This window comes from Vipera ursinii (genome assembly GCF_947247035.1).
Source record: "Vipera ursinii genome assembly, chromosome: 3".
NCBI lineage: Eukaryota > Metazoa > Chordata > Lepidosauria > Squamata > Viperidae > Vipera > Vipera ursinii.
This window is the reverse complement of record NC_139516.1, coordinates 187,992,331-188,136,509: the sequence shown is the minus strand read 5'-3', so window position 1 is coordinate 188,136,509 and position 144,179 is coordinate 187,992,331. Positions and strand designations below refer to the sequence as shown.

General features: G+C 39.9%; 4 protein-coding genes across 8 annotated transcripts; 2 read left to right on the top strand and 2 right to left on the bottom strand.

Moving 5' to 3' along the window:
* Window positions 1-16,558: 16,558 nt before the first annotated feature.
* On the top strand, window positions 16,559-36,940 carry TP53INP1 (tumor protein p53 inducible nuclear protein 1). The gene is made up of 4 exons (XM_083358424.1): window positions 16,559-16,746; window positions 21,115-21,405; window positions 24,935-25,346; window positions 31,767-36,940. The coding sequence occupies exons 2-4, from the start codon at window positions 21,294-21,296 to the stop codon at window positions 32,017-32,019; spliced, it is 777 nt and encodes a 258-aa protein (XP_083214550.1). The 5' UTR covers window positions 16,559-16,746; window positions 21,115-21,293; the 3' UTR covers window positions 32,020-36,940.
* A 9,240-nt stretch (window positions 36,941-46,180) lies between these two features.
* On the top strand, window positions 46,181-59,044 carry CCNE2 (cyclin E2; the record flags this gene model as incomplete). Its single annotated transcript, XM_083358423.1, has 11 exons — window positions 46,181-46,194; window positions 46,289-46,388; window positions 47,348-47,395; window positions 48,148-48,299; window positions 49,280-49,415; window positions 51,312-51,458; window positions 54,003-54,098; window positions 55,012-55,146; window positions 56,446-56,557; window positions 57,473-57,627; window positions 58,598-59,044. 11 exons carry the CDS (start codon window positions 46,181-46,183, stop codon window positions 58,688-58,690), a joined length of 1,188 nt encoding a protein of 395 aa, XP_083214549.1. The 3' UTR covers window positions 58,691-59,044.
* Window positions 59,045-59,594: 550 nt separating this feature from the next.
* On the bottom strand, window positions 59,595-84,579 carry INTS8 (integrator complex subunit 8). Of its 4 annotated transcripts, XM_083358417.1 has the most exons (28): window positions 84,487-84,579; window positions 81,685-81,868; window positions 81,110-81,284; window positions 80,586-80,726; window positions 80,022-80,093; window positions 79,281-79,332; window positions 78,100-78,282; window positions 77,251-77,358; window positions 76,677-76,826; window positions 76,050-76,150; window positions 74,500-74,641; window positions 73,808-73,878; window positions 73,239-73,414; window positions 70,818-70,951; window positions 70,626-70,736; window positions 69,972-70,173; window positions 69,198-69,319; window positions 67,811-67,995; window positions 66,667-66,700; window positions 65,785-65,841; window positions 65,618-65,679; window positions 62,822-62,940; window positions 62,062-62,165; window positions 60,771-60,821; window positions 60,531-60,604; window positions 60,390-60,454; window positions 59,989-60,032; window positions 59,595-59,814 (listed from the first exon to the last, which is right to left on the bottom strand). In XM_083358417.1, exons 2-28 carry the CDS (start codon window positions 81,812-81,814, stop codon window positions 59,698-59,700), a joined length of 2,982 nt encoding a protein of 993 aa, XP_083214543.1. In that variant the 5' UTR covers window positions 81,815-81,868; window positions 84,487-84,579; the 3' UTR covers window positions 59,595-59,697. The 4 variants fall into 4 exon arrangements, with proteins under 4 accessions (XP_083214543.1, XP_083214545.1, XP_083214544.1 ...); XM_083358419.1 differs by lacking the exon at window positions 60,390-60,454; XM_083358418.1 differs by lacking the exon at window positions 80,022-80,093.
* A 6,717-nt stretch (window positions 84,580-91,296) lies between these two features.
* Window positions 91,297-126,264, bottom strand: DPY19L4 (dpy-19 like 4). Of its 2 annotated transcripts, none has more exons than XM_083359384.1 (19): window positions 126,075-126,264; window positions 119,297-119,401; window positions 113,841-113,965; window positions 112,582-112,672; window positions 110,363-110,484; window positions 107,891-108,036; window positions 106,137-106,260; window positions 104,340-104,474; window positions 104,005-104,136; window positions 103,819-103,917; window positions 102,004-102,077; window positions 99,916-100,074; window positions 98,788-98,958; window positions 97,516-97,636; window positions 97,256-97,312; window positions 96,297-96,379; window positions 94,420-94,552; window positions 93,388-93,546; window positions 91,297-92,276 (listed from the first exon to the last, which is right to left on the bottom strand). In XM_083359384.1, exons 1-19 carry the CDS (start codon window positions 126,082-126,084, stop codon window positions 92,112-92,114), a joined length of 2,211 nt encoding a protein of 736 aa, XP_083215510.1. In that variant the 5' UTR covers window positions 126,085-126,264; the 3' UTR covers window positions 91,297-92,111. The 2 variants fall into 2 exon arrangements, with proteins under 2 accessions (XP_083215510.1, XP_083215511.1); XM_083359385.1 differs by having other exon boundaries at window positions 98,788-98,904.
* Window positions 126,265-144,179: the final 17,915 nt, after the last annotated feature.

Genomic DNA, 144,179 nt, shown 5'->3' with positions numbered 1-144,179 from the left:
AGCTACCAGATCTGGGCTGCAAATATCAGGTCAGCTATGAGATGGCAGCAAATGGTTACACAGTGATATCAAAATTTTTAACTTATTGTTATTGTCTAATGGTCACCCAACGGTATCAGTAAGCTAATGATATACAGTAATATATTTCCACTTCTGGACAAACAGGTAATGCTATTTCAGTGATCATTCAGTACCTGGATGCTGTCTGGATGAGGAGGAATAAACTCTGATTCAACCTTAACAAGATGGAGGGGTGAGGGTTTTGGCCTCCTTGGATCTGCTGTTAACTTTGACTCTTGATGGGGTAGCACTTCTCCAGACAAATAGTGAGAAGATAGTGCACAATTTGGGAGTTGTCTGGACTCACAACTCCTGCTTGAGGAGTTTTGATGGGGGGAGGCTTTGCCCATATATATATTGTGTGTCAATTGCGTCCATTCCTGAAACACAAGGCCTTGCTCACACCTTAGTCACTTCCCACCTAGACTATTGCAACTTGCTCTTGAAGACCACCTTAAAATAACAACTGGCCCAGAATACAATACCTTGTGCAATAGTTGGCATTTCTTGGTTCATCATATTACACCAATGCTATACAAGCTTAACTGGTTCCAAGTTTCTTTCTATCTGCAATTCAAGGTGTTGTTTATTACATTTAAAGCCCCGCCCCCCAATATGGCACAGGGCCAGGTTGTCTGCCAGACCATCTCTTGTCCCAGTATGTCAGATAGAGTGGGCCTGCTCCAGGTCCCTTCTCTCTAATGCTGCCATCTAGTGGGACATAGGGAGTATGCCTTTTCTGTAGAAGCCTCTATCCTGGGGAACTTCCACCCACCCCCTTGAGATCTAGCAGCCTCCCCCCTCCTACTTTTCCAGAAAGCTGCTAAGAGCTGTTTTTTCTCCAGGCACTAAAATAGCAAATTTGGAGCCTGGGGGACTATATAGTTCAGGCATGTCAAACGCGCAACGTCACATGATGTCGCGTGACGTATCGTGACTTTTCCCCCATTGCCGGCAATGGGGTGGGCGCAGTTTCAGTATGATGCATCCGGCCAGCGGGCTGGCAGTTTGACATGCCTCGTATAGTTGGACGAATGTTGTAGGATTCAGTGCTGCATTTTTCTTGTTGTTTTCTTGTTCTGTATTTATTTTCTTGTTCTGTTTTTATTATTGCTATTAGCCACCCAGAGTTTTGTAACAAGACTGGTGATCAAATACATATAAATATTATTTTTACAACCTAGAGCTGTCTGCCCTAAGTTAATTAGCATGTGTTGAAAGGGAAAACCCTATTTCAGCCAGAGTTCATAAATATGTAACCTTACGTAACCCTAGTCCTACATGATGTACAATAGCAGCAGAATAGCAGATCATGAGAAGGTTTAGAGAAAAAAAGAAGATGGGGTTAAGAAGATGACAAGTTCTTAGCTATCATATTGCCCAAGGCCTGGTGCATTTCATTACATATTACTATTATTTAACATAGTGACTTCTTAAGCCAATTTATTATATTTATGCCAGTTAGGGTATGAGCTGTTTGGTGAAATAATAAATATATTTGAGACACTTCATGTGCATTATTACTGAAATATGGGACGGGGGAGCTTGGATAGTACAATGGAAGTGCTGATTGGAATTAAACTTTACTATTACATCAAATATGCAATCTGAAACACAAACCATTTCTGCTCCTCACCTTAATAATTAGCCTGCTGTTATTATAGTACCTGCACTCATTATGTTAATGAAAAAGGGAAGGAGGGAAAACTTCAATCAGAGATAATGCACCTGTTTTGCTTGAACATTTATGCCAGAATAAGGGTATATTTATGTTTGTCCTGTTTTATTGGATTGTTGTACCCTGCCCAGAATTGCATTCTGTGAGTAGGTAAATTGGGTGGGCAAATAAATACATACATACATACATACTTACATACATACATACATAATACATACATACATACATACATACTGCTTGATTGTCTCCTCTACCCACCAACAGACAAACAGCTCAATTTTTCTTGCAAAGAAAACTATTAAGATCACTGACAAACAATACTATATGAAGGAAAGTTTACTTTGTAGCTATGCCAAGGGAAAACTCTCTACATTAAAAAGGCTGAGAAAAGACTACTTCTTAATTAAATCCCCTTTTTACTCATTTCTACCAGCAAGATTACAGAACCTCCTCAGATTTTGTCCTTATCATTTGTTTTCTCAGATAAACTCTGAGAAGTTCAAGTAGGTCAACATGACACTGGCAGGAGAATTAAGATAAGGCTTCAAGGGAAGCAGATGGAAAGGTAGCATAAATCAAGTGATGTTGTTAGAGTATCTCTACAGACATTGCAGTTAAGACTGCATTTACATGTACATTTTATTCAGTTGCCTAAGTAAACAAGCATAGCATTGACCATCTGGTATTACATAGTGCACACCTGGGTCAAGTTCTGTCATTGAGATTTTGGGAGCTTGCCAAATATTTTAATTATTTTACAATTCTGTGCTGAATCAGATAAATCAGGCACCAAAAGCCTTGACCAGTTATCGTCAGGAGTGTCAGTGTAAGCCAATAATTAGAAATAACTTAGTGATTTCTATGAGATTTGATAGAAAATATAAATTTAGGTTAAAAAGCTTATTTATCCATGCAACCATTTTATGAAATAGGGAAAGCTGACAAGGCTCATATCCACCCACACTGTGTCCCAATATCCCACAGGGAACAGGAAATTGCTCCAGATTGGTTGGAAGCAATCTGTATTAAGACACTGTTTCACTTTGGTTACATGCCCAACAGAACCTGTTTCTTAAGACTAGTGAAAGAGTATTTGGAAAATGTCCTAAAGGAAAAATAGACAGCTGGTATGTCTGGCCGGTAAGAATTGGAATTAGCTTTCTGAGCCTTTTTATCCATTAGTTTTTTTACAAAGATGAAACATCTGTGCTTCTTTATCAGCCACATAATACTGGAGTTAATAATCAAGAAACTTATATAAATAGTCCTCAACTTACAATCGCGATTGGAACTTCCATCACTAAACAGTTGTTAAGTGAGTTGAAAAAGTTTTTTTGGCCTTTTTTGACATGGTCATTAAACAAACCATCAGGGTTGTTGAGCGAATTCAACTTTCTCCATTGACTTTGCATACTGGAAGTCCCCCTGGGAGGGTCGTAAACGGCAGTCATGTGACTCTGGGACATTGAAACCATTATAAATACATGCCAGTTGCCAAATGCCCAACTTTTGATCATGTGACCATAGGGTTCTTTGAAAAAAAATAAATGATAGCTATGTACCTCTGCTTTGTTTGAAAATGTGCCCCCTACCCAAAAACAGAGAAAGGAAATATGGGGTAATAAAGAGCATTCTGGAAGGCTGGCAGGAGGGCAGAGATAATTTGCTCTAGAGAAGAATAGTGATAACATGGAAGAAGGTAGGGAGAGATCAGAAAGTTGCCCAGAAAGACAGGAGAGATCGTGGAAAAAACCTCAAGACAGTCCTGCCTCGATTCTCTTTGTTGTAAGAAGGAAGGAAAGAGAAACTTTGTCAGGCTATCAAAATTTTGTTATTCTACCCTATAAAAATAGAGTTGCAGTAGCAAGTGATCTAGCCTACCTCAAAGGGCTAAACTAAAGCTTGTTATCTAATATGCTTTATATGACTAACTGTGCCTACCACAGAAGCCATTTTATGACACCATCAGCAGCATGGTCTCACATCTGCAGTGAGGTTGGGGGCGGGGCGGGGGGAAAGGCGGATTCAAGCAGTTTCATGTCATAAGTCTTACACTTTTTCTACATGTCATTTAATGAAAACCATTTTGGCATCCATATTCAGTCGGTTGGAAAGGCTGTCTGACTCCTTCCCTCCCTCCACCTTGGTTATTAGCTCCAGAGTTTGAGGTGGTTCTATAATCTTTCTGGTAGAAATGAGTAAAAAGGGGATTTAATTAAATGAGTAAAAAGGAGATTTAATTAAGAAGTAGTCTCATCATTTTTAATTTAGAGATTTCACTTGGCATAGCCCCAAAGTGATACACTTTTCTTCCTATAGTATAGCTAGTCAATGATCCTAATGTTTTGTTTTGTTTTGCAAAAGAAACTGATACCAATTCCATCTTTAGTTGTTTTCCATCTATTCATTCTCAGTTCAATATGTCTAAAAGAACTTGGCCTTCAGGAGGTTCTCATCTCCTTCATCAGCGACCTGATGAAGTGGCTGTTGGGTGCTAGATGACAGCTGAAATAACAGAAGGTGTGTATTTCAGACAATCCAGTTGGCTTTCTGCAGCCCACATTCACATGGTACCAATTCCTTTTAGGTGGATCAGATCAAATAAGTCTTGTTTAACAACCTATCATCCCAGAAATGAACACAGCATATAGCCTTATGGTCCATGGATTTTTCTAACTTTCTTTCAAGTTGCTGGTTTATCACTAGTTTGTGGAATCTAATTCCATAACATTGCGTTGTGTTGCTTTCATGGGTGATTCTTGCACCATTCAGCCTCATTCTTCATCGTTATTTTGTAAGTGTTCCTCTTTTCTACTTCTTGCATAATGTTATAAACCTCTATTACGGTCAATCCCTATTGTCTTTTTGCTCAAAATACACTTTTCCAAATCATATGCAGGTAGTCCTTAACTTACAATAGTTTGTTTAGTGACTGTTCAAAGTTACAATGGCTCAGGAAAATGTGACTTATGATCATTTTTCATATTTATAACCTTTGTAGCATCCCCGCCTGATCAAAATTTGGTTCATATTGATGACAGTTGCAGTGTCCCGGGGTCATGCGATCACCTTTTGTGACCTTCTGACTAGCAAAGTCAATGAGGAAGCCAGATTCACTTACGTAACAATCAGGTTACTAACTTATCAGCTGCAGTGACTCACTTAACAACTGTGGTGAGAAAAATCATAAAATGGGGCAAAACTCACTTAACCAATGTATCACTTAAGAACAGAAATTTTGAGCTCAATTGTGGTCGTAAGTCGAGGACTACATGTACATACATGCTAGAGGGAGTAGCGCTTGCCTCATTCAGCTTGTTTCTTGCCGCATCTTCTATATTCTCTTTTAAATAACAACTGGAACTACACACATAGCATTCCATGCATGCTCAAACTATAGAAGGAAAGTTTCTCAACACAGAAGTGCTGCATCTGGAGAAACAAACCCTACTTTTTCATATCTGCCACTGTGTGGAACTTCTTCATCTGAATGACTGCTAATATCATCCAAAATCTGGCATCCAATAGAGCAGCCCACTCCAGGAGGATGGATGTACAGGCCTTCTTCTACTTTATTCTTCAGATCAGATGAAGGAATTTTTTTTGCTCCATAGATGAATTGATCTCAAATTGCCTTTCAATCTTTATGTGATGATTTTTAACCATCACTGATGCTCGGGGTATAATGGAGGGTGTTTTTTTAAAAAAAAATGGCTATTGGGCAGATCAAAGGTTTTTATTTCTGGCCAGATTCTGATCAAAGATCAAAGCTTTTTTCTATCTATCTTAGATTAGACCTAAGAGAGAGGTTAGAATGAAAATGATCACAGGATTGTTCACAGTGCCAGCAACAGTACAATTTCCTCAACACATAGATGTGTAGGCAGAGAACAGCTAAATGGAGATAGCCTTGCCAGAATTGTAGCTATATTTGAAAAGTAAAAAAAAGATTGTTCAATAAAGGAGATGAAAAATATTTCCCACAAAAACCTCAAGCCATTATTAAATCCAACAAATAATTTGTATGCATGGAATAGGCAGGGGAAGACACAGTTTGCAAAATAACACTCAGCCATAACTGAAGGGAAGAATTACATTCATCATGAACTCTACATGTTCATTTCCAGTTATATACTTATCAACTCCATTCTACAAGGTCTGGCCACATTCATTCACATTGTTTACATTATATTACCAGATCTGGGCTGCAAAAATCCACAAGGCTAAGAGCAATGAGTTAACTCTTACTATTAACTCTTTGTTACTGTCTATTGGTTATCTGGATTTTTGCACCCTGGATTTGGTAGCCCTAATATTACATTCTTTCCCTTTCTCCTCATTTCACAAATAATCATTACATCTACTTTCCTTTTTTGATTGGTTAATTTATGTTTTACTTCTCTTGATATTCCAAGCTGCAATTTTCCATGTGTGATGGCCATAAATACTAACTACTCAGTATAGCTATGGTCCACTGAGGCTGTCACACAACACTTTTTAGTAAGAAAAGAAAGGACTAGATTATGTAACCAATCTTAGTTATACTTATGCCACATGGAGGATTTTCAGATAACAGTAAGGTCATAAAATTGACCTGGTTTTTTTTTTGCACATAGTAAATAAACACATAAACCAAGTTTCAAATGTGTTTCTGGCATACTGGCCACTATATGCAAAAAAATCCAACAACAGGTCAATTTTATGTCCTTAAGTAAGGTCATAAAATTGACCTGTTGTTGCATTTTTTTGCTATCTATGCAAGCATGGAACTCTAACCTAGAGACTAACTTGCCAGTTCATATACTTTTCCTAAATCCTATCAACTAGTAAGAATATGTGATAGACCCAGATTCAATCTTGCAACTACGTGTATTCTCTAAAAGCGAACTTTCCCAGAACCCATTCCAAACTGCAGCTGTCAGGATTCTTTAAGAGCAACAGTAAATGTTAAGCTGACATGAAAGTAATACACGCTTGTGGCATAGGTATAGTTGTAGTTGAGGTGTAACAATGAGAATCAAACTCATCTTTATTTCACAATGAAACTAATGCATCAAAAAAGGCCTAACATGACCTAAAACCTCACCCTGCTCTCCTCTGGCAGAAACTTCCTCTGAAAAGATAATCCTTCACTTTCTACTAATAAATGAAAGACCAAATACATTCCTGAACAGGCATCTCTATGTATGACCTGTTCTTGCTGGCTTCTTTGCTTTCCCTTCCGGAGATCTTTTATCAGAACTTACAGGACACCTCTCCTGCAAAAGGCACAGCACATACCTTACTAAGCATTTCAGCTTAGTAATCTTTATTAGAAACTTTGCTTTAAAACAGCAAAGTAATCTTTGACTTACAACCACACCTGGGATCAGAATTTTAGCCACCTAGAAATGTGGTCATAAAGCAAGACATCGTATCACTTAGTGATTGCATACTCAAAAATCCTTGTGGCCATTGTTAAGCGAATCTTACTAGTCGTTAGCTGAGGATCCACCCTCATCCAAGCCAATCAGGATTTGGCTCCCCCAGCCCTGAGCCTCAGTAAGGTAAGGAAGAGCCTCCAACTCCCTCCATCCATTTATCGCTTCCCATTTCTGCCTTTTTGGTTGCCCTGTATCCTGCCTTTGAAGGGCAGCAGGCAGCCCCAGAACTGTCCGGTGCCGAGAGGCTGCTTGTCACCCCCTGGGAAGCTACAGCCAGCCCAGCCCAGTCACAGTCAGCCTCCCACCCTACATTCCCCTGTATGCATTTCCCCACCCACAGAGCACCTATTGTGCACCATCCACCCTCCCTGACCTTCACCTTGAAATTCTGCTTTGCTCTGAAATGTTTCAATATCTAATAAAAACGGGAAGAATTTGCCTTCACTGTTATTAGGCATAATAATAATAATAATAATAATAATAATAATAATAATAATAATCATTTGGAAGGGACCTTGGAGGTCATCTAGTCCAACCCCCTGCTCAGGCAGGAAACCTTATACCATTTCAGACAAATGAGTGTCCAGTCTCTTCTTAAAAATGTCTAGTGTTGGAGCATTCACCACCTCTGGAGGCAGGTTGTTCCACTGGTTAATTGTTCTAACTGTCAGGAAGTTTCTCCTTAGTTCTAGGTTGCTTCTCTCCTTGACTAGTTTCTATCCGTTGCTTCTTGTCCTGCTTTCAGGTGCTTTGGAGAATAGCTTGACTCCCTCTTCTTTGTGGTAGCCCCTGAAATATTGGAACACTGCTATCATGTCATCCCTCACTTTTCTCTTCGTTAAACTACACATACCCAATTCCAGCAACCGTTCCCTATATGTTTTAGCCTCCAGCCCCCTAATCATCTTTGTTGCTCTTCTCTGTACCCTTTCTAGAGTCTCGACATCTTTTTTACATCGTGGTGACCAAAACTGGATGCAGTATTCCAGGTGTGGCCTTACCAAAGCATTGTAAAGTGGTATTGGTAGTATTCACATTCTCCCCACTAATGTAAGAGCCTGAATCAATTAAGTAGCTGTCAGTAACAATTTGTTTGATTTTCAACATTTATACATTCCATAAATACTGTACTTTATTTAACTAAGTCTCCCCCAATCTACAGCACTCAACTGTAGCAGTCAGTCAGCAGGGCTACTATTGTACAATGCAGCTGGAATGGTTTGATCTCAACAAATAGAAATGTTAACAAGATTGGATTTGCCAGAAATCCTATTACAATCTCCCTTGCTCATTAAAATCAGAATTCAACCAGGAGAGGCACTGCAGACATGGTATGAAGAAAAAAAAGGAAGTCCCTCCAAAGAATTGAGGTCAAACTGTAAATCACCCGCAAAAGATGCTTTTAACAAAATCTTTTTTCCATATTGATCAGCTTTGCGCTAATAAAAAACAATGTTCTGCTCTAGCAAGAAAATTTTTAAATTGCAAGGTACTGGATTGGTCCTTCTCTGTAACAATGTGTGCTTAAACGGGACATACTGTTTAAGAGATTTGGGCTTCCTTAAATGCCAGTGTAGGTGTGAAATTTATGCATAAGCACACAAGAAGCGGGGATGAGGCTAAGTATATTGGTCATGCCTCTCCCATTTAAATTGAAAGAATGGAGTGGGGAGAGCACCAACAGAAAAAGCTTTTCACCAATAGTACATTGTTTTTAGACAAAGGGAAGAGATAACATCTTTTTCTTACTATTTAAGGCTATTCTTGGTCACTCAAGACCATTGCATAATTTTTTTGGGTTGCTGGCCCAATCCATCTAGCCAATAAGTTACATCTGCATAAATTAAAAAACTTGATTCTAAGTGAGATCTATCTATCTATCTATCTATCTATCTATCTATCTATCTATCTATCTATCTATCATCTATCTATCTATCTATCTATCTATCTATCTATCTATCTATCTATCTATCTATCTAATTTATTAGCTGTCCATCTTACCACAGGGTAATTCTGCAATCACCTACAAGATCAAGAGGCTCTAGTCTAGATAACTGCCTGATATCCAAAGGGACAGGTCTTTAGTTCATTTTTTTAATTGACATAGATAGATCATTAGCCTCCAGGAACATATCTTTTAAATCCTAGATATGCTTTAAGGATAACTAAATGGATTTACCTTGGTAATGTTGCTAGCACAAACAAAATGTAGTCAAACTAAATGGTTGCCAGGTCCAGATGAATTTCTGCTGACCCATTTAAATTTCCTTAAATTAAAAACTATCATAACTGAGAATGGAAATTCTCATGATGTTATAAATGGTTATGATAAACTCTTTTTTCTAATTAAAAGTTTATGGCTTGAAGGATTTAATATTTATAATCCAAGAAGAAGCAGAAAAATGAAGAGTGTAGGTAATAAACCATACAAACGCATCTCTTTTTTTTAAAGGCAGTTAGTGAAACCTATATTTCATATCACTTATACAATCTTCCACCTAGTTATTTTCCATTTTAAAAAAGGTTATAAGAATTGACAATATTCAAAAATATCAAAAAAGTAAGGACACCTGATGCCTCTTTGAATAGCCATTCTTGCTGTGGACTGCAATATTCCTATACATAGTTGTTTGCAAGACCATTTCAAACTCTTATTCTTTCAAGCAGACTATTGATACCAACCACAAAGATTTTAATACTATAAATTCTCTCTTTGAATTCTTGTAACTGAAGCTGATATCTGTTTCTTTGTTCAATATTTTAGATTAGGAAAGCTCTTGGGCATTCCCTCTATGTTTCCCTTTATTTTACCAGGCAAAATATGGTCTGTGGGTATTTTAACTCACCATGGTATTTGCAACTGTTAACAATTTAGGAATACAGGAGTGCCTCCAGGCTGGAACTGAGCTATAATATGTCCAATCTACAGAAAAGAGTCTCCAATGAATGCTGCAAACTATAGACTATAAATTTATTGCTTAATATAGGAAACTGTGTCCAGATTTCTAAATAATAAATTAACATCATTTCTGGAAAAAGGATCATTAGTCACAGAAGCCCAAACTGCCTTCAGGAAATGCCAGTTCACTCTGGATCTCTGTCTGGCCCTCTAACACTGCAGAAAAATATTCCATTCTCCCAGTAGAGGAACTGCTACATTTATGGGCCAGAGGGCTATATTTGACTTCCCCTAAATCCAAAGTCTGGCAAAAATTCAACAAAATGCTATTGACAGGAGATTAGTCCTTCTAATCTCTGTACAAAGATAGAGCTCTGTACAAAAATAGTCAACTGCAAATAAGATGTAATGATGGTGATCTTCGAAACATTATCCCTACGAATGAGGGTGCATCTCAGGGTTGCATTTTCACCACAACACTATTTAACTTCTATGTTAATGATCTGGCATTATTTCTAAACTGCATGAAAGACCACTTCCCTTGGTTGCAGAAGACTATGTTTGATGCTCATGCTGAATAATATAGTTCAAGATTGAGACCCAAGCATCTTCTAAACTTGGCTGATTATGGAAAGTATATATTGAAATATACTAACTAGGACAAATCTAAAATCCTGATCTTCCAGAGAAAACTTAAGTGCCATAATTACATATAGTCTTTGACTTACGAGCACAATTGAGCCCAACATTTCTGTTGCTAAGTGAAACACTTTTTAAGTGAGTTTTGCCCCATTTTATAACTTTTCTTGCCACAGTTGTTAAGTTGTTAACTTAGTAACACAGTTGTTAAATGAATCTGGCTTCCCCATTGACTTTGCTTGTCAGAAGGGTGCAAAAGGGGATCACATGACCCCGGGATACTGCAACCGTCATAAATATGAGTCAGTTGCCAAGCATCTGAATTTTGATCACATGATCATGGGAATGCTGCAGTGGTCATAAGTGTGAAAAACGGTCATAAGTCAGTTTTTCAGTGCCATTGCTGTAAGTTGAGGACTGCTTGTACATTTATATGGCTAGCCTTTTCACAGAAGGGACTCTGGGCACCATCCCACAATCAAGAAAAATAACAAATATATAAAAACAGTCATTATAAAATCAATTATTACAAATGAAAATATACTACAATCAAGCGGGCCTTAGGTCTCTTGGCTTGTTGTTTCACCAATTCTCGGTACTGGTGAACCCACCATTGTCCTAAATTGAGAAGCCAACTTGTCTGCACTTCTGTATTTCTTCTGTTCAAAGATAGATACTACATTCCAGTTGCAATTCAAACTTTTAATGCTAAGCTTGCCTCACACCTCCTATGCTGAGCTTCTGTATAGATATATCTCAAGAGCTCTGTAGTATTCAGTTGTGTTTTTTAAAAACCGTCTTAGCACTACACAGCTGTGTCCCAAATGATATAGCGTAGCCCTTTTAAAGATAGGACAAAGGCCGCTGAAAGCCAGGGAATATTGAGCTGCAATTATTCTTTCAAGGACTAACAGTCCCTGCTGGTATTTGTGCATAAGCAATAGGAAAGGACAGCATAAAACCAAAGCATAATATTCACATACAGATTACAAGCCCTCCCAAGTATGCACTTACTAAACGTATAAACGTTAAATCATTAAACATATACATTATAGCCTCTACCTAAAGAGATCAATTCAAACTCAATATAAAACCAAGAAACAGAGGATTAAAAAAACATGCAGTCAAATGTGAGAATGATGTTAAATATCTAATCACATGTTGTTAAAATGTTCATAGCCCGAACTAGCTATTTAAAGAGAATAAGTAAGAGACAGTCTTATCTATCTCAGAAAGAAGGTCTATGATTAAGATTATCACACTAAAGAGAGTTTTCTTGAGTACCTAAGTCTTTGAGAAAACATTGAGATATGACTGGGCCTCCAATGGTGGCATAAATTATGTACACTTAAAGAGATGTTCCTTTAACAGTTGTGTTTCTTTAGTTAAAAGGATTATCTATTGTACTGTATTCAGCTTGGATACCAGTTGACTCCGGGCAGCTAACAGCATAAAAAACAAATTGCAATTTGAAATTCAGATAAAACAAACAATGAATAAGATAGTGAATCTACCTAAAAGGAATAAGTGGCTTCAGTCACCCTAGCCTAAAGTCTGGAAGAAGACCCAGGTCTTTAAAGCCCACTGGAATGCTATCAGGGTGGCAACCACCTGGTTCTCTGGGGGATCCTTATTCCATGAGGGCACTAAGGTCTGGATGGGTGGCACTGTTTGTTCAAACAAATCTGGAACATGCCAACCTATCAGATCAAACTGTGATATCAAGCTGATATCACAGGAGACAGGTGGCTCCTCAGTAGCCAGGGCCTATGCCATGTAGGGCTGCCCACCTTCTCAACAACCTTCCCTAAAAATGGAAGTTTGGAGACAGGATGATGGTTATCAAAAATCATTGGAGAAGTTGCACCAACCCCTTCTTCAAAGAGGCTGTCACTACAGGATGAACCGAAGTGCAGGCCATCTCCCAGGTGACTTTCATAATCTTGGAGGTCTGGGTTCAGGAAACATGGCTCAACTGATAGCAGAGAAAACCCTGTCTACCTCCTCAGGAGTCATTGGTGCAAATATTTATTGAAGAATAATTCTGGAAAAGAAAAACCCTAACATTTCTTCTATTCAGGACAAAGTCCTTACAACCATAACCTTACAGACTGCAAAAATAAATATTGTTAGTTTATTTTTCAAGGTAAACTAGTTGAACATAATATCTAGATAATGGTTTGACAATATTTATTAGAATAATAATAATAATAATAATAATAATAATAATAATAATAATAATAATAATAATAAAAGTTGGAAGGGACCTTGCAGGTCATCTAGTCCAACCCCCTGCTCAGGCAGGAAACCTTATACCATTTCAGGCAAATGGCTGTCCAGTCTCTTCTTAAAAACCTCCAGTGTTGGAGCATTCACCACCTCTGGAGGCAGGTTGTTCCACTGGTTAATTGTTCTAACTGTCAGGAAGTTTCTCCTTAGTTCTAGGTTGCTTCTCTCCTTGACTAGTTTCCATCCGTTGCTTCCTGTCCTGCTTTCAGGTGCTTTGGAGAATAGCTTGACTCCCTCTTCTTTGTGGTAGCACCTGAGATATTGGAACACTGCTATCATGTCACCCCTCGCCCTTCTCTTCATTAAACTACACATACCCAATTCCAGCAACCGTTCCCTATATGTTTTAGCCTCCAGCCCCCTAATCATCTTTGTTGCTCTTCTCTGTACCCTTTCTAGAGTCTCGACATCTTTTTTACATCGTGGTGACCAAAACTGAAATATCTTATCTTTCCTCCAGGAACTCAAGGTAATGTACATCATCCTCAATGTTTCTTCTTAACAACAAACCTGTGAGGTCAGTTGGGCTGAGAGGTTATGGCTGGCCTAAAGTTACTCACTGTTTCCATGTCTAGGGATAGGCTTATATCTGGGTCTTCATTATTTTAATCTAGTAATTTAACCACTACACCAATACTGATTTCTGGTATGAAAACACGATCACCAACAATCTAGACACGGGGAATAAAATTCTGTCTACATCTGGGATGCCAACTAAGCAAAGGTGTTTTTGTATTACTTATTACTCTGCTCATGTATTGAGTTGTAATCTTATCTGTAGATCTACCCATCTAATTTATCTCTCAACCTATGATATAAATCTAACTACTAAATTATGCCTACATTACTAATACAATTATTTTCCATCTTGGTTAAACAGATGTTATCTATCATGATTTGCTGTCTGTGGACTGCTTGGTCCAATTCTACTTTTGATTGTTTTATATTTGTGGGGGAATACATGCTAGCTTGTTATAACCAACCTGAGTAACTCAGGTTCATAAAGTTAACAATAAGGCAAGCACTTCTATTTGGGGGGAGCAGGTTAAAAAAAGTCCACAATAGAAAGACAATGAAAGGTCCACAGTAGAAGTTGTGTTCCTCTTTTATGTAGGCCATATGTGCAATGAACATAAAAAGAGCCAATATTTTGATGGTACCGTTGTGGTTCTCTTGACTTTTTTGAGTCCCTTCAAAATCATGTAAAGTATTAGTACTGCTTTATAAAGCCTTAGTAAGGCCACATCTGGAATACTGCATCCAGTTTTGGTTACCACATTACAAAAAAGATGTTGAGACTTGGTAAAAAGTGCAAAGAAGAGCAACTAAGATGATTAAAGGCCTGGAGACTAAAACATATGAAGAAAGGTTGCAGGATTTGGGAATGGCCAGTCTAGAGAAAAGAAGGGCTAGTGGGGACATGATAGCAGTATTCAAGTATTTGAGAGACTGCCACAAGGAGGAAGGGGTCCATTTATTTTCCAAAGCACCAGAAGAAAAGGCAAGAAACAAGGGGTGGAAACTAATCAAGGAGAGAAGCAACCTGGAATTAAGGAGAAACATCCTAACAATGAGGACAATTAACCAGTGAAACAGCTTGTTTTCAGATGTTGTGGGTGCTTCATCACTTGAGGTTTTTAAGGAGAGACTGGACAGCCACTTTTCTGAAATGATACAGGAGCTCCTGCTTGAACAGTGCGCTAGACTAGAAGACCTCCAAGATCCCTTCCAGCTCTATTCTGATTAAAGGCTCTAGTTTAGCAAACCCCAGAATCGCTACCCAACAACCAGCATATATATCTTCTCTTATTTAAACCTTCCACAAATAACCCTGCTGCAAAGGTCAGCAAAAGTTGGCTATTTTGGACTGAAATTATTGGATAAGCATGTTCATACTTTGCTTAGTAGGTCTAAAATGGCTTGTTAATATGGCTTAACAAGTAAGGAACAATATAATTCTATCTGGTCACCCTTGTGTCACAGCAGGTCACAGTCAATTAATCTCTATTATAGCTTACTATATAATGAAGATACATTGTTGGTATGGATATTTAGTATTTAGAAATTATTTTTGTGTATGAATCAAGAGTATTGTACCCCTCTAAATTGTACTCAAACTGTACATTGGTGAAATTATTCAAAGCCAGTATAATATCTGGTAAGGGATGCGGTGGCTCAGTGGGTTAGGATGCTGAGCTTGTCGATCAGAAGGTCGGCAGCTTGGCAGGTCAAATCCCGAGTGCCGCGTAGCAGAGTGAGCGCCTGTTACTCGTCCCAGCTTCTGCCAACCTAGCAGTTAGAAAGCACCTAAAAATGCAAGTAGAAAAATAGGGACCACTACGGTGGGAAAGTAACAGCGTTCTGTGCGCCTTTGGCGTCTAGTCATGCCATCTAGTCATGACCACAGAGATGTCCTCGGACAAGCGCTGGCTCTTCGGCTTTGAAACGGAGATGAACACCGGCCCCTAGAGTTGGAAATGACTAGCACGCATGTGTGGGGGAACCTTTACCTTTACCTTATAATATCTGGTCTCTAAATATTTTATTTTCTAGAGTTTGCTTCAAACTCCTTAAAACCATTTTATATAGACATAGAGGATTAGTGTTTAAAATCAGTGTTTCTCAACCTCAGCAACTTTTAATATGTGTGGACCTCAACTCTCAGAATTTCCCAACCAGCATGCTGGCTAGAGAATTCTGGGAGTTAAAGTCCATAAATCTTACAGCTGACTGTTGAATTCTGGGAATTGAAAGTCCACACATTTTTAAAGTTTTTGAGGTTGAGAGACCAGTAATATGTATGTAAGCAAATTTCTTACATACATATTACAGGAACAGTTTCTTACAGGAACAGTTTTGCTGGTAACTATAAAAATGTATGGAATTGTCATGAATGGGATGTACAGGGGGGAACTCCCCACCACCACCCCAGAAGACTGGCACCTTCTTAAACCCCGACCAGCATTTCCTTATTGCCAGCTGGGGGCTAAGACCAGAGATATCCTGTGAGAACTGGGGAGATAAAAGGTTGGGAGAGCCTGAGAATTGAGGAGATAAAACTTAGAATTACATTGAGAAAAGTTTCTCCGTGCCCAGATGTTTATTCAACCTCAGAACAGCTGGAACATTTCCAGTCTATCACTCAGTTCTTTTTTTTCTCCCTTTCTTCTCTTATGCTGTATTTTTCCACCTGGCCGTCTCTTCTTCCTTTCCGCCACCTTTCATCCCTTTCTCTCTCTCTCTCTCTCTCTTCCCATTCCCCTCCTCCCCAATTTTCCTCTTCCTTCTACCTCCCTCAACTTCTCTCGACTTCGTCCTCAACTCCCTTTTGTTGTTCGGGCTTGCAACCGCTCCGAACTTGCTTTGATTCCGCAGCGAAGGGCCAGATCACGTGCGTTAGTGACAGCCTGTCTCGGCGCGGCCCCGAACACCGCGAGGCTCACATTGGTGCAGCCGAAGCCGCTGTCCATTTCCCTCCGCCCGCCCCCCCCCCCGCCGCTTCCAGCCGCCGCCTTCTCACGCAGAGATACATAGACTCAGCACAGGATGGGATGGGAAAGTGGGGGGAGCCGGGGCGGGGCCAGGGACGGCCCCTGCCGATCAGCTGTTCGCTGGATTCTATAACAACAAAAGACTCAGCCGGGAGCTGAGACGGGCCGACGCAACAGGGAGCCTCGAAGGAACCAAGAGGACCGCCGCCCTGCCACCTACCTCAGTAGCCGCCGTCCAGCTTCGTTCTGCCCCGACGTTCGCAGACGGTGAGCGATGCCGCCCGCGGCTGCTCTTTGGGAGCGGGGTGGGTGGCCAGAGCGACTTCCCCGATGCGCGCTTGGCGCGAAGGACGCCGCGCGATCCGCCCGGGCATGTTCCGCCTGGAATGATCGGTCGCTCCGGTTTGTTTTTTTTTTCCAACCGGAGGCTATTTAAAAGATCCGAACGGGGGTGCCAGGGGATTCTCCCCCGCCGCTGCCTTTTAGATTGGGCGGCTGATGCGAGTTCCGTTCTTCCATCCTGCCGTGGGCAAGGAGCCGTCTCCCCCCTTTCTGCAAAGCTGTAAACAAGCGGACCGGTGGCGAGGCGAGGAGTAAGGCCGCAATAAAAGTAGTTCTCCCCGTCCCCGTTTTTCCCCCTCAAGAGCCGAGTCGTGAGAAGCCCGCTGGCGGCTTCGACCTCGCTCGAGGAGTGTTTAGAGGCGGCTGATCGCAACCACTTGTGGCGCAGGTCTCTTCCCTCTGGCTCCAGCCCCGCGTCCTGCTGGCGTTTCCTCGGAGGGTAGCGCCAGGCAGGTCAGTCAGCGCACATCCGGAGAGAGAGAGAGACGATTCAGACGGCGATCCGAGAAAGCTGCTCGAAATGCAGTCCGCTACTCCAGCATTTCCCAACCTTAGGAACTTGAAGATGCGTGGACTTCAACTCCCAGAATTCCCCAGCCAGCTATGCTGGCTGGGGAATTCTGGGAGTTGAAGTCCACGCATCTTCAAGTTCCTAAGGTTGGAAAACGCTGGTTTAGAGACGGGGGGAGGGGGGGGGAGAGAAGAGTTTCTACTTGGATTTTATTAACGTTTTAAGCTTTACTTTTTATCATTATTTGGTCTCGAGGGGCATTTTAAATGGTGGCCTACCCGGAGCCGAAACTTGGAATTAAGACGAGTGAGATCGACGGGCGGGATTTGCCGTTAAAGCAACGTAGGCAAGATTCACTCGCAGATCAATTCCGACGTGTTTTATTCTGCGTTTAATATGCCTAGCGTTAAATCCTAGGTTTCCCCCCCCCACCCCCCTCCAAAATGGATCGGCGTCTGCTATCCAGATTCAGTTTCGGAGTTGTAATTTTGCTGTGATCGCGGAAGAGCGGCTGCGGCGATAAAAAAAAAATATTAATAATAAGAGGTAGAAAAAAAGCGTGGTTTGCGCTTTCGACGCCAAACCGAGTTTAGGGGCGCCTGCGCGAAGGCTGACGGCCGGAAAACACTTCCTTTTCGCTCGAGAAAGCCGAGCGGAGGTCACCATCCATTCAACGAGGACTCCGGGCGAATACCCAGAAATACCCCAGCTTTAGAGATGCCCATTTAAGCTACCCGCCTGCTGCCAATCCTCGGAGTACGGAGCTCTTGGGCTGAAGTTGCACCTAAAGCCGGGCAACGCCGCGGGATTCCGGCTTGGCGGGCCTCGATCCTCGCATTTTTTAGCTTACCTTCTTCACTTTCCCTACCTAGTTTGCAACCTGCCGCGGGAGTCGCTTTCGCGTTTCGCCGCCTTCTGGTGAGATGGAAGAGGAGGAGCGGGAAGTGCTTGGTCCCGCCCAAAGGGCTGGAGAGGTGTCGGGTTGCCGTCTTCCTTTGCATATCCTGTTTTGTTTAAACAGAGGCGAGAAGTCGCCTTTTCTTCAGCTTTCTTCCCTTCCTTAACAGCAGTACTTTAGGGCAGCGTTTCCCAACCTTAGGAACTTGAAGATGCGTGGACTTCAACTCCCAGAATTCCCCAGCCAGCTATGCTGGCTGGGGAATTCTGGGAGTTGAAGTCCACGCATCTTCAAGTTCCTAAGGTTGGGAAACGCTGCTTTAGGGCACTTTTCTGGCGCTCAGATGTGACTAAACACTCCTTGAATCAGCCAGGCGCCGCTGCCGCTGCTGCCAAGGGGGAAGTTTGCTGGCGAACGTTTTCAGGGAAATGCGGCCCAGTTTGTGTGTCTTGTGTGTGTAGATTGGATGGATGGATGGATGCAGCTTTGGTGGGGGTGGGAGTCATATAATATACTCCTAAAACGCATGCACAGACAAGCTGTGGCTCCCATGTGTTCAGTATTACAAACCCCAGCAGCAGTAAGCTTAGTCTTCGGTGTCTCCTGGATTGTTCTAAGCCAGGGGTAGGCAACCTTGGCTCTTTTATGACTCATGGACTTCAATTCCCAGAATTCCTGAGCCAGCTTGGCTGGCTCAGGAATTCTGGGAGTTGAAGTCCATGAGTCATAAAAGAGCCGAGGTTGCCTACCCCTGTCCTAACTAAGCAAATGTATTCTTGGTATAATAGATCATTTTGATTCTTTGGAGAGAAGAGAATCATTTTCCCACCCACCTCCACCCCTTTATATTTCAAAAGTATTTTTTTTTCCAGACGCCTCCAATATTGGGCAACTGTTCTGTTTGTTATTATGTTCACTGTGAGCATGGGTAAACCCAATTTATGTAATCTGATGCAATCTCAGACTTCCACGAACATGAACTCCTCTGATGATTTCAATTAGCTGTGATGCTTGGCTGGAGGAAAATAACTCCTTTAGAACAGTTACATTTGTATTCAGGACAAAAAAAGGTTGGATTGGGTTGGTATATTGGTACAGTATATAAGGATATTCAGATGTATATTTTTTCCTCTGTAAGTAACTATTTTAAATAATCTTTCTACAGTAAACCATGTCTATGTGGTATGCTTGATTTGCTGTTTGTACAAGTTCTAAAGCCAATAATCTAAACCCAGTGCAGCTCTGTATTGCCTTAGGTAAAGGTAAAGGTAAAGGTTCCCCCGCACATGCGTGCTAGTCGTTTCCGACTCTAGGGGCTGGTGTTCATCTCCATTTCAAAGCCGAAGAGCCAGCACTTGTCCGAGGATGTCTCTGTGGTCATGTGGCCGGCATGACTAGACGCCAAAGGCGCACGGAACGCTGTTACCTTCCCACCATAGTGGTCCCTATTTTTCTACTTGCATTTTTACGTGCTTTCGAACTGCTAGGTTGGCAGAAGCTGGAACGAGTAACAGGCTCTCACTCTGTTACGCGGCACTCGGGATTCAACCCGCCAAACTGCCAACCTTCTGATCGACAAGCTCAGCGTCCTAACCCACTAAGCCACCACGTCCCTTGTATTGACTTACCATGCTGCAAATATGCAAAACAAGAAAACTGAAGGATCAGGGTTAATGGTCTCTGGATGAGAACACTGGAACTTAAATCTTTTCAGTGTTGAGCCCCCTGCTGGAAACAGTGATATGGTCAAAGAGCAAAAGTGTTTTCTAAAAACCAAAGGGAACTTTTAATATTCCTGCAGTATATTTAGAGAAATGACCACAGACAAAAAACCATGAAGTTTAGGGATTTAGAATAGATTCCAAAACACAAAAAATTGTTTTGTAAGCTCAGAAGAAATGGAGACCTGAAGTATCTTCACACATTGTATTAACCCATAATTATCTTAATGTTGGCTTGTTTAGTAAATCACAGTTGGCTGGGTCCATACAGCCTTTTAAGCTATCAGTGGAAGATGGTTGGTTATTTTCTCTCTCTCTTTGATGCTTGGGAAAATAAAGTAACAAACCACATTGCTAAAAGTTAATGACTTTTGCTGCTGAAGTTTGATGATAGAGTCACCATTCATTAAACACTATAAAATAGAATGCAATCCATAAAATACCCTCTGGACTAGGCAAATCCCAAACAGTTCTTATGCTTAGCATAGTTGTGACCAGTGCTTTTTTTTGTAAAAGAAAAAGGTGCCGGAACTCACACATGTCACACAACCTGCCTTGCCTACCCTACAATGTTCCATCCAAAAAAGGTGCCGGAACTCCGTTCTGAGCATTCAATGAGAAAAAAAGCCCTGGTTGTGACCAACCTGAGTATTTTAGATGAATGGACTTCCGTTCCAGGTTCCTCAGCCAGTGTGGCTACTGCTGAGAATTCTGGGAAATAAATTGCATATTTAGAAGGCAGCCAGATTGGGAAATACAATGCGCAAGGCAGCCAGCATGGGAAAGGAGATATCTGACAACATAAATACATTGCTGATGGCAAAAGGGGAGGTCTCCTTTTCTACAGCGCCCTGTGGAAGTCCTGTGTGGCACAGCACCACAGGTGGCAGACTTGTGTGGTTTTTAATCTTACGAGCACTCCAAAATCCACCAAATAGATCCAGGGGTCTTTGCTGATTCTGTGGCAGCTTCCAAACTGGTACCCTGGGTTTAACTCTCAGAATTCTCCTGCAGGCCTGCCTGGTTACCACTCCATGGTAAACACAACATATACAACATTATCATGGCTGAGAATTACAGGTTTAATTGAATGCAGATGCAGGATGTGTTTTGTGCTTGCATAGAGCATTAAAATTATTCTTTTCTTATTGTCTTCTCTGCAGGTTTTTGTAGCAACTGTTTACAAACCATGCCTCTCCGCATCCAGTGCCTCAGCTGATAAAAGTTTTTATGCACTTTAATCTTCTACCTGCACCCTAAACTTTGATTGGTACGCTGTAGAGTGGTACCTCATCCTGTGGGTGCAAGCAAGTGCTAGCCAGAGTCTTGTTTCGTCTTAGTAATGTTCCAGAGGCTGAATAATATGTTTGTGGGAGAACTCAGTAATTTGCCCAGCCAAGAACCAGAGTTCAGTGAGAAAGAAGAAGAAGAGTGGATTCTGGTAGATTTTATTGGTAAGATACCTTTTAAACAGAATGTCTAAATGGGAGAATTTATACCAAAAAGTTCTTTATTTGCAGGCAGTATATCAGGCTAAACATGGATGATGTGAGGAAGAAAACAATATAACTTCAAGCTGTTTAGCCCACCTTTTCAAAACTAGCTTAATTTCTGGGAAATTACTGTGCTTCCAACAATTGATTATAGCAGAAGACTGGCCATTCCTCATTCTTTCTTGTCCCTGCTCCAGTTTGCTCAGTTATTGTTGGAACAAAAGAATAAATTCTCAAAGGCTGCTTTCTCCAACTTGGTGGCAGATTGATAGGCAGCAAGGCCAAAACAATCCTAGAAGTCATGTTGGCTATAGTTTATAAGGATAGAGGAACACCCAGCTTGGAGATGGCTACTACATGCTTTTGGTTTGGTAAGAAAATCCTTATCCATAGTCGGGGATAATATTCATGTACCTTCCTCAGGTGAAGGAAGTGAAATTTTCAATATAGTCGCGTAGCAGCAGCCCTGCCTGAGCTTCTCGATATCCTCTCAGGGTTGGTGGTTGAGTTCCCCAAACTTATAGTTTTGGGTGACTTCAACCTACCATCCCTGGGGGGATCATCTGAGTTAGCTCGGGAGTTCATGGCTTCCATGACGGCCATGGACTTGATGCAGGTTATTCAGGGCCCAACTCATAGGGGGGGTCACACGCTCGATTTGGTTTTTCTATCCGGACGGTGGTTAGATGATCTCGGGGGGGGGGGTTCTCCAACTATTACACCCCTGTCATGGACCGATCATCATCTCATGCGGTTGGTCTTCCATTTTGCCACTCCCCGTCGTGGGGTTGCTGCGCCAATAAGATGGTTCCGTCCTAGGCGCCTGATGGACCCTGAGTGGTTCCAGACGGCGCTTGGGCCCCCACCTGCCTCCTTTGCCCACAGCTCGGTCGATGCCCTAGTGGAAGCCTGGGAAAGGGCAGCCACAGAGGCACTCGACCAAGTTGTACCCATACGGCCCTTGACCCGGCGCAGATCCCAATGGGCTCCATGGTTCTCCATGGAGCTCCAGGACATGAAGTGTCGGTGACGGGGCCTAGAGAGCTGTTGGAGATCCAGCCGATCCGAATCCGACCGGTTACGACTAAGGTCGTTTACGAGAACTTATCTCGCGACGATGAGGGTGGCAAGGTCTAACCACTTTGCCACCCTCATCGCGTCCGCAGATAATCGCCCAGCCGCCCTGTTTAGAGTAACTCGCTCTCTCCTTAATCAGGAGGTGAGGGAGGAACCCTTGCAGGGTCGAGCCGAGGAGTTTACTCGATTTCTGTCGGACAAAATCGCTTGGATCCGGACCGGTCTGGACTCTGACTGGGCAGAGTCTGACGATGAGGATACGGGCAGCCTTGTCGATGTAATCTGGGAAGAGTTCGACCCTGTGACTCCTGAAGAAGTGGACAAGATCATGGGAAAGCCGAGCTCCACCACGTGTTTGTTGGACCCGTGTCCCTCCTGGCTGACTTATGCGGCCCGGGATGGGATACGAGGCTGGCTCCAGGCAGTGATTACTGCCTCTTTGAGTGAGGGTAGCTTTCCCGCCGCCTTGAAGGAGGCGGTGGTGAGACCCCTCCTCAAGAAGCCTGCCCTGGACCCAGCTGTGTTAAACAAATATTGTCCAGTCTCCAACCTTCGCTTTCTGGCGAAGGTTGTTGAGAGCATGGTGACGCAACAGCTCCCTTTGTTCTTGGATGAAGCTGATTATCTAGACCCGTACCAATCGGGTTTCAGGCCGGGGTACAGCACGGAGACAGCATTGGTCGCGCTGGTGAATGATCTCTGGCGGGCTCGGGACAGGGGTTGCTCCTCTGTCCTAGTCCTTTTAGACCTCTCAGAGGCTTTTGATACCATCGACCATGGTATCCTGCTGCGACGTCTCAGGGGGTTAGGAGTGGGAGGCACAGTTCTCCAGTGGTTCTCCTCCTATCTTCTGGGACGCTCGCAGTCGGTGTTGGCAGGGGGGCAGAGATCGACCTTGAGACCTCTCATTTGTGGAGTTCCTCAGGGATCGGTTCTCTCGCCTCTCCTGTTCAACATCTATATGAAGCCGCTGGGCGAGATCATTCGTGGTTTTGGAGTTGGGTATCATCAATATGCTGATGATACCCAGCTTTTTATTTCGACCCCAAACCACCCCAGTGATGCCCTCGACGTGATGTCCCGCTGCCTGGAGGCGGTTCGGGTCTGGATGGGGAGGAACAGGCTTCGACTCAACCCTGACAAGACTGAGTGGCTGTTTGTGCCAGCATCCCAGGAAATTCCAATTATCCCATCTCTGGCCATGGGGGGTGAGCTATTACCCCCCCCGTAGATAGGGCGCGCAACTTGGGGGTCCTTCTAGATTCACAGCTCTCTTTAGAAGAGCATATTGGAGCTGTGACTAGGGGGGCCTTTGCCCAGGTTCGCCTGGTGTGCCAGTTGCGACCCTATCTAGACCGGGATGCCTTGCGTACAGTCACTCATGCGCTCGTGACTTCTCGTCTAGACTACTGTAATGCTCTCTACATGGGGCTGCCCTTGAAGTCCACTCAGAGGCTCCAACTGGTGCAGAATGCAGCCGCGCGAGTTGTGCTGGGGGTTTCCCTATACTCCCATGTTACACCTTTGCTCCGCGAGCTGCATTGGCTGCCGGTTGCCCTCCGGGTGAGATTCAAGGTGTTAGTAATGACTTATAAAGCCCTACATGGCATGGGTCCGGATTACCTACGGCAACACCTGCGGCCGGCGTCAACCTCCCTCCGTCCAGTGCGCTCCCACAGAGAGGGCCTCCTCAGGGTGCCTCCGATCAAAGAATGTCGATTGGTGGCCCCCAGGGGGAGAGCGTTCTCTGTGGGCGCGCCAGACCTATGGAACCGCTTGCCGGTTGAGCTCCGGATGGCCCCCGACCTTCGCTCCTTCCAGCGCGATCTAAAAACTTATCTATTTGAGCAATCTGACCTGGTCTGATGGGTTAGGGTTGGGGTTTTAATACGTCTTAATTATTGTTTTAACCTTGGGCATTTATTTAATCGCTTTTGACTTTTGTATCCTGTTTTTGTATTTATTGCCCTGTACACCGCCCTGAGTCCTTCGGGAGAAGGGCGGTATAAAAATATAATAAATAAATAAATAAATAATAAATATTGAAACTAAGTTGGTATGATTCCTGTTTTTCTCTACGTACACACACACAAAATGTAAGATATAGGTATTAATTCCCAGTATACTCTGGGTATTATTTTTAATTTGATGGAATGTATTATATATAGTACTTAATGTGAATTGCTTGTTTATTTTTGTTGTAAAGCTATATATAAATTCTGTAAACAATTTCTACATTGTTCCTATAAACTAATCTTCCATAACTAGGCCCTCTATGAGTTGGGATATATGCTATTAATCTATATAGAGGTCCCTGGCTATTAGAAGGCTAACTCTAGAATATCCAGTCTCCACTACTCCACTACCTTGATCGGCTCTTGTATATCTCAAAGACTGTTGTAATTCCTGACAGATTCTTGTTCAAGCTTCTCTACTGTTGATGAAGAAGAGGCGGAGGAAGTGGATAACATCTGCAAACCACCTCCTGATGACCACTCGCCTATCTTCTCTTGTCTGCCTGATTCCTTGGACTGCTTGGCAGATGCCAGCGAATCCTGCTTCATCCAATTAGACCCATGCCCCCTGGAAGAGAGCTGGTTCATCACTCCCCCTCCGTGTTTTACAGCAGGTGGTTTAACCACTCTCAAAGTAGAAACCAGCCCACTGGAAAATCTGCTCATTGAACATCCCAGCATGTCTGTATATGCAATCCATAATATCTGTCACAACCTCAACAAGAACAATTGTGATGAAAAAGAAGAACAGGAGGAGGAAGAGGAGGAGGGGGAGGAGGAAGTGGAATCCCGGGATGAAAGCAATCGTAGGTATGTTCTCTATTCTTTGATTCAGGCAAAATGTAGAAGTGAAAAAAATGGGAAAATTACATTAAGACAGCATTGAAAATTATTATGAGTGGTGTGAATGATGCTATGGGCAGAATGCTTTTCTTCTTGCTTCCCCCACTCTGGCCCTCCAACAATGCTTATCATTTGTTCTCTTCTTTGAGCTGAGCTCAGAGTGTGCTTGTAAACAGATAGTAGGAGTGAGTGAGAAAAGCACTGAGGCAGCTAGATGAGAAAATACCAGGAGCTGAAGGTGAGTCCCCTATTAAGATGTGGCCCTTGGCAAGTGTGCAGTGACACTTCAGATTTAGTCTTATACCATTCATTCAGAAAAGGGCGCATATATAAATATTGGAAGTGTCAATGGAGATTTTCATTCATCCAAGTCATGATTTTCTCAAAGCTGCCTTTTTCTTTCTTTCTTTCTTTCCAAAGCCAACTGGACTTTCTTTGTTTTTTTCCTTGAAGATGTTTCGTTTATCATCCAAGAAACTTCATCATCTGCCAGAACTGATGAAGCTTCTTGGATGAGAAGTGAAATGTCTTCAAGGAAAAAAACAAAGTCCACTTTTGGAAGGAAAAAAAAAGCACCTTTTGAGATATAAGCTTTGGAAGCGAAACCTAAGTATAGTGCACTGAAATCAGTGAGAAATGCTCATTTTTGCTCCACATTACTGTTTCCTTTGCACGTCTGTGGAGAATCTAAATCAGACATGTCAAACACAAGGCCCGGGGGCCGGATCCGGCCCACAAAGTGGTTTCATGCGGCCCGCGAAACCATCCTGGAAACAGTGAGGGAACGGCCCCCACTGCCTTGGCCCTGGCCCAGAGACCCTGAGATCTGTCCCACTCCTGCCCAGGCCCCCATAGGCCCGCTTGATGCGAACAATGTAGAGCTGGCCACGCCCACCCAGTAGGCCGTACGCACTCTAGCCATGCCCACCCAGTAGGCCACGCCCACCCTGGCCACACCCACCCGGCCCCCTGAGGGCAACCGCAGTGCTGATGCGGCCCTCAATGAAATTGAGTTTGACACCCCTGATCTAAATCATCCAGATCATGGTGATTCAAGGGTGCTTTTCAAAAGGCAACTGGACTTTCTTAGCTTTTTCTTGAAAACATTTTGCTTCTCATCCAAGAACTGAAGAAGCTTCTTGGATGAGAAGCAAAATGTTTTCAAGAAAAAAAACTAAAGTCCTGTTTCCTTTGCAATTATCAAGATAATCCAGAGGTGCAGTAGTAGTAAAAGTGGCAAGTATAAAGATTTTCAGGCCTGGAAAAGGAGTCAATGGACAAGGAGCCTTCCTGAATCAGGCTAAGGGCTTTGTTAGTTCAAAATTAATATATAATATAGTAGCCAACGATCTATGCTCAAGAAAATTATTAATAGAGCATAAACATAATTGTCCTCTGCACTCTTTCCTTTCTAGCAATTAACTTTTTAAGTTGTGCTGCTAATGATTCAAGAGACAATACGCTGGATTATTCATGATTTTCAAAATCCTCTTTTCAACAGTTCTAAATTGGTCATTGTTACCAGATCTGATGGCAATTTATTTCCATAGTTAAACTCTAAGGAACGAATTCCTTCTAATACTTGTGTTCTTTCTGCATTCATGCCATTAAATGATACCCATAAAAAAATCTATCCTGTAGCCACATTTTCCGTAATATGCTTGATTTCATATATTTTTTACCATTTTAACCTTTTCTATCTTTTGAAAAGGAAACATTCCAGATGCCATGGTGTTTCTTGTTCAAGAGCTCCTTCACCTCTGTTAACCTCTTAGGTGGTCCTGCTCTTGTCGCAGCTCTACAGTTCTCCTTTAGAGGATCAGAAGTATTCTTAATATTTTGAAATATGATGCTGACTTTTTTGACAGCGCCCATAAATTGAGGTGATGTTTTCATTTAGCTTAATGATCAGGATTCCAGGATCCCCTTTCTCAGTGCCATCTCAAATCTTATTAGCATCTACCCCAAATTTGAAAGTTTTGCTCTGTGCATCATTCAGTAATTTAATAATTTAATAATTTAATTTGTATACCGCCCTTCTCCCGAAGGACTCAGGGCGGTGAACAGGGCAATACATAATAAAAAACAAGATACAAAAATTAAAAACTGATTAAACAACTATGCCTGTAATAATTAATACATATTAAAAGTTAAAACTAATTTATAAAAAACCCAACCCCATCCCATCAGACCAGGCCAGCTTGTTCAAAAAAGAACGTTTTGAGATCGCGCCAGAAGGAGCTTGGGTCGGGGGCCATCCGGAGCTCGACCGGCAAGCGGTTCCATAGGTCTGGCGCGCCCACAGAGAACGCTCTCCCCCTGGGGGCCACCAATCAGCATTCTTTGATCGGAGGCACCCTGAGGAGGCCCTCTCTGTGGGAGCACACTGGACGGAGGGAAGTTGACGCCGGCTGCAGGTGTTGCCGTAGGTAATCCGGACCCATGCCATGTAGGGCTTTGTAAGTCATCACTAACACCTTGAACCTCACCCGGAGAGCAACCGGTAGCCAATACAGCTCGCGGAGCAAAGGTGTAACATGGGAGTATCTGGAAACCCCCAAGACAACTCGCGCGGCTGCATTCTGCACCAGTTGAAGTCTCCGAGTGGACCTCAAGGGCAGCCCCATGTAGAGTAAGTGTACTGTAGTGTAGAGGAACTGATTTCCTTCCTGAGCCATGTCAGGAAGATACCTTTTTGGCAATATCTTTTCATCATCAAATTTTTTTCTGTTGCAAAACATGCATTAAGTGAAATTCATCTTTCTCAGTAGGGTGAGCTGCAGACACAAGTTACATGTGGAGGAGGAAGAAGAGGGAAAGTGAAGGGGCAGGGATTGGATAAAAGATTGACACACACACACACACACACCTCATGCAGGACATGTGAATCAAGAGCTCCTTAATGGCCTCTGTATAATTGCCTGTTACTTGAACCTCAGTCTTCCACTCCCTTTCTCCAGCCTCTTCCTACAGAAAATGAGCAGTTGACTATGCAGCCAAAGGTTTCCCTCAACTTCCTTTGGGGAAAGATGTATAGTATCTTTTTTTTTAATTGAAAAGTTTTATCATACATTTTATCTTTAACAAACCCCCCTACCCCTCCCCTGTCCCTCCCTCCTTACCCCTCCCCCCTACCCCCCCCCCCCGACTTCCCAGAGCTAAGTACAAGGTATAAAAAAAAAAAAGAATCATAAACAACCATATGCTGACAACCGTAAACTCTAAAATCTATCACTCTCTAGCTCATTTAGGATAACTACAAACACTATTAATATAAAATATATAAAAATATATATAAGAAAAGGAAAAAAGGAAGGAAGACTTATTCAAATGCTACATGAAACTTCTTAGTCCCGTATTTGTTCTGGATATACTCAATCCATTTTCTCCATTCCATAATATAGCGTTCTTGCGAGTGATCTTTCAAATAGGCTGATATCTTTGCCATCTCTGCCAGGTCAGAAACCTTTAAAGTCCATTCTTCTATAGTCGGCAGTTCCTCCTTCTTCCAATACTGACCTATTAAGAGTCTTGCTGCCGTAATTAAATTCAACATCAACTTAGTGTCCACAACTGTAGCATCTGTAATTATTCCCAACAAAAAAAGTTGCGGACAAAACTTTATCCTCTGTTTAAAAATCTTCTGCATGTTCCACCAGACTTTTATCCAAAAAGCCTTAACCTTTTTACAAGTCCACCATATGTGAAAATATGTTGCGTCTTCGTCACCGCACCTCCAACATTTAGGCTGATAATTCGGATACATACTTGCAAGTTTTTTAGGATCTAAATGCCATCTATAAAACATTTTATAAAAATTCTCTCTTAGATTTGAGCTTGTGTAAATTTTACGTTCCTCACCCAAATCCTTTCCCACGTATCCATTGTAATAACTTCTTGGATATTTTGGGCCCATTTAATCATACAATCTTTAACAAGCTCTGTTTCTGAGTCAATTTCTATCAATGCAAGATATATCCGTTTGATATGTGCTGGACCCTGATTTCTAATTTGCTTTATCAAATTTTCATCAGTCATTGTAAAACCAATTTTCTGGTCTTCTTTCCACCTGGCCCGTAACTGAATATATTGAAACCAAGTTTGAACAACCTTCTCATCTCGCAAGAGGCTATATGATTTCAAACACCAGACATTTCTTTCCAAGCTCAGAATCTCCTTGTACGTAGTCACATCATGTTTGAAGCCAGCATGTATGTTTTCTATTGCGTGTTTTGGAATTGCCCACAGTGGTATCTTGCAATCTAGCTTATCTATACTTCTTCCAAACTCTCAACAATGCCTGTCTTAAAATATGCACTCTAAACACATTGTCTACCTTCTTATCATATAACAAATATGCATGCCAGCCAAACAACAAATCGTGGCCCTCAAGATTTAATAATCTCTCTTGTGTCAAATTAATCCAATCACTTATTCCTACTAATGCAGCAGCTTCATAATATAGTTTGAGATTGGGCATTTTAAGACCACCTCTCTCACGAATATCCTGCATAATCTTAAGTTTAACTCGTGGCCTTTTCCCTGCCCAAACAAATTTATTGATACCTCGCTGCCATTCCTCCAAAGTAGAATCTTTCTTAAGAATCGGTATCATTTGAAATAAAAATAAAAATTTAGGCAGGACATTCATTTTCACTGCTGCGATCCGTCCCAACAAAGACAATTGCAATTTTTCCCAACTCTCCAATTCTTTTTGAATTTTCCCCCATAGTTTTTCATAATTATTTTTATATAACTTTGTATTAGAGGGCGACAAAAGCACCCCCAAATATTTAACCCTTTTAACAATCTCAAATCCAGTTAGTCCTTCTAAGAGAGCCTTTTGCGAAACTGTCATATTTTTAGCCAGAATTTTGGTTTTCTGTATATTAACTTTAAATCCAGAAACCTTCCCATATTGTGTTATTATCTCCATCAGGTCCACAACAGAGTTCTCTGGCTGGGTCACTGTAACAACCAGATCAACTGCGAATGCTCTCAATCTATAATCCTGATCTCTAATTTGTATACCCTTAATTTTTTCCGAATTCCGTATTTTAACCAATAATATCTCTAATGTTAACACAAATAACAAGGGCGATAACGGACACCCTTGCCTTGTGCCCTTCTCAATATTACATGCTTCTGTCAGGCTATTATTAACTATAATTCGGGCAGTTTGTTTTTGATATAATGCCCTAATCGGTTGTAAAAAAATTTCCCCAAAATCCATTTTATCTAAAACTTTCATCAAAAATTGCCAATTCAGTTGATCAAAAGCTTTTTCAGCATCTAGAAAGATTAGCGCCGCAGGGATCTGGTTGTTCCTTTCCAAAAACTCTAACACATCAACTATATGCCTCACATTATTTTTCATTTGCCTACCACTAATAAACCCCGTTTGGTCCCCATGAATCACCTGTTGCAGAACCCTCATCAGTCTATTAGCCAACACCTTAGCAAATATCTTGTAATCTGTATTTAAAAGCAATATCGGTCTATAATTTTTAACTTGAGTAGCATCTTGGTCTTCCTTCGGAATCAAGGAAATAAAAGCTGTTCTCCAAGACGGTGGCACCTTTCCCCCCCTCTGGATTGTCTGGAACAGTTCCTTTAACGGTTTTATCATCTCTAATTGTAAATTTTTGTAATAAGCCGCAGAGAAACCATCCGTACCTAGTATATCTTTGTATCACTTTGGGGAAAGTGCTGTTCACTGCATTTCAGTGATACTAGATGTCTGGATTTGCACAGACTTTGGCCCTTGGTTAAATTAAAGAGGATTTATGGTATTAACCTACGTTGTGAGCCTACAGGTACTCCTTGGCCTACAGCCCCTCACTTAGCAACCATTCTAGGTTATGACGTACCTTCCTGGTGGTACTTACAACAGGGATCAAAGTTTTGATGGCGGACTCCCTCCCCCCCCTCCCCCAGGTCTGTTTACATTAGCACACTTAGGGCGCTCAGTCATCAGCTTACATTTATGGCTGTTTGCAGTGTTCTGCACTCTGTATTATGTTTTTATGGCGTTTTTCTCAAAAGTCAGTATTTACTTTTGATTTTCAGCAAAACCAGCCCATAGCAAACCCTTCTTTGCTTAAGGACTACTGCATAAAAGCTCATAAAATCAGGTTGGTCATGTGGGCGATCCAATTTACAACAGTCACAAGTTTATGACCATGATGGCTCCATTAGGGTTGGAACTCAAGAACCACCTATACCTAGGTTGGGCCCACATATCCGCAAATTGGAATGTGACTGACCAGTTTATGAATCATTGTGTCATGCGTTATTGTGGCTACCCATGAAAACTCTCTGCCATGTGCCCGTGTTCTTGCTCTATAACCAGCGCTATCAGTTCCATCCTTCTGCTTGGAATTTTAGATCCGAAGCCCAAAGCAAAATGGGCCAACACGTCCAATGCTACATTGCTGCACTTGCTGCTCATTCAACTTTTGTTGAACAAAGTACCAAGAGTTTTCGTCCTTCCCAGTGGATAAAAGAGTTCAGTGAAAGACAGTCCCTGAACAGAAACTGTCTCCGTCGCCAAAATCTCACCAGAAATCCCTACACACGGCAACTCAAGAACAGTGGATTTTTTGTTCACCAGCCTTGCCAGCGTCAGTATAATTATTGAGAGTGTTTTGCATTTTTCTCCCCAGAAATAATATTGGCTAACTATTGTGAGACAACGGTGAGAACTGTCTTAGGATGCTCATGAGTTGTTTTTACACAATCACTTGAGTGTTACAATTCAGTTGAAAACCACTTTGATTTCAGCGTCACAGAATGCCTTTTCAGCGTTTGGTTTGTAGCTGGTAAACATATACAGTATGTGTAGTAATGTTTGTGTGATTGTGCCTCTTTGCCTCCCTTTGTGAGACTAAATTTTATTAGGTATGGATGGGTTTGTTTTTTTTATATTAGTATTTTACAGCCAAGATATAAGGCATCTTTTAGCCATCTTGTAGTTACAGAATTTCTCAGGGTCACCCATACACTTGCAATGATCTGTGTATACTGTAGATTGTCTTTTAAAATATTAACATAACCATCAAAATACAGTTGCCTGAATGGCATTATATTCCTAATATGGAATTTATTTTCTATGTAGCAATAGAGGGAAGGTGAAGAGGAAAAATGTGTAACCTGATATCTTTCTACATAGCTTTCAAAATCTCTGGTTTAGTATGGTTTACTAGTTTCTTGTGCAAAGAAGGTATTTTGTAGAATGTAACAGACTTACAAGTGAAGATCCGTGCGAACCAGGTTTTGAGTATGTGTTCTAGTCATCCTATTCTTAAATGATGGGGATGGTAGTCCAATATATCTAGCATCCAGTTTGGGAAAGACTACTTTGAAGAACAAAAGTAAACTTTTCATAAAAGCAGTGATAAGCCATGTTGATCCTTTGGGGGGGGGAAATCCAAAATCTTATTACTTGCTGATAGTTAAAGACCATTGAAATGTAACCCAACATTTTCTAGAACTCTCAATCAGGTAAGAAGCTACAAAAATGAAATAGGGAGGATGTAAGAAAGTTCCAAAATTAGGCCAGATGTCTCAAGTTTGAGACTTCAAGTTTGAAGTCAGCCCCAAGATGGCTATAGATTGAGTATAGATTCAGTGTTGTATTTTAGTGGTTTCAGGTTACACCTGATCTCCACAAAGGAGATGGTATGAAAACACAGATTATTAGTGTAGCAAAGAGCAGATAAAATGAAACATTCCTTCTTATTGTCAACAAAGCTAGTGAGTAATTTTTCTTGGTGCATTGGTCTAAAGTCAATTATGCAAAACAGTGTAATGTTACTTAGTGACTATTTTACAACACAACATTTAATCAAAGGTTCTCGAAACCTGTTGAGGTTAATAGTGCTGAAATGCATAAGTCTTCTGCCCTGGTTTGTTTGAATGATTGCCCGTGTGGGTGTTGTATTTTTCAAACTCCTGTTTTATTTAAATATGAGGTGTGGGATGTTTTTTCTTCAGGTTTTATTAATTGTGGTTAGGCCAAAAGCTGCACCTCCAATTTTGAACTGATTTGTAAGCATGATCTGCCACATTTCAGTCCATTAGATTCAATCTACATCAGATTGATGACAATTGTATTTTTTAAAAAAGAATTGCAATTCACAGCTGCCTTCTCAAAATACACTACGGGAATATAGTTTATAAAAGGAATGAATAATTGCTGAAGTAGAAATCTGAAATTTCTCTGCCTGTTGTTTCTTAGGCAACCTAAATTTGTCACTGTGTAACTCTATATTCCTCACTTAAACTTAACTAGCTTTTCCTTATTATTCTAAAAAAAAGATTCATGGTTTTATACAGACACTAATTGTCAAATAAAGAAAAGTCCAAAGAATTACAAGCAATTTAAAACCACAGATGGCAAAGTCCAGTAGCTTTTTGTTTGTTTTCTGGTTGTCCCCACGTTTTTTGTTTTGTTTTTTGGATACGTATTTGAATTTACCATTTGGCTTCCAGGATTCAGGAGAGATGTTTATTAAATTTCTGTGATTTGAATCTTGAATCCTGTCCCTCAGTTTCTAAAAACTGCAAAGGCATTCCTTGTTTTAATAGTCACTCAGGACCTCTTATTTGTCAAATTCACAGCACCATCACTGTATTTTTTTTCTAAAACTCAGGAACCCCTTTCATGTTTGGCTTGCATTTTAAATTAATTAGGTGAAATAACGTACTGTACCAGCAAGTAACTCTTAGCCATCTTCATCTTTTTTTTCCCCGAGAAAATATTGTATTTTCATTGTCTACTTTTAGGAATTTTAAAATAAAGGACACATTTATTTCTGATTTCCTGATTTAGCAAGAATTTGAAGACTTCTAATTGAGAGGTGCAGTTGCTGTCTTTACTGGATAACTTGCTAGTGATGGGGAAATAGAAATACCTGCTTTTCAGTTTTTAATATTGGAAATAATGCCGTGGTGAAAGGAATTTTTACACATACAACTTTAAGCCTGACTCTTTTCTTGTATATTTATATAGCTTGTTTTATTATGTGCCTGAAACTATTAGAGTATTAGAATTTGTTGCTTTTCAAACAATGTGTGTTTTGTGGTTAGAATATGACTTTTTATATATCTGTATCTTTTTTCCACAAAAAACAAGTGTAATAACTCGTAAAAATGAAGGCCATGTGCTATGTTGAATGGTATTTCAATAACTTTGCTGGAACTGTTTTATACATATTATAAACAAAACTGTGCCTTTTTCAATGACTTGTACACACCAGACTTGAATATGAAGATACGAAAAAGAGGCTTTCTGTTTGGATAAATACTGTATATCAGCCTATGCATTCTCTGTGGCAGCTTGTTTGTGGAGCCATTTTCCTTGTACCTGTGGCAGAACTGTTGGTAAGCAAGATTTGGCCATCCTGTTGATACCATATACAAGTTACAGTACTTAACATTTCAAAATGATCAGAGCCCGAATAGTTGCTACACCCAGTTCTTATCCTGGAATGAAAAGGAAATATGCCTTGTTGCGTTATGAAATCCCATTGTCTTATGACAGTTGGTTTTGATATAGTAGTATTTCCTTAATTGATTCCCCTACAGCAGGGAGCAATGGAACATCTTCAGAAGCAATGAATTAAGACTTCAGATTCATAGTTGACTTTGGCCCTTGATCATGTTGGCTGGAGCTGAGGACTGTGTCCGAGCTGACCCAATAAGGAGGGCATAATGTTGCCTGTCTTTCTGCTCCATCATAATCTGCAGTTCTGATCTCCACCAATGACGTGTCATTTGATAAAAACTATTTTAGTGCTGTGGGTGAGCAAGGAAGGTCATTTTTCTCATGCCATTCTAATGCTTAAACTTTTCGATTTTCCATTCATTTAAAACTTAACCATTTTGCTTCTGCTTATTTATTCATTTACCAACCACACTTTATTGCCTTTATATTGGTGATAAGCGCAAAATGCTGTAAAACAGGCCCTTGTTAAAACAGGACATCAGACCGGTCACTCTTCAGATGGATTAAAAGGCGGGGGGGGACTTTTAACAAGATTTTAAAAGCTGTTCAAACTCAACCAGTTACTCAGGTTTGATGGATTTCTAGCCAGTTAATTTTCAGTTTCATTGTATAGTCTATTTCTTCCCATTCTTGTATCTCCATGTAAGCAATTAACTCTGGTCCAGAATAGGAATCTAATATAGGATAATTGAAAATGAATGACAAAAAAGAAAATCGATTTCATCTGATTGTTTTTCCACTCTTTTTGTTTTGAAAATGCATGGGACTCATTTTTGATTCATTTTTACAATGATCTATTCCCATGAAGAAGACAAGTTTTGCAAAGTGACTGTATATTTCAATGTGTGTGCACAAAAAGATAACATTCCTATATTTAGAAAACCAGTGTGGTTAGTAGAAGTTTTCCACATTGTCCCAATTTATTAGGCTCAGAACACATAGTATAGACTGTACCCAAAGCAGGTACTTTGTGGTTATATCTACATACAGTGCTGTGCTAGGCTAGGAGTAAGCAGTTTCTGGCCACATGTCTATCATGCCTCATTTGGCATCTCTTTTAAAACTACCTGCTGAAATTTGGTGGCTAGGTTTTTTCTGAACAATACAATGGAATTGAAGCATTTACCTCCCAGTGGCCGCACACTTCCTTAAATGCATCCAAACCACAAAATCCACCAACAAATGGTTCAACAACTTTTGGCCATGTCCTATCATGTGATGTTACATTAACAGAACCTCTCCTGTTCTTTCAGGATGATGTCTTAAGATTGCTGCCTAAAGAAAAGTTGGATACCAGTGTGTTTGTCAATACTGCAGCTTAGTTTGGCCCCTATGAAACAAATCCATTGGGTAGTTTAACATGTATGAATCACCCAATCTCACCTGGGGAAATTGGTGTCTTTTGAGTTTTCTTTCTTTGTAGGCTGTTTTTTAAAATTGATATATTAACCGTAAAATATTGTTCTGACTGTATTTGGACACATTATCAATGTAAATTGTTGCTTTCTATTACACTCAAAGAATAGCCAGGAATTTTGTAATGAAGGCCTTGTTTCAGATCAGTTTCTCTCCCATCTCTTCCTTGTGTATGTTATATTTTGGGCAACAGCATCATTTGTCATTTGGTCATGGTTTGGATTCCTTTAGGCCACAGTGCAGGTCTATACTGCGCTGCAATTTCTTCTGTGAATTCATCACATTAAGACTTTGCCACTTGTGATAGAGGCACAAATATTTTCACATCTAATTTTCTGCCCTGCTTAAAAGGTAGCAATCTAACAGGTCAAATAAAAGGATTTAAGGGTCTCCAGAAAAAAAAGGGAAATTAATCATAGTAACCCATCTATATAACTTAAATATTTTGTTTCATAATGTGCTCTGGAGAAACAGTCAATAAAAAGGCCAATTGATAAAAATTTTCTGAATCCAATGTTTGCTCTATATTAATCAGTTCTCTCTCTCTCTCTCTCTCTCTCTCTCTCTCTCTCTCTCTCTCTCTCTCTGTGTGTGTGTGTGTGTACGTAGGTACGTGTCACTGCAAAATAACCAGTGACAAAAAGTATTTACTGAAATGCTGTGGGGATAACCTCTGTGGGAGTGGAGCAAGCATAGATTACTCATCACACTTCAGATTTAACCCAATTTGCAAAAGATTTAAAAGCTTGCTAGCTTTTTGTTGACTTCAATAAAGTTACATCAAGAATGTAACTCGGGACAGGGGTTGCTCCTCTGTCCTAGTTCTATTAGATCTCTCAGCAGCTTTTGATACCTTCGACCATGGTATCCTATTGCGGCGTCTCAGGGGGGTGGGAGTGGGAGGCACTGTCTTGCAGTGGTTCTCCTCCTATCTCCTGGGCCGCTCGCAATCGGTGTTGACGGGAGGGCAGAGGTCTGCCCTGAGGCCTCTTGTTTGTGGAGTTCCTCAGGGGTCGGTTCTCTCTCCTCTCCTGTTCAACATCTATATGAAGCCGCTAGGCGAGATCATTCGTGGTTTCGGGGTGGGGTATCATCAGTACACTGATGATACCCAACTTTTTTTTCTCCACCCCGAACCAACCCAGTGATGCCCTCGCCGTGATGTCCCGTTGCTTGGAGGCGGTCCAGGTCTGGATGGGGAGAAACAGGCTTTGTCTCAATCCCGCCAAGACTGAGTGGCTGTGCATACCGGCATCTTGGACTAACCAGTCCATTCCACCTTTAATGATGGGGGGTGAGGTGTTACCCCCCATCGATAGGGCTCGCAACTTGGGCATCCTCCTGGATTCGCGGCTCAGTTTTGAAGACCATATAGGAGCTTTGACCAGGGGGGTCTTTGCCCAGGTTCGCCTGGTATGCCATTTGCTGCCCTACCTGGACCGAGATGCCCTACACACAGTCACTCATGCGCTTGTGACCTCCCGATTGGACTACTGCAACGCTCTCTACATGGGGCTGCCCTTGAGGACCACCCGGAGGCTTCAGCTGGTGCAGAATGCAGCCGCGCGGGTTGTGATGGGGGTTTCCCGATACTCCCATGTAACACCTCTGCTCCGCGAGCTGCATTGGCTTCCGGTTGCCCTCCGGGTGAGATTCAAGGTGCTGGTGATGACCTATAAAGCCCTAAATGGCTTGGGTCCGGGATATCTGAGGGAACACCTGCTGCCGGCATCAAGCTCCCTTCGTCCTGTGCGCTCCCACAGGGAGGGTCTTCTCAGGGTACCGCCGGTAAAAGATTGCCAGCGGACAATACCCAGGGGGAGGGCCTTCTTTGTGGGTGCGCCGGCCCTTTGGAACCAGCTGCCTGTAGAGCTTAGGACTGCCCCTGACCTTCGCTCATTCCGCCGGGACCTGAAGACCTGGCTCTTCGAGCTTTCTGGCCTGGACTGAGAGTATTAACTGGGGTTTCAATTGTATTTTAATTGGGGTTTTTATTTCAAGGTTAATGTAATCATTTAAATTGTTTTTAATTTTTGTAATTTGCTGTATTGTTTTTAAAAAACCTTGTGAACCGCCCTGAGTCCTACGAGAGAAGGGTGGTATATAAGTCTAATAAAATAAAAATAAATTAAATAAATAAATTGAAAAATCCTCCTTTAGTGATTCTGCATTGAGAAGTGTGAGGTACCAAATGATCTCCTAAGATACCTCTCAACTGTGGTATGTGATTAAATACCCTTTGTGTCTAAGGAGAATCCTGATACTAATTGCAATAGGTAAGGTAAAGGCAATGTGGAACAATTCTTTTCATAGAGAAAGTTTCATCTCTGCAATTCTTTGCAGGGCTAGAAAAGTCTGAACTCCAAGACAGACATCAATGATGACAAATAACACCGAACTATTTACAATAGGTAAACCAGCGGTGTGACTTCAGCTGCTTGAGATTTTTAGTCTTTTTGTTTCCCATCTCTTAATCTGGTTTCAAATGCATCAAATTTGTAAAATATGTAAGTTTTGTAAACATTATTTTGTACCTACTTGAACACAGAAACTTTGGATACAGGCATTTTTACCTATTTGTGAGTCAAATAAGCTAGCAGAGAACTGCCAACTAATCAAGATTTGCCCTAAATAGATTAATCTTTTCCCTTGCTTCTATGCTCACCATCAAGATAAATGTCCAGTGTCTTCAAAATTGCAGTGTATTGGCAATTCTGCATTTGGGCTGCTTTTTTCTAAGCAAGCCATCATATTGCTGCAATGGGACCTTGGGATATATGAGATGCACCTTTTTGAAAACAAGGCAGATATATTGATGTTTCTGAAACAGCTGCCTAGAGAATGGTAATTCTTCATCAACCTATACAGGGCTATTGCAAAGGGATATTTTGAAATAATTTACAAGTACAAACCCCTGGTTACAGCATCATTTGATCACCAAGTTTCATGTTGCACAGAACTGCAGCTTTTTCTGGAAGACCTTTCAGATAAGGCTCCTTTTAAATATAAAATGTAGCACAACTGTTAAAAAAGTTGATGGAATTCAGAGACAAGTACCAGAATGGCACTAACTTAACTGAGTAATGAACTATCTTAAAATTAGGGACTGTGTCTGCTGCAAAACAACACAAAGGTACCTGTGTAGAAATCTGGTGTAAGCTCTCTGTGACTAATAACATTACTGCAGATATATCTACATAGATAAATTGAAATTTTATCTATGAAAAACAGAAAAATATTGTCGTTTTTTTCCAAAAAATATTTGAAATTGAGTATAAGACATGTTTTCCTTTGATTCCTGATTATTTCAAAGACATATTCTTATAGTTTCAAGGTTGAATAACCTTTTTATATTGCTTCTAGTGAAAGGATATATCTTCCAGTTTCAGCCCTGCCTTTCCTTGAGAATGTATGTTAATCATCAAAAACATACTCAATCTCAGTTATTCACCATATCCATTTTACCACCTTTCTCCTTGGCACTTTTATTTTCCTTTCCTTACATTTTACTTAGCTCACAGAAACTCTGTTGACCTTCTACCATTGCCACCAGGCAGATGTACATCATAAAATCAGATGAATTCTTCAGCATCTGGGTCAGGCCAAGAAACCGGCCTTCTGTAGTATACCAACAGACCTTCTCATTTCTCTGCTGCCCTATTCTGAACAAGTGCCAGCTGTTCTGCCAATGCTGAATTGCAGGTAACAAGTTGCATGACCCAGGCAGCCATTGGAAGGCCCTTATTGCTAAATGGCCTGTGGACTGGAAGGATGAGTGCTAGCAACATAAGTCAACCAATGCTGCACTGTCCTTTACCAAGGAGACAACAGCCTCCAACTGTTTCAGCAATGTAATTTCCACCTTGAAGTACTTCTGCCATCCTAGGGTTAATCAATTAACCTTTAAATATACCAGTGGTTTTTGTCTAGCTGTCTAGGCTTTGATCACTTTAAAATTTTGGGGATTTTGCTTCCATGTATGACTTAGGAAGACATATTTATGCCTTGGAGTAGATTGCAGGAAAAAAACATGCATGAAACTACAACTCTGATATTTTTTTAAAAAACATGTAAGTATAACTACTAGTGTGACTGATCAGTCATATGCTTATATTGTACTGGAACTAACATCATGTTAGACAGCTGACTATCAAAAAAGAATAATGAACAAGTGTGGGAGGAAACTGCCAGCAACTAGAAAATACAAAAAGGAAAGGAAAATAAAAGACAAAGCTGAAATCCATCTGCAAAACAGAACTGCAGGGAAAAGAGAATTTACCATTTACCAAGAGCTAATCTGGCATCTCTCAAATATCTTTGGATTGAAACTGAATATTTATCTGATGGAAGGATTTATTGGACCACTGTTAAAAACATCTCACACCATTTATGTCAGCAAACATAGGTAATGAACATTTCATCTTTATGCCAAAAAAGAACTATACTAAGTAGTAGGCTCTGTTTGATTCATTTATCTTTAGGCGTAATTTTATCTGGAGATGATTAACATGATGGCTCATCCATTCTAGGTGTCCATTTCAGGTTTTATAATGGTTATTAACCTCTAAAATATCCCTACTCATGTTATACACTATTCACACAAGCCAACTTCTCATCAAAGAGTAATTCAGCCAGCTGTGTTAGTATCTACGTAGATGCTGTTTATGCACCTTCTTTGTTGTTGTTAGCTGCGAAGTTGTGTCCGACCCATCGCAACCCTATGGACAACGTTCCTCCAGGCCTTCCTGTCCTCTACCATCTTCTGGAGTCCATTTAGGCTCACGCCTACTGCTTCAGTGACTCCATCCAGCCACTTCATTCTCTGTCGTCCCCTTCTTCTATTGCCCTCAATCTTTCCCAGCATTAGGCTCTTCTCCAGTGAGTCCTTCCTTCTCATTAGGTGGCCAAAATATTTGAGTTTTAGTTTCAGGATCTGGCCTTCTAAAGAGCAGTCAGGGTTGATCTCTAGGACTGACTGGTTTGATCGCCTTGCAGTCCAAGGGACTCGCAGGAGTCTTCTCCAACACCACAGTTCAAAGGCCTCAATTCTTTGGCGCTCAGCCTTTTTTATGGTCCAGCTTTCACTGCCATACATTGCAACTGGGAAGACCATAGCCTTGACTATACACACTTTTGTTGACTGGGTGATGTCTCTGCTTTTTAGTGTGCTGTCTAGATTTGCCATGGCTTTCCTCCCCAGGAGCAAGCATCTTTTAATTTCTTGGCTACAGTCCCCATCTGCAGTGACCTTGGAGCCCAGGAAAATAAAATCTGTCACTACCTCCATTTCTTCCCCATCTATTTGCCAGGAATTGAGAGGGCTGGATGCCATGATCTTGGTTTTCTTAATGTTGAGTTTCAAGCCCACTTTTGCACTCTCCTTCTTCACCCACAACAAGAGGCTCTTTAGTTCCTCTTCACTTTCTGCCATTAGAGTGGTATCATCTGCATATCTTAGGTTGTTGATATTTCTTCCAGCAATCTTAATTCCAACTTTTGATTCATCTAGCCCTGCCTTTCTCATGATGTGCTCTACATGTAAGTTAAATAGGCAAGGCGACAGTATACAGCCTTGCCGGACTCCTTTCCCAATTTTGAATCAATCAGTGGTTCCGTGTACAGTTTTCACTGTTGCTTCTTGGCCCACATATAGGTTTATCAAGAGACAAATAAGATGGTCTGGTACGCCCATCTCTTTAAGAACTTGCCACAGTTTGTTAAAGTCAGTATGTTCCTTTTCAGATGGAATAAATGAAAAAAGCTCTGAGGCAGTGGAGAGTCTGTCTCCCTTCAATTTCTCACACTGTTCTGGACCAGTATGGTTGTTAGGGTGGACCTTAGAAAAGAGCCAACGCTCACCCATCACTTGGGCTCAAGAAGCAATGAGCATCTGCCAGGAGAACAGAGTGGACTAGTAGCACTCTAACAGGGTGTGTGGGAAGAAAAATTAAGACACTTGGATTTTCAAATCAACTCATTAAGAAGAGATAAATTCCAAAGTTCAAGTCTAAAATTCTTCCCTATCCGAAGAAAACTGTCAGGAGGTGCAAAAGGGAAATCGACGCCATTCCACTTCCTCCTTAAAGCCGAATGGCGCTCTGCGCTTCTGTACAGTCAACCCATCGGGTTTAATGGGGTTTGTTTCCAACAAAAGGTACGAAGTTTTGCAATGTTTTCTCCGAAGAAAATACTACAACCACCCTTCCCGTTTAGAGAAGCCACGGTTGCGGTCCCCGCGTTGAAGGCAGAGCAGCGCTTTTTTTTTTCCTTTTCTTTCAGTCACCCTTCAAACCGGCTGTGTTTACATTTTGCTGACAACTCCACGTTGCCGAGATTCTTTCCCTTCTCATTGGTTGGGGCGCGCCGCTTGACTCCACCCAGGGGCGGCGACAAAGCGGCAAACAAATCGGCGGGTCTCGCTGAAACCCGGGGAGCGTCGGGTTCCGCGGGCTCCCCGAGGCGGTGCTGAGTCTAATGGCCTTCACGCGGATTGGGGCCAGAGAGAACACCCTATCTCGCACGTGGGAACGAGGAAAGACCTTGGGAAAGGACGCGCGGGCCTTGCCTCGGGCAAACGCATCTGGCAAGGGGCTTCGTTTTATCCCCGTGGGCTGCTTCTTCTGGCATCTCACCACATCTTTCCAGGGACAGACCCTCTTGGAGCTACCGGGCTGGCAGCACCAGGCGCCACTGGCGAGCCGAGGGTGGACAGCCCTGCGGGGAGCCCGCTTGAAGCACTGATGCCAACGAAGCACATTTGGAGGGACTGGAAGGGGAAGGAGGACGCGCTGGTCGCCGGCAGTGACTGGGCGGCGCGCTATTGCGCAATCGCCGGCGTGTGTGTCTGGGGGAAATAAGCAGCCCGGAGCAAAACCCCTCCGGCTCGCGCTTCTTTCGCGCCGAGCGGGTGCAGCAAAGAGATGATCCCCCCTCCCCACGCCCCGTGGCTCCGGTTTTGAGAAGCGGCTTTCAAGTCTTCCACTCCTCTACCTCCAAAGGAGGCAGCAGCTCCAGACTAAGCGGGGCTCTTGTTGCTGGGGTGGAGGGGAACGGACCTCCTCTCGCGGAGCTACCCCCTGCCCTGGATGCGGGGCTGATAGCGCACGGAAGACAAGGCGGGCGGGAGAATCCGCAGCCCGGGAACCGCAGGCGCGGACTGGAGGGACGAGCCGGGAAGCACGCTGGCGCATGCGCAGGCGTCGCCCATATAGAGCCTTGGCGCCGGCGCCAGCTGAGAACAGTTCAGTTCTGCGCGGCTGAAGCAGCTGAGGTGCGGTGCGGGGGTGCTCGGGCGGGGAGGGGGAGGATGCCCGAGAGGGCGCGGGGGTTGCCCGGCCCGTCCCCCCCGCCCGGTTTTCCTCCGCCACGCGAGGAAGCTCTGGTGGGGGGAGCGGCTGTGGAGATGCTTTGGGGGGGGCTGTGCCCCAAGATTCTGAGGGGGTCTTTATTAGGGGGCAACGGGGGGGGCATCCCTGAGCGATTGGCAGCGGGGCCGAGGCGCCAGGCTTCTCTCCAGGGGAGGAAGCCAGAAGGCGGGATGCACGCCCGCCCGCCCGCCCGCTTGCCGACTTGCATTTTGGAGGGAGAATGAGGCGGGCAGGGAGAAATAGCGGGGATCCCCAGCCCATCCGACCTCGGGGAGGTCAGCTCGAAGGGTGTCGTGGCGGGAGAGAGGGTTGTCTGCCCCTCGGGTGGAAAAAAGGGCTGCTTCTGGGTGGTTTCACCTCTCCCCTCCCCCCCTCCGAGGGAATCCCGGGCACGGGAAGAGGCGCTTTTTTTTTTTACCGCTGGGTGTGTGTGTGTGTGGGGGGGGGGTGTAGCCTTATCCGAAGTGGGGAGCTATGAGCCATCGGTGTAGGTAGGGCAAACCCTGAGATAAGACGCGGCTCGATCGGCCTGCCTTTGCTGGAAGTGGCAGATATTTTTGGAGGGAGAGAGCCAGAGCCCCTCCCGCGTTGCAAGAGGGTGGAGTGGGGGGGGGAGCCCGCCCGCCTGTTCATTTCCCGGGCTGCCCCAGCACTTACCCTTCTTTCACCCCCCCCCCCCCAACCCAGATGGGGTGCCGGGCATGCGCGAAGGTGGAAGGCGCTTTCTCACCAGAAGGCGGGAGAGAGCCGGTTTTGTGGGGGGGGGGCTGGTTTATCCTCCAAAATATCCCTCCCCCCCAATTATTTGCCCGGGGATCGAAAGACCGGCTCTTGATCGGTGCCGTCCAGGGGTGGGGGAGAAGGGGAGGTATGGGTGTCCGGATTGGCTCTATTTGGAGGGAAACCTTAATGCAAAGGGTGGGGGAGGAATCGGGGCTCCTGTGGTCCCCCTGGCATACTTCTGTCAAAAGTCCCTCTTCGACCATCGGGGTGCGACAAATGAAGCGCTTTTTTCCCCCCGAATAAGTAACTGAAGGCGGGAAAGGTTTCCTGTTCTCGGTGTGACTCTATTTAAAGGGGTGTTTCCACCCCACCCAGGGTTCCCGCTTGTGATCTTCCCCCCTCCCCTTCTAAATTTAGCAAGGCATTATTTCGCCCCACTTCTCCACCCCTTCCTTGCATCCCCCGGACCCAGCACCCCACGCCGGGCGATTAGGAGTGGCGACAATCGGGACTCGGGAGGAAATTGGGAGGACGCTCAGAGAATGAAGCCTCCTGTTGCCGCCTTCTTCACTTACCCGCTCTCTGCAAATTGGCGCGGGGTTGTTAAGAGAGGAGAAATGGGGGCATTTTAAGAGTTCCTGCCTCCAGCTTGACAAGCAAAGGCTATAGAACAGAATCAGCCCCCTCCCGCCCAGCAGAAAGAAGGGGGGGGAACTGAAGTTTTGTTTTGTTTTGTTTTTGGTTTCCTGAACGAGAGAAACCACAATGTATCTGTTTATAGTCATAATGAGCTATCATAATAATGGATAAAATAAAGACCAGGAGTTGTACAGTAGTCAGTATGTATTTTTGTGCCTAGAAAAGTTTCAGATAGAAAACCAGCTCCTAATGAAGATACAGTTGTGCTAGTTCTTAAATTGCTAACTTTTTCAGTATATCCTATGTATCAGTATTACTTACTACTGGGTTATAAAATTCTCACTTCATTGTAACTAATACTGTACAGGGCTAAAATATTTGTAGTTGCTTTTGAGAAAAGAAACAGAAGGTGCCTCAAACAGGATCTTTAAATATAGTACAAAATGGCTACTATGAGGCAATATATGGAAGTAGGCAAAATTGACTAGATGGAAAGGTACTTTTACTTCTAAGGGATTAGACTAGTGTTTCTCAAACTTAGCAGTTTGAAAATATGTGGACTTAAACTCCCAGAATTCCCCAGCCAATAATTCTGGGAGCTGAAGTCCACACATCTTCAAGCTGGTATTGTTGAGAAACTCTGGTTTAGAGAAATCTTGTTATCTTAGGTTTAGACAGTGTGCCAGTCTACCAATTCAATTTACCCGATTCAGGCACGCAGAACTTTTCCAGGCTGAAACATGACTGCTGTGAGCAGATTGCCCAATGAATTTTCTTTTCCAAGCCCAGGCTTTTCGGGAGGAAACAGGAGCTTGCCTTTCTGTGGAGCATTTGCTTGTTCTGGATGTACGTTTCAGAACCTGGATTTGAGAAACATGTATTTGGATGTGCCATAAATTTATGCATTGGTCTTTTGTTTGTTGTCCTTTATTTTATGTTATTGTAGCAAATCTTGGTGCAGTATGCAGCTCCCATGCATACATAGAGGCATGTTCCCCAACTAGTGGGGTGCAACAAATGAATCACTTTTTCAGAATAAGTAACTGAAGGCCAGAATTTTCACAAGCTAGTGTTTGGTAGTGAAACTATGGCTTGAATTAACATCTGATCTGTTATTTGCAGGGAAATAATCTGGAATTTCAAATAAGATGTCCAGGCGAAGGTAACGATCACTTGTATAATATACAGTACAATGCAGGTAAAACAGTACATTCTTCTATGCCACTGATGGAATAAAATATCTTTCCTTTCTGCAGTAGCCGTTTGCAAGCTAAACTGCATCAGCCATGCCAGATCACATCTCCAGAAGAACAGGTCCCATCGTCACTTCAGAACAGAAAAAGAAAGTCAATGCAGGTGGGTTGGAATTTTAAGAGTCACACATAGAAAAAAGATTATGTGGGGTGGCCTTATGCAAAGACCAGTGAATAATTCAATGCAGTGGTAGGGCAGACCACTGTAGGGCAGACCAACGGTAGGGGAAGAATGACAAAAATAGTATTGCTGCTTTTGTAAGCTCATTGTGATGTTGTGCATACATAAAAACGCAGCATTTGCAGCACAATGTTGTGATGCTGCTTTCATCATTCTTACAAAAGAAACATGCTCCTTTGGATGCAACTCATTTAACTCCCTGTGTGTGTGTGTGTGAATGGTATTAGCATCTCAAGCATATGCCAAAGATCTACAAAGGGTCCAATTCATTAGTGCATTTATGCCTATTTTTTTCCGAGAAATCATGTTGGCTTAGATCAGACATGTCAAACCCACGACGTTGTGCAACGTATCGGAGCTTTTTTGCCATTGCTGGCAATGGGGTGGGCGTGGTTTCCCGATGATGCATCTGGCCCGCGGGCCAGCAATTTGACACCCGTGGCTTAGATGGATATCTGTTCTCAGCTCCACCACAAAAATCCTGCAGGGTAGTTTGAGAAGATTAACTGTTCCAAACACATGAAATCTGATTGAGTGGGACCTTGAGTGCATATCTTCCTGAATAAAATCTGACACCTTGACTATGACCCAGGGAAACCTCAAGTTTGACAATTGCATCACTTTGGTGGAAGTATTTGATAGCATACAACAGAATCTCCTTATTAAATATATAAAATTGACATTGATTGTTTAGCTGTTTAATAATCATGAAACAAAGTTGGATAAATATCAGGATCTGATAAATACTTTGAAAAACAAGCCATGCATTTAAAGTGTTACTGTTTTTGTCCTTGTGTCCCAATTGTTTGAGAAGCTCTTGATGAATCTGATATTAGTTCATTGCTGCTTAGGTATTAATGATTTTTGTTTGTTTTCCAAAGGACTCCAAGATAGATGAAGAAAATGTGGGATATCAATATGAAATTAAGGTATGGTTGATCTGTATAATACTGCTTTGAAATATAATTGAACTCCTTCAAAATGTGGTAATTTAGAAAGTATAAGGTAAAGGTAAAGGGTCCCCCGCACATGTGTGCTAGTCGTTTCTGACTCTAGGGGCCGGTGCTCATCTCCGTTTCAAAGCCGAAGAGCCAGCGCTTGTCCGAGGACATCTCCGTGGTCATGTGGCCGGCATGACTAGACGCCAAAGGCGCACAGAACGCTGTTACCTTCCCAGCGGAGTGGTCCCTATTTTTCTACTTGCATTTTTACGTGCTTTCGAACTGCTAGGTTGGCAGAAGCTGGGACGAGTAACAGGCGCTCACTGCTACGCAGCACTCGGGATTCGACCCGCCAAACTGCCGACCTTCTGATCGACAAGCTCAGCGTCCTAACCCACTGAGCCACCGCGTCCCTTTAGAAAGTATATATGGACTCAATATAAGGGGAAGATTTTATTCATTCCTGTATTGGCAGAATCTAGTTTTAATAAACTCATAAGAAGGGGATGCATGGCACACTTTTAATGTTGTAATTTGTTTATGAAGACCTTTTTCACTATGGAAACATTGCATTTTAGTTGCCAGAATATAATTGCTTAGTTAAAATGAGTATGAGCTGATAACATAACATGAATGACATAAATCTATATTAAAATGTGTTTTTCCAAGGGTGGGATAAAGACATCACTGTTTGTCAAAAAAGCTATCTGAAAACTATATTTTTATTATCTTATTTTTAGAGCTGTTGGCCATCCACAATATCAGGCGGTGTATCTCCTTGCATAATAATAGAAACTCCACACAAAGAAAGTACAACCACAGACTTCTCCAGATTCAAAAAATACAGGTTTAGAAATCTCTTCATAAATCCGTCACCTTTACCGGATCTTAGGTACGCTAGATGTATTTAAAATAATTTAAAATATTGCTGTGTATTGCTATAAATGGAGAAAATAGGATATTCCTTCAGAAAGCCTCATGTACAGCTATGGTTAAACTATACCTAACCATTAAATGTGCTATCTAAAAAAAGACATATAGCATGCTACTTTCAAATATATGTTACTTAGATACAGTAGTTTGCTTAAATAGGCTTAAAGTAATGTCATCCTGCATTTGGATAATGCACCTAACAATTCAGAGAGATTGATAAACCATGCTTGGGTGCAGCAGTGCTTTGCCTAGCACCAGTGGGTTCTGTGCACCACCACTCCCCACCCACCCCATTTTGAGAGGGAAAATGGGAGCTCTGAGCTCATATAACAGATGAACCATGTCTTCTCTTCTAAAGTATGAAATTGTCATAAAATAATCTGTTTTGTTGGTAAAACTAACCAACACGAGTATTTTTGTGCTGGGGCTTCAGGTGTAAATAAAACAGCTAACTGATTTTTAAAATATGGAACTCATTTTGGTATGGTTGCTGTGTAATAAACATCCTATTTTTTTAAGCAGACAGTAAAATTTAAGATTACAAATTCTCAAAAGTCCAAGATAAGCTGTAACTTTGCATAGAATATGTGTTTTGATCTTATTCATGCTATTTTTTGTTTTCCACTTCTTTGTACATAACAATCTTCTATGTTACAGTTTTGTCTGAAGTAAAATGTTTATGTTTATTTATCTACTGGATTTTTTTGTATTTATGAAACATACAGTATTGAAATACAACTAGGAAATACAATAAATAAAATCATGGGACTTAATTCCACAGCATTTAACAGAACCACTATTCAAATATGTTTTCTTTAAGAAATTAAACAGACTGGGTTCACCAAACAGAAATATTTAGTTTCAGAATCAAAGCAAAATTGCGCCAAAGCAATTTTTTTTTTCTTGTATTTGAAATTTTATTATTTATCTTGATTTTAGTTGGGGAAGTTCTAGAGATGTTTGGTTCAACATTCTCAAAAAAGAAAACAAATATTCTCACTGCAAGCATTTTACATCACTACACTCAAATCTACAGCCACATATGAGATCAGTCCTATTGGATTGGCTTCTAGAGGTAAGTATTTATTTTATTTATTTATTTATTTTATTACATTTATATAAGTATTGAAATAAGATTGTAAAACATCACTGAGGGAACAGCATAGTGCCCAAAAATCGTAAGCATTTAATCTGCTTACTTTTAACAATGTATATTTTCCTTGTTAAGTTAAAGCACTAGTTTTAAATTAAGGATTTAATATTGCTTCTAGTTCTTCAGTAAATAATATTAAAAGAGAAAGGTGTATTTTACGATCAAATTTGAAACACATCAGCCTTCTTCAATAAAGTAGTAAGAAAGATGTTTTACTAACTCCACCCACCTGTTTCCTTGATTTGTCTCCTTAAACTATATGCATCCGCAAATCATCTATAAAGGAATACTTGCAAGTTTGCAATTTTAAATGTTTCATGTATCAGAAGCCATTATGTGATTGAGGAATCAAACCTACATGTATAGGATGTTACACACAGATACACACATACCTACAGACACACACAGATACACAGATACATGCACGCACGCATGCACACACGCACAGAGAGAGAGAAAAAGAGACCAAGACAACAGAAAAGGCACTGTAATGACAACATGGAAGGCTTATGGTATGGTTCCAGCCCCAGGTATGCTTACTTTGTATGTGAAGAATTATTAGAACAAAATCGATTAACTTCATTGAATCTTTTATTTAAATTTAATTGATTAGAATTGCAATATTCTTCCTCATCCATATAAGACTAATCCAAGGATCATATGTAGGGGACAAATAGATTAAAGTCTTCCTTGGCTCAGCAGTTAAACTTGCTGAGCATGTCAGCTGGAAAGTTGGCAGTGTGAGCACCACACCACAGGATGAGTTTCTTCTCTTGCCCCAGCTCCTGCCCACCTAGCAGTTCAAATGCATGCAAATGGGAGTAGATAAATAGATACCACTTCAGTGGGAAGGTAACTCTTTTGTGTGCCTCAGTATATAGCCATGCTGCCCATGTAACCATGGAAATGTCTTCAGACAACACTGGTTCCCTCAGCTAGGAAACTGAGATGAGTACTGCCCACTAGAGTCAGACATGACTGGACAGGGGAAACCTTTATCTTTTTATGAACAAAGGTCAATTATTTCAATTTTATGCATTTTCTCTTATTTCATTTCATTTCATCTATTACTTATTGCCAGTATTTCTCTCTGTAATCTACAGTTCACGTATTTTTACAGAGCTTTTCTTTTTTGTGGGGTTAGATAAACAACTTGCTTTATATTGAAAATATTCAGTATTTTAATATATTCTGATCTTACCTCCGATAAGACATTATCTCAGATATACCAAGTTTTGTTATGCTTAAAAGATAATTGAGTGTTCTGGGACAAATTGATCATTTATTTGCTATTGCTAGTCATGGTAGAATAATCTTATATACTATCCTATATTGTGTGAAGATTGCTTTTAGATGATAGTCTAGTGATGCCAAATACCCAGAAAAATTATTAGAAATAATATGAATGTTTACTAGAAACATGGAAAATGTCCTAGTACTTTATCAATAGTGAAAACTAAAATTTCTTATAGGAGGTTTCTAAGTACCCCCTAATTATGGATGCTATGACTGAGTGTTTTAAATACTGTAACTGTTCCAAATTTAAGAATATGTGTAGAATTTATCTGCACTTAGTAAATGTCAGGGGCAATGTAGACCTAACAAAAAGAGGTACAGAATTTTAAATTTGAAAGAAACTAGACATTTTTAGAAAATACTGTATATTAGATTTTATTGTAAATATTTATTTTGGAAATTCTTCAGTGCCAAGCAAGAATTTTTTTCCACCTTATTAATTTTGATTTAAAATTTAGGTCATGTGATATCAAAATGAAGCTTTCACTGGCTATTCAGAATATGCTACATATTTTATTACAGGTATGTGAAGTATACACACTTCATAGAGAAACATTCTATTTGGCCCAAGACTTTTTTGATAGATTCATGTTGACTCAAAAGGACATAAATAAAACCATGCTTCAGCTTATAGGAATTACAACCCTGTTCATTGCTTCCAAGCTTGAGGTAAGTAGAGACATGTGATGCATTTCTACAGCTACTTGGTTATACTTAAGTGTTGGGCTAGAATTGAGGAGACCCTGTTTCCCCTCTACCTTCATCCATGAAAAGTCACAAGATAATTTTGGGTCAGTCTTCCTCCCTTTGCCAGTCCTCTTCACTAGGAGATGAAGATGGAAATTCTTACGGAGATGAAAATGAACGGAAATCCCAATTTAATTTGCCTTGAGCTCCCAGGAAATAGTATAGACTTTTAAAACTCAGTCCCTGAAGTTTTCAACCAGAAAAACTATTTCAGGCAATGGTATACCACTTTTGAAAATGTGCTCTAGAAAACTGCATGTGCTTGTTTTATTTACGTATTACATTTTATCCCACCTGTTGTGTACTGGGTTCATTGCGCAGTAATGAAGACGAGGCGAGTGAGTTCAGCAAAGATCATGGTTTATTGCTTGCAGGATCTGAACTAAGGAACAGGGCTGCAGATGCAGCAATTTATACCCTGGCCTCTAGGCGGCAGCCAATAGGCTTAAAGCAACCCATTGCCGCCCTAGAGATAACCAATAGCGGTGCTAGAGACGGATTGTCTGAGGAGCTGGGAGCCGTTAGCCAGCTTCCCTGCTCAAACAGCCTTCCAGCATTTACCACATGGTGTTCCCTTAACAAAGCAAGCCCAATACATTACACCACCTTTATTCATTATAAGTAACTCCTTCCTTCTATTTTCCTCACAACAACAACCTTGTGAGGTGGTTTGGACTGAGAGTGAATGACTGGTCCAAAATCACTCAGCTGACTCGTGCCTAAAGTGGGACTAAAATTCCATCTCCTGGTTTCCAAGTCAGCACTTTAATCACTACATCACAGTGACTCCAGTTTGTTCTTGGAATTACCAGGAGTAAAATAAAGGCAAGTAAGGAAAATAATCAAAAAGGCCTTAAATATTTAATACTGAGTCAAATAAAAACTGTAAGGCCTAATCCCCCATACATAGCTCACATAACTTGCAAAATCTAATCCTGTTATGACAGTTGAGGAAGTATTGGATAGATTTAGGGGAATTTGGTTACCAAATAGGAAACAGAGCTTCTGCAGCTAATCTTCTAATCTTTTAGAAGTTTGATGGGCTCTTATAAGTATGACTGGGTTTGAGATCAGATGAAATAGTCTCTTCTGAAAAAAAAGTATTTCGGGAAACTTCCTAAAAATATCCAAATGAGTCCCCTTTCGTAGGCTGTAGGGACATTTCTGACCTAGACTCAGTAAAAACAAAGCACTTATGGTCAGCTTTTAAGATGTTCTGTTAATTCCCTGCCTTTTTTTTTGGCATTTGGGAAGATAAAAATGCATGTGAAACATAACTACCATGTCATTTTACTCAGTATGGGGAAATTCATTTTAAGTTAAATAATTGAGATTTCTAAAAATTCGGAAAGCTGATGCAATTTAGGAATAGATATCCTAGCAATAGCCGACAGTTATTTGTAGATTGATTTTTTTTTATTTTGCAAGATTAAGGCAGTTTTGAACCAGAGACAGGAGAATTATCAGTGGATTTCTGATATATCTGGGATTGCATAGATCAGACATGTCAAACACAAGGCCCGGGGGCCGGATGCGGCCCGCTAAGTGGTTTTATGTGGCCCGCGAAGCCATCCTGGAAACAGTGAGGGAACGGCCCCCACTACCTTGGCCCTGGCCCAGAGACCCTCCTTCTGCCAGAGACCCTCAGATCTGTCCCACTCCTGCCCAGGCCTGTTCTGTACCAGCCTGCTACCGGCCCTGCAGAAAAGGCAACCCCTTTATAAACGGCAAGAGGCTGGAATGACGTCTGCCAAATTTATTACTACAAAAAACAAACAAGACACATACCAAGATACAGGAGCTTTGAAACACTATCTGAGCAGTTGCTTTCAGCAAACCAGCCCTCCCCAAACATTCCCTTTATAAAGAGTTCAGGGCGTGGCCTCTCTCTGCCTCCTTCTGAGAAGCCCCACAGCCTTCCTGTGTTTACTCCTACTTCACTGTCTCCTGCGTCGGGCGTCCTTGAACAGGGCCAGCTGTGGGTCATCTTCATCCACACTGTCAGGCTCACACAGCTGGGTCTCCATGGTGACCAAGTGGGAGGGGCCTGCCTGAGGGCTATCATCAGCAAGTTCTTCAACACCCCCCTCCTCCCCCTCATCTGAGTCATCCGACCCAACTGCCGAACCCACAGGCTGACCCTGAATCACAACAAGGCCCCCATAGGCACCCTTGATGCCAACGATGTAGAGCTGGCCACGCCCACCCAGTAGGCCACGCCCACCCTGCCCCCTGAGGGCAACCGCAATGCTGATGCGGCCCTCAATGAAATTGTGTTTGATACCCCTGGCATAGATACTCAATAGATTGTATCTATGTAGCCAGTTGTGTTTCCTGTAGGAAATAAAAAAAATCAGTAGTTGAATTAAGCTTCCAAGATGTAAAATTAAAATATATATTTGTATTGCATAGGGATGTAGAAAACTGATAATCAGTTCTGCAAAGTCTGTTTCTTCTTTTTTTAAGGAGATATATGCTCCTAAACTGCAGGAGTTTGCCTATGTTACTGATGGTGCTTGCAGTGAAGATGACATTATAAGGATGGAACTAATTATATTAAAGGTAACAAAACTGGGATAGTAACAATTTGAACTTTTCCTTCTGGAACTGATATACTGGGAAATAATTTATCAACCTCTTATCTGAACTGTTTTTAAATACTGCTTTATAAATGTTCTTTTTTAATTCTTGCCTTAAAGTTGTATGTATATTACTATTCAGCTGTGAAACATCCTCTTTAAAGGAAAAGTGAGTTATTTTAAGCTCACTTATTTCTTTCCAGCATAATAGTGGATGGAAGAAAGTTCCAACTGCCTTACTGAGATAAAGAAGAATTAGGGCTAGGAATTGCTCATGCTAGTGGTTTGATTTAACAAATAACTATATATAAATCAGTATATGAAGCTGATGTTTTGTTTGGCTTGCTCAGAATGGGATCTCTTCAACGGATTATTCCCGGAATGCTGTAGGACTTGACCATTTTTTTTCCAGGCTGAGAAATGTCCTTAGCTTTTGAGTAGAATTCTGGAGTCATACTCCTAAATGTAGCTGAGGTTAGACAAACAAATAAATAAATCAAACACAAAATTTGATTGTGTGATTTAACTGAATAATTAAATCCCCATATATTTAATAATATTCCCATAGTCTTATATTCAAATATGAATCTGTGGTCAGTTTCAGGGGGGATTTAGAGACTTTGGAGCTCTCATGAAGATCTAGATTCAGATTGTGCTTTGATTTGAATGTTCATCCCTTCCAGTAACTTTACAAATTGAAAAATTAGCATGTTGTTAAATATGAAAATAAGAACATATCAATGAAATAATAAAGAATGCTATCTCTTTTTCTGTTTGTGAGAATAAAATAATGAAAGCTGATTTACTTAGACAATATCTGTTGTGGATATCACACAATCTGAAAGCTAAATCACTTCAATAGACAGCCCTGTAAACATTATGTTTAAATAATGCAGGCTCTTAAGTGGGAGTTGTGCCCAGTGACAGTAATCTCCTGGCTGAATCTTTATCTTCAAGTGGATGCAGTGAAGGATGCTCCCAAGGTGCTGCTACCTCAATATTCTCAGGACAAATTTATTGAAATAGCACAGGTAAGTTTCTGTTTTAGCATGAATGCTATGTAAAGCTGGAAGAACTGTTACTACTGACAATAAAACTATTGTCATTTTAGATAGCATTAGGAATGTTGGGCAGGGAGCCATAATCTGGAGTTGCTTTATGTTCTAACCTATGAAGTTTTCCCCGCTTATCAATCAATCAGAATAGGAAGGGACCTTGGAGGTCTTCTAGTCCAGCCCCCCTGCTCAAGCAGGAGACCCTATACCATTTCAGACAAGTGGCTGTCCAGTTGCATCTGTACTTCATTGTATGACCTCTAATGTGTTGTTCTTTGGGGGATAAGAAACATTGCTTTCTTTGGAATTGTTTTAGAGGCCTAATTTTTCTTGAAACTGTATTCTAAAGAGATTTTACAGCAGGCAACAGTTGTAAATGTTTTTTTTTAAATGTATAGTGTATTGAATTCTTGTAGTGTAGATCCAAAAAAGGACTAGTTTTAACTTTCTTTAAAATATGACAAAGAAGCCTATAGATAGCATCACCTGAGTGTTAATCTCCATGTATTAAACCAGCTATAATTGTAACTCATAAATATATATATATTGACTGGTAGATTTTTGTTTCATTTGCATAAGATATGCAAATGTTTCTGACTTAATAAAAACAAATGAATCCTTATCCAAAAGAAGAAAGCTGGGAGACATATTTATACCAAGTTAAGTTAAGGTTCTAAAAACAAAACTTTTGGCTCAAAATTCCTTAATTCTGCATTTATGCCTTGATCTCTGGATTTCAGTCAAAGAGCAGAAATGACCTTGCAAGTCTGAAATCTGTTTGACCTTGAAGTAGCACTTAGCTAGGTTTTCACTTAATGCAGATGCATAATTTATTTAATTCAATAAACTGAATCTAGATAGATCTACTAAAGGCCAAGAAAATAGATAAGTGGATAGAAAATCTAAGCCTGCAAACCAAATTGCAGACTACTGTAGGCAGGAAAGCAAAACACTCAGTTGACTGGGCTTTGAAGTATGAAAGTCCAGAGCCATAATGAGTTGCTGTCTGTGAGCAGCTTCAGTGTATAAAAAGGCAATTCCTATCAGCTTTGCATGAAAAATGAGCACTGATTGGGAGGCAGACGCACATAATAAAATAACAAATATAGGCTAGGAGTCAGATGCAGATCTAATGAGCCAGTAAATCGGACTGCTTCTAGTGTAAGAATTGTGGGAAAGATATTGTAGATTTTATACTGAGCTTATATTGAGCAACAATTGATGCACTGTTATACTTGTAAAGTTCTTTCTAATGATATGTATGTCATTCCACAGCTTTTAGATCTCTGTATCCTAGATGTCAATTCTTTGGATTTCCAGTATAGGATATTGGCAGCTGCTGCCCTCTGCTATCATACCTCAGAACTAGTAGTAAAGAAGGTTTCAGGTATGGTAAACTATGAATATTGTGTATTTTTCTCTTCGCTTTTGGAATGTATGTGAGTCTGCAACTGTCATAAGATGTTGAAGGGCACAACATTTAATAAATTTAGCACATTCATGACATGATTATAAAAGTGATAAATTGTAGCATTTCTCCTCCCCCCTCTCAATGTGTTTGTGTTTTCTCAGCTCAATTAAAGTGTGAGCAGGTAGACCATCTGGAGAATGGCATCTAAATTTTCAATGCAATACTTTCTTTTTTTATCCTGAGCCTTCCTCCTTCCTGGGCCTTGCCTCATTCATTCTCTTAATTTTCCTTTTTCTTTCTTTTTCAGCCCCACATTAAATAGATTTCTTCTATGATTTCCATGGCCAGTTTTCACTTCTATCTTAGGCACGATTAAAAATATTGTCTCAATATGAATTGGGGAATCTTATCCAAACAGTAATGAGATTCTCTGTCTCTTTTTAAAATGTTCTTCTGTTGTTTTGTTTTTTTCTCACTTTTGTCTTGAATGTTAGATGGAGAAAACAGTATAAAGAATGAGGGGAAAAATATGGCTGTATAGCTGCCTATTTTTCACTTTGTACCCTTGGATAGCCTTTGCTCTGCTGATATGCAATAATTTAGAGCAGGGGTGTCAAACTGCCGGCCCACAGGTCAGAGGCGTCATCCGGAAGCCGCACCCACCCCATTGCCGGCAATGGCAAAACCGTCCTGATACGTAGCGCGACGTCACATGACGTTGCGAGTTTGACATGTCTGATTTAGAATGTTCATAGAAATGCAAAGGTTTCTTCCAGCCTTGCAAGTTACAGAAGATAACCAGGAGGCTTTGAGACAACATTTGTATATTACAGATGTCAAGTATTCAATTATTTCAGGTAGCTACAGTAAATTGCTTCACTTCATTTTTAGGATTGGATTGGGCTAGTATTGCAGAATGTGTAGAATGGATGGAACCATTTTTCAAAGTAGCAAAAAAAATACCAGTGAAATTGAAAAATTTCAAGAAGATTGCAGTGGAAGATAGACATAACATACAAACCCATACAAACTATTTGGATATGTTGGTAAGAATGAATTTTCTCTCTTTAAATGTTTGGTCTTCCATTGGGATTATACTTTCTTGGAATTAAAAGAATGCTTCTTTATATCTTTCCTACCTAACATAGTTATTTGCTAAAAGTATGCATTTTCCTATGATCCTGAAATGACAAAAATCATACTTCCATCTAGCATAGGGGTTTTCAAACTTGGCTGTTTTATGACTTGTGGACTTCAACTCTCAGAATTCCTCGGCCAGCAGGAAAGGGCCAAGTTTGAAGACCCCCTGATCTAGCATGATCTAGGCAAGGCCTAGAACATTGGGATGAGGGGTACCTGGAATCTAAAGTACAGTAATTGAGCTAGCCATGAACAAAAAGGGTTGTCAGCAGAAAATGTTAAACCATACGGTCATCTGGAGATTTCCAGTTTCAGTTCCTGAAAAACCATGCAATAATGTGGCTAGTGTTATGAATTCTAAACTATCTGCTGATTTAATAATGCCTAAATGATGGACTCCAGAAGATGGTAGAGGACAGGAAAGCCTGGAGGAACGTTGTCCATAGGGTCGCGATGGGTCGGACACGACTTCGCAACTAACAACAACAAATGATGACTGAGATTAAATTTGACAACCGTGATCTGAAATTATTCTTGCCAGGAATGATCAATAGGCAACATAAAAAACCCTTTAGATATGTGAAAGCCAGTGTAGTATTGTGTGAAAGTGTTGGCCAACATCCAATGAGACCCAGGTTAAAGTCCACCCTCAGACCCAGGAGATCTCTCTCTCTCAGTGACTTTGAACCACCCTGCTCCCTTTTGGCACAACATACCTTGCAGAGTGATTATTTTTCCTTTCCAAAGAGGTGACACATTGTGGCTAGGAAGATTTTTGCCCCTTTCATCACAATAATTGTTCTTTTTACTGGATAGAATGAAATTAACAATAAAGTAGCTTTTTCATCACAATAATTTGTTCTTTTTATTGGATAGGATGAAATTAACTATGAAGTAGCTGTACCCAGTCAGCTATCACCGGTATCTACGGGAGGAATAATAACCCCTCCAAAGAGCTCTGAGAAGTAAAAATGATATATGTGTGTGAAGACTGGGATCTTTGGTAAGACTGAATATACACACTGAGCTTTTACACTTGATATGGCTAAGAAGACTATCGGGATGCAACTGAAGGACATTCACATGCAGCTGGCCTGGATCTTTTACATTTGAAGCCCAATGAGGCCTAGAAAAATTGGATTTCTTCTGATTAACTAAATTCATAATTAACTATGGATTTTTAACTTAAAACTGTCTTAAGCAACTTTCAATTTTTTTAACAGATGCAAATGAATTGGTCAAATTTAGTTATTTGTGAATTTAATAGACTGTTTCACCAATTATCCATTGGCGTGTGGTGGTTTTGGATAGGATGAAACATTCTTCTGACCTGTGGTGATAAAGCACTGAGTGAGGCAGTCTGAAACTAAAGAGTCAAAGTGAGTCAGTTTTCAGCTTGCACATCGGTGCAGCCACAAAATAAAAGCCTTTATATTAACCCTTTTAACCTAAGGTTACTAAGCCAACATTCCTACTTCCATACACTTATTAGTGTATCTAAGGAATGATACCAAATTTCCTTAATATAATAAAGCATGAGTAGGGAATGAAAAGACTGAAAAACTTTACTTTTGGAGGTAAAGCAGTTTAAGAATTTTCCACTTAAACTGGAACATCTTCAGTGAACAGCTGTCATATCCTACCTCTTTCCTCACAAAGCACTTCTACAAATTAGCTGTCTACAATGCAAGAAAAACAGACTGGATTGCAGTAAGGACAGCTTGAATGCAAAGAAGAGCTACACTCTGAATAGATCATTCTTCATTACAACTTACATCTATTTTTTCACATGCAATAAGCAGCTAATCTAATTCTGTATACTTGTGCAAAAATGAGGGATTTTATGTTTTATAAATAGGACAATACCACACAGTATGTTTATAAATATGTATTATAAAAATTCTCATGTTAAATAAAGTGTTGAAATATCTTGCAACGAACACTTTTCTTTTCATATTGGAAAGGAAAATAAGTTTCTAAAAGTAAAGCTTTGCCATTGCTTGAAGAAACTTCTTTTTTCGTCTTTGAGCAGCAAGCTGTAGTACTTCTTCTGGGTTGCTAGAATTCAGTTCCGTCTGCCCAATAGCTTTAATCTATGTGTCCAAAAAAAAAAAAGGCCATGTTAGTAATAAGTTTTTATTTACATTTAAAACTATTTTGTCAATTGGGGAAAAGGGTGATTTTTTTTAATGTAATGGTTTCACACACAGACCACTGCAGTATCTTCTTAGAAATTCCTTTCAATATATGAAACTGTAAGAACTTACTGCTATCTGTTTCTTGTCTGTTTCACCTCGCTTGTGATGAAGATCTGAAACACCATTTAGGAAACTATAGTACAGTCATCTAAATTCTTAAGACGTAAGATTATCTGTATAGCAGTTTAACATTCTTTATCTTAGCTTTGCACTCTGTTATAAGAAACAGTTTCCTTGCACCTTCTGTGAGCCTAACTCTTCCTCATTGGCATAATGAGCCAGGTCAAGGTCCTAATCTTTTAAAACATTGCTATTTTTAAATGAGAAAGGATTTCCTTATTTTGCGCTATCTCCCTGCGTCACCTCTTATTATAAATGCAGTTACTATTACCAATTTAAATAATAGCCAATTACTAAAGCCATTCTGGTTGCAAATCAATCCCATGTAGCTTTTTAGAATAAAAGGATACATGTCAAGTATTCCAAGATGGTAATATCCCATATATAGTCATAATAAGAATCCATAGCATCATGGCTGAAAAACAGGACTTCAGTTATTTTATGCCACTAGTGTATAGTTACATAGCAATTGAAAAAAAAACCTTGTTTACCTGTTTTGTTCCTGAAGTGCTTTAAATGCAGTTTTATAATCTACCTCTCGAAGGAACTGGCACAAAATTGCCACCTGGAAGAACAAAGATTTCCTAATATATATCTTGTCATGAAGTTGTTATGTCACGATTATACAATAATTAACACAACATTCTAGATGAGTGCAGTATAGGCTTGTTTTTTTGGTAGAATTTCCCTCTGCAGTTTTCCCAGTTAATAGATGGATACATATTCTTTACCTGTGTATGGCAATTGAGCAGAGAACAGCATTTTATCATTCGTTTAATCACCTACAGAGAAATATGCAAATTAAAGAAAATCTACAATTTATCCTTTACCTGATATAGCTACCTATATGGAATACAATTAATACAAGTCATATTTCTACTTCACTATTACTAGCATAAGCAAAACAAAACTTTTAGAGACCAAATACTTCTCCTAATGTTCCACTCACTTAGCTTCATTACCTAGGCTTCTATTTTGGTTAGAATTAGATAGAGTGAGGGGAAAAAATATTTGATCCCCTGCTGATTTTGTACATTTGCCCACTGACAAAGAAATGATCAGTCTATAATTTTAATGGTAGGTTTATTTTAACAGTGAGAGACAGAATAACAACTACCATTAAAATTATAGACTGATTATTTCTTTGTCAGTGGGCAAACGTACAAAATCAGCAGGAGATCAAATATTTTTTTTATCTCACTGTAGTTGGCTTCTGGAACTGCCAAAAGCCTTGAAGGATCCTCTGCAACACATCTGAAATGACAGCTTAATGTTGCTGGGACTAAAAGGCTCAAGATGACAGAAAGATACACTGTACAGTGCCAGGTCGCTAAATATTAAGCCTTCTAATTAATTTCCAATATTTGCTGAGTTTATTATGGAATATTAGAAATCAAAGCCTGGAATACATTCAAGAGAAATGTTGAAAGAGAAATGCCTGCCCTATAGAACATTCCTAGAACAGGTATTTCTCTGCAGCTCAGATTAACCCTAGAGGGGAAAGGACCTACCTGCCCCAGCATGGAATAGCCAACAGGCACTGGGCAGGTCTTGTTCTCCCATCAATCCCGATTGTGCTACCAACAGGCAACAAAGTAGGTCAGATCTGATGCACCCTGAACCTGGCCGGTTGCTCTCAAGCTGAAGCTGCTATTATAGGACCAATACAACTAAGGTGATTTAAGGATGTCTTACACATGGGCTGGAAGTGAAATAAAGATGGGAAAAACTATGGTGGGAGGAAGAGAAGTGTTCATACTGTAATTTTGGTATATATGGGGAAAGGTCACGGAATGAGCAATTCCAAATAATCCATGCACTTTATTCTAAGTTCATAGCAGTAGGATAGAGGATAAAAAATGTCAGGTAAAATGAGTTCAAAATGCCCATGTTTAGAATGCTGAACTTTAATCAGTGGATCCACTTTAATACTAAGCTTGTATTATAGAGCAGCCCAGGTCATCAGAGACCTCTATACATCTATATATTCCTTATATACTGCTACATAATCTTATCACTCACCTGATCAGTGTATACATCAGGTGGTACCATCTTAGTAAAGAAATCTGAGCACACGGCTCCTGCCTGAAGATAGTAGTGAAGTGCAGCAGAGTATTGATTAGTTGCTATATTGGAGACAGAGAAGCAAAGACAGTTAATGATGTCATCTAGTGGCCATATTCACGTGTAACCCAAAGTTAGCATTTCTAAAATCAAGATTCGTTAAATAATCCACAATGACCCGATTCATGCATGATATGGCTCATCATGCTAACCCCAAGATGTATCACATAACAGCTTAACATTTGTTGTGAATTAGGCCAGGTTTTTTCAAGTTAATCTGAATACTATACTGTCCTCTCTACACATACGGTCTGAATAGGATGGACAAATTAAGGTAAAATATCCTGAAAAAAGACAAAGAAATAAAGTTTTCAGCCCTGACCTCAAAGTGACAGTCCTTGCACCAAAATGTTGTGGCACCTACCCTTTGGAACACCATCTCTCCCAGGGATTAGATTGGCCCAATCATGCCAGCCTTTCAGAAGGGGCTGAAAATGTAATTGGGTTTCCAGGCATGGAGACTGGACTGACAGTTGAGAGTCTGAGAAATGCTTATTTTAACTTGCCTGGCTGGGGTTTGTTTTTTTTTTACTTTGGCTGCTGATTGTACACTTTATTTTGTTGTTGCTTTTAAGGTATTGTTAGCCACCCAGAGCCACTACAATGAGAGGACCAGGCATATATATAAATAGACAGAAGCAGGTTTAACTCTACTTACCAAAATAAATATCTGCCTGAGTGATTAACCAGAAATGATTGTTTGAATTTATAGTGAGGGCATAGTTGACTAGTTCTTTGACAGTGAGAGCTACTGCTTCATAATCTACTGACTGAAAACTGAAACGAGAAAACATAATTATTAGTAATTGTATTTAAAAGTATGATGTAGTTAAAATCTGCTTCAATGAAAGTATTATTTAAATATGTACTCCTCCACACCCATTAAGTGATGTTACACACAAAGGACAGAGTTGTAGACAAAAGTCTGCACCTCCACTACTACATACATAACTTCCTTTTCTGCTTTCTGTTGGTTATAGGAATAAGTATCATTACAATCTAAATGTATCAATGACAGCCCCACCGAGATAGAAAAAGTTTCTGTTAATCTTAAATGATCTATTTTATCAAAGAAATTGCTTACTCTCCTTATCAAAATCACAACCAATATTATGGAGCCCTCTCTACCTGTTCAGATTCGGCTATACACCCATTGCAAACTTTTCATTCTCATTCTCTCATTGGGAATATACATGTCAACAGCCATTTTGCTGTTACATGGCATCCAAATTTAAGAGAGCTTCTCTATGAAGTTGTTGACTTTTCTTCTGCATTATATGCAGTGCCACGGAAACCAGGAGATTCAAGCAGTTCAAAGAAGTATAAAGATTGCAAGCTTAAGATCTCTACAAAAATCTGATCTACTAAAAATCAAGGGAAATGAGCAGGAATAAGAGAGCATTATGGCTTAAATCAGTCCAGGAGAAGATATTTCCTATTGTCCATGCTTTTTAACTTCTCTGCTTGCTACTGTTAAATATTTAATTCCAAACATCCTTAAGCTAATCTAAGATTTAAACTTTGCTTTACCACCCCTCAGAAAGTGAAGAGGAACTAAAGAGCCTCTTGTTGTGAGTGAAGAAGGAGAGTGCAAAAGTTGGGTTGAAACTAAACATTAAGAAAACCAAGATTATGGCATCCGGCCCTCTCAATTCCTGGCAAATAGATGGGGAAGAAATGGAGATAGTGACAGATTTTATTTTCCTGGGTTCCAAGATCACCACAGAAGGGGACTGCAGCCAAGAAATTAAAAGACGCTCCTGGGGAGGAAAGCCATGGCAAATCTAGACACCACACTAAAAAGCAGAGACATCACCCTGCCAACAAAAGTGCATATAGTCAAGGCTATGGTCTTCCCAGTTGCAATGTATGGCTGTGAAAGTTGGGACCATAAAAAAGGCTGAGCGCCAAAGAATTGAGGCCTTTGAACTTTGGTGCTGGAGAAGACTCCTGTGAGTCCCCTGGACTGCAAGGCGATCAAACCGGTCAGTCCTAGAGGAGATCAACCCTGACTGCTCTTTAGAAGGCCAGATCCTGAAGTTGAAATTCAAATATTTTGGCCACCTTATTCAAGGTCTTGGTTATGATCTTTAAGTCCTTACATGGCATGGGTCCGGGTTATCTCGGGGACCACCTGCTGCCGGCGTCAACTCCCCTCCGCCCTGTGCGTTCCCACAGAGAGGGCCTCCTCAGGGTGCCTCCAGTCAGGGAATGCCGACTGGTGGCCCCCAGGGGGAGAGCCTTCTCTGTGGGCGCCCCGGCATTATGGAACCAACTGCCGGTGGAGCTCCGGATGGCATCAGACCTCCGAACCTTCCGTTGCGGTCTGAAGACCCATTTATTTGAATTAGCTGGTCTGGCCTGATGGGGGATTATGGGTTTTAAATTGTTGTTTTAGAATGGTATTATTGTTTTAATTTGGGCATTGGTTTAATCTTTTTTTAACTTTTGTATCGTTATTTATATATGCCCTGTGAACCGCCCTGAGTCCCCAGGGAGAAGGGCGGTATATAAATTAAATAAAACCTTAAACCTTAAAACCTTATTAGAAGGAAGGACTCACTGGAGAAGAGCCTAATGCTGGGAAAGGTTGAGGGCAAGAGAAGAAGGGGACGACAGAGAATGAGGTGGCTGGATGGAGTCACTGAAGCAGTAGGCGTGAGCCTAAATGGACTCCAGAAGATGGTAGAGAACAGGAAGGCCTGGAGGAACGTTGTCCATGGGGTCGTGATGGGTCAGACACGACTTCGCAACCAACAACAACTTACCACCCCTAAGAACTTATTAGTATCTTATTTTCACAAAAAATGTAGTATAATGTAAGTTTTCTTTTGATCCTCTGCTAGAGATGAGAACATGTTGTCTCAAATGCTGCATTTAAGACAGAGCAGGTTGGAATTTTCTTTTCACTTTGTTCCACCCTCTCACACATCTGCATACCAAGGTATACCCCATTAATCCCACCTGTTCCCAAATTTCATTGTGTGGGAACAGCCTGCAGAGTTCTGAATACTTTCCCTATTCTCAGCTTGAGGTTTATACGTTAAAATAGCCATGTATTTTATTTTGATCTTAAAACAGTATGCTTCACTGGAATATTCCAAATTTTCTAGCCTGTATCAAGTTTTTTCTCAAGAGAGGAACAACTCTGCCTTGCACTTGCAGGCAAGTTTTGTTCTGAAGTGTAAACAAAAGAGCAGGTTTAGTCTAATTTCAAAACAAAGTTCTTAGAATCCAGGTACTTTGTCTTGAGCTTGGAGCACTCAAAAAAGGCTGTTTTGAGCCCAAAATTCTGCGTAATCACATTTTCAGCATCAGATTTAATACTGGATGGAACGTGACCAATAGAGGTTTACATGGGGCTCTGAGCTAAGAAATAACCTGTACAGATTCGAAGAAACAGAAATACATTTCATTGTATTTATAAATGGAGTTGGATAAACAAATTCCTTACCTAGGAATAGATGATGACCAAATGGAAATATACTCTGCTGTGATATTATTTACAATGAGTTCCTAAAAAAGAAAATATATAGATATACATACAGTCAGGATAAAATAAGTAAGAGAATTCAGACAGCAAAGCGGATGATTTATGATAAAAGAGAATACAGCACTTACGTGAGTGTTATGAAGCTTGACAAACAAGGATAATATTGTTGTTAAAACCAGAGGCTCCTATGAGAACATTGAGAAAACATGAGCTGATATAAAATCACAGCCTTTTCCCATGAAATTCAAATTTTCTAGGCAGATTTTTGCCATACAGGTAGTTATTTAACAACATGTTCTGTGATCATTTCAAGTTATGATGGTGCCGAGTAAGACAACCAGTCCCTGTGATTACCATTTGTGACCTTCGTTGCAAAGCTTCTAACCAACGAAATCAGTGAAGCAAACGGAGGATTGCAAATGTTGTGCCTAACTATAGTGCAATACACTTAACAGTAACCCAAACTACATGATGTTGCATTTTGGATGTCACTTAGCAACAGAGTTGCCAGGCCCAATTACCATTGTTAAATAAGGACTACCTATATTTACTTAAGTTTACAGTGGTTTTATCTTCATGTCCTACTAGAGTACTGGTGGATAACAATGACCTTAAAAGTGATCTTAGAAATAATACCATGTACAATCTGCTGGGATCCTTTTCACAGAAGTTTTTTAAATCACTTTTCACATTTCTCAAATCTGCAGACAAGTTAAAATAACCATATTTTAAAATATTTTGTATTAACTCCTCAACACTAAAAACTATGTTCTTTGGTAGGCCATAATTTATGAAAACAGACTTAAATCCCAGTCCTGTCACTTAGCAATATCACAATATATTCCTTTTGTTAATATGTTAAAATAAAATAAAACAAAAAACAGGCAAAGCTTTGCTCACATCATTGTAGTCGCCACTGACTTTTCTGATCACACCCAGGAGGCATCCCTGTTCAGTAGAAACAGGCTTTTATGTTTTAACACATTTACAATCTTTAACTCCAAACTCACCCGCAACTTTTTGAGGAACGATAATAATTCATTCCTAAAAAGAAAATGTTTGTTTAATATACTGATTTAATATTAATTAGTTTTATGACTTTTTTCCTATAAAAATGAGAAAATGTAAAATTTTAATACAAATCTGATCAATATTTGGAATTCCAAAAAGAGCAGCAACAATAAAACATTCCCAGACAGTAAGGAAAAATGGCAGGACCAGACAATAAGCATAAAACATACCAAAAATATTGAAATATCTTCAGTTTCTATCGAGAATGTCCTTAACGGTAGTTCATGCCCCCATCTTCAACCTAGATTTCAATTTTTCTCTTCTCTTCCAAAAGCAGCCACCATTCTGCAGACTGCTTATTTCACCCTGCCTTTGTCATTTTTATGTACGCTCTTCAGAAAAATTCTCCAGAACATGCCTATCTATGTCTCTTATCAGCTGCCTTGTTTTGGCTCCAATCTTTTTAGTGCTCATCACCTGTGTTTGTTATTTGTGGAAAAATGCCATTGTTGCTGGAATCATTCTGCTTACAATGTACAATCAGGATCATTATTACGTAAATATGGTACAAACAATGTATTTATTTTTTATACTGCGTAGAACTTACCCACAACCATTTTTCTACTTAACAGGCTTTTATTTTATTCTAAAGAAGAATAAAGTAAAGGTAAAGGTTCCCCCGCACATGCGTGCTAGTCGTTTCCGACTCTAGGGGCCGGTGCTCATCTCCGTTTCAAAGCCGAAGAGCCAGCGCTTATCCGAGGACGTCTCCGTGGTCATGTGGCCGCCATGACTAGACGCTAAAGGCGCACAGAACGCTGTTACCTTCCCACCGCAGTGGTCCCTATTTTTCTACTTGCATTTTTACGTGCTTTCGAACTGCTAGGTTGGCAGAAGCTGGGACGAGTAACAGGCGCTCACTCTGTTACGTGGCACTCAGGATTCGACCTGCCAAACTGCCGACCTTCTGATCGACAAGCTCAGCGTCCTAACCCACTGAGCCACCACATCCCTTCTAAAGAAGGATAAGCAGAAGTAAATTAGATACTTTTGGGAAATTTAATTACAAGCAAGATCATTCCATTACATGTAGAATATCATGACTACAACATCTAGGCATATAAGAAAATTACAGCAGTTTACCTGTATATGATGCCTAATGTTGATTCTCTCTGCTTTATTAAACTCACTCTGCCATCATTCCCTCGTTTATGTTGGTTGGATACACTGCAGATTTGTACAACAATCTCCCAAAGGTCTGTGGCTGCCCACCTGCCCTCTTTTGGTCCAGGAAGATCTTTACTTGTGGCAGCCAAAAGCTGCCCTAACTAAGTAAAAAAGAAGAAAGTCTTTGAATGCATAAATGTTATCTGTTCCAGCAATCTATCCCTATTGGAAATTAGTATTATCCAAGTTAATACTAAAATCATTAGCCAAAAATGTGCAGGATACTGTAAACAAATATATGGATCTAGATTATTTTCCAGAAACACGATGGTTGTCATCATAGTACAGATATTTCTGAAATTCAGAAATTCAAATGCAGTTAAGGGCCTGAATAGTTAAATAAATAGTCTAAAGCCCCCAATACATCTCAACTACGTAGAACTAACTACATATAGAGTTTTCTCGCCTCACTAATTTTGGACTATTGTATTATTTTTATAAAACTAAAATAATTATGAGTTTCAGCTATGCAAGATTATATTAACATATATATATAAAGGTAAAAGTAAAGGTTTCTCCTGCCCAGTTGCGTCTGACTCTAGAGGGGGGTGCTTATTTCCATTTCTTAGTGGAGTCAGGATTGTCCAAGAAAGGTTCCATGATCAAGTGGCCAGCATGACTATACGCCGAAGCGCATGAAATGCTGTTACTTTCCCACCGAAGCGGTACCTATTTATCTACTTGCATTTACATGCTTTTGAATTTCTAGGTGGGCAAGAGCTGGGACAAGTAACAGGAACTCATCCTGTCGCGTGGCACTTGGGTCTTGAAGCGTGACTGCCAGCTAACAATCTCAGCATCTTTAACTGCTGAGCCATCAAACCCCCTAGATGTATATACATGATGTTATATATCTGATGTTATATGATACAAGCGATGTATTATTTCTACCACAGAACCAATTGTGAATGAACACAGAGGAATGTTATTTGTAAATGCAAATATTTTACCAAACAGTGTAGAAATCATTACAGACAGTACATAAAAAGCAAGCACTCTGGGAAAACAAGTTATAGGGATGCATAATATTTGGATCCGAAGTGGGCAAGAGTGCTTTCAATCTGGCACAGGCTCCTCTCCATCTGTGAGATGACTACTTCTAGTCAGCTACTGTGTGAATCTACACAGAAAAAGTGCAGTTTCTTTTAAGATACTGGTGATAGCCTAGATCTGAAGTACCACTGCCCACTTTGGATCGGACTACTGAATACTGCTACTAGATTACACCTTAATATACAGAGCAAACACGTTGCAACTGTTCAGGATTCCTCATTTTAGTAATCAATACAAAACTATGCCTTACCTTCACATAAGGATTAGCCTGTACCAACGAATGTGGAACTTGCATAGTTAAGTACTCATTCTCCTGCCAGTTTAACAAAAAGGCAACACATTCCTCTGCTACAACTTGTCGAAGAGGAATATCTACAGTGGATTTTGAAACAGAAACTGATCAGATGGTTTCCTACAAAAATTACATCGTAGAAAATTGAGGGAAATTAGCAGGCTTATGAAAACTTCCTTGCTTTCAAGAGAACCTTATGGTCTATGAAATGGGAAATAGGGATGACAATGAAGAAAGTGCCAAGACACAATACGTGGGTCAGGGAAGTAACATCAGTTGTCTTTGTGGCTCATGAGCCATAAACAGGGTTGTCTAAAATTTACAATTCTATGTATGGGTGACCGTTAATCAACATTAATTCAGCATTGCAACAGGCCACCAGACAAAAATGCAATTGTAGAAAGAACTATAACCACTGATAGTAATACAATTTCCAACCATTATCATACTTAAATACTGATAACTCTTAATAGGGCCAGTTTAGTCTAGTGGTTAAGATACCTAGAAATCAGGAGACCGTGAGTTCTAGTTCCGCCTTAGGCCAGCTAGATAACTTGGCCAGTCACTCATTCTCAGCCCAACCTATCTCAAAGGGTTGTTGTTGGGAGGAAAATAGAAGTTTGCCCCCTTGAGTTATTTACAAAAAAAAATTAATAAAGGGGGGGGATAAAAACAAATAAACTCTTGCCCAAGATGGAAATCTTGCCATGTACTTAACCTGAATATTCTTACCGGGCACCCTCATTTCTAAGTATCCTCGAACTCTGCTGATCAAGTCAGAAGGAGGTCGTTCTCCAGAAAGTCCAGCTCCTGCTTCATGGGTATAAATGTCGAGAAGTAGTATTTCGTTCAACATAACTTGGCGCAACTTCGGAGAAAACTCAGTCACAAGTTCAAGACAAGCAGCAAAAAGTTGCTCAGCATGGACAAAATCCTGCAAACAAACAGCAAGAGTTTGTTTGTTGTCTTGTCACATTTACAAATGTTAGCAATGCTATTATAGCGGAAGACAGGTGCTTTTGGCATTTTACATTTAGCTTTTCTACTTATTACAGTTCACAGAAATTTAATTCTGAATTTCTCTTGAATTCAAAAGGGGTTTGATAAGTCATATTTCTTTCTTAGCATGGGCTGATATATTTTAAAAATGCAAACCAACAACTACTGAACTAAGAAATGAGACATGAGAAAAATATGTGAAATAAGCAGTAATTTTTAAAATATAACATCACACTATAGAGACCTATGGTTTGTACATACATATAAGGTTGTACATTTTGCATAAACCATATTTCAATTATAATTCAAAATACTATAATGGCATTTTAATTAGAATGCAATTATTCTTTGAGGCCTTTCAGAATAGCAATAAGAAGTCTTTCTCACCTTAATTGTACTGCAATGTAGTCCTTTTGCCATCAAGATGTAGACCAAATCTCTAGTCAAATTATCTTTAATTCCTAGGATAACAATGCCGTAAACATTTGGAACTTCCCACTAGAAAAAATATACATATATTTATATTTTTATATAATTTTAACCATGTATCATTACATTCTTCACCTTTAAATAAACTACCTTATTAGAAACTGTCCAGAACTGACGTTCAGCTGTCATACCATGCAACTCAATTAAAATCTGGCGGATTCTCCAAGGATCCAGTGATAAAATAAGCTGATGCTCCAATTGACCAATATTCACACTTGCTGAAGCTGGAAAAAAAATAATGTATTTATTGCCGAGCAATTTATACCTAAGTAATCATTAACTTTAATAATGGACAAGATCCATTCAAAAATGAGATAGCTTAATCTTTTCATTATATCCAGCTGAAAGTAGTGTAAAAGTAGTAGTGTAGAAAGTAGTGTAATTAAATAAAACATTATATTTACTGTCTGAAGGCAGGAGGAAGGCAGAGAACGTATTTTGTATGTACATGTTCTTACAACATATTGCTTTTGAAAAACTAATTAAATTGATAGTGAACTTGTCAGAGTATACACATAATTATATGTAAGCCCTTGTTGATTGGACGCTCTTTGCTTTTAAACTGCCAGAGGCTGCTGGGAAAAGCTACAATACTGTGAGTTAAGAAGAAGGTGGGTGGAGGAGCAAAGTAGCTTTGCTTTTAAACTGCCAGACCAAAGGAACGCTGTAGATATAATTTACTTGGACTTCAGTAAGGCATTTGATAGAGTAGATCACAACCTACTACTTGATAAGATAGAAAAATGTGGGTTAGACAGCATCACCACAAGATGGATTTGTAGTTGGCTGACAGGCCGTACTCAGCATGTGGTCCTCAATGGAACTGCAACTACATGGAAGGAAGTGTGTAGTGGGGAGCCCCAGGGCTCTGTTCTGGGCCCAGTGCTCTTCAACATCTTCATCAACGATTTGGACGAGGGGATAGATGGGGAACTTATCAAATTTGCAGATGACACCAAGCTGGCAGGAATAGCCAATACTCCAGAAGATAGGCTTAAGATACAGGAGGATCTGGATAGACTTGAACACTGGGTGCTATCTAACTAAATGAAATTCAGTGGTGAAAAAAGTAAGGTTCTACATTTAGGCAAGAAAAACCAAATGCACAGGTATAGTATAGGTGGTACCTTGCTCAATAGCAGTAACTGTGAGAGGGATCTCGGAGTCCTAGTGGACAATCACTTCAATATGAGCCAGCAGTGTGCTGCAGCTGCCAAAAAAGCCAACGCAATGCTAGGCTGCATTAACAGAGGGATAGAATCAAGATCACGTGAAGTACTAATACCACTTTACAAGGTATTAGTATGGTAAGGCCATACTTGGAATACTGGACCCAGTTTTGGTCACCACAATGTAAAAAAGATGTTGAGACTCTAGAAAGAGTACAGAGAAGAGCAACAAAGATGACTGGGGGACTGGAGGCTAAAACATATAGGGAACGGTTGCTGGAATTGGGCATGTGTACTTTAACGAAGAGAAGGGTGAGGGGTGATATGACAGCAGTGTTCCAATATCTCAGGGGCTGCCACAAAGAAGAGGGAGTCACGCTATTCTCCAAAGCACCTGAAAGCAGGACAAGAAGCAATGGATGGAAACTAATCAAGGAGAGAAGCAACCTAGATCTAAGGAGAAACTTCGTGACAGTTAGAACAATTAACCAGTGGAACAACCTGCCTCCAGAAGCGGTGAATGCTCCAACACTGGAAGTTTTTAAGAAGAGATTGGACAGCCATTTGTCTGAAATGGTATAGGGTTTCCTGCCTGAGCAGGGGATTGGACTAGATGATCTCCAATGTCCCCTTCTTCTTCTTCTATTATTATTATTATTATTATTATTATTATTATTATTATTATTATTATTATTATTATTATTTATTGCTGTTGTTGTTGTTTTGTTGTTATTGTTGTTATTGTTGTTGTTGTTGTTGTTATTATTATTATTATTATTATTATTGTATAAGCATATTTATCACATGTATCCTGCTTCTCAAAACAGGATAATGGTTTGCTAATGGTCTTAGAGAAATATATCAGAGCACGGAGCAACACTATCCTCTTTCTTATCTTAGAGGATTCCCAGTCTCTCCCTATGCCTTTTCCAATTGACCCAAATAAAAACATATCATCTAGTTATCATGATGAAAAATAAGGAATAAAAACAAGTTATATAACAGCCTTTTCAAGTCCAAAAGCACTGCCCTGATTTATATACTGGTCCTCCTGATAACAGCAGGGAAAACAAGCAGAAAGGCACCTCATTGTTGCAATAGCTATAAATTTAGGTGCTCCTCTCAAGTGCTTGCTCACAAGGGAATTGCACCCATTGTTCTCAACTACAGACATATTGATTAATCATGGCCAATAGAAATTTGTATAATTAGGTAACTGTTAAAAAAACATGTCAATGCAACAAGCTGCATTAGCTAACTATAGTCAAAATATTCTTACTATACTTCTTTATTCCACCATTAAAAAAGTTGTGAATAATTTAAGGGAAGTAGGGGAAATAACCTGGAATATCATAAAATGAAGTTATCAGCTTAGTGCCTAAGTTGACTCGAAGTGACCTCTTCCTCATCTGATCAATGAGCAGTTTTCGTTCATCATCTTTCAATAAAGCTATGAACAGCTCATGGGAGGAAATCATGAAGACAAATTGGAGATCTTCCAAACCCAGACATAGATTCCTACACAGAATTAAGAACAAATATTTGTGGAAAGAGAAGTGACAAGATTGTTGAGTTAATAACACTTAAGAAATTCATCTATCAATGAATTCTTAATGCAGATATCTTACAATGAATCACACTTCCAATTCAATCATATCATTTCCTCAGATTATGCTACTGGTAGCTGCCTGGTTGTAGGAAAAGAAGTAGCTGTTTTAATAAGCTGCATGTAATAAGATGCATGTGAGTACATTTTTCCCCTTCAAAAACAAAAGTCCTCTGTAGTTTTCTTATATGATTCTTTCTTCAGAAGCACGAGATTACGTTTCACAATTTACCATCCAAAAATGGGTAAAAAACGATATTACTGTTCAATTTTTAACATAGTATAAATTCTTATTACACACTTACTTTAGAAAATAAGCCATTTTTCTTTTTGAAGATTCTGATGCATTTTCTACATGTACTGATTTTGAACACACCTAAGAAGTTTAAATTTGAATAATTAAATCTCAAGAAAAATCCAGTAAACTCATTAGAAAAACAGTGTATGCATTTTTCTTTTGCACATAGTTTATAGCAATATCATTACATAGTTATCTTTCGAATGAAGCTATCATTTTCTCTACCTAGTTTTAGTTTTAACAGTTTTAACAATTACAAATTAGAACAGCGACATACAGTATATAGGCCCTAGAACAGCAAAGGATTTTAAAAATGCTTATTCTATATGAAGAATCAGAGGAAGGAGAAAGGTCTCATTTCACATAACGCAGCAGTATGTTTCTTTCATCCTGTGGAATTTTGTTTGTTTACGAGTATAACTTGCTTAAAACATCTATTACCTATGTTGATAATCCTCACCAATAATTAACCAAAACCAGATGCAACAAGTATAGAAAAAGCCACTTGACAATGAGTTAGGAGCTCATAAATAGGAAACATGCCAAGTTAGAGATATATAACAAAAATCCACCTTAAAAGAAATAGCAGACTTGTCTTCAGATTTATTAAACTGGAGACATGAATAATGAAATATAGATACAGATACATGTATGTGTGTATGTATATATAGTTAAATCTAAAATTGAGAATATTTTTACCTCAAGGAGAAAATCTATTTTTTCTTTGGTAGGTCTAAGAAGCATCTGGGTAAACTGGACGCCAACTGGCCGACCCTGCATCACATCACAAACACTGTTGCATGCACAAACCTTGAAATATATTTCATCAAGAACTTCATCTCTGTGTAAAATAAAAAATAAACTAAGACAAATTGGCACACAAAAAGCTTATACCTAAAAGACCAATTCAAGGTATTGTTTTATATTCTAGTATAACAGTCAAATTTTAAAAAATACGAATCCCAGGCATATTTACTTAAAGTATAAAATCTTTGAACACCGGGATGGATAAAAAACAGTCGTTTATTGCTAAAAGATCATAATAAGCAATAAAAAGTAACTGTTTAAAGCATATCTACCTAATCTAAGCTTTTGCTGGTTCTCTGCCAGTGTCATTAGAGAAAGCATTGAAGGTTTGAAAAACCGTTGGTAAGCCTGTTTGGTTCCGCGCTCTGCTCATTGGCCGTGTGATGGACCTTGCTCTAGCCAATTTTGATTGTTCTCACTGTCTCTCATCGCTTCCCTTGCAATCTGGTCTCACTGTACCCTTTTTAAAAATTTCTCCTCCCTATCTGTTTTGGTTTGACTACCTTAACTGACCTTGTTTTCTTTTGCTGTTCCTCATCCAATGTCATAGCTGTTGGTATTTGTATTTCCTTGTTCTCTGTGTCCTGCTTTTCTACCCTCCTTGCCTGTGATTGGCCATTCTGTGCTATGCCTGGGTTTCCCTCTTGACTCCCTTCTATGATTTCTGCAAACAGCTCCCCGCTCTGATTCAGAAATCATGCAGAAATTGCAAACAATTTCTGCAAACATCTCTCTTGGCAAACATTCACTCCTTGCAACAAACTCCCTGCTACTTACTCTCTTTTTACTGACTTCTTAACACTTCTCCACTTTCCCACCTTTAGTAAATGCTTTACCACAGTATACAAATTCAGATACTTGCTCTAGTATTTGCCATTTATGAACAACGTGAAGCCATTCTTTCCATTTTCCTTGGGAGACAACAATATATCATAATCTGCATTTAGCAAAAGTTCTTGACAATGTTATCTAAATACTGCTTTCTTGATTGGGAGCCCACGTTTACTAAAATGGTATTATGTATCACTCAGTATACAATTCAAAATAGATACTGATATTTTTCAGCACTTTTCACATAAAAAGTTCTTCCACAGTTATATTCTGGTTTGGGCAGTTCTGTTTCTAAGAATTCTGATTTTTACAGTGATGAGTTTTGTATTCTTTCAGATTTGGAAAACCTGTATTAAAATCACAAAATATTTTTTAAACTTAAGGAGTCTTGGTCATCAAGCCCTTGTGATATACCATTCCACCTAACAATCAGTGCAACATATTAATACACGGAACTGAGACAAAATTGTCCAGTTCCAAGGTTTGTTACTAAGATTGAACCAGACAACTCAAAGGCAGAGGTTGCTCAGAAATCTATCTACTCTGCCAAGCTTGACAACTAATTAATAGATGGGTGTCAGAGTGGTTCTCTCCTTCAATTTATGCCTCACCCTTGTTGAGCCTTCTGGGAGAGCTGCCTTAACACCGACTGTCTGAACTGAATTGGTAAGGTGGGCATTCGGTTGTCTTCAAGAAAAATCTTCACCAGTTCCTAAAACAGAAACATAGGAACTACTTGCATGTTTTAATTCAAAATGCATGCACTTCAACTTCAGCACTGTGAAGCAGCATAAAGTTGGGTTTCATATGGAAACAAAAGCTTTACACCACCAATTCACTGGGTGGTGTGGAGCTGTCATTGTTGTTTAGCCTAAAAAACATCACAGATTTATTGTGAGGACGGACCACTGCTCTAAATTTCTTGCAAGAAAGATAGTCCAGAAACTGAATCAGTAACACTGATGAGAAGCTGACTAATGTTAAGCAATCAACAGAACCTATGTTCAGCCCTTCAATACTACTTTGGAACGACTTCCAGAAATAAGTAACCCGCCTTCTTTGAATAGCACAAGCAAATGGCTAAAGATTTTACAATAAAAATACAGTATCTATTTCAAGGGTCAAGATATTTAAATGCGTTTAATAGCCCTGAGTTTAGGAACACATGACTTCACGTGACTTAACGGCAGAGACATAATGATATCTTAATAACAACAAGAGCATTGCATGTTGTTTACCTGGTAATTGCCAGATCTTAAGCAGCTATGAATTTGACTGTAGGGAGTTGATGGTTGTGAACTACTGTCAGAAGGTGCAAGAACTCCACAGGCTTGACAGTAACCAGCTAGCCTTTTTTCATCTATCATGCAATGAAGTGATGAGCCAATCTAGAAATACAATGTTATCAAAGTTATAAAAATGTAGTAAACACTTCCAACATTTTATTCAAGGCAAACACCTTTAACAGAGACTTATTTATCACATTATGATAATTTTCCAAGAATTATTACGATTTTGTTATTGTTGTTGCCAGTATTTATTTACCATCCTTTTTAAAAAAAATATGCCAGGTCAATTTACAACACAGTATAACTTTATTATATAAAAATTTAAAACATCCTATTTAAAAAAAGAAACATCACCACAATAATGGCAAGATTACTGGCTGAAGTTGAACAAATGTCTTTATCTTCTAATAATTTGAGTATCAACCAGTTTTATGAATATTCTTAAAATTTGCAACGAAGCTTCTAGATGGGTTTCCATTTTCTGTAAAAACAGATTTCATTTGCTATTTAACTTGTTACTCACCTTTGAAATCAATTCCTTGGTTCTAAAAAATTTATCTCTGGCATTCCTATATAAATCAAAGTTTGTGGAACCCTGCTGGAAATAGATGGCCCCTAAATCATAGCATACCTGAAACAGAACAAAATAAATTATAGCAGGACTTTTTAATCCCTTTTGGAATACTTCGAAGTAATTCTAAAGCAACAATTAAATGCAGAGAGACAAAATCCCTGCACTACACACTGTATTAAAGAGGTGCTTTCCTTCTCTTTCCAAACATTTGCAAATCAAGCATCCTTGAAACAATACAACTGTAAAACTGAATATTCTTCATGTTTTCAAAATACTGGAAAGCTACACTGAATATAGAATGTCAAGGTTGGCTGATGACACCATGAATTGTTTCAAAATGAATTTCATTTTATGAATCCATATTTAAAGATAGTCCTCAACTTACAACAATTACAACTGGAATTTTAAATGCTAAGTAATGAGGTTTTTAAACAAGTCATTTTACAACCATTTTTACTATGGTTGTTAAATGAATCATGTGGACATTAAGTGAACCATGCAGCTATTAAGCAAATCATGAGGTCATTAAGCAAATCTGGCTTCCACAATTGACTTTGATTATTAGAAGCTGGCTGGGAAGGTCACAAATCTTACTTAGGGTGACTGCAAGATGCTGCAACTATTGTAAATGCAAACTGGTTGCCAAATACCCTATTTAGTGACAGGTGTAGAGGACAGCTCATAAATCACTTTTTCCAAGTCTGTCATTAAATTAAAACTACTGTTACACAAATGTCATAAGTTGAGGACTACCTGTATATTCCACCAACATCATTGTCAGATAAAACATCAACCTACTTGGCATTGCATTTCTTCAGTGCTAATACTTAATCCGGCTGTAGAACTCTCTGTCTCTCCATTAACCATACCAGGTTCCATAGCTAGAAGATCTAGCGTCCGTATTGTGTGAATGTAAAGATCCTTGTTTAACTTTAGTGCTCCTTCTAACACCAGAATGGAATCAGCAGCCTGCTCTTTTAGCTGGAACAACCAGGAGGAATGTAAATGTTGAATTATTAGCAGCTGTTTTGATTACTTAAGATAAATATGTATTTCTCTAGTTCAAACTACATCAAATTTCACACTAACAAATGTCAATCATTCCCCTTTCAAAGATCTCACATATTTAGTTATCATCACATAATAACCATTTAATATTCTCAGAGCTCAGAATGAGAAAGCTACAGTAAGTCTTCACCCTGTAATTGGATGGAAAGGAAAGTCTCTTTATAATGAAAATTTACTTTTTGTAATGATTTTTGTTTACAGATATTTATAAAGCAGTTCCTATGTATCAAGTATAGGTAACCAAATATCCTACAACATCCACAATGTCTTGCCAAAGAGAAGAACACCTGGTTGCTAAGATTGCAATAGATGTATTTATGAATTATTTTAAATCTTTCCCGGTTAGGAATATGATTTAAAGATAAACAGATCAACTTGGTCTTATGAACAAGAAAATATAATTGTATTTCTCTGAAATTCAAGAGGTAAGCAATTATTTCTATCACCACTAATAGGATTCAGATTTCTGCATAGCAATTTGAATGATGCATACTACAACTTCTGTACCCCTATTGTTTTCACTATTTTGCCCTTGGGCGAGTGTATAAAATAGATCCCCCCCTCTATTAATACTAATCAGATAGACATGCTGGAATAAACTGCAACTAGTTTGTGACCTGTTTCCTTGCAAAACATCCTTATTCTATCTTATTATGTGATTCTTCCCTATTGTACGATTTAAGTCAAAAGGCTAAGAGTATAATACATTCTTTCCTGAAATAATTTTCTCATATAAACTTCAAAATTCAACATATCCAATGGAACTGAAGTTAGAAATAAGATGCTCCAGTTTTCACAGTACAGATATCAAATGCCATTTTTATATGAGAAAGGACTTAACTTTAGCACTTCTCTTGATTAATTGTATCAACTAACTTCTAATTGTGGACAATTTAATGAAAAGCTCTTACCACTTTCAAAATGTTATCTGTGACTTCCTTTTCTTGTTGGAACTGATTCATACTAAACAAAAAAGGCAAAAGCAATTGTGGGTTATTATTCAATGCAATATCAAGTTATTATGCTATTTAGATTTCCAGTATACCTCGTGTGTTCAGCACACAACGGGTACAGTTTGGTCTAGTAGTTAAAGCATCAGGAGATGGTGATTTCTAATTCCACCTTAGGCACAAAGGCAGTTGGGAGATGTTGCGCCAGTCATTCTCTTCCAGCCCTAGGAAGAGGCAGAGAAAACCATTTCCAGAATCTTGCCAAGAGAACTGCAGGGACTTTCTAGGCCAGGGGTAGGCAACCTGGGCTCTTTTATGACTCATGGACTTCAACTCAGGAATTCTAGGCAGTCACCAGGGGTCAACACTGACTCAAATGCACAAATGGATGCATAAATAAATAAGCAACAAAATAGGCTTTTCCTCACATTTTTTAAAAATAAACCGCATTTCAAGATTGAAAACTGAATCATTTAAGGTTTAAGCTATCTGAATAATTTTGCCTAAAATTGTATTTGTTCTAAAAGAATCAGAATTATTTTATATAAATGTGCTATAGTCAGGGATTTTGTCTTCTTTCCACTAAAAATCTTTTAATACACACTTTAAGTATCAAACAAGTTTTACACTATTTTGCTCATGTGCCTCATTGAAAATTGGATCTTGATTTAGGTTTAGGCTAAAACAGATGGACAGACTTACACATTCAACTGAGGTGGACCAGGTTTTGCTAGTCTGACAGGAAAACTACTATTGACTATGGTTCGGATAGCCCTATTAAAAAAACACACAAAACTGTTAGCACTGAATAGTGAATTATTCTGATACCAGCATTATTTATTGGGGCTTATTTTAAAAATTAAAGCTAGGGCAAATATAATAGCAAAACGTACTGGAAATATTGATTTCACTGATTCTTCAGTCTTCTAGCTGAGATCACATAGAAATAAAACAGGGCTTAACTTCAGTTTATCAAATTTTTAAGTTGTCATTTTAATGAATCAGGATCTGTAATCAATTGATGCTCCAAACAATTTCATAGGAAGAGACATTGGAAACCAGCTACCCAATTCACAGCTTATTCCTTTGCCAGGCTAAAACAACATGCAAAAGTAATTACTCATTTATATGTACGACAGCTAATCAAAAAGAAAAAAAATGCTATCTAGTGTGCACATATCACTTATAAACCTCACAAGCAGAATAGGATTTATTTGACCTTAACATTTCCTTCTAGTAAGAGTATTCAAGAAAATAAAATCTTACCATCTATTGTAGAGCAATATAGCCATTGCAGTGGTTGGAGGTAAACAGGCAAGGTCCATATCTATGTGTTTAGTTCCAGGAGGAACCTTACTGATGCACAGCAATTCATTTAATAGCATGTTCAATACAGGAACAGATAAACTAAAAGACAAAAAAAAAAAACAACTGAAAGTACATAGATCAGCTCTTAATTTTGTTACAGGATATCACCAAACAAAAACCATTAAGGTTCCAATGCAGTCTTTTTGCTATTTTTACTGCACATCTAACCTGCAAGCTGGAAACCAGAATAGCAAACACATTTCCCAGCTGTTTTCCTATGCGGGTACAAACTGCATCATAACTTACTTTTCTGATTATTCATCATGATTACCAGTGATCAATCTGTCTTGAGATTGAATTTTTAGTTTATGTGACGTTGAAATGGAAACTTCAAAATACTGCTTATTTAAGCAATGTGGAAAATTAATACTTTTTACTGACAATTATCTGTAAACAATCTTATCCAAGAAATCAGCTAATACCTCTTCTCCAGTACATCCAAATTCCACTTTAAATGTGCAGCAACTTTTAGAGCAAGTAATTTTAAAATGCGATTTCTCTTATTATCAGGGGGAGGCTGAACTTGATTCTGTTCATTGACTAAAGGCTTGGAAGCCTGCTCCAAAAACTGAACAATTAGTTGGACTGGTGAAGGATCTGAAAGAAAAAAAAGGTTTAAAATATGCACTGTATATTAAAATATCACCTAGGGAGAAGCAAATAAATGAAAAATAAACAAGCTACTTTTAAAGAAGCATATCATTGGTTTTACTGTCATTTCCTGTATCAGTCATATTCAAGCGTAAATATGTATTTATTTTTGTGTATACTAGTACACATAAAAAATCCAAATACATTATGTGATGTGGACCTTGAATAAGATTTAAGTACAGTGCAAGTAAGGATCAGCAAAAACCTACTACTACTTTTGCTTCATCATCGGATAAAAGAATCTACAAAATTTAATAACACCCACAGAAAATGCAATCACACGCCTTCATCCTCTGCAATAATGAATGAAAATAAAGTTTCAGCTTTGAACAACAGCATTATTTACCTGGAGAAGCCTTTTTCAGGTGTTTCTCCAATAGAGACTCTTCTAGCAGGAATTCAAACCAGGAAGTCTGAGGGGGGGTGCAGGGTCGGCTAGATGTGGCTGCCTCCCGATCAACAGCTTCTACACTCATCTTCCTTTCTTGAATTCCTTTGGATTTCTTTGAGCAATCCTTTGAGCATGGACCCTGATTTAGAAACAACATGGATTATTATATCAGAGCATAATTGCTTTACAAGATATAAAAATTTAATTGCAGGCCTTTTCATTCAGACTGGATTTTACAGTCCAAATATGACAAATTGGGATCTTAGGGAGAAGGGCGGTATACAAATCAAATAAATAAATAAATCTTGTATCTAGAGAAACTTTTCATCAAAATTACAAGTCAGAATTTTCATAACAAATTGAACTGTTGGAAATAGTGCCCCAGCTTCCTTGGCAATCTTTTTTCCATCTTTCTTTTTGGTGAATGTTAAGAATGAGCTCTTGTTGCGGGTGAAGAAGGAGAGTGCAAAACTTGGGTTGAAACTAAACATTAAGAAAACCAAGATCATGGCATCTGGCCCTCTCAATTCCTGGCAAATAGATGGGGAAGAAATGGAGATAGTGACAGATTTTATTTTCCTGGGCTCCAAGATCACTGCAGATGGGGACTGTAGCCAAGAAATTAAAAGACGCTTGCTCCTTGGGAGGAAAGCCATGGCAAATCTAGACAGCACACTAAAAAGCAGAGACATCACCCTGTCAACAAAAGTGCGTATAGTCAAGGCTATGGTCTTCCCAGTTGCAATGTATGGCAGTGAAATCTGGACCATAAGAAAGGCTGAGCGCCAAAGAATTGAAGCCTTTGAACTATGGTGCTGGAGAAGACTCCTGCGAGTTCCTTGGACTGCAAGGCAATCAAACCGGTCAGTCCTAGAGGAGATCAACCCTGACTGCTCTTTAGAAGGCCAGATCCTGAAGCTAAAACTCAAATACTTTGGCCACCTAATGAGAAGGAAGAACTCACTGGAGAAGAGCCTAATGCTGGGAAAGATTGAGGGCAATAGAAGGGGTCGACAGAGAATGAGGTGGCTGGATGGAGTCACTGAAGCAGTAGGCGTGAGCCTAGATGGACTCCAGAAGATGGTAGAGGACAGGAAGGCCTGGAGGAACATTGTCCATAGGGTCGCGATGGGTCGGACATGACTTCGCAACTAACAACAACAAAGAATGAGCTCAAGAAAAAATAGAATACAGATTACTCAGTCAAAAAACAAATTCCAAAAAGTGATTAAAGTGAACGGAAGGAAAAAGGGAAAAAAATCATATAATATAAAAATAATACAAAACTATCATTTATTATAAATCTAGACCATATTGCTACACATTTTACTAAAGATATTTTAAAAATTGATAGGAAACACATCTCTTGAATTCTGTTAGCTATCTATATAGAATAATTTTCACTATCAAAACCCAGACTTGACAAGCCAAACTCTTCATAAAATACTAATTCCATAATTTATGAATATAATCCAGCATTACATAATGTACACACACACACACACACACACACACACACACACACACACACTATTATATTTTCACCAAGTTATGTTAACATATATAATTATTTGAAGCCAAAAAAAGACCATGGATAGATATGATCAAATCATAAGAGACCCGTAACATGAACACAGGGCATCTGATATCCAATTTTTTAAAACATTATTTGAGGAGTCAAATAATCACTAATTATGATGAATTAACTTCATTCCTAGATTTATGTTTGTGTGCTCAGTGTTCATTCCAGCACTGCCTGAATTAATCCCTACAATTTTTGTACCAAGGTTTTCACAAATGGCTTGCCATTCCCTTCTTCCAAGGGTTGAGAGATTGATTGGCCCAAAGTTACTCAGATGGCTTCATAGCTAAGGTGAGATTAAAACTCAGTCTTCTAGTTTCTAACCTGATGCCTTCACCACTATATTAAACTGATCCCCCAGATAATTAGAAGTGTATTTTACATTTCTTAAAATTTGGATCCATCATTTTTCCAAAATCAGATATTCCAATTTCTCATTTCTCCATATATAGTTGCAATATTAAGCTCTATTCCTTTCAGTTTTGTGTAAAATGGGATCGATTTTATTTCAAATATCTTACCAGTCTTCTTTGCTAAACACTTCATATACACAGTACCCAATACATATTTTCTCTTAAGCAAAAGCCAGATTTGATCCAACCAAAAATGAGGCTATTTTGGGAGACTGGAGGCAGAACTCCAGAAGAAAATAAGTAAGGTGCAGAAGAAAAAGAACTACCAACATTCTCCTCCTGAAGTGGAATTTTGAGGAAATTAGGTATTTCCAAGTAACAATTGAATCAAAAAGGGCATCTGATTTAGGGATAGCCTATTCTAGAGGAACAGCAAAGGGACATATCTGCACTAATTTTAATATTTACTTTATATCTCTGTATAATTTATGTTAGTGTATTTTTCTAGCAATTTGAACATAGCGTCTTCCGGAGTGCTGAAATGCTTAAGATTTACTTTTATGTGCTCAATTGTTGCACTCGCAGAAAAAGCCAAGCATGAGAGAATTCGGGAAGTTGAAGTCGAAGCATCTTAAACTGGCCCAGTGTGAAAAAACACTGATTGAAATACACGAAATGCCCCATTATTTCAGAGCCACGGCCCGCCCCATTAGAAGACCTGGTTCTCCTTGTTTAGGTGAAAGCAAATCCCTTGTTATGCACGTAGTTCACCTACTCAAACACACAAAACAGATAAGAAAAGTCGTTTTTTTCCCCCCTCACCTTTTCTGCACCTTGATCCTCTCGCAGACGGGCCCCCCAACTGCGAGCGCCCTACCACCCATCAACCAAAATGGACGACGCCTTCCCCGTCCCCTCTCCTACCTTCCTGGCTTCGGATAGGTGAATAGACAGCTTTTGCTCCGCCTCCGTTCCTCGATTCCGACCAGTCAGAATCGGAGGGCCGGACTCTAATGTGTTTCGACATAGGCAAGGGTAGGCAACCTCGGCTCTTTTATGACTCATGGACTTCAACTCCCAGAATTCCTGAGCCAGCTATGCTGGCTCAGGAATTCTGGGAGTTGAAGTCCATGAGTCATAAAAGAGCCGAGGTTGCCTACCCCTGGACATGGGCCTCCTGCCGCCTTCTCGTTCAGCAAAGAGCGTAACTTACGCTTTTTTTGCGCAAGATGGTCCCGAGGTAGATTTGAAAGAGCTGGAGTGTGAATTGGCTGATCAGTCGGAGTATCGTTTTCTTTTTGTGCGAAGGCTTTTTGCAAACTTCTGCGACATGGGCTGGGTTAGCATCCACGCTAGGCTAAATTATGATTGCCTCCTATGTTAAACTATTGCGAGGATACAGCATTAGATAATAAGCTTTTCTAGGCCTTTGCTACGGTGTTATTGTGGCAAATAAAAGTGAATGTCTTGTTTCATATTTCATAACTCAGGTTGGCTGATCATCACTCAACTGTGTGAATTATGATTTAAGGTTTACTGTGTTGGGCAATTATACACAATATCTACAGTTAATAACCCATGGGTTTTTTTTATTTAGAGCAGTCTTTTTCATCCTTAGGCACTTTTAAGGCATATAAACTTCCAATTTCCCGAATTTGCCAGACAGCAAAGTTTCCAAGGTTGAGAATACTAATTTAGAAAATTTATACGGCAGCACACCCATTCTCTTTTAGTGACTATAGACAGCTTACAAAAAAAAAAAGTTAAAATGGTCTTGAAAGCTTGAAGATTCAACAGGTGGTGATCCCAGTCAGATTTAGTCTGTGAGCAGTTTGGACATGGTTGTTACAGTGCTTACATTGGATTTCTCCATATGGGGGACTAAGGACTAGCCTGAGACTCTTGAACTAAAAAAAAGGTAATGGCAATCCACTTCCATAGTACTGTGACCAAAATCAAATAGATATGTCTGTGAGTTCACCAGAGACTTTACTTAAATAAATGTCTTCATATGACGTGAAGCTGTCTCTTGATATTTAAAATGGGGATTCCTGCTTCAGCCATGCTAATCATAGTGCTTGTTGACTTATAGGTGGGTGAACTAGGATTTGATAAACTGCAGAAGACTAAGATGGCTTCACTTCTCATGCTGCTTTCTTCTAGTAAGTGAATGGAGATTTATATTTGCTGGTTTATATTTGCTCACTGTTTGCTACAGTGGTTCAGGTGCTTGGAAAATTAGCAAACCCAGTTTTAGATTTCCAGGCAGCAATAGAATCAACATTGCATAGGCATGTGTGTGTACCTGTGTTCCTGTGTGAAAGGATACAGTGATAAATATGCATATTTAAATCCACACTTCAATTTTGGAGGGAACTGTACCAAAGGAGATGTGACGGCTTTGGAGAAAACTGAGCTTCAGTTGTGCTTGTAGCATATTTGGCCAAAATCAACCAGTACTGTACTGTGTCTTTCCGTTAGGAGGGAACAGGACGTGTTATTGAAACAACTAGGGCAGTGATGGCGAACCTTTTACAGACCGAGTGCCCAAAATCTGCCCTGTCCCCCACCCCACCCTGCCATGTGCCCCACCACACACACACCCCTGCCCCCACCCCACCCATCCGCAGGCCACTCACCGCCTCCACGGCCTGGCGCAGATCACCCAGGAGGCCCAGCAGTACCATGGTAGCCACGCCCCGCAGCATCAACTGCATGCAACAGGGTGTGAGAGTGGAGTCTTGACTCCGAGAGGCTGCCATGTCCTTGGCTGTGCTGCTCCTTGTGGGCCGCGCACAGGGGCGATTCTCCTCCAGGGGGGCTGCCGGTGAGGAGGGGGCCGTGGGGGGAGGCGAGGCTGAGGCGATGGTGTCCTTGCCCAGAGAGGGCTCTGAGTGCCGCCTTTGGCACACGTGCCATAGGTTCGCCACCATTGAACTAGGGCTTGTAACACTGTTGGTTCATTATGTTGACTAAAAAGCACAACATGAAAGCCTCAATTAACAAATGCCATAGTGGGTGTTATAAGACAATATTCAAGGCCCCTTCTATTCACAACAAGGAATATAGAAGACTGAGACAGTGTAAAGTATAAAGTGCATGAATTAACAAATGCAAGATGCATGAAGTGAGAGTAAAAAATGTGATAAAGCTGAAAGAAGACGTGATCTTGTGAAGTTGATGAATACACATACTTGGAAGAGAAGGTGTGGAATAACTGAATAAAATGGTTAAAGTTTATGTCAGACAGTATAAGCTGATGGCATCTAGTATGTTAAAAACATTTAGGAGGAATTTGTAAATTAGTAATAGTTGCATGCCATGCTTCAGCAAATGGTGTTAACGAAAACCACTGACGAGTTTGGGGAAAATTATCCAATGTTGTGAATGAATACTATGAAAAAAGGCTGTTCTGTTTGTGACATGGAGAATAAACTGAGAAGATACAGGGGTGGGGTGGGGAAATAGTTTAGAATGAATGAGAATGATGACTGCTTGATGGACACCTGCTTAAAAAAAAGGCCTACTTATTCCAGAAACGTCATCAAAACATGTCCATTTATATGGATATGTATAATTTAAATAACAATCTAAAACGATTGTTATTTACAATGAAATAGTAAGATAATTAGCAAAAATATTTTTGGAGATGCATTGTAACTTTGCTCTATAGCTCTCTTGAAATTTTACTTTGAAATAAGCAGAAATTGGCAGTTTTGATGTGATATGATGAGCGCCTTGAGTTTTTTAGCAGCTCTTTTACTGTAGAAACAAGGAATCAGAATTCTCCTTCCTGAGATCAAAATGTTATCCCTTCCTTTCATATTCATACATACCATTCATACCAAGAGCCATGATGGAGCAGTGGGCTAATGCCTCCTTAAGTAACACCAGCTGCCTGCAATTAGTGCAGGTTCGCATCCCACCAGGCTCAAGGTTGACTTAGCCTTCCATCCTTCCGAGGTAGGTAAAATGAGTAAAATGAGGACCCAGATTGTTGGGGGCAATTAAGCTGACTTTGTAATATTGCCTGGGGGGGGGGGTGTTGAAAGCCCTAATAAGCAGGCATATACATAGAATGAAGGCTACTGCTAAGTTTGTAAGCCGCCCTGAGTCTTTGGAGAAGGGCGGGATATAAATGGAATTAAAATAAAATAAAAATACATGCTTGTACCTCTCATTTGCCTAATTGTGCATATTGCAGGCCAGTTATGGTGGTGTTACATTTATCAATGGTCGCAAATGCCTTCTAAAATGCAGGATTGCAATTTCAGAAACTATAATCCAAAAAAGCTAAAAGGTACCAGGGAAAGCAACTAATTATTTTAGCAATACAACATAGGCTTTGTAGAAACCCTGCTTTCAAGTTTGCATCCACAAACAGGGATCATTTCAACGATTTCTGTTTCTGAATAATATCAAATTTGACTGCTGGGTCGTTCAATTGTCCAAAACAGCAACCTACAGTATGTTCCCATGATAGCATATGTCTGTGTCCCTAACATATTTCCAGTAAAATCATACTTCTTGATAGACTGACTGGATTGCATTTTTAACTTTAAAAAAGTTTTCAGCAGAAAGGGAGGATAATTGATAATTACCTGGGAGGAGAAGGACCAATGTGTTCAAATAAAGTTAAACCCTAAAGCAGACAACCTCTTTATACATTTAAGTGATAGAGAAAAATAACTCTGCTTAAAGAGATATGGCTTACACATCTTGCTTATGGGTTAATACTTGGTGTTATCAACCACTATATATTTTTTCTTTCTCCCTTCTGTAAGCACTTCTTAAAACCAAATTCAAGACAAGGTCTTGTTTTGTGAATTTCCTTAGGAAAAAAAATCTGCAAAGCACACAAAGATTTAAGTTTTGCATTTTTAAAAAAGAGAAGTTTACAAGGCACATTCTCCAACAGCATTGCAATACTGACAGCCAAGATTTAGATCTTTGAATATATGTGTTTTCAACAGCTATAATTATTTTTCCTTTTGTACTATAGTAATTAGGTGTGGGAATACATACTTGATGTCATGCTCACATGATTCCACAATCTCGTTATTTTCCAAATCCTTGAAGGAATAACAAAAAATGAAACACAATTCCCTAAAAACTCCAACACTTAATTCAGAAACCAGTGTGAGAAGTGGAATTTAACACTGTTATGACTGAGCATTGGTCTCCATGAGCCTTTAAATGCTGCTTTTTTTACATTACAAATCTCTTTTCAGAAGCATCTCATTACAACAGCATTTTAAAAGGATTTTACAACTTGAAAGTTCTTATTCTTCAGTTCAAGTATAACCAGTGAAGTATGGGAAGACACGCATTAGCATTATTTAAATTATAAGACATACTGAAACTCAAGAGAGAGAAACACGTCTCTTGCTCATGCTCAAAACCTTTCTGAGAATATACTGAATATAAATTTTTGTAACATAAATTTATTACTATTCTCTAAAGTTTTTACAATACTCAGCACTGGAAATAGTATTCAAAAGAAATTCATTTTAGGATTGTGGAATTTTAATAACATTGGTTGGAAGCACTAGGATTCATGAAAGGCCAATCCAATCCAACCATTTCAGAGAATTAGAATTTGAGTTCAAAATTCAAGACCACTGAACTAAATGCTCTTAGCTTTTATCTGTAGATATTTTAATAGGTTTCAGAAGCCAAATAAAAATAAAATGGCTCAATACCAAATGATCAGAGCATTTAAGAACACTATTTCTCATCTCTCCCTTAAATGTCACAGCAACACTGTTAGCAGTAGTACTGCAAAGTTAATTTTTTCTGAGAAATTATTCAAAGCAACTTTCTGCTACAACATAGAAGTGCAGAGATACACTTCTGTACACTTGTACAAAAATAAATGACTAAATTAAAGAAAATTACATACATTTCAAAAATCAATGCATTTCAAATTTTAGTCCCTTTTAAGATAATTTTAATCAAGCCCCACAGATTACAACAGGTTCTGTGAAGTGATTTGGATTACACGGAAGACTGATAGACTCCTAGAGTACACAGCTTTGGGAGGGATGTACATGACATGGTGAAGAAGGAAGGGGACACTGCCTAGCCCAGGGGTCGGCAACCTTAAACACTCAAAGAGCCACTTGGACCCGTTTCCCAGAGAGAGAAAAAACATTGGGAGCTGCAAAACTCATGCACGCGCACGCGCAAGGGGGGGAACTTGATTGAAGAGTTTAATTAAAAAGAAATAGAGGCTGCTGTGCATGAATTCTCTCTCTCTCTCTCTCTCTCTCTCTCTCAGAACTTCTAGTCAGCCTGCAAGCTGGCTTCATGCTGTTCTTGGACAAGCTGACACACATTCTTATTGGGCTGGCTCTCCTGCCCTGCTTTTTGCCACTTCTTGCTTCCTGTGGAGAGAAAGAGAGAGAGAGAGAAGGGAAGCGCAAGTGCCTCTCTCTGTCTCTGTCTCTCTCTCTCTGCAAATGGCAGAGGACGACTGGGAGCTGCAGAAGAAGGCTGAAAAAGCCACATGTGGCTCCAGAGCCGTGGGTTGCCGACCCGTGGCCTAGCCAATCAGATCAGGCAAATCAGCCCAGGGGGTCAGAGATGTCACAGCTGGATTGCCCTCACATGCAGCTGATTTGTAGTGGGGTTTTTTGTGGCAGCCGGCAGGGATAGCTTAAGGGAGTTGGCATTACAACTATCAGACCAAAGCCCTACCCTTTTTTAGATACACTTATGCACATATAAAAAAAAGGACAGAGCTTTGAGTGCATGGTTGTTGGCACTATCTTGAGCCAGCTTCTGGTATGGACATCCCTGGCAGGAGATCTCCAAACTCAATTAAATGTAAAATAAAACAATTACATTTTCAAATTCTTATGTTCAAGTAGCTTTGTCTTGCACAAAAAGGGCAGCATTGATTAGCTTCCCTTAAAAATCCCATACAAAACAATGATAAAATATTTTCAAAGTATTTTTTTCCTCTCTGGCTACTTAGTTAAGTATTTTATAATATTAAAGTCAGGAAAAAAATAATTTTAGGATAAAATACTTTTTCATCTTCAGGGCATACACTTAAATAACTCTTTTTAACTCAAGATCATGAGATCCAAAACAGGAATAATGCAGAGAGAAAAATAGAAAACAAAGTTTAAAAATAAAAAAGATGTAAAGAGCAAAGTTGTACTAAAACATAATAAAAAACTTTTATTTTATGAAAGTAAGCCAACTTACATTATTAGCTTGGTCAATAGTTTCACTTAGACTTCATTTTGTAGAAATATTTTAACCAGATAATTGCCACATTCGGATGTCAAGCCGGAAACCCAAATTTAATTTAAAAATACAACAAAAATGAATATGTAAATATGTTTTGCTTGCTCCAACATTCAAATGGATGAAGAAATAAGGAAGAAACAAAATTTAACTGTAGCTACCAAAATACATCAATATCCATAAACTAAATCTGATCTTTTATTTTGGCTTAGAAGAGCAAATGGGTGGAATACTCTTATTAAGCCAAAATGAATACTTTGTCCTGGTAATGACTAGGACAAAATGATGAATGCCAATAATTACACAAAAAGTATAAGCAACTAACAGAATAATCCACAAAGTGGCAAGTAGTTGAAGCTAAACTTCTAGATAGAATATGAGCCTTCAAACTTTTTTTATTAAAGGGTTACATTTTATGTTGGTTCATTACCTTTTTAGATAGAATATAAGAATACCTAAAATATATGGTTTACAGAACTGAAAGGAAATCTTTCTTATTTAATTCAACTTATTTAGAATACTATTATTGACTGGGTACCTAAACCAAAGCTTTCACCAAACATAGAGTATAATAATGCTCTACTAAAAATAATAATAAAAAAGCCCCAATTAGAGAATTGCTGTCCACCAACAGCTTAGCCTGCACAGCCTTATTCCTCAGTCTGTCTCTTATCATTGTTAGCCACTTGTCTCCCTACTTTTTCCGTTGTAACAAATTCCAGGAATATAATGGGATTTCCAAATGATGAAAATGGCAGAACATTCCCTATCCATCCCACTTCCAAACCCAGATATATGTGTATAACTGGAGAATAACGTCCAGCAAATTCTCTTTTCCCTTTTTTTTTTGTATTTGCCAACATAAATAATTATAACTAAGAAAGTAATTGCTATGCAACTGAAATCAAATTGATGTTAAAAATGAGGTTATTAAAGTTGAAAAGCTGGAAAAATGCCTTTTAATTCTTGGAAGACAGTTGTATCTTCTATAGTTCTGGAGCATATCTCTCTCTCTCGTTGTACCAGTTAATCTGCAGTAGTCATGCAGGATACACTAAGCAATTTGCATGTAGTCAGTGATATGCCTTTGTGTGCATCTGCAATTTATATGCAATAGAAAAAAGGTTTGTTGATACAGCCTTTTTAAAAATTCTGCAAAGTCCATCTTCAAAAGATAAGCTGCAAATTTCTCAGGACTGGAAAGATATTATAGAATTGATTTTATATACCAAGTAAGACCTATTCCAGTATACGCGTGTGAAGTAATTCACATATGGCGAATAGTTCATTTTGATCTCCTGACAAAACCGCCCGTGTTTTGAGTAGCCTGAGCTGTCATTTTCTTCATAATAAACCTAGAGGAAAGCAAGAAAACAATAAACAAGCAAAATTCATATTTAACTTCAGGGTGGAATCAAACACATTGTATATTGGGATTAATTAAATTTGTGTTTATAATGCCAATGTGAGAGTAGCAATATTACTATGATATTAAGTTCCGATGAAAGCACTTTATACAAAATGGAGCAATTTTTAAAAGTAAGAATGTTATAGGCATGTAACCAGTTAATTTTTTGGGGGGTGGGGTGGGGTTGTTAGATTTTTATTTCACTGTTTTTTTCCGTACACAACTCAAGGTGACGTTCATACCAATACTTCTGTCTCTAATTTCCTCCATAACAACAATTCTGTGAAGTGAGGTGGGCTGAGAATGACTGTCCCAAAGTCATCCAGCTGGTTTTGCCCAAGGAGGAACTAGAATTCAGAGACTTCTGATTCCTAGGCCACAATCTTAACCAATACTAGTAGTGTTCAATTTATGATTACTTGCTTAGAGACCAGTTAAGACAATGTTGAATGACTGGTTCCTGAACGATTTGCTGTCTCACTTCAAGCGTGTGTGTGTGTGTGTGTGTGTGTGTGTGTGTATACACGCACACACACATATACATACATCTATATATATATGTATGTATACTGCATTCACATTGTAGCATTGGGCTAAATGAAAAGAACTTGGTTTCAATGCACTGCTCAGCTGTGATTACCTTCTATGACTGCTTTTCAGAATTTTACACAGGTTATACAGATGAATAGGTCACAAGATCCTATGTAATATTTATCTGTAGCAATCACCATTAAGTAAGTGGATCTTGCTTCCGAGAAAATGTACTGAATTTGGCTCACTGGTTTGTAAAACACTTATTATGCAAATTAGTAATATATCCTGTAAACTCCCCAGCCTTTTGGGCACCAGGGACCGGTTCCGTGGAGAGAGGTTTTTCCACGGACCGGAGAGTGCAGGGTTTTGTGTGCTACCTGCATCTCGCGGATGAGGCTTTGCTTCTTTGTGCAGCCTGGTTGCTGGCATGCTGCAGCCCAGTACTGGTCCATGGACCAGTGGTTGGGAACCTTTGCTGTAAACTACCAAATCTGGTGGATGAATTATGTCACACTACTACTTACATGACCATTGGCAATATCTAATAAGTCTTTAACCCTGCATCCTCTCACTGGTCCAACTTCATTGCAAATTGAATCTTCTATGACCAGATACGTAGCTTTGTAAGATGTGAGTATTTTGTAGATATCCTCAGCTGATCTTTTGGAATAGATCTGAAAAATCTATGGATTTAAAAGATATTTAGTTTTTTAAATGTAATTTAAAAAGAAGATGAAAATATATATGTTTGAAGCAGCAGCTGGTTATCATTTCTGAAGAGAAGATGAGGGGGCTTGAGGCAAAACCACTCATCCTCTCCCCAGCTTAATCCAAAAAGGTGAGGAATTGCTGGATCGGCTATAGGGAGTGCTTATGGATAGGCCTATAGGGAAGCTCTGTGGGTTAGGACACTGAGTTTGTCGATCAAATGGTCGGCAGTTTGGTGGGTCGAATCCTGAGTGCCGTGTAACAGAGTGAGCACCTGTTACTCGTCCCAGCTTCTGCCAACCTAGCAGTTCGAAAGCACATAAAAAATGCAAGTAGAAAAATAGGGACCACTACGGTGGGAAGGTAACAGCGTTCCGTGCCCCTTTGGCGTCTAGTCATGCCAGCCACATGACCACGGAGACGTGCTTGGACAAGCGCTGGCTCTTCGGCTTTGAAACGGAGATGAGCAGCGGCCCCTCGAGTTGGAAACGACTAGCACGTGTGTGCGGGGGAACCTTTACCTATGGATAGGCCACAGTATGTAGAAGCTCCCCAGAATATAAAGTAAAGCTAGATGGAGGGGGCAGAGAGATGGGAGAATGTGACACATAGGACCAAGCCTTTAAAAAAAATGTCTGCAATTTCAGAATGGATTTCAGTGTCTTCCTGTGAATGATCTATCTGGACCCCTGGATAAAGAGCAGCTGCCACAAGTTTCTGAGATTGAGAAAGAGTATTGTACATTATCTATTTACCTATGAAATTTGAGTTCAGGTTATCTGAAAAAAAGTTCCAGTTTTAGTTTTACATGTAAGGCAGCTGCTATCTTAGGATAAATGGAGACTCACATTTTCATTTCTCTTTTGCAGGTCATCATTATTATACAGGGGTAGATTTGTTACCATCCATCCAGTGCACAGTCTGATTACACCCATTAATTGTGGACTTCCAGCAAAGATAGCAGCAATAGGAGCCTGTCTTCTGTAAAAAAAAAAACAAAAAAAAAAAAACACCAAGGCCTTTTTCTCTCACACATTCCATGAAGACACATGTGGAATTCAGAAATCCTGTTTGAGCCAGATCCTGTTTCTGAATATAAAGTTCAGTTCATAGTAAGAATCCAGATGGTGTTTTTATAAATAGCTCACCCGTAATAAGTAAAAAGACTTGCCTCCTTGCTAGTTCATAGAAAAATCGTTATAATGAAATTACAAAAGGATTGACCCAATTGACTTAGGAGGCAAAAGATTTCTAACAGGAAATAGTTCAGTTGCTGAAATGCTGGTAACCTAATGCCCATGACTTCAATAAATCTTAAAACAATTTTGTAACTGCTGAACAGTTTGGACCCATGTCAACTATAGATATTTTCTCCTTCCTTCTTATCTCATGTAAACTGAACTGTTTCGTGCTGATTTGTCTTCCCGGCTTGTTTAAAAGGAATCAAGTCAGAGTTCTTGATTCAAATATTAATGCTAAAGAAACCATGCTTTGTACAAATGTATCAAGATGGTTTCTAAAGCAGACCTGGCATTCTATGGCACACAGGTCACATATGGTCTGTTATGGCCCATGCGCCACATCCAGCTCTCCTGTGTAGCCCGTAATAGCAATGGTGGCAGCAGTGGCCATGGTGGCGGCAATAGTGGCAACAGCCCTATTAGTTTGGCTTCTGAAGAGTCCCAATTTCCCATGTGGCCGCATGGGAAAATCAATTGCCCACCCCTGTTCTAAAGCCTTCTCAATCACCATGTAATAATCAAATTTCAAAAATGTGAAAATGATAGTATATCATTTAAAGCTCGTGATTAAACTAGATCAGATAACAGCTCTATAGCTACTCCCAAAAGTTGAATAGCATAGCTTGCAAGAAGCCTGGATAAACTTGGGAAAGAACTCTTGAACCCACTATATTTAATTTAATAATAATTTAATTTTTATACCGCCCTTCTCCCGAAGGACTCAGGGCAGTGAACAGGGCAATACATAATAAAAAACAGAATACAAAAATTAAAAAGTAATTAAACCATTATGCCCGTAATAAATAATACATATTAAAATTAAAACTATTTATAAAAACCCAACCCCATCCCATCAGACCAGGCCAGCTTGTTCGAAAAAGAAGGTTTTGAGATCGCGCCGGAAGGAGCGAAGGTCGGGGGCCATCCGGAGCTCGACCGGTAAGCGGTTCCAAAGGTCTGGCGCGCCCACAGAGGACGCTCTCTCCCTGGGGGCCACCAATCGGCATTCTTTGATCGGCGGCACCCTGAGGAGGCCCTCTCTGTGGGAGCGTACTGGACGGAGGGAAGTTGACGCCGGCCGCAGGTGTTGCCGTAGGTAATCCGGACCCATGCCATGAAGGGCTTTGTAAGTCATCACTAACACTTTGAACCTCACCCGGAGAGCAACCGGTAGCCAATGCAGCTCGCGGAGCAAAGGTGTAACATGGGAGTATCGGGAAACCCCCAAGACAACTCGCGCGGCTGCATTCTGCACCAGTTGAAGTCTCCGGGTGGACCTCAAGGGCAGCCCCATGTAGAGAGCATTACAGTAGTCTAGACGAGAAGTCACGAGCGCATGAGTGACTGTACGCAAGGCATCCCGGTCTAGATAGGGCCGCAACTGGCGCACCAGGCGAACCTGGGCAAAGGCCCCCCCCATATGATGAATGATTACTGTGAATTACCAAAATATACAGCAGATAGGAAAAAAAAAGATTACTTACTTAATCCAGGTCATGAGTCCTACAGTATCAGGGTCATAAAATTCTTGGAGCTCTGAGAGTTCCGCCATTATCCTAGGAAAAAACTAAAAGGAAGCACCAAGGCTATGAACTGTGGGAAGACAAATTACAAAACTTTAAATAATGCAGGAAAGTGGACTAAAAACACCTTTCTAGCTTTACCATCAAACCATACTTTGCATGCTCAAAATCCATTTGCTACCTATAGCAAAATTCACTTCCTTTGTCATAACCCACCTTAATAGAAATGCATCTTTGGGGCTCAAGTACATCTAGTTAAATTTCAGAGCTTATTAATATAAGTACTAATTTTGTTATGTTATTCAATATCATTCAGAGAACCTTTTAAAACATTGTTAGAATTGCATGTGAGATCAAGCTAAAACCGCCTTCAAGCCCAGTTCATGCAATTTTCTTGGCAGCAATATAAAAACCTTTGCCCACAGCTTTCTTCCAGGATACTTCTCATTCTAGCTAAAGCGTTACTCAATCTTGCCAACTTTAAGATGTGTGGACTTCAACTTCCAGAATTCCCCAGTCAGTATGCTGGCTGAGGAATTCTGGGAGTTAAAGCCCACACATCTCAAAGTTGCTAAGGTTGGGAAATACTGCTCTAGCTTATTGTCTTAGTATTCATTGATATTTCTCATCCAAATGCCAATCTTGCATAGCTTGTGAATCCAAGGTCAGCCAAGTCCAGTCACTGCTAAGACAAAAAATACTATCTAGTATCTACAATTTTAAGTCCTGTTTTAAGTAAAGACATTTGGTTAAATGTCTTTATAGGAAAATTTCTGTGTGCAAGATTGCTATACATAACTGTATAGCAACTGTATCAAAACCAAGTATTAGCTGTATCATTAAATCTTCCAATACTGTGCATAGTTAATAGGAGAAGGGGAAAGGCAATATTTATATTTTATATAATATTCTATTCTTACCTCTTTCCACAAACTAAACCCTATAATAGCTGGAACAGCCATACTCAGAATGAGAGCCTAAAAGAGTAAATAGACACATAAAATAGTTACATTGTTTAGGAGTTTATTTTTGGTTTCCACCCATGCAGATTCTTTCAAATCACTACTATACATGTCTTGGGGCTACAATTCTACTTAGGAATACATCCCATTGATCTTTTTATATGCTTACTGGTAAATACAGCCATTCCTTATAGTCACTATAAACAAGATGAACTCACCAGCAGAACAGGGTGCACAGTTTTCAGTCGGATCCACTTGAAAAGAGTCATCCAAAGCTGAGGGGAACAGACTCCAAATGCCGCAATCATACAAACATATGGAGTCCACACATATTTCATTCTAGAGAAACAATACAAATCCAGAAAGAAGATAAGGTGTGGAACCGATGTGGCAAAAAGGACAGGTTTGGCAGAATCCTCTGAACTCAAACTTGAGAAATGAGAATAGACTTAAATTTCATCTGCACTATATTGATACTTCTGCAATTCTAAGATAGCCTCATAGGAACCAATTTCATGTGCCCCAACAAGAAGCAAAACGGAAATCTGTGGAGCATTTGTAACAAACTTTGCAAGTAGATTTCTAGGTAAAAGTCAGTTACTATATGAACGCTTTCCTTGCACCAACTGGCACCAGTGGTTTCTGAGAAGTCAAGAACAAATGGCATCACATTCTTCCTCTTCTTCTTCTGATGTCAAGTATCAGGATGATCAAGCCTCTTATAGTGCCAAAAAACTAGGTGTATTCTATGCGTATCTAAGCAATTCTTTTTATTTATCAGTGCCCAAAGGTCCATCGTTTCAGCTCAACAGGAATGTCAGCTATTTGTACCTATAAGATTTGCAAGTCCCTGGAAGATTCACCTATGTGTGACTTTTCTTTAAGGTTGGGTAATATCACATATTATACTAAACAATAAAACAATACTACTACCCTATCAATATGAACATTGGTTATTCAGAAATGTGGTCTTGATTCTGTATTTTTCCCTAAATTAGGAACAGCAGTTAATGTTTCCCCACCATATCTGTTCGCTCACATATAAGGGCAACATATAAGTTCTGTTTTCTAAGAGTCCCAAAGGTGCTTTTTCAAAAGGCAACTTGACTTCCTTGTTTTTCTTTGAAGACATTTCGCTTCTCATCCAAGAAGCTTCTTAAGCTCTGACTGGATGGTGGGGAATGGAAGGATCTACTGTGTTACTAATTCTCACCTTTATGCTAAACACACTTTGATGAGTACAGAAGTAACAATGAGAAATTCACTTAAACAGATTCCCACTGCAAGTCTCCCTGCTTAAATCCTCTTCCATATAAAGGTGCTTGTAATTCAAGCCTGTTATTAACCAGCCACAAGTATTTCTTTAAAAATCATAACCCCTGTTATCCATGTCCAGAGAATTTTTTTAAAATCCATATGTATAATATAAACAGTAGTATCTTCCACATTCCCAGTGAAAATAAATCCATGCAGCCTTCTCACAGACTCACCCTTCCATCATCATAGAAAGCAGCCCCAAGGAAACTGTGTGCAATATATGGTAGGCTACTTCTGGTCTCTCACCAATCCCGCTCTCATGTGTGGTTGGATTGTTGACTTGTTTATTGCTGTGGCATCGAAAGAGAAAAGACGAATCATCACACACCTCTCTCTCATGGAGTCTGCTTGACAATTAAATGACCTGTCAGACCCAACAACTGCACTCTTCGTTATGTTTTTCTCTTAAATCTAAACTCTGATGTCTTAACAATAATTCAAGAAAACGATGTAGCAAAGGAGTTACCAAGGACAGAATAAGGTTCAAACACTTCCAGGCATTCTAAATATGTACTGTAACGTATTGATCAATAAACAGAATGTGAATGGATAGTGAATTCTGCCCAGTTCAAGAACTCATCACAAATTCTTGGATTTTTCTATTTATCTATAAATGCTTTCTAACATTAAGATTTTTTTTAAAATAGTCATAAGGTATTTGCAACAGGGTCCAATTATAGACCTGGAAGTATTTGAGGGGGAAAATGGAAGAAAGTCTACAAGAAACACAAAGACAGCTCATCTTTCTGACTAATTTTGAAGATGAAGGATAAAAGCATTAAACATATATGCAAATGTACCATGCAAATATCATAGCTTATACCAGGGGTCAGCAACCTGAAACAATGAAAGAGCCACTCGGAACCGGTTCCCTCACAAAAGGAAAAACTGGGAGCCGCAAAAAATGTGTGCACATGCGCGTACATGTGCGCATGCGCAGAACAGGGTTTGACTGAAGAGTGGAGCCAAGGCAAGATATGCACCTACCCTGCATATTTGAATTGATTGGTTGAACTTTTTTAGTCCCACTTTTTTTTGGGGGGGGGACTGCACATGGCAGAGGACTGGGAGCCGCAGGAGATGGTTGAAAGAGCCACATGCGGCTCCGGAGCCACGGGTTGCAGACCTGTGGCTTATACCATATGCAAAGGAAGTTAGAATTCAAATTTAACTCTACCACTTTATTCAGCTTGGAAGCCTCTTATGCAATATGTAATGGGTGTATCACTTACATCAATCAACTAGCATCTACAAAAGCTATGGAAGAAAAAATGAAACTTGATTAAAAAAAAACAACTTACCCCATTCTCCTAAAGGAAGCCTGACCCACAGAAGCAAGGCAAATAATTAGCACCAAAATGTAGAATGGCAATAGTGAAGAATGAGTGAGCCGCAAGAAGAAATCTTGGGATGGTGTCTGAAGTGACTCTTGACAAAGCAGCCAATTAACTGTGAAGTTCCTGTTAATGTCAGTGAAAGTGAATACATTAAATAACCAGACATGATCCCAGCCAATCAGAATAATGTGTTGTACTGACTTGATTTGCATGGAAAAGGCTATTCCCTCAATATGTTTTCATTTTCCACCAAAATAAATGTTTAAAAGAGCAAGCAACCAGCCGTTTATAAGGCTTTATTTCCCCAGTTTTATTTATTTATTTGTTAAATTTTTATGCTGCCCATTTTCCCTATAAACTCTGTTTAGAAAAATCATCATCTAAAGCAGAGATGCTCAGTTTGGCCTTTCAATGGCAAACTAGGGATATTCTCCAAAGTAGAACAATGAGAATAAAGAAGAGTGTATAGCTATAAATGTGCTGTAAGTTAATGTACACCTTAATTAAAATGCTTTTTTCACAGTTGCTGAATAATTTTCTTCTTTGGATGCCTTAAAATTAAGATTTGAAGGCATGTTTTGGAAAGTCTTGGGGACCACTCTTAAGTTTTCCAGGGGCCAGATGTATGTTTGGCTTGAATCTATTCAACCCATATTTTATCCAGAATTTTTCCACCCTCACAGCTTGTGAGCATTTCCCTCCTTTGCAGAAAGACAACTTGATGCTCTCAGTTGAAGCTTCTTTCCCAGTACACAAGCATGTTTCTTTTTTTTTCTCAAATGTTCCATTTGCTTCCTCCCTTGCCGTCTCTCTCTACCAGTTACTTCTGCAGTGTTTTCCGTTTAACTCCTCAATCTGTCTTTTAGCTTCTCCCTTGAGATTACAGTCCTCACTTAACTACAAGCTACTCCTGAGATCTCTCACTAAATAAGACATAATGCCTCCTTAAGTAACACCAGCTGCCTGCAATTAGTGCAGGTTCGAGTCCCACCAGGCTCAAGGTTGACTCAGCCTTCCATCCTTCCGAGGTAGGTAAAATGAGGACCCAGATTGTTGGGGGCAATTAAGCTGACTTTGTAATAATGCTGCTTGGGGGGGCGAAAGCCCTAATAAGCAGGCATATACATAGAATGAAGGCTATTGCTAAGCACATTGATTTGTGCTTTAGATTGTAAGTCGCCCTGAGTCTTCGGAGAAGGGTGGGATATAAATGGGATTTTAAAAAAAAGACATGTTTTGTGGAAGCCCACTAGATGATGCTGAGTTCTTATTTCTATCAACCCTAGGCAGCATGCTTAATGATCAGGGCTGATTGAATTGGAATTAGAAACGTTCCACAAGAAAAAAAGGATAAAGCATAGCAAACAAAAGGAATATATAAAATTATTCTCCATTTGCTGCTTGGTAATTTATTGTGTTCTTACTGGTAGTAGAACATTGGTTTACAGAGGACTAGAGACTCATCTTTATTCAGCAATTATTCTGGCTTCTAAGACTTTGCCTGCACAGTTCACAGCATTTCCTCAAGGACAGAAGCATACATTTAAAAAAGCCCAGAGATGTCCCAGCTGCTAACTAAGTATCTGCTTATGTTAACTGCTACTAGGTGTGGGCAGAGAAGATACTCAAAGCTGATGCAATGCCCTCATCCAGTGCTTCTAGCACATAATTATAAGGACCGTGCAGGGATTCTCACTGGATCTCTCAAAGGCCTTGAAGTGTCAATGGAACACCTGTCTGCACCATTAAAAGTGCAGCAGCGGAAGCAGTCACAGGAAACATCAGCTTTTGAGAATACTACAACTACACTGTTAAGTACCACCAATCCCTTTTGGAAACCAAATTAAAAATGCTGTCTAATAAGTATGTGTTGTTTGAGCAGAGGTTGGATTCCCCTTTGTTAAAATTTAGAGCATAACTCAAAACATACCCATTTTACCCATACCTTTTAGAATTATGCTTATTTATTTGATTTATAAACTATCACCATATACAGGTATTAAAATAAAAATAATTATTTTGCAATTAGATAGATCGTTACTTCAAACTTACTTATTTGTATTCAATCCCAATTTTGCTTCTAGGACTTTAATTACATGCTCATTTTCTTTATGGGAAATAAATGTCTGAAAAAGGGAAGACACACTGCATATAGATAGCATTCTTTTCAGATAACAGAATTATATGAGATTAGATAAGTATCATTTGATTACTGGCATTACATTTTCTAACATAAAACAAATTTATGTAACAAAGACTGAAGGGAAGCCTTTATCTGTCAAATATGGTTGCTCTATCTTCTTTCTGTGTTCTTCACCCAGCCATGGAGTCCAACAAAATCTGGAGATCCCTTTAAAAAGAGACCACAAGAGGATGGAGTCTTGTAAACATGATTACTAAAAATCTTACTGGAGAGGTAAGAGCATGGGTCTATCTGCAAAAACTGGGAATATAAGGAATTCATTTGAAATTTCATTAGCTATTAGCAGTTTTTCAATAAATATAGAAGGTAGTCCTCGGCTTACAACCACAATTGAACTCCAAATTTCTGTCACTAAATGAGACAGTTGTTAAGTGAGTTTTGCCCCACTTTACAACCTTTCTTGCCACAGTTGTTAAGTGACTTACTGCAATTGTTAGGTCAGCAACATGGTTAAATGATTCGGACTGCTCCATTGACTTTGCTTGTCAGAAGGTTGCTGTCAGGACCCACCCCAATTCACATCTTAGGAAAGAAAGAACTCTTGAAACAGGAATTATCCAAAAGGAGCTTTTACTAAAACATATTTGGTGATGGAATACTAGACAGGATCTGAAATTGTGTTACAGATTGGTACTTTTAAAGAGTCCGGAGTCAAACCCCTCCCCTCAAACCATCTGGTCAGTCCTGGATCAATGAAAATTCAGGTGTCAAACCCTTCCATGGGAAAGAGGGATCTTCCCATGCCTTTACCTCCTTCCTTTTTAGATTCTAATTGGAGATACAAACCAGATCTCTTCCCCCCCCCTTCCTTTGTTGTTCTCAGTTCAAAGGTACTTGCCCTGGTCTTTGAAGACAGCCTCCCGGCAGGCTGAATAAACAATCCTTGCACCTATTAACATCTTCTCTTCTCCTTTGAAAAATGGCAGAATCCAGGGAATGGTATAAGATTTTAGAAACATACAGATAGTTTTATGAATGGGATATAAATGGATTCTGACAGTTGCAAAAGGTGATCACGTGATCCTGGGACACTGCAGCTGTCATATGAGTTAGCTGCCAAGTGTCCAAATTTCGATCATGTGACCATGGGGTTGCTGCAATGGTCATAAGTGTGAAAAATAGTCATAAGTCACTTTTATAGTGGCATAACTTTGAACGGTCACTAAATGAACAGTTGTAAGTCAAGGACTACCTGTATATTATACTACAAAACTGGTTAATGATGCTTTGTGGCAGGTATTTATGTTTTTGCTTGAGTAGCCTTTGTTTTTACTATACTTGCTAATCAAAAAGTTGGCTGGAGTTTGGAAGCAGCCCACTACATCCTTGTTTTAACTCCACTCACACATGCCCCCATGCCCAAATTTTCCCATCAACACCTTATGTATGTAAAAAAGCAGCTTAGACATATTAGGAATTTTAATATCATTTTACTACTCCACTCTAGTATTTTCTAATCTAGTATCCTTGTATGTTCCATTTTCTTTCCTATAACTCTACTATTCAGAGAAGTTTGGCTGACTTAGTCCATTAACTATTTTACCAGTTTAAAAAAACCCACTGGGAAATAGTTTTATCAGAAGTTTCGTCCTCTTGGAATTTACATATGGTTTACTTGTATTGTTGTGCACAATTAAATGAAAGTTTTTAAAGATAAAGATTACCTTCATTGTAAGATTCAAAGTCACTGTGACCGTGAATACCAAATAAAAATAGATGACTTTCAGCATCCTTGAAAGAAGAGTTCCCTTTTTCATATTCATCTACAAAAAAGCAACAGACCTGTTTATTTCTTGATAGAAACCTTAATACAGAGAAGTGCATAACTACAATAATGTCTCCAACGTTACCTGAAGGTATTTTGCCAGCAAGGCTGTGGCAGCAAAGCTTAATAACGGAGATACTAATAAAGCTGGATTCTCAAATTGCAACACATATCCCAAGAAGAGGGAAAACAGGTAGATTTTATATATTTCATGCACCTATGGATAGGGAAATAAAACATCAACGTGCCTTGATTTTTTAAAAATTCTGAGTTGCAGCTGCACAATAATTTGCCCTCTGTCCTCTGTTTTTTTCCCCAAGTCCACCCCAATCCTTCAGATGGAGTTTATTGAAGGCAAAGAAAACAAAGCAGAATCTGAATTTAAACGTATATAATGAATGTGTTGGAATGTCCAAATACCTTCTCTGTCTGTGTGAACCCTATGACATCAAGCAGAAAAAGAGAGACCGCTTGGATAAACAATAGATAATGACTGTATTCCCACATCATCATAAAAGTGTATGTTGAAGCACTGACCAGCAGGTAGCAAAATCTCTGAGAAAGAGCATAAGAAGGAAGAGAAAGAGGAGGAGAAGAAAAGGGAAACGATGTTTTAAAGTGCATTACAAATAGCCAATTAAACTTAGGAACTTTGAATGTATATTGGGAAAGACAAGGTAGAATTGTTTGGGAGTTTTGTTAAGAGTGCATTTCCAGATGGATCTAATCAGAAACTCCATTAAATGCAATCTGGCCACGGTATGCAGGAATTCACATTTTCCTCTGGTTGCTTCTTTCCACAGGCACTGCTGGGCTGCTTGCCTGCTTCCATCTGAAGAGACAGTAATTGGTGAACTCTCCCCCCCCCACACTGTAATTTTAGCAGTGGATTGGCGAAGTACCGAGGTGTCCAGCTGCTTTTATGCAGCCACCTCTCCTCATTTCTGCTCTTTTTGGCCCCCTGCCCACTGCGTGTCTTAATTCCAAGTGATTAATTACAAGTTTGGCTAGATAAGATTGCTGGGCCAGTAATATGCAGACAGTAATATTCAAGTTTTTGCTTCAGTGTGAGAGAAGCAGTGGACCTTTCTTTTCTTTTGTTTTTTTCTTAACCAAGTAAAACTGACAAGCGTTTTGCACCAGTGATAGGGGGAATGGTAAGACAATGGGATCTTCTTCTCTACTGCTCTGTCTACCAACAGGCACAACAAATGGAAAAGTGTCAGGTATAAAGGGAAAAAAGGTAAAGGTAAAGGTTCCCCCGCACATGCGTGCTAGTCGTTTCCAACTCTAGGGGCCGGTGCTCATCTCCGTTTCAAAGCCGAAGAGCCAGCGCTTGTCCGAGGACGTCTCTGTGGTCATGTGGCCGGCATGACTAGACGCCAAAGGCGCACGGAACGCTGTTACCTTCCCACTGTAGTGGTCCCTATTTTTCTACTTGCATTTTTACGTGCTTTCGAACTGCTAGGTTGGCAGAAGCTGGGACGACCTTCTGATCAACAAGCTCAGCGTCCTAACCCACTGAGCCACCGCGTCCCTTTATAAAGGGAAAAGTGTCATACAAAAGATCTATCAATGGAAACTACAGGGCCTCAAATACTTGCCCACAGAAAGGAAAGTGGTTGCACTTGTCTTCCTGGCACAGGTGGGAGGGGCAAAAAAGCAGGGGAATCTAGAAACCAAGGACTAGCAAAGTCCAAATGGAACATTAGTCTATCTCTGCAGCCAGAACAAAGGAGGGGCTTTAAATATGGAGCACGACTTCTCAAGCCACTTTCATTTACAGGCAGTTTTCACACAAGAGTCACGTAGCTTAAGGCAGCAGTATGGAAGAGCCCAATGTTTGAACTTACTGTTGCAAAGCAAAATGTTGGAAATCTCTTTTGAAAAAAAGAATCAGGAGGAAGAGAATTCCAGCAAGAGGTCATAATTACCACAAACAAACTCAAGGTCAGATGTTTTAACAGCAGAGATTGGCAGAATATGACCACACTTTCAAAATAAATAGTTTCCTGGTTCAGAAGGAATAATATGCTTTACCAAACACGGATATCTTTCTAAAAAACCAAATGTACAAGAAGCAAACACAAAACTGGTTCTATTCTCTCAAAAGCATATTGACCCAAAGTTATTTTGACCCACCAATAATTCTACTTTACATCCTTTTAAAATCATTTTTTTACTGTTTTATTTCCACTTCAAACACTTTTCTCTTACCTCAGCGGAGGAATTTATATTATTCTTTAAATAGCCTGTTAGAGCTGCAATTTGACAAGCAAAATATGGCAGAGCCCAGTTCTCCCTAGCCGGGATTGAATAATCTATTCTTGTTGTGTCCGCTCTAAAAAGCAAGCAGAAAAAAACCAATGTACTGACTTTCTTTTATAACATGAATATTCAATTATGCAGTATGATTGTGAGGATTGGGGATTGATCATAGTCTTCTTATTTAATTTACAAGCTTTATATAGCTAGAAACACGTTCCACTGAAAGTAGATACCATTTTTCACTTGCCAACCTTGAAAAAAACTTAATATCTGAATAAGAGACCAGTAGAAAATTCTATCTTTGTAAGGTAAACTTGGAAGTAAAAAATGTATTCTCAGAGAAAGCCACAACAACCACTTCTGTATGATACTGAGAAAAAACAGGAATATGTCTATTTAATCATTAAGAATGGATTAAGAAGAGATTTTGACAGCCATTTGTCTGAAATGGTATTAGGGTTTCCTGCCTGAGCAGGGGGTTGGACTAGATGACCTCCAAAGTACCTTCCAACATTATTATGATGATGATGATGATGATTCAACCTTGATTTGAAGGAGAAATCACTACAACTGCAGCACAATGTCAACTGCAATGAATTTCAATGTATTTCTCATTCTATCAAACAGGCAAATGTTAGTAACAGATGATCAGTCATAACAACTTGAGAAGTATTTTTCTTCCAATAATTCCAATCAGAAAATATTACTCAATGGAAACTGCATACATATCTGCCAATAGAACATTCCATTAAGGTTTCACCAATCCCAGCTGCTTGCTTTGTTAAGGCAAGAAAACAAGAGTTCAGTGATAAAAGAAATATCCTTGAAGAGGATGAAATAGTCATCCACAGTTCCAAAAGCAGCCATGCGAGTTGTGATGGGAGTCTCCCGATACTCCCATGTAACACCTCTTCTCCACGAGCCGCATTGGCTTCCAGTTGCCCTCCGGGTGAGATTCAAGGTGCTGGTGATGACCTTTAAAGCCCTAAATGGCATGGGTCCGGATTATCTGAGGGAGCACCTGCTGCCAGCGTCAATTTCCCATCATCCTGTGCGCTCCCACAGGGAGGGCCTCCTCAGGGTACCGCCGGTCAAGGATTGCCGACGGGCGATCCCCAGGGGGAGGGCATTCTCTGTGGGCGTGCCTGCCCTATGGAATCAACTGCCAACAGAACTCCGGACTGCCCCCGACCTTCGTTCATTTCACCGGGACCTAAAAAACTGGCTCTTTGAGCTACCTGGTCTGGACTGAGGGGTTTTAATGTTTTTAAATTGTGATTTTAATTTTTGGGGGCTAGACTTAATTTAATTTTAATTTTATATTGTATTGTTTTTAAATTTTGCCTTGTAAACCGCCCTGAGTCCTTCGGGAGTAGGGCGGTATATAAACCAAATAAATAAATAAATAAATAAATAAATAAATAAATAAATAAATAAATAAATAAATAAATAAATAAATAAATAAATAAGCAAGCCAATGGGAGGCTGGCTTTGCCTGATTTTTTTTTTACTATATTTGTTAATATATTCCCTTGAAGTCTACCAAGAAGAAATTAGGTACACCATTCCAGAAAGTTATCTGAGAGATTTAGTCTGGAAAATACCCATAGCTGCTTTCATCTTTACTTTGTCCTAAAAGTTGAAAGTGGCAAATCTGGCATTTTAAGACTGCACTGCAGTGAGAAGATAAGTATTTGTTTTACCTGTTAATAATGAACCAGGCAACAGTCAGCATCCCTGCTAGCCAAGTCCCACTCATAAGCCAGCTGGTTACGAACAGTGCAGTCACATAGATGCCCTGTAGCCCAAATACTATGCCAATGTAAAAATAGACCGGCTCAATAACTTCCTGAAAAGTAAAAGATCAATGCTGTTTTATAAACATATGTTAACTGAAATGATAGTCAGACCATCTCAACTGAAATTTATCAAGGGAAACAGCTTCCTGCAGCCCCAAGAGACCATCATCTTATGTAAACAAAGAAAGGCCAAATCATGACTAAATGTTGTCATCTGGGTACCGAAAACTCTCATAAAAATAATTCCAGTTCTGCCACTTTTTGAAAGTTCTTTTTCCCCCTTAGATGTATCTTCAATGATAATAGCAGATGAGATTCAGGATACCCTTTCTTCAATCAGTGAATATTAGCGGCTGCAGGGAAGAAGACTATCACTGCCAAAATAAGGGCCTGCCTTCTGTGTTTTCTGAAAAAAGATGGAAAGACTCCCTGGAAAAGTATCGGCAAAGATAAAAGCGCTGCAAGGGAAGAAAGGAACTAATCAGGTTCCCTTCCTCAATTAGAGGAGTCTATACAGGTAGTCCTTGACTTACAACAGTTCATTTAGTGACCGTTCAAAGTTACAACGGCATTGAAAAAACTAGCTTATGACCTTTTTTCATACTTTTGATCTTTGCAGCATCCCCACAATCACATGATCAAAATTCAGACGCTTGGCAACTGACTCACATTTATGATAGTTGCAGTGTCCCACGTGATCACCTTTTGTGACCTTCTGACAAGCAAAGTCAATGGGGGAGCCAGATTCACTAATTTAACCACTGTAAAATGGGACAAAACTCACTTAACAAATATTTCACTTAGCAGCATAAATTTAGGGCTCAATTGTGGTCGTAAGTCAAGGACTACCTGTACTCTAGGTCTGCCTAACCTGAAGGACAGGGGCTTTGGATGAGGTCTTCCAGACAAGATTATTTCCTGTGGAAAACAATCACATTAGTACTATTTAATTAGTGTAATTACAGATAGCACTCACTTACTGACTGTTACTCCACTGCTCATGTGACCACACTGGAATTATTATATCAATTCCACTGCAGTCATTAGGTGAATCACTGTAAATTGTTAAGTGCAACATCACTTAGCGTGATTGTGACTTGAAGCTTGCCAGAAGCTGGCTGTGAAGGTCACAAATCATGTGGTCATGTGATGGTGGTATGCTGTGACAGCCACATATTTGTGGGCCAGTTGTAAGTTTACTTTTTCAGCACCATCACAACTTTGAATGGACACTGAATGGGGCAGCCATACGTGTGGACAATCTACATGACTTAAGTTGTACATACATTATTTCAAATGAAGGTTTAATTTTTAGAATATTGCACCTGAGTATTATACCAACCCAAAGACCAAATGTATTCCTTGGCCTTAAAGAGCTCTGCACACCTGTCTCATTAGACTCTGAAACGATAGCGTAGATTCAACTCACCACCTATATCATATTTAATCCTCATCCACGAGATTGAAATATTTAAACTGCTTCACAGTGACTCTCAAACTTTGATCTGCTGATGACCCAGAAAGCTCCCCTCAGTAGTTCACTGCAGCCAGAGGCTGCTTGCGACATCAGGCCCCACCTCCTCCCTATATTCATGCAGGAGAGCTGACTCGCAAAATTCAGTGTGAAGTGCATGCATGATAATACAATATGGGTGTTAGCCTTCTGAAAAACGCCAATATGGAATAATCTAAAATGCAGTTACCAACTTGAAGACTTACCTATTCCAGCAGTCCGGCCTGGCCTGATTGCTCTAATTGGGGTCCCAGTTTGTTTTGTTTATTGTTTTTCAGTACTGTTTCATTATGTTTGCCTACCTTACTCTGTACACTGCCCCGAGTCCCTCGGGAGAAGGGCGGTTTATAAAAACAAACAAACAAATAAATAAATAAATAAACTGCCAATCTATGCCTTGCTAGCAAAACCTGTAGACTCACCCAAACAGGAACTGAAGTTAACAAAAGAGTGGTTTGACAAAGATTAGCTAATGAATTCATAATAAAATCACGATACAAATATAGAATTTGCCAGCCCAGAACCTCTTTTTCTATGGGCTGACCCCAAATTCTTGCTACCGTAAGACTGGGATTGCCAGTTTTGATCTTGAGTATGACCCCAGCATCATTAGCCTCTTACACTTTTTTGCTTTCTTAACTAACTTGGCACAGGAGGAATCATACAGGAGCAAGCTGCATTTTTTTCTAAGCAAATGGAGTACTCTCAATGCAAAGTAAGGTGGCCTCTTGATAGCTCATATTGCTTTCACCTGGCCTCCAGGCATTCAAGTAATAGTCTGAAACAAAGCAAGCCTGTTTCTTTTAGGCAGAGGACCTTCCAGGTTCCATCACACAAGATGACAAAAAGGAAAAGGTACATACTTTACTGCCGGATGCCTGATATAAAACGCTGGCGATCAATTCTGGATACAAAGTCATCTGTCGTACAGTATTCATTGTTTTTAGCGACAGGGTCCTGTTGTCATGCATAAGCTGATGAATACCTGCAAGTGAAGGAGGCAAGGAGATTTTTTTTCCTATTATTGCACAAATAGTTGTATCCAACAAAACAAATAACCCAGCTGTCCATATTACAGTATTTATTTATTTATATTTAAAAGACATATCTGGCTGTCCAATTGGTCATCTCAACAAATGACTCTAGTTTGGCTAACACCAATGATAATATTCAACCAACCAACCAACCAGCCAACAAAGAAGGCAACCAACAACATAGTACAGAGGCATTGTGGACACTCTTAAGAACCTCTCAGCATAGAACAGCCAATGGAAAATCAACAGGGTTGTGGCCATCAGGATCGGGGAGAAAACAATGTTTGATTGGAGAGATACTCCAACAGATCAAATAAGCTAACATGGCTTCATACAGGGAGCTCAAAGCACGCCCACTCTGTTGAGATGGGCAGAAACTATTGGAGATAAGCTGTCCCACAGGTTTGTCTTATGCTCCTACCATATTTGCCTGTGCTATCCTGTAAAGGCTACTTGATCATTATCATCATCATCCGCTATAGAAAGCTCCTAGATGCCATCTCGTAAAAATAGGAAGAATATAAAAGACATTTGATTATCTGGAAATAATCTATTCTTGCTTGTTTCTGAAAGTATTCAGCCAGATTAAAGTTTGATGACTGCACCCCATGATCATGGCAATTTGACAGAAAGTTATATCCATAGGCCCACCACTCCAAGGGGACAAATTTAATTATGTCTGCCCCGAAATCTAGCTCTTTACTTAACGTTCAGTATCAGATCTGGCACTAGACTACAGACAGAAGTACAATGTAAAGATATAGTCTACTAGGAGCCAATGTGATAGAGTGATTAGTATACTGGACTAAGACCGGGGAAACTACGGGTCAGATCAATATCAGCCATGGGAAACTTATTGGATGATTTTGAATCAGCCCAGCTAACTTGTAGAGTTGTTGTTTGGCTATAATTGGAGACGAGAATGCTGTGTAGGTTGTGCTGATCTCCTGGAGAAAAGGGATATAGAAATCTCATGTAACGCTTATGTTTTTAAATTTCATTGCTTTTATTAAATCTGAAGTCTCCCTAATTGTCTGTGGACTTTTTTCTTTTTCTTTTCTTCCTTTAGGAGCTCATGTGTATCACCTCATAGCGATTCATATGAGCTTCAGATCATCATCCAGATTTGAGTCACACAGAGGGATAGAATCAAGATCAAGTGAAGTACTAATACCACTTTACAATGCTTTGGTAAGGCCACACCTGGAATACTGCATCCAGTTTTGGTCACCAAGATGTAAAAAAGATGTCGAGACTCTAGAAAGGGTACAGAGAAGAGCAACAAAGATGATTAGGGGGCTGGAGGCTAAAACATATAGGGAACGGTTGCTGGAATTGGGTATGTCTAGTTTAATGAAGAGAAGGGTGAGGGGTGACATGATAGCAGTGTTCCAGTATCTCAGGGGCTATCACAAAGAAGAGGGAGTCAAGCTATTCTCCAAAGCGCCTGAGAGCAGGACAAGAAGCAACGGATGGAAACTAGTCAAGGAGAGAAGCAACCTAGAACTAAGGAGAAACTTCCTGACAGTTAGAACAATTAACCAGTGGAACAACCTGCCTCCAGAGGTGGTGAATGCTCCAACACTGGAGGTTTTTAAGAAGAGACTGGACAGCCATTTGCCTGAAATGGTATAGGGTTTCCTGCCTGAGCAGGGGGTTGGACTAGATGACCTCCAAGGTCCCTTCCAACTTTATATTATTATGATTATGATTATTATTATTATTATTATTATTATTATTATTATTATTATTATTATTATTATTATTATTATTATTATTATTATTATTATTATCTCTCTTTAGTCTAAACCTAATCCATGGGCTAGGTTTTCATAAATAACTGGAATAATAAGATTACAAATGAGATCCTACGGAAGAGATAAAAGCTTTGTCAACTCTGACTGCACTGAAGTACATATGTAAATTTGGAGTCACATAATCTTTCAATCTGTCCCAAGGTTCCATATAGCCTGAACATTTGCAATAAGAAGATGGTGCATGCTGTAGATTTCTGCTAAGTTACTATTTAGCGAGTGTATTTGCCTTACCTTTTTTAAAAGAGGAGGCTTTTAACAGTTCTTTGTAAAATGAATAGTAAATGGCACTGTCACCCTGAAACGTGATTTCTCGTTCAAGTTCCTAGAGGAAAAAAGTACAAGAATGAGTAAGCTGGGAATAACATGACTTCCCAAGTCCCTTTCTCAGGACACAAAGAACATGCTAACACAATTCTACAATCTACCCATTCACAAATTTCCCCCAAATTTTCAAATGGACAATAAAAAAGAGACCATCAGACTTGCTTAAAATATCAAATCTTTTTTTTTGAAGAATCAACTAACTCAGCAGACAAAATAGTCTCCAAAAGCAAATTTCACCCACTCATGATGCTAATGAAAGAGGATGGTCTTTGAGCATCGTATTTTATTTTTTAAAAAGTTGTTACCCATCCACCCACAAATTACCTATTCCTCATTGATACTGTAGATGGATTATATTTATAACAAATCATGGGAAAATATGAATCCGCAATTTCCATTAATGAATGCTAGATAGCTCAGGGCTACAGCTACAGTTTCATAAGAACATAACAGCTAACTTACAATAATGATGTGAATGTTCGTCTCATATCAATGACACATTGCCCATTTTCATTTGGCCTACCAAGTAACTCAGACTCGAAGAAGCTCTAAAGAGCTTTAGGGAGATCTTTTCCAACTTTGCTTCAGATGCTTAAAAAATGGGATTGCAGTCCCCAAACGGGATCCTTTTATAGGCTGACCAAAGCTCTCTTGAGCTATGGCTTCAGCTTCCTGTGATATTAATGGGTCTGTATTGAGACAGCTCTGTTTTTTCCTTAGTGGTTCACAGGAAACTCAACAGGCTCTGAAGTATACTTTACAGGCTGAAAATGGGAATCTGTTTTTTGTACCTGTGATGCACCCATGCACGCTTCAATAAGAGAATGCCAAGAACACAGGACAGAAGCTATAAATTCATTGTCATCTGAGGTGAAAGGGAATGTTAACCTCTTCAAAGAAAAACAATTAAGGATTTGATAAGAAAAACTAAGAAACCTACTTTATGCAGCTTATCATTCCACCTTGACTCTAGACTGGTGATAGGCAATTATGGCTGTCATACAGTATGCTTTCGATTAGGTCCCTCATTGTCCACGAACCAATGGCTAGGTTAAATATTCTATGTCAGATATCCTAGACATTATAGGAACTGCCACATCTGTTTATACATGAGCCAAACTTGTGCTTGTATAAAATAACAGACTTTATTGTTTGAGATTCCTTACCGGCCTACCAGAAAACCAGAATTTGCGTTCATGGTATGTTGAAAGGTATATGGCATACATCATTCCACTTACGATTGCTGTAATGCAGCCAAAGAAAAGCTTTGTAAAATGTGGAATTAAGACATCTGAAAAGAAATATGATAAACATCAAATAAAGTAACTGAAAATCTATGTTTTCGTATCAAGTCAAATGCCCAATGTTTGTCAAGAGCCTCTGCAACGCAATAAACAGGTGGCAGCAGAGGGCTTATGTCCAACCAGTTCATAAGTACAATACACCAGAATATACAACACCAAACTCTGCAGACACAGGAATGGAGGATGTGGTAGAAGTCCTGACCTGATGTAGAGAACAAAGAGGATGATTTGATGGAGAAAGGGAAGATCCATTATCAAAGCATCAAAAAGGAAACATTGTTTGCAAGAGTATGTTACCATAGCCAATCTAAATAAAAGTAGTTATTTCTGGATTTCATCTGACTCATAGACTGCCAAGGACCTCAGACACAATCCAGGCAAGATGGAATGCCTAATTATTCCAGGATAATAATAATTTTGAGTCTCTGTGCTTGCCTGGGAACAGTTGGGATACAAGTAGAGCAGATGAAAGTTCTGGCAAGGAGACCTTTGGCCTAACATTGGTCAGAATTCCAGTTGTAACTTTGCTAGAATACAGGATGCACTGAGAACAGTTACTTGTGCTCGTCATCTAGCAATTGAATTATTGTATTGTAATTTGCTCCATGTGGGATTCCCTTTGAAGACCATCTGGAAAGTTCAACTGATCCAAAATGCAGCAGGCCATACTCTTACTGGATAGCTACGGTACTGTACATATTGCGAGGTTATACCACTAATGCAGGACCTGCATGGCTCCTGATGTTTCCAAGTGCAATTCAAGGTGTTGGTTGTTACCTATAAAGCCTTAGATGGTTCAGGTCCTCGAATCTGCCTTTCCAAGATAAATTCTGTCCACCCAACCCAGAGAGCTGGGTGATCAGGGAGTGTCTACTAAAGATCCCTCCCTTCATGAGGTGCAATAAAATAGGGATCTCAATTGGAGGCATTCTATGTATAAGGTCCCTCCCATGGAACACCTTGACCCTTTGAGGTGAGTATGGCTCCCACTTCTATAGTCATCTGAAAGATAGTAAAAACATCACTTTTTCAGAAGGTCCTCAGAAATAGATTCTGTAAAGACATCAGCACTACTACAGCTTTGTATTGTAATGCTATTGCATTTTTAATAATAACAATAACAACAACAATAACAACAACAACAACAACAACAACAACAACGATGGTGGTGGTGGTGGTGGAAGGGACCTTGGAGGTCATCTAGTCCAACCCACTGCTCAGGCAGGAAACCTTATACCATTTCAGACAAATGGCTGTCCAGTCTCTTCTTAAAAACTTCCAGTGTTGGAGCATTCACCACTTCTGTAGGTAGGTTGTTCCACTGGTTAATTGTTCTGTCAGGAAGTTTCTCCTTAATTCCAGGTTGCTTCTCTCCTTGATTAGTTTCCATCTGTTGCTTCTTGTCCTGCCTTCAGGCACTTTGGAGAATAGCTTGACTCTCTCTTCTTTGTGGCAGCCCCTGAGATATTGGAACACTGCTATCATGTCACCCCTAGTCCTTCTCTTCATTAAACTAGACATACCCAATTCCAGCAACCGTTCCTTATATGTTTTAGCCTCCAGTCCCCTAATCATCTTTTGTTGCTCTTCTATCTACTCTTTCTAGAGTCTCAACATCTTTTTTACATCGTGACCAAAACTGGGTCCAGTATTCCAAGTATGGCCTTACCAAGGCATTGTAAAGTGGTATTAATACTTTACGTGATCTTGATTTTATCCCTTTGTTAATGCAACCTAGCACTCTGTTAGCTTTTTTGGCAGCTGCAGCACACTGCTGGCTCATATTTAAGTGATTGTCCACTAGGACAGGGCTTTTCAACCAGTGGTACGGGTACCACCTGTGGTACATTGGCACCTGGAAGGTGGTACGCGACCATCCTAGAAAAGTGGTAGCAGGAAGGGAAATGAGCTGAACCGGTGGCAGCACCGCACAAGCCTGAGCGAGAGATGCCTGGAGCTGCAGGGCTGTCAGGGCTCACCGGAAGCGCCAGGATCATCGCTTCTTCAGGGCTGTCAGGGCTCAGTGGAAGCGCCAGAATCGGCGCCAGGCTCTAGCTGCAGCTCGGCACTGATCCTGGCGCTTATGCTGAGCCCAGAAGAAGTGCCGATCAGCTGGAATGTTGCAGCATCTCCAGGGTCTTGTGATTTACATTCGGATGCTTGGCAACTGATTCATATTTATAACGGTCACAGTGTCCCAGGGTCATGTGAAGTGACCAAAACCTGCTGCAACCACCCAGCAGATGGGGGGAATAAAAACCAGACACCCCCACTGGCACCCCCACTGCCAATCCTCAACAGAAATGCTCATAACAATGAAAACCTTGTACAGGAGGAAGAGCGCCACTGGGCAGGCAGGCAGGTGTCTTGCTCGGCTGTGGCTTGGGGGGCAATTTTTCAGTGCCACTGTAACTTCGAACAATCACTAAGTGAACTGTTGTAAGTCGAGGACTACCTGTACTTCATTACTCCCCCCCCTTTTTTTTGTTTATCAGGTTTTTGACACCTTGCTAGGCGACTGGTGGTACTTGGATGTTGCCATATCCTAAAAGTGGTATAATGGGTGAAAAGGTTGAAAAGCCCTGAACTAGGACTCCGAGATCCCTCTCACAGTTACTACTATTGAGCAAGGTACCACCTATACCAGGGGTAGGCAACCTCGGCTCTTTTATGACTCATAGACTTCAACTCCCAGAATTCCTGAGCTAGCTTGACTGGCTCAGGAATTCTGGGAGTTGAAGTCCATGAGTCATAAAAGAGCCGAGGTTGCCTACCCCTGACCTATACTATACCTGTGCATTTGGTTTTTCTTGCCTAAATGTAGATGAAGATGTTGAAGAACACTGGGCCCAGAACAGAGTCCTGGGGCACCCCACTACACACTTCCCTCCATGTAGATGCGGTTCCATTGAGAACCACACGCTCAATACGGCCAGTCAATCAGCTATGAATCCATCAGGTGGTGATCCTGTCTAACCCACATTTTTCTATCTTATCAAGTACTAGGTTGTGATCTACTTTATCAAATGCCTTACTGAAGTCCAAGTAAATTATATCCACAGCATTCCTCTGATTCACTAATTTTGTCACTTGCTCAAAGAATGCAATAAGATTTGTTTGGCATGATCTGTTTTTGACAAACCCATGTTGGCTTTTAGTAATGACTTTGTTTGCCTCTAGGTGGTCGCTGATTCGTTCTTTGATTATCTTTTCCAGAATCTTCCCAGGTATTGAGCTCAGGGTGATAGGTCTGTAGTTTCCTAGATCTATTTTTTCTCTTTTTTGAAGATGAGAACTACATCAGCTCTTTTCCAGTCCTCTGGTAGTTCCCCAGTGCTCCAAAATCTTTGAAAAATATAGTTCAGTGGCTCTGAGATCACATTTGCCAGTTCCTTGAGAACCTTGGGGTGTAATCCATCTGTTCCTGGTGATTTGAACTCGTCTAGGCTCACTTACCATTTTCTTGCCTATCTTAACTTGTGTTTCTATTCTGGTTTTTATGGCAGTTTTTGATAGCTTGGGCTGTTTTTTGCCTTTGTGTAAAGACAGATGCAAAAAATGAGTTAAATAGTTCTGCTTTCTCCCTGTTGCTTGTCACCTTCTTGCCACTTTCCCCCACTAATGGACCAATCATTTCCTTAACATTTTTCTTGTTTTTTACATGTTGAAAGAAGCTTTTTTGTTATTATTTTATATACCATCTAGAATCCTTTGGGAATTGTACAAATCTTATAAATAAACAAGAAAATTTTTCAGAGTTTGCTCCATGCACTCACAGATTATAATTTGATGTTACAGACATCAAATAATATACAATTGGGTAAATCAGGTATTGTTAGCCTATTTTGGCATCTGTTGAGTTGTCTCAAATCAAACAGGATAGTTTGTTTGCCTGAATGGTGAAATAAACAAACCTAGGGCACATGGAAACCAATCCTTAAAAGCAGACATCTGTAAAAGTTTAATCTTCATTTATATCTTACTAAAATATCAAACATGCAGCTTGCTTGCATTTTACATAGCAGTAACTTGTTATACACCCACAGCTGTCTTTGTTTAAATGATCTATATTTAACCTAAATTGTTGGGCATTTGTGCATAGCATATCAATCAATTTAGACCTCATGGTTTTTTAAAAAAGATTTTTTAATTCACATTTAAGCTGTGTCAGGTAAATAAAATAGATTCAGATGTTCTCAACAGCCTGTATCAAACAAACACTGGGGGCAAATTTACAGATTACATCCCAATGAGTATAATGAAGTTCTAGCATCAGAGAGTAACAAAGGGACTTGATTTTGAAAAGAAGACTAAGTATTGTTATCTGTTTCAGACCATAAACTGACTACAGGTACTACATTCTATGGCCATTCAAATTTGTGATGGCTCTGAACAAGAGGCGCTTAAAACTTGGTCCTTGAAGTTCCAGCCACCAAAGTGCCCTTGTGTTCACATGATCATGATTCTTGTATTTAGCAACTGGTCTAGATTTCTGAACACTGTACTATGTTAGGCACACATGATCGTGATTTCAAACTTTCCCTGCCAGTTTCCCACAAAATCAATGGGGAAACCAGCAGGAAGTTGAAAGTTGCAGTCACATGAAGTGTGGGCTTAATGACACTTGCTTAATAATTTACTTAACAATGGAAACTGGGGACTGCCAGATCTGCATCCCTAAGCAGCTCAGTCATGAGATGTCACGCTTTACGACTACATCACGTAACAATGAGAACGCCAGTCCAAATTACCATCATTAAGTGAGGACCATTGGTATGTCAACAGTGGAGATTGCTATTTTTTTTTAAAAAAAGGAGAAAAACACTTTTGAATTCCTATACACAGAGCAGTTCATCTATTATGATATTAACACAAGAGAGCAGGAACTCCATTCCTGCAAGGCTGCCAGAGACAAGGCATGTGATCTTTCCTCTTTTGTGGTGCTTCTTGGTGGATTTGTTTAGAAAACGTATTTGCCTAAAAGGTTAGCAATCATTCTGTGTTGACTGTAAAATATAGATTCATAACTTCATAGCTGCTTTTGCTTTTGAAGACTGATCACTTTCTACAGGCTTGTGCACAAAGTGGAATCAATATATGGTATACTTTAGCTCAAATCTTTTTCCAGAATAAAGATTTCTTATCCATTCTACATAAAATATATTTCTAAATTTAATTCCTCAAATATATATATATATATATATATATATATATATATATATATATATATATATATATAGAGAGAGAGAGAGAGAGAGAGAGAGAGAGAGAGAGAGAGAGAGAATTGAAACACTGACAGAAAAAATAATGTAACTCACATTTTAGGGATCGTTTGGATTGTATGCATTTTTCGTTGTTTTCTTTGAGAGTTTTTTCTTCAACTTCAGTACAGCTTGGATTCTTTCTTTGCCTCAGTTCAACAGCTTTTAGAAAAAATATCCAGAAGTTAGTCTTAGAATGCGAAACCTATCTACCTTAGTTGTAGATAAGAGGCATGGATAGGAATGCATTGTTATATAGCAATGGTAGTTGCATCAGCAAAGTAAAAGTATAGTTGGAAAAAAGTGTAGGGTCTTTCCCGTTAGCTCAGTTAAATAATTTTCTGCTATGAGGAATCAGCAGAGATCTTAACCAGCATTATTCCCACTGCCAATTCTAATAAATTTTGTTCTGGCAAGTAACTGGAGAATAGTGTCCTCATTTCCTGTGCGGAGAAGAATGTCCTGCTCCCTCCTCCCAGCTTCTAACATCACCATCTGGTAGAAAAACTATCTACCAATCACAGCACTGCTGTGACTGTCAGTGGTTTTGACAAATGGCGAAATCTGGGATTTTTATCCATTGTAGGAAATCATTTCCCTTCACTTGACACCTATGCTGAGCCTTCAGCTGTTTGGGCTCGGAATATGGCAGATGGAGAGAAGAGACTCTCCCTGTCAGATCTCTGAGACAGCCCAAGGTCTGGACAAGTCCAAGTAAATGACAGACTTGAACAGCCAATGACAGGCCAAGTTGAGGATGTACAAGTTACCTCTTGTGTATCAAGTATGTGTGTATTTGTGTGTCTACCTTCTCACCACAAAACTTTCACAAGCTTACAAACCATTGTACAGATTGTTTTGAACATAGGTTTATCACTCTTTTGGGAGATCATTCAACCTATGGTCAATAGCAGCCTGAAAAACAGCTGACAGATCTAGTGAGAAAATTGCACTAGCAGACACACTTTTTTTCTACCTTACTGCATAGTTTCCCCTTCATAATATTTAGGCAGATGCTATGTGTGCCGATTGAGAGATTAGTTTGAAAAATGAACTTTCCTGCTCCACAAAGTAGACTAGACCTGAAGGACGGTGCCTGAGAACTGGACAAACAGGTTCATACCAGCACAAACCTGAAGTGGCTAATAAATGCTAGGCTGATCCCACACCATAGATGTCCTCTGTTATTGTCGCAAACAAAATAGTGGGAACAATGGATTGTACGCATGGCAAAATTGCTACAGTTGTTGACTCTTTAAGATAGAAAACATTAATAGCAGAACAGCTGAGGATAACTTTAATCAAATAAGGGTTGAAAACAAGGTGAAAGCAACCTCATGGAGAAACATCCAAACAAGATACTATCAGGGCTTGTCTTAGTTGTAATTAGGTAGAAATAAAGAAAAGACTGTATTGTTAGGGATCAAGTCACAACAAAGACAGGGGGACTATATAATTAATTTATAGCATTCATATCACAGAATGCTATGATAGCCACCAACATGGACCATTTTGAAAATGAACAGATGAATTTGTGGAAGATAAGGCTATTAACAAAATGAGAAAGGAATGGTGTACAAGCTATCTGCTTATTCTGATCTAACTTGACTCTTTGGCTAAGTGAGTTTAAGGCAATTATTATTTCTTAGCCCAATCTCACTCATGAGGATGTCAGGAAAAAAATGGAGGAGTGCTTGTCTTATCCATCTGTCTTCTTGACCTTCTAGATATAAACCCAACTCATGAATGAATATTACAAGAGTAAAGTAAGGTTATTGTGTAAGTAAGAGGTATGTGCTCATTCTTTCTCCACTATGCCATTTTATTACTGCCAGTTTTCCCTCAGATGATTTTTCTCCTTCTTCCTAATTCTAGCAGAAATAAATCCAATAGAAAAAAAACTGCCAAAGGCAAATGATTCCTTTAATCATATTCAAGATAAAAGAATGCTACTTCATAAGCTATTGGGCACATTTGGAAGATTATAAACATGACATAGACAGTCTCTAAAATGGCTGCCAGAAAGCGTATAGTCAATCATATTATGAATGTCCTATTCTGTCAGGAAATGGGCAAAATTATTCACTACTACTCCCTCCTTCCTACTCCGAGGATATTCTGAATCACAGTAACTTTTTCAGGAGATAAGGGACAATAATTCTTTCCAAACAAAAAATTCAGACTCAGCCTCTCACTTGTATTTCATTCATAAATACACCTATGCCGACTCAAAGATTAACCTAGATTTTAGAATCCAGATTTTTTATTAATGGATGAGCATAGGTCCTCTACTACATGTGTGACACTATCTGGAAAAACCTATAGCCACAAAAAAATGATTTATGAAAACATAAAATCATTTAAAGATCTATTCTAAATCTTCTGTCTGCGTTTGCTTCTGCTATTCATGCTGCTAGTGTCATTACTCATAGAGCTGAAAAGTCATTCTCTGAGCATACACAAACACAAAAGATATTAGGAACTCAAGGTTTATAGAAATAAAAATATGATCTCAGATGGGAAGTAAAAGAGAGACACTCAACTGAGGAAGACTAGGTGTACTTCATAGACAAAGAATGCTGCCAGGCAGAAACTTGAAAACAAAAGTAGAAGGATTAAAGTAGCCTGAATCTCAAACAAGGAAGCATTGCATTCTACAGAGGAACATTTTTGATGTCCCTCTTGTGAATTTTTTTTCCTGATTGGGAAGATCAAGTTACTTTTTCCTTCAATTCTCTACAGATGGCAGAAACAAGAAAATGGAAACATTACAAAGTCCATGTTGCATATCAAACACAGAGCAGCTGGCAAAACTACTGCACACAATGGTTTTGCCAGCCTCTGAACTGTTATCATAATATACACACATGCTATTTCTGTTTAATTTGATGCTGCTTTAAAAAATATAAGGAAAACGTTTTCATTCTTGATATTGTTTAACAAAGTGAAATGAAAGTCGAACAAGGTTAAATGCTAAAAATAGATTTTTCACTCTGCAACCTAATTAGGTTGTTTGTTTATATATTTTAAAAGTAGGAGAAACTAGGAGCAATTAGTCATTACCCATAATGGTTCAATGATATATCCACAGGCAAAATACCTTTATACTGTATATCAAATATAGTGATAATTGCCTGTTGTAATAATATATTAGGAACGTGGTGGCTTAGTGGGTTAGGACGCTGAGCTTGTCGATCAGAAGGTTGGCAGTTTGGCGGGTCAAATCCCGAGTGCCGCGTAACAGAGTGAGCGCCTGTTACTCATCCCAGCTTCTGCCAACCTAGCAGTTTGAAAGCACGTAAAAATGCAAGTAGAAAAATAGGGACCATTACAGTGGGAAGGTAACAGCATTCCGTGTGTCTAGTCATGCCGGCCACATGACCACGGAGACATCCTTGGACAAATGCTGGCTCTTCGGCTTTGAAACGGAGATGAGCACCGGCCCCTAGAGTTGGAAATGACTAGCACGCATGTGCGGGGGAACCTTTAATAATATATTAATACAGACAGTCCTCAAGTTACGAATGTTCACTTAATAAATGTTCAAAGTTACGACATTCCCTGTCAAAAGTACTTACGACCAGGTCCGAAAGTTACATATCTTGCAACATCACAGCGGTCATTTGCACTTATGAACAACCGCGGAGATGCTGCAACATGCTAGTTTGGTGCCACATCTGAGAGTCCCAAACTGCCCAGCCTTGGATGCTGGAGCTCTTGTCCAGCCAGACAGAGAAGTGCCAAGCCCCGGCCTCTCTCACCACTTGCTGGAATGCCGAACCCACCCAGATTTACAAACTGCGCCGCCACAGAGCTAGAGAGCTTGGCACGCCCCTCCCCTCACTTGCCAAAAGCACTCACTCCTTTTCCAAATTACAAGAGGGGGAAGAAACTGGCTGCCCCCATCTAGTTTCTAGATTGGAAGGAATGAGGCTTTGCCGGCCCAGTTCTATCTCCCCTCCCTGTGTCCTTGCTGCAATATCGTCTAAACTGAGATTTTGCAGAGCTGTGGGGTGTGGCAATGCCTTTGCAAGCATGACCCCTCCAGTCTGGAATTCCACTCATGGCCGCGACTTCTAACCTGGAATTGGAGGCAGGCTGGGGAGGGCAGGAGGCTGACCTCAAACATCTGGGCAAAGCTCTCTTTGCACTCTATTTAATCCTGGTTCCCCTCCAAGCAAGAATGGAACGGGAAATAACTTCCATTGCCTGACTGCTGCTCTTGGCTGTGCCGCTTAAAAAACGCTACATTGCAAACGGAAGAAACGTGCAGGGAAACAAAAGTAGTTCATGGGACTAAAAAAAAAAGTTCAATCAGACCTTCCAACCTGGCCACAAAATGGTTCTATGCAGCTTCTGAACCCAGCCAGTATGATGTAGCTTAACATATATTTTTTATTTTTTAATTTTTATTCCATTTATATTCCGCCCTTCTCCCAAGACTCAGGGCGGCTTACAAGCTTAGCAGTAGCCTTCATTTGATACATAGAATGAAGGCTACTGCTAAGCTTGTAACCCGCCCTGAGTCTTCGGAGAAGGGCGGGATATAAATGGAATAAAAATAAAAAAATACATGACAATAGATTTAGATTTAGATTTTAGATTTTATTAGATTTATATACCGCCCTTTCCCGAAGGACTCAGGGCGGTTTACAGGGCATTTTAAAATCATTCCAATACAAAATACAAAGTTAAAAGACAAATAAAAGATTAAATTATCCCTGAAAATAAAACCCAGTTAAAATTCTCAGCCTGGGTCAGAGAGCTCAAAGAGCCAAGTCTTCAGGTCTCGGCGGAATGAACGTAGGTCAGGGGTAGTCCTGAGCTCCACGGGCAGCTGGTTCCAGAGGGCAGGCGCACCCACAGAAAAGGCCCTCCCCCTGTTATCCGCTGGCATACTGTACTGCTATTAAATAACTGAGGGTCAGAAATTGTTGATTTTCTATTTTAATTTATCCAGGTGTCTGTCAGTAGATGCAGAATTGTAAAAGCAACATTCTGAAAGATGAACTGGTATATCAAGCTGCTATCTATAAACAATGCATGATCCTTGAGCAGGAAATAAGTCACAAAACTAAGCAAACCTAATGAAATTACAATACATTGTACAAACTAGAACGGGTTATGAAGTATTCAGTTACAGAAAGGAAAAAGTATTTTTTCTTTTAACAATATCATAGGTGTTATGAATGAGAAGCAGAAGCAGTTGTTCAGCGCAAATGATTTGTGCTGACAACTCATGACAGTTGAATCCTAATTTTTCTCCTCCCCCTTCCTCCCCCTTCCTTTTAGCTGTGGAACATATCGCAAGAGTTTCAATGAAGTTGCTCAAAACCAATTACTTGGGCTATTTCAAATGGGAATAAATTTCAAGACTAATTAATCCCAATGTAACAGGCCTCACAAACGTCAAAAGCCAAGAAAAAACACACACAAATACAGAGGAGAATGTATATACCTTCCAGTGTCCCAAACATCAAATATTGCTTCTTTGGGTAAATTTGCCAAACTAGGCAAATTGTAAACTTCAATGAAAGAAACTTACTGCATCTGAGATTATGAGAAAAAACAACTTCTGATGTAAGATTGCAGCAGAAACCTATGATGGTTGCAAAGAAAACTATGATAATCTATGATAATCTATACTAAGGCTGAACCTACATGTTCTTACAAAAATAACTTTTTCCATGAAACAATTCTATTCAGTTCAAAGAATGAATAAACAGCTTATTAAATAACATCTCTGCCATATGGCTTGAAAGGTTAATTGGAAAAAAATAAGATAGATGTAGGGCAGGGGTAGGCAACCTTGGCTCTTTTATGACTCATGGACTTTAACTCCCAGAATTCCTGAGCCAGCCTGGCTCAGGAATTCTGAGAGTTGAACTCCATGAGTCATAAAAGTGCCAAGGTTTCCTACCCCTGATGTAGGGAATATCAAACCACTAAGACAGACAAGCCAGTGAAGGTTTCTCAGTGAGCCACAGCATTTTCTTCTCAGTATTTCTTCTGTAATTTGCAAAAACTAGTCAAGATATAGAGAAGAAAATTTTTGAGGACAAGTTTGAAAACATCCATTCTTTGAAGTTACATATTCTTAAGGACCAATAGGCTTTTGGGGTTGTTGTTTTGCTTTGCAGGTGGGAAAAACCCTTTCATTGGTACAGTTAAAACTTTAACTGAACATAATAGAGTACAGCTGAGAAAAGTGTTTCCACATAAATATTATATTAATATGCACTTATATAAATCTAGCACTGTGTTGAAAGGAACGTTTTTATTTTTATATAGTATTTTCATTATTATATTAGCTTATACAACCTTAAGATAATTAATGTAGTTATAATCAATGAAACAGTATTTTTGAGAGGGAATTCACATATATATTCCCTCGACATCCACTGCATGCTTCGTCTTTTCCGATAGACAGAAGCACAAATTCCATTGTGGCTGACAGAATGACAGAGGATCATTTGCACGTACATTTGGCATCATGTGCACCTTTGCCACTTATTTTTCATTCTGCTCTGCTTTTCACAAAGCTTTACGGGCAAAGCGTCTCAGAAAACGAACAGATCAGATATCTACTGGTATCAAAATGATTTCCTGACGCTTGAAAGTTATTTGCAAAAAAGAGAAGCTGAAGTTATTGCTAACCTTATTGCTTTGTTAGAGTATGCGAAATTATTCTTAGAAATGCCACCTTCCTCGGCCCTTCCCCTAGCTCTAACCGATAGATTTGCCTTTTCCCCAATTGCTCTTCTCCTACTAGTGTACTACAGCTGACCCGAGGCGGAATTAAAAGGGAGACACAACGAGCGCGCGCAAACCTCACCTTCCTCCATCTCCAGTTATCAAATCGAAAGAAACCCGAGTTCAACGCGCTTTCTCTCCGGCATTAAAGCGATCGGGACTGTCGTCTCTCTTTCCCAGCGTCTGATCCTACTAAAGCAACCCCAGCCTTGCCCCGACAACAGAAGGAGATACTTTTCACTTCCTGTTAGCTCCCCGATTTTCGATCTTTTCCTTTTCTGCAAGGCGATGCGGAACGGTCTTTCACGGGGATGGAAAGGCACATGCGGAATCCAATTCGCGTAGATACTGAAGCCAAGCCAGTACTCCGTATTCAACTTCCGCCCTGAAACGCTGCCTACTCCTTTCTGTAATTCCTCTGATGTCAGTTCATTCATTAACGAATCCAAAAGAAAGGGAATCCACTTTTGAGGACGTGGAGAATTAATCGTATCTCGTAAAAATATTTATTGATTGATTGCAGTTTATGCTCAGGCAGGGCTACCAAATCTGAATTGCAAAGTCCTGATGGAAACAGAGAGAAAAACAAAGCTCTTCTAACTGCCCTTTAGAGGTTAACCAATCTTTAGAGCTGCTTAAAATAGGTTTTCTGTTAAAATGGGCAAGATATAAGTCACATCATGTAAGGTTTATTGCTGAGGTCAGGAGTGCCCATAACAGCTCAAATCTTGTGCATAAACTTTCTCTTGAGGCAGTGGGGTGGTAATCTGGGTTGGGAGTTATTAATATCGGGCCCTGGCTATGAGCAGATCATGTCCTTTTGGCCATGGAGTTCTTTGGAGCTATTCCCTACTGCAAGAGGGGGATCCCATCCTACACCCATGCCGAAAGATTGATGGATCCAATGAATTTTCAGAGGGAACTTGGGGTTCTTTTCAAAGCTCTGGCCCATGGTTTCGCTGAGGCCTTGTTCTCTTCCCAGCTGGATTACTGCAAGACATGCTACACAGAGTTGCTCTTAAAAGACCATCCAGAAATTACAATTGGTCCAGAATATGGTGGTCCAAGCAGTGTTAGATGTCCCTAGTAAGGTGTCCCTTGTTTATATTATACCACAGGTCTGCAACCCGCGGCTCTGGAGCCGCATGCGACTCTTTCAGCCGTCTCCTGCGGCTCCCAGTCCTCTGCCATGTGCAGTCCCAAAAAAAAAGTGGGACTAAAAAAGTTCAACCAATCAATTCAAATATGCAGGGTAGGTGCATATCTCGCCTTGGCTCCACTCTTCAGTCAAACCCTGTTCTGTGCATGCACGCATGTACGCGCATGTGCACACATTTTTTGCGGCTCCCAGTTTTTCCTTTTGTGAGGGAACCGGTTCCGAGTGGCTCTTTCACTGTTTCAGGTTGCTGACCCCTGTATTATACCATAGTTGCCCAGCATACATTGGCTTCTAGCTATTTTGTCTGTTGTCTTTTATTGTTTCTTTTGGTTTTATTATATTTTGATGGACCTCCCAGAGTTGTGGCACACAAGGTGGGTGGTCATACAAGACACTTATATAAATTAAAAAATGCAATTTGAATAAAATACTGCAGTACATAACAATGTAAAATATACTGTAACATTTCTATAATATTGATTTGTTCACACCCAAAATAGTTTACATTCCCAAAATAGTTTACAAGCAACATTAATAGCCTGAGTAAAGGGATATTTGTAAAAGCATATATTACCCTTCTTTCTTATTCTCTTAAGTATTTCTGCAAGGCAGTGTGATCATTTCAAACCTAATTTTGACACATTACCTTGTTTAATATTTCAAGGTCCATCGTGATCAATGGTTAAACTGTATAAGACAAATTAAATTTCAGAGCAAGACATTAGATGTGTATTAGCCCAAACCTAACTGAGGCTAACCAATTATGCAACAACAACACCAGATGGATCTGTAGCTGGGTGACAAACAGTACTCAACAAGTAGTCCTCATTGGCATTACATCCACATGGAGAGAAGTAAGCAGTGGGGTACCACAATGTTCCGTCTTAGGTCCAGTATTCTTCAATATCTTCATAAATGACTTAGATGAGGGAATTGAAGGGGAACTCATCAGATTTGCAAATGACACCAAACAGAGGAGCAGCCAATACTCCAGAAGACAAACTCAGATCCAAAAAGATCTTGACAAACTTGAACAATGGGCCCTATCCAACAAAATGAGTTTCAATGTGGAGAAAAGCAAAGTTTTACATTTCGGCAGGAAAAATCAAAGGAACAAGTACAGATTGGGCGACACCTGGCTTTAAAAAAGTAACTGTGAGAGGGACCTTGGAGTCCTAGTGAAAGATCACTTGACTATGAACCAACAGTGTGCAGCAGCAACCAAAAAAGCTAATACAATCCTGGGTTGTATAAACAGAGGCATAGAATCAAGATCACACGAGGTATTAGTACTGCTTTATAAAACCCTAGTAAGACCACACCTGGAATACTGCAGCCAATTTTGGTCACCATATCACAAAAAAGATGTTTAGAGTTTAGAAAAAATTCAGAGAAGAGCAACTACAATGATCAAAGGCCTGGAGACTAACACATACAAAGAACGGCTGCGGGACTTGGGTTTGGCTAGTCTAAAGAAAAGAAGAAATAGGGGAGACATGATAGAAATATTCCAGTATCTGAGGGGCTGCCACAAGGAAGAGGGGGTCACGTTCACCAGAGCACCAGATGGAAGGACAAGAAACAATGGTCGGAAACTGATCAAAGAGAGAAGCAACCTGGAATTAAGGAGAAACTTCCTAACAGTGAGAACAATCAACCAGTGGAACAGCTTGCCTCCAGAAATCGTGGGTGCTCCATCACTGGAGATTTTTAAGAGACTAGACAATTACCTGTCTGAGATGGTATAGGTCCTCCTGCTTGAGCAGGGGGCTGGACTAGAACAGGGCTTTTTAACCTTTTCAGAGATTGTACCTCATTTAGGATATGGTAATATTTGAGTACCACCAGTTGCCCAGCAGGTGGGGCATGGCCTTCTCGAGGCCATTCACTGGACACAGCTGACTTGAGACAGCTGGGTTAGAATGGAAAGTCGCACTGGCTAACTAGATGTGGAGACAACTCAGTGCCCCACAAACTCCTTGCCTCCCCAAACTGCTAGCAGCCAAGTCCATGTGCCCGTGCACACATACATGCATACACACCGCATTCCAGGTTTGGGTACTTTTATCTACAGAGGAAGGAGAGCGCCTTCTCCCCAAGTCCAGGCATGATTGGCAATTTGCTAGCTCAGATGTGGATACAAGCAGTGCTTTTTTTGTAAAAGAAAAAGGTGCCGGAACTCACACATGTCATACAACCCACCTTGCCTACCCTACAAGGTTCCATCCAAAAAAGGTGCCGGAACTCCGTTCTGAGCGTTCTATGAGGAAAAAAAGCCCTGGATACAAGTTTCCAAGCTTGGAATGTTTGTGTCTATGTGTGCATATGTGTGTGTGTAGCACACTAAAGAGAAGTTCTTTTCCCAATCCCAGACATCATTGGTGTTCCCCTGTCCGGTGCCCCCTCCCAGCAAAGCAGGAGGTAGAGGACTTTTGCAGGGAGCAGTTTCCTCCAAGTCCAATTTCTGTCTTGACAATTCTCTGGAGAGCAAGAGGAAGCGGCAGGGAAGCAGCGCTCCTGGGTCCTGCACAAGGGAGGCTGGCCCTTCTTGAAAGGGCTTGTTGGGGCAGCCTTCCCTCACACAGCTCCCCTGCCATCCCCTCCTCTCCAGAGATCTGCAGGGGAGACAGAGATCTGGAGGGCAAGGTGCAGCCTCCATATTGGCCACTTCTACCTTTCCAAGCCCTCCTTGATTAAACATACATTATATATAAATTAAAACACAGCCAAAAAGAAAACATAGTTAAATCACTAATTAAGCTCTTCGCATATTTTCTGGAAAAAACACCTTTATTGGTTTTAGGAAGGAAGAGCAAACCTTACTAAGGAACTCTTAACAGAAAGGGAATTGAAGACCCCAAAAGGTCTTGTTCTTTCTAATTTGCCTTCCCTTTGTGCCTTTAGTTCTCATTATTAGGTATTTAAGAAAAAGATCAAAGGCCTCCATAGGCCTTAAGATACTCACCTTAAAATCAGAACTCAGAAAATTTTAGTTAATCCACAATACCGCCCTATGAAGAATGAAGACAATCTTTGGGCCCTGAGAGCATGCGGGTGTCCAGTCAGAATATTAGTGGCACACCTGTCAGCAACTGGAAGTGCATAAGTCCACGTATCTCCCTTCTCTGTCTCACAATCCATACATGATTTAATTTTCAGACACATCTTTTTCTCATAAGCTCTTTTAAAAACCCACAGAGTATATTGTAATTAGCAGGAAAAATAAATCTAGCATTCCTGAATTCTTTCCCCAAGTTGGAAAGGAAAGTTCATAGCCTGCAGGTTGCTAGCCAAGTCGTCAAAGAACGTAGTTATTGCTGCTAAAGGCAAGAATAAATAACGAATCAATTTTGCAGCTCTCTCTTATTACTGCATCCTCTTACCTCCAGAATGTGGCCTGGGATTGCACAAGGGGCTAGGCTAAAATCCGGTTGAGTACTTTGCAGCCAGTTGTTCAATAAAGACCTTGCCAATGTGATTTTAATAGCACAGAAAGGGATAGGAAAACCCGAGGAAAACTTTGCAATCAATAAACCATGGTGGACTCCACTTGTTTTGCCCCATTTTGATTTTCCTCCCTAGCAGCAGCCCATCAATTTCAGAACTGCATGGCCACAAAGACAGAGGCCTTCAGCCTGCTTAGAGAGGGATTTGCATTTCAGTGAGGGTCAGATCCTTCACCCCCAATCAAAGAAAATCCCCATACCCAGCAGGCCATAAGGCAGCCCAGCCACTGTGCTCCTCCAGTTCCTTCTCCTCGTCCCCTGGGCACAGATGCAGTTGCTGCTCCTTGCCATAGCTGGGGTGGGACTTGCAAGTACCTCCGTCCTGCAAAGTGGCGCTCCCCCAGCGCTCCCACCCACTGCCATGCCGGCAGCCCTGACTAAAGGCCGCGCATTCCAGCCTTGCCCCTGTCAAGGAAGGGGACAGCAGCTGAGGCTACATCAGATTTGCAGCTTGTCAGTGGGTCTCAAAGGCTGCTCAACTATACTCTGGAATTTCGGGGTTGGAAAGTGGAGGGGCAGTGCCGCGTTTGCAGGCCTGGTGACACCTGCTGGAAAGCCTCCTGCTTGCCCCCCCCCCGCAGCTGCCTCCTTCAGAGCCTTCCTGATCCCAAGAGGCCTGTTGGCATAGGTCAGGGGTCAGCAACCTGAAACAGTGAAAGAGCCGCTCGGAACCGGTTCCCTCACAAAAGGAAAAACTGGGAGCCGCAAAAAATGCGTGCACATGTGCATACATGCGCGCATGCGCAGAACGGGTTGACTGAAGAGTGGAGCCAAGGCGAGATATGCACCTACCCTGCATATTTGAATTGATGGGTTGAACTTTTTTAGTCCCACTGTTGTTGTTTTTTTGGACTGCACATGGCAGAGGACTGGGAGCCGCAGGAGATGGCTGAAAGAGCCGCATGCGGCTCCGGAGCCGCGGGTTGCAGACCTGTGGCATAGGTGCACCAGCTTCATCCTGCAAAGCGTGGCTCACCCGTTGCTCCCACTTTCCGCCATGCCAGCAGGCCCATCGGCATCAGGAAAGCTCCGAACAAGGTAGCTGCAGGGGGCAGAAACAGGAGGCTTTCCAGCAGGTGCCGCCACACCTGAAAATGTGGTGCTGTCCCTCCGCTTTCCAACCCTGAAATTCCAGAGTAAAGTTGGGCAGCCTTTGACGCTGCTGACAAGCTGCAGATCTGATGTAGCTTCAGATGCCTCCCCCTTCCTTGACAGGGCGAGGCTGGAACGCACAGCCTTTAGTCGGGGCTGCTGGCATGGCAGCTTGTGGGAGCGCCAGGAGAGCACCACTTTGCAGGACAAAGCAGGTACTTGCAAGTCCCACCCCAGCTATGGTGAGGAGCAGTGACTGCGTCTGGGCGAGGAGAAGGAAACGGAGGGGCACGGTGGCTGGGGTGTCTACTAACCTGCTGTATTTTGGGTTTTCCTTTGATTGCGGGCTGGGGTAGGCCGGCCCCTCACTGTCTCCAGGGTGACCCCAGGACAAATGGGCATGTCTAAACACCCCATGGGCATGTCTATCCCCTCCTCCTCCTTTTGTCTTTGGTGTTGCTGCAGCTGACTCCTTTCCCCAGGCTGCCTGCAGCTTCCGGAAGTACCAGTCAGCTGGAGCCCAGCATGGATCCTGGGCGTTCAGCAGAGCCCCGGCAACACCGCCGCTTCAGCTGGCTCTCCCACAGGACTGTGCTGCATTGCCGCTGCTTCAGCTCACCCCCACACTACATTTCTACACTTTTTCTACGCTTTTTTTTAACAGGTGCTTTTCAACCCATTGTAAGCGTACCACCTGTCAGGTGCCGATGTACCACCAGTGGTACGCTGACCACCGGTTGAAAAGCCCTGGACTAGAAGACCTCCAAAGTCCTTTCCAGATCTGTTCTGTTCTGTTCTGTTCTATCAGTTCTATGATGGCTACTCTGCATGCCAATCAGTTTCTAGACCCAACTCAAATCTTTCCAGCTCATTAAAGCATTAAATAGCTTGGAGCCAATATATCTGAAAGAACTTCTAGATATGCCTGGCAAAGTACTTTAATCATCATCAAAGCCTCTGCATACTTCTCCCCATAGGCAACTTGCTATCAGTGATATGATTTTTCCATTTATAGATAACTTTGTTGCTTCTGCAGATATGACTGGGTATATAAAAGAGCAAATAAAATAAACATAATAATTTGTCAGATACCAAATGCAGAAAGGAGGCAGCAAAAGAGATTTGGAGCATTATCAAAGGTAGACAATGCACTGTGGCATAAGAGATCTACCTTATCTAACTGCATGAGAACTTAGACAGATACTAAGAAAGAGCAAGGACTAATGAGGAATGGGACCAGGCAGTGCAAAAGACTATTACAAGGCAAACAAGGGCCAGCAAAAGGGTAAAAGATTCGTTCAGAATGGATGTGACCCACTGCCAGCTAATAATGAATAAGGAAATAAAGATTATTAGTGTACACGAATACCTAACAAGGGAACAATTATCTTTGGCTGTGAACTAGTCAGTCCCCATCTCTATTCTATCCAACTTTGATAGTGTCAAATTTGCATATGAATTTCAGTTCAGGAGTTTCACACTAGATTGACATTCCAAAACCAGCAGGGAGCTTTTCAATCTGCCTGGACATTCAAAAGGACTTACAATCTGCTATCCTTGGGAGGGTTGTCTGGGGTGGAGAGAGAATTTCAAAAGCAAATCCCAGCTTGAAGCTGAGGGTAGGAATTCATATGTAGATTTTTCACTATCAGACTTGGAATATGGAGATGGAGAGTTCAAGGTTAACACAGACAGTAATTGTCCCTTATTAAGTGGTTCTGGCATGTATGCTTTCCAGGTTCCTCTGACAATTCACATATCCATTGGGAATGGATCCCACAATCTCCATCTTCTCCACCATGCATTTTCACAGATGATATTGCTAGACTTGTAATGACATTAAATAAAAAGACAGTTGGATGACTTTCCCCAAGGCACCCCCAATTTAACTATTATTGTTACTTATTATTATCATCATCACCATTACCTTCATTAAATCACATTATCATACTCATATTCTTACAGGAGAGGGGGTAATTTAAAGCCTCACTGATTAAAATCTGCTTAACATTTCTCTGAGAAACATGCTTATGGTATAATGACATCAGGACCTCTAGATACTCCCTATTCTGCCTACCTGGGGAACCTTTAGCCCTTCTAACAAAGGCTTCCCCCTTCACACCAGCTCTTGGGGGAAAAAGGTAGTTACTTTGGGTCTTCTTATTGAAAAACCCAGCAATACAGACCTTAGCAAACCTTTTGTGAAACACAAGACTGTATCAGCACTCTTGTTCACGGGGAAGATTTTAATGAGAAATTTCTTAATTAAACCATGATGCAAGCATGAAATAATCTGCACAGCACAGGAGCCAATTTACTCTTCAGTCCCTTTCCTCTACATTATTCATATTTATTTCAGATAAATTGAAAGCGAAATGGAGAAGGTAATGTTTATTTATTTATTTGTAAACTTTGTGGTGTTCTTGGGGTTCTTTGAGCTTAGTTGTTTTCTCGCAGACATTTCAGTACCAAACTAGGTAACATGATCAGTGCTAGTAGGGAGTGGGGTTTGTTCTCATTTTATATGTTACTAGCTTGCCCTTTCAGCGTTGGTAGGAGTAGTTTTGGTGGCTCCTTGATTGGGCTGTTATTTATTGTTAGCTTGTTTGTCTCAGTTGTTAGTTCCTTGATTGGGATATTGTAGGCTCATTGATTGTGGGTCTAATGTCTATCTTGGTGCTAATTTCTACTCATCTGGGTAGAGATTTCTGGAAGGTTTTGGTAAAATGTGGGTGTTCAAGTCTGATAAATTCAATATTTCCAGATAATCGAGAAAGTCCTCTAGATATCAACCTGAGGGCTCCAATCATTGGTATAACAACCAATTTTTTTTCCATAAGTGTTCATATTAATATAATAGAAAGAACTTAATATATAGACAAAATTGCCAGACCCAGTCTGAACATCTGGCTGACTATGCAATGAACTATAATATTTATATAACATATATAACATATATTAATATATAATAGTAGGAGTGATGGGAGTAGAGCTTATTGCTCTGAAAATTATTTTCACTTCCTTCAGGTATATATAAAAACATTTAATATGCAAAATATTAATATTAAAAGAGCCTTGGTGGAGCAGTGGGCTAATGCCTCCTTAAGTAACACCAGCTGCCTGCAATTAGTGCAGGTTCGCATCCCACCAGGCTCAAGGTTGACTCAGCCTTCTATCCTTCCGAGGTAGGTAAAGTGAGGACCCAGATTGTTGGGGGCAATTAAACTGACTTTGTAATAATGCCGCTTGGGGTGTGTGTGAAAGCCCTAATAAGCAGGCATATACATAGAATGAAGGCTACTACTAAGCTTGTAAGCCGCCCTGAGTCTTCGGAGAAGGGCGGGATATAAATGGAATTAAAAATAATAATAATAATAATGATGATGTGATTTCTGAAGAATTCCAAAGGCTGCTAAAATGTTTGGTATGTCTAGAGTGCGCTGTTGCAACTGGTCTGCCTTCACCTTCAGTATCATATCAGAAGTGGAAAGCCCAAGGCTTATTACATAATTCTTAATGAATACTTTGAGGCAGCTTTTCCTAACCTGGGAATACACCAAATCCTGAACAAGCTCACTGGGAATTCTGAGAAAGCAATCTAAACGTATTTGCAGGGCACCACATAGGCAGCATTAGGTTGTTTTCAGTAGCACACATTATATTTCTTATATATAATAACTCTTTTAGTTAAATGGATCTCTTATTTCTTTTAGTTCGTCTGTCACCTCTTAAACCATCCAGCTATCCAGATGACTTGTTGTATTTATTGCAGAAAATAACTATTTATAGATTGTTTAGAAAATGAAACGGACACAATAGAATGATGCTGAATGATTCAACACAACTCATTGCCATAATATGATTTGCTTGATTTGGTTTATTGTGATATTATAGACATTGCAATCTGAAATCTGAAATTTAGCACTTAGCATGATGCATGAATATAAAGGGAAAGAGAAATACAGTTTGGAAAGTAAAATAAAAGTACAGTTTGAAAGAAAATTTTAAAAGCTCCTGGAATTGCCAAGAACGGCAGAAAAAAAGCAAAGGGATTCTGACAGTTGGGAAACATTTACGGAATGTTATTCATAAAGGAGGTTGTTGACAAAAGTGGGAAAGATGAGGGGTACAAAGTCAGTGGTACAGGTAGTCCTCGATTTACAACAGTTCATTTAGTGACATTTGAAATTACAACAGCACTTTAAAAAATGTGACTTATGACTGTTTTTCACATTTACAACCATTGTAGCATGATCCACATCATCATGCAGTGGTTCTCTTAACAACTGTAGAAAAGAAGGAAGGAAGGAAGGAAGGAAGGAAGGAAGGAAGGAAGGAAGGAAGGAAGGAAGGAAGGAAGGAAGACAAGAGGGCATTTAGAAGTGCAAATACCTGGAGATTGCATGCCCTAGTCCAGGGGTAGGCAACCTCGGCTCTTTTATGACTCATGGACTTCAACTCCCAGAATTCCTGAGTCAGCATAGCTGAATCAGGAATTCTGGGAGTTGAAGTCCATGAGTCATAAAAGAGCCGAGGTTGCCTACCCCTGCCCTAGTCAATGTTCAAATATTGATAAAAGAGAAAGTATGAACTTTTGGAAAGTCAGGTGAACTCTAGGTAACAGTTGATCAAATAATTCTAAAATGAATTATTAAGTGACTGGGACCATTTTTATTCAAATCTAAAGCTGGAAATATTGGAATGATATTGTGTCTCACAGTATTCCTAACATTTTCTAAACATGTTTCAGATCCAACTTTCTGGCACCTTTGGAAATCTCAGGTGTAGTTTCTGAGAAGCCAAAGAAGCACATTAAGAAATTGTGAGAACATCGGAGTCAGCCCAGACATGATAGGACTTGTGCTCTGAATCATGGCTGGGATGGTGGCTTGTTTTGACGTCAGGAAAGTTTTGAAATAATGACAGTAATAAATTATCGTCATCATCATCCTCAATAAAGTATTATAATTTGTAGGGTAGAAAAGCCAATGTATAATAATACATTGTATGAGCCAATGCATAATTATTATTGTATATTATTATTTTACCTTCAAGTTAGAACAGAACTGAGCTGAAAGTTTGGTGATGTGTTTAGCCTTGGTAAGTGTTCTACAAACTGAATTACAATGATACAAAAACATCCTATTGCATAAAAGTTTTCTCCTGGGAAATCTCTGGCTGTAGGTGCAGGCTTTGCCCAGCATGTGTAGACTTGCCAGAAGGATGATTCACAATATTTTGTTTCCTGCTTCTAATCCTGTAAGTGGTTTGTTGCTACCTAGAATTGTTACTGGATTTGGCACAGATTCCTGTAACAATTAACAAAAGAGAGCAATTAGCTATATGACACACAAAATGCCAAACAGCTGGCAAGAGTAATGCACGCTTATGTAATAGGATGATCCAGAGAGTAGGAAATTAGATTGACGAGCTTTAGACCTTTTTGTACTTCTCAATTCTTTAGAAACACCTGCAGTTTGAGGACTCTTTAGTCGTTAAAGTTTATGAGAAACGCTTTTGAGCGGCTAGTTCAGGTAGTCCTCGACTTATGGCCACAAATGAGCCCAGAATTTATGTTGCTAAGTGAGAAATTTGTTAAGTGAGTTTTGCCCCATTTTACATTTTTTCTTGCTACATTTGCTAAGTGCATCACTGCAGTTGTTAAATTAATAACACAGTTGTTAAGTGAATCTGGATCTCCCATTGACTTTGCTTGTCAGAAGGTCGCAAAAAATGATCCCATGACCCCGGGACACTGCAACTGTCATAATTATAAACCAGTTGTCAAGTATCCAAATGTAAATTACGTGAACATGGGGATGCTGTAATACGTCATAAGTGTGAAATACGTCATAAGTGTGAAAAATGTTCAGAAGTCATTTTTAATGCTGTTGTAACTTCGAACGGTCACTAAACAAACTGTTGTATGTCAAGGACTACCTATACCAGCATATTAGGCCTGTGCACCAATTGTCAGCCGATTTCCAGGCCTAATTCTAAACTAAAAGACCTGAGTGACCTGGGCAAGGCTACTCAAAGGAGTGCAGTATCTCCTCCCACATTTACCCACACAGATCCTATGATCTTCATCTGAGATTCCTGTAGAGCAGACATGTCAAACACAAGGCCCGGGGGCCGGATCCGGCCTGCGAAGTGGTTTCATGTGGCTCACGAAGCCATCCTGGAAACAGTGAGGGAACGGCCCCCGCTGCCTTGGCCCTGGCCCAGAGACCCTCAGATCTGTCCCACTCCTGCCCAGGTCCCCATAGGCACCCTTGATGCCAATGATGTAGAGCTGGCCACGCCCACCCAGTAGGCCATAGGCACTTTAGCCACACCCACCCAGTAGGCCACGCCCACCCGGCCCCCTGAGGGCAACCGCAATGCTGAGGCGGCCCTCAATGAAATTGAGTTTGACACCCCTGCTGTAGAGGGTATACACTGGAGAGAGGCCTTTTGCAGTTACAGGGTTCTTTTCCTTCCATTCAGTCATATCTGATTCTCAGAAACTGCCTGAACAAATCCCTGCAGTTTTTCTTGGCAAGATTTTTTAGAACTCCTAGGGTTGAGAGAAAGTGACTGGCCTAAACTTACTCTCTTAGCTCTGTGACCAAAGCAGGATCAGTACTCACAGGATCCCAGTTTCCAGCCAGAATGCCTTAACCACTACACCAAACTGGCTCTCTGCAATTATGTTATCTCACTAGGTATTCTTCTTGGGGGAAAAATATTTCTTTCCTGTGCTTGACAAAGATGTGTTATATTTTTATTTTGAGATTTACTTTTTTCTCCTGATATTCTTACGTTTTATGTGTGGTGATGGTAGTGGTTGCTGATTTTATCTATTACAGTTTTATCAATTTGATTTAAAAATGACTTTGAACAGATGTGGGTCTCTTTTTGATAATATTATTACTTATTATTATTCCAGGCATCCACTAAAAATGCAGAGCAGAGTAGACTACCATCATAATGCTGTATTGGTGATTTGACTATAATTGCTTTTATAAAAATCATTTCTCACAAACTGGCAACTGTTTCAAACCTCTGGTCTAGCTAAATGTGGAATTCATTTGGTTTACACTGCAAAGGAAATATGTTGTGATCAGAGAGCTGCAAGCATCAATTCAGTATGGGTAAATACCTGTGATGGCAATTAACCTGATTTTTCAGACATATCTTCTCTGGATCATGCTGAACTGTGCAAAAAGCTGTTGTTAACAAACTGTTGTGACTCCTCTGTCTGAACAAGCTGCTAACTATAGAGATAGTCCTCAAATTATGAACCACAACTGAGATCAGAATTTCCATCATAATAAGTCACTGGGGTTATAAGTCAAGTCATTGCATGGCCAGACCTGATTTTACAACCATTTTTATGATAGTTGTAAGTTGAATCATCACAGCTATAAGCTGAGACATGCAGTTGTAAATCTAATTAATCGGTTGTAAGGGTGAATAGAGCTTAATCAATGATGTTTGTTTTTTGCAAAAACCTGCAAAATGGCAAAAAAGTTGTAAATCATAATCTCATGACTATCGGATGCTACCGATAGTCTATTGTAAATGCAAGCACTATTGTAAATGCAAGCCATCAGTCAAGCAGCCTCAAGCAGGTCTCCCAAGAAAGCAGAACTCTTGAAACAGGCATTGTCTCAAAAGGAACTTTTATTAGGAGCTAGTGATAGCAGGGAATCAAAGTGAGGTCTGAGGAAAAATCCCGCACAAGCAGTATATCAAAAGCAATATTCGTTACTCTTCCCCACAGAGTCCCACTGTCCATTTGAATCTCAGCCAATCCACAGGTGTTGTATTGTTTTGGTAACTGGCTCCTCTGGAGCATTCTTCAAAGTATCTCTTGGTTTCATTTCCCTGTGGTCAAAGGGCAAACTGTCTTCCAGATAAGGTTGATGTTATTTGGCTGCATTCCTTCCCCTGGGGGAAGGGCAAAGTGGCAAGGCAATGCAAGTAAAGGTAAAGGTAAAGGTTCCCCCACACATACGTGCTAGTCATTTCCAACTCTAGGGGCCGGTGCTCATCTCCGTTTCAAAGCCGAAGAGCCAGCGCTTGTCCGAGGACATCTCCGTGGTCATGTGGCTGGCATGACTAGATGCCAAAGGCGCACGGAATGCTGTTACCTTCCCACCGTAGTGGTCCCTATTTTTCTACTTGCATTTTTACGTGCTTTCGAACTGCTAGGTTGGCAGAAGCTGGGACAAGTAACAGGCGCTCACTCTGCTACGTGGCACTCAGGATTTGACCCGCCAAACTGCCAACCTTCTGATCGACAAGCTCAGTGTCCTAACCCACTGAGCCACTTCGTCCCTTAACCACTATAGTAGTAGAGGACAATTTTCTTGCAAAGCATCCTCCTACCAAACAGAATGGCAGGCCCCCCAAAATGGTTACAGAAGCATGTATAGGATAGAAAGAAAAGTAATACATTTCTTTTGGGATCTGATACCTTCATTAATTTGAACTGCCATTAAAGTGAATGGTCATAAATTGGGGACTACTGACTTTTGCATGTTGTAGATTAAGCCCTCACCTCCTGAACAGAAAGTAAGGAATAGCGTGCCTTGAATAGGTTGCACATACCTTACTGGTAATATTTAGTTAATATTTAATTATAAATATCTGAAAGAACAAATATATTTTATTGATTTTACTGCTCATAATTCAACCTTTGCCTTCTCTATCATGTTTGCCATACATAAAACAGCCCAGATCTGGTGATTCTTGAAAATAAAACTGTGAGAAAACTATTTTCCAAGAAGTCATTCTTTTCCCTGAGGGCAATTACAAATATGCTTATGAGTTCTGCTGTCTATTGGGGCAGTTTACATAGATAAAGAAAGACGTTTCAGAGGACAATCATTTCTATGACTCCTTTGAAAATTCCCTAGAATAAAAATAACCAAAGGAGTTATGAATAGTTGTCAGGCACTTTATTTCAGTCAAATGAGAACTATTAATCTGCTATTTTCTTTATGGAAATATTAAATATTTACTTTGTAAATCTGATGGGAGGTGCTTGAGGCAAAGGCTTATTGAGTGCACATATATGATTATTAAATAAAATGTTAAGAGAGATTCTCAGCCCTCCAAAATTACATAACTATACATTTATGCATTTAAATATGTTGTAAGAAGTATATAAAAAGGTAAAGGTTCCCCCGCACATGCGTGCTAGACGTTTCCGACTCTAGGGGCCAGTGCTCATCTCCATTTCAAAGGCGAAGAGCCAGCCTATCTCCATCCATCTATCCATTCATCCATCTGCTTTTTGCTGCTTTCTTTCTTTCTTTTTTTTAAAAAAAAATAATTCTGAGCAATTTTGCATCTGCTTGAAAAGAACTTAACTCAAAACCAGCTTTTCTCTTCCCACACATACCTTTGAACAACGATTGAGACACTCTTTTCCAAAAACATCTCTAGGTTAGCTGTGTGGACCTGACTTCCCTGGAAGAGCCAAATATGTGCCTAGGGGGATAATTGCAACTGTGAATTTTGTATTTAAAACAAGGCATTCCCAAAAGACTGTGATGAATATCCATTATTGTGGTGGTAGTAGGATTATGTTTAGGAAACAATGTTTGGAATTGGGGGGATTAAATCTGTCCACACAAACTATTTTTCAGGGTCAGTTAACAAGGCCAAATAGTATAGCTATGTTTTCATAGCGTGGTGATTTTGATAATAATATTAATTTGGGTTAATTTCTCTGTGGTTTAGTGTGTTCTTTAAAACTAACCTGTGTGGTTTACTTCATGGCTTATTGTGTTATACAATCCCAGAAAAGTTTAGTAGCAAAAATACATGTGCTGTGTGAATGTAACTCCTCTCTTTTAATCTGCTTTTTATATCAAATCAATCAATTGTAAATATGCTAAATCATATAGGATAAATTAGATTTGTCTGAGATACAGAAATCAGCATTCAATCAAGGCGGGGATTGTGCGTTTACCGTTTATTTCATATTTATTATATATACTTTTTTCTTGTTTCTTTTCTTGTATCTTCTTTGTAATTCTTGTTTTGTTGGGTTTTTTCTTTTTTATATTCTGTATTTTGTATTTTAACTTTGAAAAAAGTATTATATATATCTAATCAATCAATTAATCAAACCCCTACTTTTAGAGCCAAGATACTCAGTTCACATTCTGGTTCAACTGTGAAGTTAAGTAGGTCACTTTGGTGCTTTCTCTGCTTAACCAGTTTCATTGGGTTATTGTGAGCAAAACAAGAGAAAGAAACACATCCTTTGTTGTGGACCTTGAGATGTAAAGGAGGTATAAATTACCTTAATTAATTAATTGCATGCTTAGACTTATGAAACATTCTTGGCCTCATATGATATGAATGAAACAGGTGTCCTCCAGAAGATGAGTAGAGGGGATAAAACAAAACTATACTTACCTAGAAGGGTTTGTGCTTCTTAAAAATATGATGTCACCATTTTGTAATCTGAGGTAGTTGCATCTCTTCCCCTTGTTGCAACACAAAAGGGTATTTCACATTCTTTACTCAAATTTATTTAAATGACCATTTTGTTTTGTTTGGCAGTTATGCAAATTGGATAGCAATTCATTTTAGAAATGACTTTTAACAGGTAACTTCAAAAGAAATCTTGTACACTGAATCACACCAAGCTTCTAAGTAGTATTGTAAAATCTGTAATTTGATTGACTGAGCTGTGACTATTCTGAGGCAAAACGCAGCCTATAGTTATTTGTTAAAACAAAAAAATGAATGGATGGGATTTTTATGTGTTTTTATTCATTTGATTTATATCCCAATTTTCCTTCAGGGAGTTCAAGACAGTATTACCTAGCATTCTCTTCTCCATTTTTCCTCCTCTACAGCAACCTTTTAAGGTAGAATGATTGAAAGATAGAGAATGGACCAAAGTCACCATGAGAACTTCCATGACTGAGAGTGGAGTTGAACTTGTACCTTGGTCCTATTTTTAATTTAATAAACATTTGTGTATTCATTCCAACTTTATAAAAATTATGGACTATACTGAAGATCCATATTTCCAGAGGCTTTCTGTGAGATGCCGTTCGGGGCGGGGGGGGGGCAGTGACAGTTCACAATGGTCTACCACCCCTGCGCTCAGTTGTAATTGCTTCTCCATTTAAAAAGATATTTTAAAAAGTTTGTCGCTTTTTGTTACCCTTTCTCCAGAGTGAGGCTTCATCTGGACTTCTGGTGAAAATCTAGAGACCACACTTCCAAATCTCATCAGTGAGGCTTCATTGCATTTCATCTACCGAACAAAATTAAAGGACCCCAGAACAAAATTAAGTTAAAAGTTAATTCCCTCTCTAGGGACATCTTGGATCTTATTTCACTTCTAATGCATGAAAATAGCGCTCTCTATTTTTGGAGGTTTCTCAGATCTCACACCCAAAATCTCCTAAGGGCTTGGTTTATAAGAAAAGTAAAATAGCCTAATATTAATAAATTAGTTCTAAATATATATAATATCCAGAAGTAATTAGGGATGCCTGGACCTGCCCTTTCTCTGCTCAGTATTAGCCTCTATTAATATAAAGGTAGTCTTTGACTTACAACTGAAATTGAGGCTGGAATTACAGTAGTACGTAGTCAATAGCAGGTCACTATATGACAGTTCCCAATGTTACAACCTTTTTTGCCAGGGTTGTAAAATGAAGATCACAGTCTAAATAAACGCCATGATTTTAAGCAAATCTGTTTTATCCAATGGGCGCTTTTGTTAGAAACTGGAAGTAAAACCCAGTTTCTCATAAAAAATATCATAAATTGCAGTCATATGACTATGGGATGGTACAAATTGCTGTAAATGTGGACCAGCTCCAAGTGCCCAAAATACACTCATGTGGGGGTGGGGGTGTCCATTGGCACTTTGAAACTGGATCATAAGTAGTTCTGGGAAGGTTCATTGTAACTTTGAATAGTTGCTAAGCAACCGGTCATAAGTTGAGGACTACCTGTACTTTAGGGTTGATGGATGAAATTGGGCAGTAATCTCAATTCTTTTTACATTACATTTTACATTCATTTATGTGTAGATACAAATGCTGAATTGAAGAAAACTGGCTGAAGATAATTTCAAGATTAAGTTGATTGAACATAATTGTGCATTGTGTTGACAGCTGCTTTTTCTTATGATTTTATATAAAAAGCTTACAATTGCTATTCAAAATCTATATCCTATCTTTCAAGGGTTATATATCTATGAGTCAGTGTACTATTAAAATAATCTGCTTGCTATTATCAATGTTAATAGTATAGTATTGTTACATAATACTGTTGATTTGCCCTTGGCTTTTCTACTTTGAAGTTTGTGTAATTTATCAAAGGCCATGGGATTGTGACAATAACATTGCTGGCTTTGTACTTACCAAATTACAACTCTTGAAAGAACATAGGCACAACTGGT

Excerpts from the sequence above, each read along its gene's own strand:
- INTS8 (XM_083358417.1), bottom strand. The coding sequence starts at position 81,814 with ATGAGTGTAGAAGCTGTTGATCGGGAGGCAGCCACATCTAGCCGACCC. Across the intron at positions 80,727-81,109 it reads TTGGATGTACTGGAGAAGAG|TTTATCTGTTCCTGTATTGA; the intron begins GTATTAGCTGAT and ends TTTGTCTTTTAG. Across the intron at positions 76,151-76,676 it reads TAAGATCTGGCAATTACCAG|GAACTGGTGAAGATTTTTCT; the intron begins GTAAACAACATG and ends TTTCTGTTTTAG.
- TP53INP1 (XM_083358424.1), top strand. The coding sequence starts at position 21,294 with ATGTTCCAGAGGCTGAATAATATGTTTGTGGGAGAACTCAGTAATTTG. Across the intron at positions 21,406-24,934 it reads GATTCTGGTAGATTTTATTG|ATTCTTGTTCAAGCTTCTCT; the intron begins GTAAGATACCTT and ends AATTCCTGACAG. Across the intron at positions 25,347-31,766 it reads CGGGATGAAAGCAATCGTAG|ATCCGAAGCCCAAAGCAAAA; the intron begins GTATGTTCTCTA and ends TTGGAATTTTAG.
- DPY19L4 (XM_083359384.1), bottom strand. Across the intron at positions 102,078-103,818 it reads CTTTGAATCTTACAATGAAG|ACATTTATTTCCCATAAAGA; the intron begins GTAATCTTTATC and ends TCCCTTTTTCAG. Across the intron at positions 100,075-102,003 it reads TTGGGATTGAATACAAATAA|GAACTTCACAGTTAATTGGC; the intron begins GTAAGTTTGAAG and ends TGACATTAACAG.